A 129,453-nucleotide genomic window follows, 5' to 3' on the forward strand; every position below is an offset into this window, starting at 1 on the left:
TCCATGTCACACCAAGTGTCCCCAGCCCCAGGGTGAGCAGAGGCAGCAGGGTGGGTGTGCAAGTAGCAGCTGCACCAGCTCCAGGGGATCTTTCCCAGAAAGCAGAAAGAACAAGTTCCCAGTGCCCTCTGCAGGAGGAATCACAGCCCTTTTCCCCAAATTTTGGGGCCTTCCAGGAGGACAGTGAGCATTGGGATAGGTGTTTGTCACCCATGGTTTGCTGTGTCCCCTGTAGGGACAGGGACAGGGAGGCCCATCCCCAGGGGCTCACAGGGAAAAAAAACATTTTCTACCTTAATTTGTACATTGCTTTACTGAAGGAACCTCAGGACCCTCATAGCATGGCCATGGCCATTCCCAAGAGCCACCTGAAATAATCACTGCTGTTTATTCCCACAGGAAATCCAGCTTGGTTAAATGAGAGGTTTGGGTTGTACCCAGCAGAGCTGGGGCTTAACATTACACTTGCTTTTTTGCCTCTTTTTATTTAGCACTTAAGGAAAAACAAGGGGGAAGAAATGAACAGATGGAAAACAAGGTTCAGCACTACGTGGCCTGTGGCACAGGATTGGTATCCCAAGCACAGGCTTGTTCCCCAGTGTGCAGCACCAATTCACACACCAAGGGGAGGTATTTTGGGTTTTTTTCCTAATTTGCACAAAGTAGGGAGCTGGGTGATAACCCACAAAAGGCTGGCTCCCTGCTCATCAGGACTTTACATTATTTATACATTTTAACAAAGCTATTAGTATTCATTGGTTGCAAATTACAGAACTTTTTGTTAATTAGCACTCAGTCCCCTAGATCGTGTCTCTTGCTAATTATTCCACAGGCAGAGTTCTTCCCTCCATTGGAGTCTGGGGTCTGTTTGGAGTAGGTGATCAGTCAGTGGCTTTACTCTCCCACTTCCAAAATTACCTTTCCCCTCAGTTACCGTTCAGTTCTCTAACTTCACTCCTGGCAGCTCTCAGCCAGACAGCCCATTCCTCTTTCCCTTAAAACAAAAGATTGGAAAATTACAGAATCAGAACAGAACATAGATTAGAATATTGTGAGCTGGAAGGGGCCCCTCATGATCACGGAATCCAACTCCTGGCCCGGCACAGACACCCCAACAACCCCACCCTGTGCCGGGGAGGGTGTTCCCACGGCCAGGCTGGGCTGGGCTGGGCCAATTCCCTGGGCCTGGCACGGCTCTGCACAGCTGCACACAGCCGCTTGTGAGAGTACCGGGCCATGACAGCCCAGGGGGGGGACAGCCCCCCACACACATCCGGGCACTGCCCTCAGCCACCTGCCCGCCGCGGCCCCTTTAAGGCTCCCCGGCCAATCAGCGCAGCCCACATCCCCCGCCAGGGGCCGCCCCCGAGGCCCGCCGGGAGGCCCGTACCACTCCTCCCACCCGGGGGGGGTCACTCCTTCCCGTGGCATGGCAGCCCGGCTGCCGCCCGCCCACGCCTGCTGTCTCGCCTGCCCAGCTCGTTTCACTCTCATTCACGGGTTTTCAGTTATCGTAGAGGGCAGAAGTGCAGCTGAGGGACCCTCGCATAATACACCGTTCCTCTCATCCCCCCGTGGCATGATGGCGCGTTCCGGGCGGGGCGGGGCGTGGGGCGGAAGCGGCGCCGTGGCGCGGGAGGGGGCGGCATCATGGCGGCGCCGGGTGAGGCGAGGGCGGCAGGGCTGGGTCAGTGTCGGTACCGGTACCGCGGGGATGGGGGGACGCGGGGTAACGCGTTTATCTCTCCGCAGGCCCGCGGCTGCGTCTGGAGGCGGCGCTCAGCTTCCTGCTTCTCCTTGCCTGTGCCCAGGCCCTTGTCCCCAGCCATCGTCTCGATGCCCGCGACCTGGCGCGGCTGCGGGCGGTGCTGGAGCGGCCCTTCACGGACGTGCGGGCCGCCTTCTACTCCATCGTGGGGCTCAGCAGCCTCGGGGTGAAGGTGGCGGACGAAAAGGTGAGCGAGGGAGAGCCCGGCTGTCGCTCCCCCGGGGCGCTTTGCTGTGTGAGGGGCTGCTGCATAGCAGTGAATGACGAATTATTAATATAATATAGGTTTATAGAGAGAGCTCTGCTTGGACAGGGCCGTGTGGGAAATGTAAAACGTTTACAACAGCGTTATATCCTTGGTAAGCACCGGAGTATCACTGGTAGTTGGCGAGCCTCATGTGTTGTTTGCATAAATTGCGTCTTTGTGCGGGCAGCAAGGTGGCCCTGGCTCGCTTACACTCACTGCTGTGAATGGTGCCTTCAGGGCTCGCTCCTCCAGGGCCCGCTGTGATGTTACTGTGGATATCAATTTGTCTAACTGCCTTTGAATAAGTTCCCTGCCTGTGGCACATTTGGTGCACTGTACTGTTAAATAGAGCTCCCATTAATTTGTTTCAGTTCAAGTGCTGAATTCAGGAGCAGTTAAATTCTTGGTTATTTGCTGGTTAAAATGCATCCCAGTGATCCATCTATCCAGCTGTCAGCTAACACAAATTAACAAGCAGTCCAATTTCTTGCCTTTATGCTGTTCCTACTTGCCCCACTTTTCTCTCTGCACTCTTTGAAATTCTATATTTGTATCCATTAATGCTGGTGTGATATACAGCTCACCTACAGAATTTCTGTTCATCTGTTCTCTATCCTGGAAGGTTTGCCCTACTAAATACACCTGTTAGACTTTAATTTTGATAGGCTTTATAATTATACTCAATTTAGGTTTGAATTATGGTTACAGTAGGGCTTATGTGAAAATTCCTTATGTCTTTTAGGAGGAACCACCCTTGTTTCTGTGCAGCACTTGACAGAGTAGGATCTGGGGGGTGTAAAAATGCACGGTATTCATGGAATTGTCTTAGAGTATCATTTAAATCTCCTCTCAGTGGTTTAATTTAACTTCTGTTTCTGCACAGGCTGCATGCAAGTTCATCAAATCTCATGTGGACTCCAGCAGTGTTGAATCCCTCTTTTATGCTGCCCAGGCCATGCAGGTCCTGTCAGGCTGTGAGGTGAGTGTGGAGTTCTGCAGACAGATACTAACAAGGAAATACTTGCCTTGATATTTTTCTTGGGTTTATTTTATGCATAACTTTTACTTTCTTTTAGTGGATTGTTCTCTGTTGTGCCTTAGGTAAATAAATGTTTGGGTGTGTTCTACACAAGGCAAAGTGTAAATATGTAACACAAGTATTTGGTCCAGGGTAATCCTGAGGTGATATTTTTTAATTAAACACTGATGCCTGAAAAAAGGCAGCACATGTTGTTAGAATCCTCAGCACTGTGTCAATTAGAAGCTCTTTGTGTGTGTGACAGACTGTTTGGGTGCTGGATACAGATGCAGAGCACCCTTGCTGAACTGGGGTGGGTTACCCAAGCCCTCTCTATCATCAGTACCCCTGGCTACTGCACAGTGAGGTGATGCCACATGAAAAGCTGTAGCAGGTTACCAGGGTACAGCTGAATGGATTATCCTGACTAATTGATGGTTGACAGCAAAACTTAAGGATTTAATCAATTAAACTAAAAAGTAATGAATGATAAAAGGATTTTCCCCAGAATTTTATGGAAGTTCACCAATCTAGTATTGCTCCAGGAGGGAATCCGAGGTGATTTGAAGACCATTTTTTTTCAAGTGTGAATCACTGTGATCCCTGTGCTCCTCCTCAGGTCACCATTTCAAATGAGACCAGGGAGCTGCTGCTGGCAGCTGTCAGTGAGGATTCCTCAGTCACCCAGATCTTCCACGCTGTTGGTGCCCTGAGTGGCTTTGGCCTTCCTTTGGCATCCCAGGAAGCCCTGAGTGCTCTCACTGCTCGGCTCAGCAAGGAGGAGAGCGTGCTGGCGTGAGTCTCATGTGGGAGGGAGCCATGTTTATCCTCCAGGCTACTGGGGTTTGAATTAAAGGCTGTTTTACTCCTCAATATTTGGAATATAGGTGTGGTAGAGTAGGTGCTGTCCAGTTCATTGTTGTTTCTCGGGGGAAGGAAATATATGGGGGCTTGAGTTTTGGGGCTGTTTTTGTATGATTTTGTAAATGAACTTATATATTCACTTTAGTTCAAGGATAATGGTCAGTAGAGGGATGGTATGCCAAAAAAGCCTCCTCTTAAAAGGATTGATAAGAGAATTTTTACTTTATAATCAACCATGATTCTGTGTCATTTGTGGTTGCAGCAGACTTAATGCTCTTTCTCAGCCCTGTTTGTAGTTTGGGGTGCCTGCATTTTGAGCTGGAAAATATGTGCCAGTGAGCTGAAGGAATCTTGGCATTTATCACCAAAAAAAAATTGTTTCACTGTGAAACAAGAGAACAGAATGTCCCTTAAAGGCTGGGGAAGAAAGAGAAACTTAAAAACTTTTTTTTTTGCTGACTAAAAAAGTGGATTCCTGGAAGCCTCAGAGGCGAGTGTGGGATCTCTGCTCTGCAGGGATCAGTTTGTTCTCTGCTCTGCCATTGAGTCCTTGCAGGTCTGATGCAGCTAAAGTGACACTCTGTAATGAATGCCAGGTTCACACTAAATCACTTCAGATTAATTCTCTTGAGTGAACTGAAGGCAGGAACAGCTGTTTTACACTTCATTCAGAATAGAAAATGCAGTTGCTTTGATTTAAATTGTTTGGCTTTTAAGGAAGGAATAATCACACACTTGTTTGGTTTTGTTTGTTCTTGTTGAAGAACCATCCAGGCTTTGGAAACGGCATCTCACCTGTCCCAGCAGGCAGATCTCAGTAGCATTGTTGAGGAGATTGAGGTAGGAACACACTGTGCTCTCTAATTACTCACAAATTTGCTAGATTGCTTTAGAACTAAAAGATGGATTAATGTGAAAAACAAAATGAAAAACCAGCCTGGCTAATTGTCTGCCTGCATGATGTGGCTTGGCTTTCAAGCAGATAATTCCTTGAACTTTTATCTATTTCACAGTGGACTGAAAAACAGACAATCTTGACATTTACATATAATTAAATCCACTAAAGGCTGGAGGATTTTCTTTCTTCCTATTTCTAAATAACTATTACAAAATATATCATTGCTCCTATACAGATAATTCTTGGTTAAAGACCTAACAGCAGAGTTAACTTCTGTGGATCCACTAGAATGCAATTGAAATTTTAATAACTCTTTCTGTCAGGATCTTGTGGCTCGCTTGGATGACCTGGGTGGAGTTTACCTGCAGTTTGAAGAAGGAATTGAGACTACTGCCCTGTTTGTTGCTGCTGCCTATAAGCTGTCAGACCATGTGGGTACAGAGCCAGCAATAAAGGAGGTGTGTACCTGCCCTTTCCTTCCTTGCACACTCCAGCTCCCAGAAAGGATCTGCTCAGTCCCTGTGGTGCAGTGCCAGAGCCTGGCGTAACTGGGTAGAATTTCTACTGCAAAAAGTATTGAGCACACTCAGTGAAAAGGGACATTGTGGAGGGAATGCTAGGAAACAGTATCTAAGAGGAAATTCCAACTTAAAGATCACAGGCTGGTTTTCTTGGGTTCTTTGCTTTTTCAAGTGTACAGAAGGAAATTGCAAGTGAAGCTTAGTTTTTCTTTGTTTATTGAGACATGGTGTTGGAAAAAAACCTTGTTTCAGAGTTTATCCTGGTATTTGGCACTTGCAGCACTTTCCAGCATTTCAAAGTGTTTTGCAAATGTTATTTATCTGTGAGGAAATGCAGGCACCCCAGTTTGGGGTGCCCAAAAGAGAGACAACATTAACTTGTGCCTGCAGGAATCCAGATGAAAAAACTTATTGTCTAAGATGAAAGACTGCTGGAAATTTCTTTTGATCTTGGTTAAGCCAGAAGTCATTACTGCAAGCTATCCACTTGATTTTTATTTTTTTTTTCCCCACAAGTTAATGGAGTTAGATGTACTTTGGAGTGAGAATGGCAGCTCCCTAAAGCACGAGCCTAAGTGGCAGGGTTAAGACAGAAGCCAGTGTAAGACATCTGAGTTCAGTCCTGGCCCTTTTCCACACTGCTGCCAAACAGACTAATGCAAAGTAATTTTAATGTCATTTTTGAGGTGGTGATTCTGCCACGTGCAATTCAAACTGTCAGCATCCAAATGATGCTTTAAAAAAAGACCAATTAAAGGAAACTGTTTAGTTTTTTTCAGAATTGTGCTGTCAAAAGTGCTGCTGTTGGGGCATGAGGCTTTATCTATGGTGAATAGTGAGAGTGCCTTTGGAATGCCACAAAACTGTCTTTAAAAAGTAACATGTAGTATTTGAAAAATTAACTCCCTCGTTTTTTTCCCCCACAAGTTCAGTGAGAGTCTCTGTTGCTGATTAGGGTCTGGAGCAGTGTCATGCCCTCCACAGACATGAAAAACACTGCAGGATTTGCACTGTGCAGGAGTTTTGTAGCATTTGTCTGGATGCTTTCTCTAGTTGTGATGTTGTTTGTTGTTCACTGGTACAAGCAGAAGAGTGAAAATTTGATGTGCAGTGGATTTCATTTAGAAGTGTTCTTTGCAGGTCACTAACTTGTATCCTTATTGCTTTATTTGAGATTGTCTTTGATTGTACTCATTCTCATTAGGATTTACCCTGAAATCCTTGGTTTGGATCAAAGTCCAGGTAGCCAGTCCCTGTTTTCCACACTAGCAGGGAGTGATGGAAGAAGCTGAATAATGAGGGGTAATGAATAATCTGCAGAGAGTGGTGCAGATGCCCTAACCCTACTGAGTCAGCCTGCAAAACCAGCTGGGGGGATGCTGTCCCACTCCTGCTTTGGGGAGAACAAATGAGCTTTGGCACATCCCAAAGGCAGAGCTGGCTCTGTGCTCCTGGTGGTACTGCTTTAAAGCTAATCCTCTTAGCTTGAGGACACTGCTGAGCCTGAGGGGATAAGCCTGCATGGACCTAGGCTGGCTCCTTCCAGAGCCATTGGGGTGCTTTGTTCCATGGCCTTCCCAGCCAGGATATCAAGCCTGGTTCTGCTCCACTGAATGAGGACAGTTGTGCAGCTCTTGCAGCCAAATTGTCTTTTTGCAGCCCCATGCAGTCTGGGTAGTTGAGCTGATGACATCTTTTTACTCTGAAACACATCATTTGCAGAGGTGGATCCATATTCTGCTTTTCTAAGTTCTTGAGACAGTTCCAGCTGTTGTGGTTGGAGTCTACCAGCCAAGAATAAGAATGCACATGAAATTCCAAAGGTAGATAATTTTTGGTTTGCCTCATAATTTGAACTGTTTTTAAAGCAAATGGAAAATTAAACAGTCTTTTATGAATGATGTTTTCACTAATAACATAATACTCAGCCAGTTTGCAATGTTGTGGGAAGCTGCTGGTGCTTAGATGTGGTTGGCTTTTCCTCTTTCAGGATCAAGTTATCCAGCTGATGAATGCCATTTTTAGCAAGAAGAACTTTGAGACTCTCTCAGAGGCTTTCAGCATTGCTCGTGCTGCAGGTGCCCTGTCCCAGAACCGCTTCCACCTGCCCGTCATCGTTGTCCCCGACGGGCCTGCAGCTGTGTCTCACCACCAGCCCCTGCTCAGGGTAAGGCCTTAGCCCCACAGCTTGGCTCAGTCTGTGGTGCTGGAACTCTGGGCTGGCTGAAAGTGTGAGGTGATGTCTTTCACTTTTAGCTCTGTGGCTGAGGCTCCAGCAGATCCGGGATTGTAGCGCTTTTGTGAAGTGATTCTTAAGAACTTTGGTTTACCAAGGCGCTGCCTCAAGGAGGCGTGGTGTGGAAGTCAGCTCTTCACCTTCCCCCTTGTGTTAGAAAGAACCAGGGAGGCTGGGATGCTGAGCAGGGGAGAGCTCTGGGTGTGTAACAGAGTTGTCTGTGCTCCTGCATTCCTTTTGGGCCAAGTCTCACAGAAATGCTGGTTTTTCTCTCATAGCTTCAAGTGACCAATGTTATGTCCCAGCTACTGACTCAAGTTTCTGTAAAGCTTGACCAAGCCAAGTCTGTGTCTAGCAAAGCCACTGTCCTTCAACAGCTACCATTTACTCTCTCTGGGTAAGAAAATAAGATTATTTTTAGAGTAAGACAAAGAGGTGTTATTTAAGCAATGTTATACTTTCTTTTCCATAAGTATTTTTCCACCAGAGAAATCTTTCTGTGATAGAAAACTCAAAATGCTGTGGTTGTGTTTTGTTAGTGTAGAGTGACTGATCACATTTGGTGATGATGGTGAATTTCTGTTGTTTTATCTTTTGAGTGGGAGTGGGAAATTCCAATGTTCTTTTGACTTTGGTCAGCTTTGAAGAATTCTTTTCCTGCTGCACTTAGCAATGTTAGTTTTATGCTGTTTTTGTTTACCTGTTTAATGTAGCATATTTGGAGGCTTCTTGACACCTTGGGTTTTTTTTTGTTACAGAGATTTCTTTGAGCTGAACTTCATGAATGTGAAACCTGCTAGTGGATATTATGATTTCTCTATCAGTGTAGATGGAGATAAGCGATTTATTGCTAATAAAGTGGAGGTGGGTGTGCTCTTTGATGTATTTTCATTCTATGCCTATTCACTGAAACAGCTTTTTATTTATACTTGTGAAAGATGTTGCCAGTTGTATGGAATTTTTATCACATGCTTTTCTATAATGCATTGGATTTTGACTCAGGATTATGGCCAGTAACCAGATTAAGACATGATCAAAAGGGATTTGTGTAAATTTCAAACCTGTCTTATCACTTAGATGCTGATCTGACAGCGTATGAACCAAGGGTAACAGTGGAGGTGTTTATATGGCAGCCCTAAGTCGATATGCAGAAATGATTCCCAGTGTTAGCTCTTCAGAGCATTCCAGAGTTGAGCCCATAAATCTCAAGGCTTGGCTGTCAGTTGTCTGGGGATTGCCTGCTGTGTGGAAGCTGAGCATTTGTTGTTGTCTGTTTGTATAAGCCCTGGAGCCCTTCAAGAGAGCCAAGGGGGTCTTTTGGCATTTCCAAACTGTGTAGATGGTGAAGATTTTATAGTAGAGAAGCAGTGGCCAAAGCAGATTAAGTCTTCTTTTCATGCATAGACAGCCCTTTTTTGGTGACAAAAACTGTTAAACCACACCTTTCTGAAGAGCAGTTTTATATAAACATTTGGAGTTTTTCTTTCCTCAAGTTTGTTACAGTGAGAGGAATGTGACCTCTCTGATTGCTCATGTAGTCACCCCAGTGTCAACAGCTGAGAATGCTCTTCTCCAAAGAGGTCCATTCCCAGGGTTAATTTTTGCCCTCAATCACCTATTTAAGGAAACAATTAACATTTCAAGTCTTCCAACATATTTAGCTTGGAGTGGAGGAAGACACAACAGCTGACCTTTACTCTGAGTATCAAATTGGCTCTGTCAGTGGAGCACTAATGGCCCTCAGGGGTGTCAGAAGGGGCTGGATTGTCCTGCTTAAGCTGGGGCTGGCACAGGGAGGCACTGGCAGGAATGTATTAGCTCCAGCAGCTTTGTGGGAACTGCTGCTAATAAGACACATTGTTATGGGGGAGGACTGCTGGGGAGCTGCTTTTTTCCTTACTGTTATTAGCATTAATTGTCCTTAATGCACCATCGTTTTGACAGTAATGAGCTAAACCAGTGGGTTATTACTCAGGCAGAGACTACATTTCCTGGCATTAAAATATTTGAGAGATGTTTGTGTACTGTGCAGCTGGGGGGGCTGTGTGCAGCAGTTCTGAGTTGCTTCCACACAACTTTTTTAAAATTAATATTTCTTAATCCATCTTTCTTTGCTCCTGTCTTGGAACAAATGAAGGCTTTGCTAAAGTTAACCTGAATCATCTGCATGTTAATGGATCCATTTTTGGGGGTAGTCTCTCTCTTAAATTACACTTTTTTGTTGTAAAGCAACTGCCAAGATGATTGTGTTTGAAGTCTGACCTGAATAGTTTAGTTAATGTTTTTACATATTTTTCCTACAGGTTTTCTGTGAATTATTTTTCAGGCTGAGGGTGTGGGGCTGGCTCACATGAGCAAACCTGTAATAACAAATTGTAGTATAAGATGAAAAACGTCTTGGCAACGAAACTTCAGTTCTCTAGGGGAGCATTTGTAAGCTGTGAGAACAAATGTGCTAATTAAAAACTACAGACTGCAGTAACTGCTTGTGTTTGAGAGAAGAATTGAAATCAGTCAAACCCACTCAGCTTAGTGCCTGAATGGGCTGTGGTTTGGGGCTGGGGAAAGGGCAGGAAATCATTTCTCTGCTTGAGGTTTATACTGCACTTAGCACAGAGGAGTGAGATAAATGGCAGGGCTTTATTGGCTGCCCTGCACTGAGGGGTGAATGCTGTGACTCTGCAGCAAAGCTTGCTGGACAAAGTGCAGGTCTGCAGGAATGCTTTGGCATTGGCCTGCTGGTAATAAAATCAACAGAAACCTCTTGGGCTTTAGGAGCCAACAGAGGCAGAACTGTTGCTGTCCAGAGACCTCTTGTCTCAAATTGCTGTCCAGAAAGCAGAAGGACATAGGCACAGGCAGTGTGAAGTTGTATCATATGTGATGTAATCTCTAATAGCTAGCTTCTGCTAGTTCAGAAGGAAAACTAGTTGGATCTGGGGAGCTGGACTGCTTCATTCCAAACAGCTCTCTCAAGGCCAGCTAATTGCAGCATGCCTGAGAACTTGGTGTCTGCAGAGCTGGCTGCTTGTGCAGGGAGGAAGGGGATGGGTCAGTGATTGGTGCTGGAGCTTTGCCAGAAGGAAAATTGCTGTAGATCCTTCTGTGCAGGTTAGGCTGTGACTTGGGCTTAGTCATGAGACCCTTTTTGGGGAAGAGGCACTGAAGAGCTAAAACATCTGCAGTGACCTTTGCCATAATTGGTGTACGTAGAGTGCTCTGAAGAATTTTCTATTGTGTTTTATTGCAGCTGAAAGTAAAAGTTTCCACAGAAGTGGGGATTACTAATGTAGATCTTTCTACTGTGGATAAGGATCAGAGCATTGCACCAAAAACAACCAGGTAAAACAGCTTGGGGTGTGTGATCCTGGAAGGGCAACCCTGACTCTAGACTAGAGCCTTGGTTTCTCTGAGCACCAGGCCTTCTCTTGGAAAATCACCTCAGTTCTGTCTGGTTTTTTTCCTCCTAGGGTAGCTTACCCAGCCAAAGCCAAGGGCTCATTCACTGCTGACAGCCATCAGAACTTTGCTTTATCCTTCCAGCTGATAGATGTGAACAGTGGAGCTGAACTCATCCCTCACCAGGTTAGGACAATTTTTGTCATTGCTGTGTTACCAAGATGTTCCATCATGAAGCATCTGAAGTGACAGTTGCTCTTGAAAAGATTTGATGGGTTTTGAGAAGCCTTATGTTTCTGACATGTACTGTGAAGATCACTGATCTCACTAGCTGGGAGATTCACTTCATTTGTTTTGTCTGTCTGTTAAATGAAACCTCTCCTGGCTCTGGTATTGTGTTGTATTTAACTCCACAGATTGAGTGCACTGTAAAAGCACACTTCTGATTTTTTTTTTCAATGTAAATTGCTAACTGAAAAGTCCTTGAATGTTACAATCTTCCTTGCAGACTTTTGTTCGACTTCACAACCAAAAGACTGGCCAGGAGGTGGTGTTTGTTGCAGAGCCAGACAGCAAGAATGTGTACAAATTTGAACTGGATACTTCTGAAAGAAAGACTGAATTTGACTCTGCCTCTGGAACCTACACACTTTACCTGATCATTGGAGATGCCACTCTGGAAAATCCAATCCTTTGGAATGTGGTATGTAGCTGGGAGTGGGGTGATGTGGTTTTGTCATTACTGACAGTCTGACAGGAGGGCATGGTATGGGCTTGGAAGCAAAAAGCTCAAATGTTTTGTTCTTTTTAGTGAACCAGAATTCTTTTGGCCATTTGTGGGCTCTGAGGTTTGTTGTTCATTGCAAGTTTTAAGTAAACATCAAAGCAAGACAGGAATTAACATTAATTTCCTCATGTGGTGGTGCAGAAGCTTCAGAATGGGTTTGATGCAATTTCATAGCAGGCTCTCAAGGTTTAAACTCTCTGTTCTTTCTCTGCTGGAAATAAGTCCAATTCTTAATGATGGGTGAATGACATTACTGCCCCTGTTTAGGAGAGGTTCCTTCTTAAAAAATATGATGTCTTTTTCTCAATTGCCTTTAAAAATTATGTAAGTCATAGATTATCAAATAATGAAATAGAGCACAGTAATGGAATAGGTTCTATGCTTTTAGATCTAAATGCATGAAGCTGCACAATTTCATTTCAGGCTGATGTTGTGATCACATTCCCAGAAGAGGATGCACCATCCACAGTCCAGTCCAAGAACCTCTTTGTTCCCAAACCTGAAATCCAGGTACAGTCAAGATTATATGTGGAGATGAGGGCTTAGTGTTGTGTTCTCATCATAATTTCTTTGTAAGTAGTGTAATTAAAGGAAGATCTTCTTAATGGAAATAAATTTGTTGGAATTCTCTGATGTATGAATAAAAAAGCTGTGTGTTCTAGCTATGAGAGAGCAAGTGGTGTCAGTGAAAAGACCCAAACATGAAAATTTGGCCAGGTAAGCAGCACAGAAAGGTCTCTGTTTCATTCCAGCCATCTGGGCTGATGTCAAGCTGACAAGTGCTTCTGTGAGTGCAAGGAAAAGTTAACTGTGCAAGAAATCAAATGTGCAGAGACTGGAATAAACACAGTGTTAAAGAATCAGTCTTTGCCTTAAGAGGAATGGCTCTGACCCAGAGGAGCCTCTGGGAGCAGCACCAGGGCTGCAGCTTGGGAGGAGAGGAGCTGCTCTCTTGGAACACTGCTTCTCATGAGTTGGTTTTGTTTGTTTGCAGCACCTCTTCAGGGAGCCTGAGAAGAGGCCTCCCACAGTGGTCTCCAACACTTTCACAGCACTGGTTCTCTCCCCACTGCTTTTGCTGCTCATCTTGGTGAGTGAACTGGGTCACAGAAGAACAGCAAACACTTCTTCCCATTCAGTCAGAGTCACTTAGGAGGTTGGACAGCTCAACTTCTTGCTAAAACTTTTGGTTAATCATGACTGGCACAGCAGTGCTGGAGTCACAGCTAGCAGATGTCAGTGCACAGCACTGGTCTGGTTTGGTTTTTTGAGGTTATAGTCAAAGCAGAATAACACTGCTGCCAAGTTGAAGTAGGTGGATGAGTTTCTTCAGTGTGCTTCAGCTGGGGATGGTGAATAACAGTGGGCAGATTAAGTTAAAATAACATTAGACTTCCACAGGAAAAAGGCAGTTTTTCTGCCTCACATGTAATAAATCCATCACAAAATCTGTGTTACTTAATCCTGTCAGATTGAATTCCCATTTATGGACATTTGAGTGTAGTTGAAACATCCCCTGCTACTCACTGTATCATCAGGTCAGTGCTTTGAACTTAATGCAATAAAAATCTCACTGAGACAAATTATTCCTTATTTGGGAGATGAAACTGGTTCCAACAGTCATTTTTCATTAGCCAGTCTCAGTGAAAGCTGGCATTCAGCAGTCATGTCATCTGGTCTGTGGACTTCACAATATACAAGTTGATGACACTTTAATGAAAAAACTCATTGTTGCTGCTCCTCTTTTCCATCCTTAATGCCTTTATCTTTTGTAGTCAAAAAGTGTAAGTGTTATTATGAGCAAACATCTTGTATCTACAGCTGTTCTTTGGATGAGTCCAAAATGAGAGCATTACCCTTTTTTAAATTATTTTTAAAGGAAATTATTTCATCTGGGTAGAAATAGCAATATCTATTTCTTTTTCACTATTTAAATTTGGTGCAGTCTTCTCTCATCAGTTTAAGATATTTGAGGAACTGCATTAGGGCAGTCAGAAGTAGCAGGAGACATTTCCACTGAAGGAGCTCAACAATGCTGCCTTTAGCAAAATTACTACTGTCTCCTCTTGCAGTAGTAAACAAGTGCTTCTGTAGAGAATACACTGGATTCACTGACGATCTTAAACAGGCTTGAAAGATGTTGAAGCTTAAAATAAAAGCTTGTGTTTACAAGGCTGTTTAACTCCAATTTTGTTTCTTTTCCTTTTTAGTGGATCAAGATAGGTGCTAACATCTCCAACTTCAGCTTTGCTCCCAGCACCATTGTTTTTCACTTGGGACATGCTGGTAAGTGTCAGAGGCTTTGTGTGTGTTTGACCTCCTCACCTGGGAGTAGGAGATGAGAGCATGTGGTTAATGGGCTCGTGGTCTATTAACTCTAATGACATAACAGCATAACACTTGTTCTCTTGTTTCCATCTGCCTTCCTGCTTTTCATGATTGTTAGTATGGTGATAAACCTGTTTTGGCCATCAGCTTATAACAGCCATCATTATCCAGGCCCCTCTCTCACTCCATTTATCTGTACTTAATAGAACTTCTTATTTCCAGAGGTCACACTTTATTGCATGTTTGTCCTCTGAGAGTGGGGAGGTTCTCTGGGGATTGAGACCTGCAGGACTCTCAACAGTGAAAAGCTACATCTTTTCTTTAAAGCTCTTCCCATAAAAGCACTTCTGGTTCTCTGGCTGAACCAAATTTTTTCATCCATTTTATTGTGTCCTTGGTTACACAGTTATTTACTGTCTTGGTAGAATTTCAAAAACATAGCAGGTTGGGAGAACATTGATTTCCAAATGTCACTTTTTTTCTCAGTCCAAGTCAGGTTACTTGGAAACTTTATAAAGCTGTAAGCCCTTAGAGATGTGTGAGGTTAATATCCCCTATTGAAATCCAGAGTATCCTCCTCTTTTTAATAGCCCTTAATGTCTATAATATGTCCATAATTCTGCCACAGGAGAGTTGGTTTCAAGCTGTCAGTGTCACATTTTCACTCCAGAATGGGAACCCAGATGTCTTCATTCCCTGGCAATAATGTGTGGTCTTTAGAGCTGCCATTCAGAGCTGCAGAGATGGGATAGGACCCAAATGCTTAGGCCTGGCAGTACAGTTGTTCTGAGGATGACAAATGGTTGGTCTTTGAAATGCAGTTCCAGCCATGGGCTGTCTCTTTTTTTTCCCCAGCAATGTTGGGACTCATGTATGTCTACTGGACTCAGCTCAACATGTTCCAGACTCTGAAGTACTTGGCCATTTTGGGTGGCATCACATTCCTAGCAGGCAACAGGATGCTGGCTCAGAAAGCTGTGAAGAGGTAAGGGGGGCACAGAGCTTTAACATCAGTGGGGAGGAGGTGACAGGGTGCTGCTGTGTGTCAGTGACCACTGCTTTGGGCTCTTGGACCTTGTGTGTGGGGCTGGGCTGCTCAGCCCCATTCCCTGCCTCTTGATCTGAGCAGGGCAGTGAGGGGCTGTGCCCAGGGAGCAGCTCCTGCACAAAGAGTTGGCCATGTGGCATGTGCTGAAGGAAGCTCTTAGAATAGTGTTAGATTATAGAAGCCACTATAAATGTAGAAGAGGCCCAACTATTTGGGAGCTCTGCTTGTGATGAAGGTTTTAAGAGGAGGAAGATAAGGTGGGAGTAAATGACTGCTGTGTTCCTCTAGCTAAGGGGTGATTGTAGGGAAAAGGGAAGCAGCTGCTTATCAGCTGTGCAGCAACAGACAAGAGGCAACAAACACTGGCAAACCCAGGGAAAATTCTGCTAGATATGAGGGATACAGCATTCCTTTCTTACTGGATTGGATTGATTCTGCACACTTGTGTCTTCTGCCACACAATGTCTGGTGACTGCCTTGGTGTGGGCAGGCAGAAGTTTGCTGACCCAAACTGCCACTGCAGTGCCTTGGTTAGAGGTCACACCATTCCCTCTCCTTCACTTCTGCCACACACAGTTTCCATGTGGGACTTAAGCTTTTGTACTAATGTAGCATTTGACTTTGAAGATGATTTACTGACCTGCTTTGCCATCACACCTGTGCTTTCCTTACTTTCCCCTTTTTGAGCTACTGGATACCCACCTGCATAGATATCCCTGGGGTCTCACCTTTTTGATTGCACTCTATTAAAACCAGGACAAGTGCTGTAAAAAAACCCCATAAGAATATAATTTTCAGGAGGGTTGCATTGATTTCTTTTCTTTAAAACATCTCTACATTGATGGCTGTGTCAAGGAGGATTATTAATGTAATTAACCATTTTCTTACTGTCCTCCCTGTTTTCTCAGCCTTGCTCCCTCAGATGTCCAGCTCTCTCCACTGGCATTTTATTGTGTTAACATAACTTCCTATGGGATTTTGTTGCCCCTGGGACTGTTATGTCATTTAATAATGAGTAATGAGACACTGTTATTAAGTGCAGATTGCCTAGAATACAGATTTGGGGGAAAATAATACAATGAAGCAAATTTCTAAGTGTCTTGGCTTAACCAGGGCTTCTGTTAGCAGATAAATGCATGTGGTTGGTTCCTGCTTCAAACCACTGCAGGGGGTGTCCGTGTGCTTTTTCACTGTAAATGACACGAAGCTGCAACTACAATGGCAAATTTGAAAGTAAAACTTCTCTCTGAGGCTAAAGTTAAACCCTTTGTACATGACTTTAAAGTTCAAAAAGATATCTTGTGAAGGCAGTGCCTGCCTGTCTCAGATGCTGGAGTGCAGTGACAATTAAGCAGATTGCACTTTGAGGCCAAGCTGTGGAGGCCAGCAGCAGGCGTGGGAAGGGGGCTGGCTCTATAAACCAGCTTGTTACAGAAGTTACCAGAAGGCCTGGTTTTGCTTTTGCATTTCTTTCACTGGGTCTGGCTCCTGGAACAGGGCTGCTTTCTTCCTTCCTGTCTTCTCTGAACCTTTCTCCCTCTCTCCTTTTGGCAGGATCGCTGCAGAGCAGAGCAGTAGGTTGGCAAAGTATAGAACGCTGCGGTAAAAGGGGGTTTGCTAGTGACCAGCTCTTCAGGAAGTAAGGGCCTTTTTGGATTTTGCCTTTCCCTGGCCATGCTGCCTGCTTCATTTCACCTCATCACTCACTCCTTTGATAAAAAATATGTGAGCTGAAGCTGCTTCCCCCCACATTGCTTAGTGGCTTTAAACCAGTCCTTGGGTGCCCTGGCTGCAGCTGGGTTGGGCATATTAGCAGGACAGGTTCTCTGAGACTAAATTGCATTTGTGTGATTTCCTGAATTATCTGAAGTCTCTCTGGTGATATGTGCACGTGTAAATATGCTGTTGTGGGCATCAAGCAGCTCTCAGGTGATGAAATAAAACAATATTATTGCTCCTATAAATAAATTATTAGCAATGTCAGCTGGAGGAGATCCTGGTGAAAGTGGCTGACACTGGGGCTGTTCCCACCCTGCTGCTGGTCCTCCCTGTCCCCACCTGCAGTATGCTGGCTGTGCAGCTGCCAGGCACTCTGCCTGCTGAATTACATCCTCATTTGGGCTGGTGAGGGCTCTGTGCAGCAGAGCCAGGCCAGCACCACCTCTCTCAGCTGAGAACACGACCCAGTCCCGGGTCACCCTCCCATTAGACTGAACTGGTCATGATGGCTCAGGCAGCAGCAGCTCCCAGCCCCCTCCATTCCAAACAGTCATGTGCTGGCTCTCCATTGCCCTTTCCAGGAGAAAGCCCTTTGTGTCCTTTCATTCCCAAAGGTAAGGTCCCAGTTTGCTCTGTGCACTGTGCTGTAGGGGGCAGGAGTTCTGAGTGTGTGTGCATGGGGGCTGCATTCCTTGTTCAGTGCACTGGTTTGTTGTGGGGAAGAGGAAGAGTTTGTGGGATGGGTCCTGTGATGACACAAATCACTGTGCAGTGTGCTGCACAGGTACATCTGAGCATCAGCTTCCCCTCACATCCACATCAGTGCTCCAGGTACGTGGGGAGCTGAATGGAGCCCAGTTTCTGTGGTGCAAATCAAAACCAGCACTGGGGGGTTGTGCCACACAAATGGTGTGCACTGTGCTCCTGTCTGCAGATCAGGGAGCGTGCAGGGTGGTTGCATGGAAATTACCTGTGGAAAATCTGGCACCCTGTCAGAAAAACACCTGTCTTTTCTCTCCCTGAAGTGTTTTGAGATACTTGAGCACAGAACAAACTACAGCAAGTTATTGGAGAGGAACTGGAGGTGGCTGTCACTTGTCCTTTTGATTGCTGTGTTTGCTGTTCAGGCTCCTGGATGCTTCTCTTTAACATCACTTTGGGCCAGTGGTTTGCAGCTTTTTAGTGGCCTGTTACCAAGTGCCTCATGAGCATGTTCTCCACAGCCTGCATGTTTCCTGTTTCTCAGCCTGGTATTTTAACTCCTTCATTCCTTATGGGCTGTAAGTAATCCTAGAGGATCATGGAATCACTGGTTTGGGTTGGAAGGGATCTTAAGGTCCTCCAGTTCCAACCCCCCTGCCATGGGCAGGGACACCATCCTCTAGACCAGGTTGCTTAGGGCCACATCCACCCTGGCTTTAACAAATTCCAGACATGGGGCAACAACAGCTTCTCTGGGCAACCTGTGCCAGTGCCTCACCACATTCTGAATTTTAAATTTCTTCCTAACATCTAATCTAAACCTGTCCTCTTTCAGTTTAAAACCACTGCCCCATCTGCCTGTATAAAACATCCCTGTCACTCCTTTTCATAAACCCCTTCAAGTCCTGCATGGCCACAGTGAGGCCTCCCTTGGGTCCTCTCCAGGCTGAGCATCTCCAACTCCCTCAGAGCAGAGGGGCTGCAGCTCTCAGAGCTGTCTGTGGCCCTAAGATCTTGCAAATAACTTAAAACCCACAGACCCTAATTTAGATTTTGCTGCCATTTGGGGTCACAAACATTTTTCCTCACAGCTGAGTTTTCTGATGCCCCAGCTATGGCAGTTAAGAGTGTCAGGCCATGTGTGCCTGTGTGGCATCATGGAAGGCAGAAGGACCTCAAAAGGTTGGGTTTGCTGTGCTAACCATACCTGATCTTCCTGGGGAGATGAAGATCTTTGTGTTAACATGGACCAACAATTGCCAGCAGATGGATCAGCCCTGTTAAAAGGAGAAGTTAAGGTACTTGCAGGCTTTGCCTTCAGCCTGGGTTGTTTTTTCTTTGTTCAGTTCTGTAATTTAATGGGCACATTCATCCCTTTTGCACCAGAAATTAATCTTCATTTTCTCTGACCATTTCCATGCTCCTTGGATTCCATCCCCCATTCCAGAGCAGTACTGGTTTCTCACTCAAATAAGCTGCTTTGGGGAAGTTTGTCCAACAAGCTGCTTTTGAGAGAGAATGAGGGGTCTGGGGACACCTGTACTGCACAAGCAAGTGCTTTGTTGCCTGGAAGAGTTAATATTTTTTTTATTTTTCTTTCCAGGACACAATAGTACCAGAAGAATGGAAGAAATGTGGAAAAACAAAGCAAATGCTTTCAGAACAGAAACAGATAAATAACTGAAAGGCCAGAAGAAGGAAGGCAGAAGATAAAATTCTTTTTTATATATTAAGTCAAATGGGTGCCAGTTAAACTTTTTTTAAAATCTTTATTTTCATCATTGTGTTCATGCTACTGGAGTGCTTTTCGTATGAATCTGGAAAATCTTTTCTTCCCTGGATCCTCTCCCCTTCTCCCAGGACATTTGAATTTCTTTTTGAGAAAAAGGAAGAAGAAAATACAAATCTGCTTTTTCCCCAGGTGCCCTTTCCTCATCCTAAAGATTTGTGAATAAAGAGGAGGAAAGGATGGTCCTGAGTGTTGTGTTTTGGCTGTCTCAGAGGCAGTGATTGGAAGCTGGGCTCACATGAGATTGAAAAGAGCTTTTTCTGGTGGGTAATTTTGTGTGTGAGTCACTGTGAGTGTGAAGCTTCCTGTTCTTTCATGTCCTTTCCCTGGGGGCTGTGTTCATTGGGGGGGGACTTCCCTCCTGCCTGTCCCTTGGGTGAGGCTGTGGCTGCCTTTCTCCACTTGTCTCTGCCACTCCAGGCTGTGCCCAGCTGCTCTGGGCCCTGGGCTCAGCCCTTGTGGGGGCCAGCTGTGCCTGGCTGTGCCTGACCCAGCAGCTTTGGGGGTCCTGTGGGGGCTGCACTTTCTTTCCAGCCTCTGGCAGTGACCTTCTCACTCCAGACTGATGGAGGTTGTTGCTTCTGCTCTCCTATGAAACCACAGCCAGGTGGCTGCTGCTTGTCATGTGGCTGTGTTTGAGTTACTCAAACTCTAATTTCCCACCAAATTACTCCCTTCAGGACCACCAAGCAGTGCTGAGGCAGCAGATTTGGGTGTTTCTGAAGGACTCACAGATAGTAATAACAAAAGGCCTAAATCTCCTCCTGCTGAGCAACTTTCACATGGAAAACTTAACAGTTGCTCCCTCCCCTGCTCCTGTGCATCCTGTGTCAAGGGTAGGTGCTTTAGGGGCCTTTTGGCAAAGGAACCTTATCAAAGTCTTCTGGAAATCCAGGAAAATTACATCAGCAAGCAAGCATGTGGATAGAGGGTGTGGAGCTGAATCCTCAAAAGCATTTCACGTGTGTGAGACGTGACCCCACTTTATTAAATCCACCTTGCCTGTTCCCCATGCTGTTGCTCACACTTAGCTCACAGTTCTGCTCTTTGTAGCTGTTCCTACCTGCTGGTGCAGTGTAAACATTAGGGTGGGCCCACAGAGGTTTAATGAACTCCTTTGACCTCCCCTGCACTCCTTCAAATACCAGATCTCAGGCTGCATTCGAGTCCTCTGGGACTAAAGGATTTTTAGACAAGAAATAACTAAGCTATTCATAGTCATTTACCCTGAAATATTTTTTTTTAGGCCTGTATTTTGTTACTGCTCACTTAGCAGCTTTGTTTTGTAACTAATTCTTTCTGCTGATGCTTTGTGCTAAGACAGAACTTTCCCTGTGCTTATAGAGCTGCAGCATGTTATCCAAGGAGAGCAGTGATGCAAAAGGAAAATCATGGAATGCCCCTATGAGGTGTCTTCTCTAAGTTATGTGTGTTGCTATTGATTGTACTACTTATGGATTAGGAAAGATTGTTTTTATTATTTTGGTCTTTCAGTCCTCAGATATTTTTTATTTGCTTTGTTTGTTTTTATATTTAATCTCACAGAGGTTGAGCATTTGTTTCCTCATTTTGAAGCAAACTGAACCTCCAAAGGAATCTCTTTTATTCCAAATAGCTACACTCACCCATCCATTTAATCACAGACTTAATCACCCAAACACTTTCTGAAATGTTTTTGAAAGGGTTTTGATTTTATTGGCAGTATCCAATCCAATGTTTGCATATGCCTTTTATGCCACTTAACAGAGTTTAAATTCATCTTGCTACTATGTCTGCTTACTGCTTTAGGAATCTTCATTTTTTGAAATTCCTTTCCTTGGAGGGAGTAAGTCCTCATGGCTTTGAGTGTGTTGTTACAGGATATGTTTAGAAATCCATTTTGGACTAGGCTACTCAGGTAATTCTTTTGTGTATTTCTGCTCTGTGGAGCAGGAGGATGGCTCTGGCAGCTGCCTGCCCATGGAAGGGCAGCACTTATCCTTTAGTGCTCCTGCTGCTGTCACAGCTTCACTGCTCTCCCTCAACATCCTCTCAGTGTTCCCCATCCTGCTGGGTGGTTTGTAACACCTCCCTAGAGCTGGAATTGTAAAACCTGAACAGGCTTTAACAGGGAGGGAGTTGGTGCAAGGATGAAATCATTTCTATGCACACTGGAGCCTCCTATCCTAAAACATGGCACCTGAGGAAAAATGAGATGGTAACTACTGCAAACTAACGTGGAATTGTTGGAGTGCAAGGAGGGAAGGCTTCCTAGGCCTTAACACACATTTGTATTGTGATATATATCACAACATGTGATGTGTATGTATATTATATATATCATTGTGGTTCCATCCTTGTGGTGTTATTGGTTCTGGAGCTGGTGCCTTTGTTAGCCCAGTTTTGAGTCATCCTTGGTGCACCTGACAGTTGTCTCTGAGGAGCATCTTCCTCAAGAAACTAAGGTCTCAACAAAAGAGCCATCTTGACCTGCTGTTGGACAGGTTTATTTAGAACAACTCTTATTTCCTGCTCTGATGGGAGACCAGACCCCATCCTGGTGATATTTACATTTCTGAAGACATAATTATTACACAAACAACAGGGGGATTGGGGTGAGAAGGAGCAAGGAGCTGTATGAGATCACTGGGCTTATAACTTACTCCCTGTAAAACATTCACAGCTGCAACAGGAGGTTGAGTTGAAACAGTGACAGCCCAATCTGATGCACAGGGATCTCCTTTAGCTCTGGCAGAGCTGTAACTTCAGCTTGAACTCCTCAAGGCTGAGCAGGAACCATAGCTGAGCATTTTAGAGTTCATTCTGTGTCAGGCAGGCAGCAGCAGCCCTGGGCAGTGCTTCCAATGAATGGGAGATGTGTGAATTCATCCCTCACCTCACCCTGATCCTTGCTGTGTGTGGCTGTGCCATCAGCATCAATTTAGAGAACGCTGTAATCAATTTACTAAGTTGCCTAAAGGTGCCCTTTTGGTGGCCTCATATTTATTAATCAGGCCCTCAAACAGAAAGATGACTTGGCAGAAATTTTGCCACACTTTGTGATTTGAAACCTTAATTAGCAGACAGAGTGTCCCCAGGATTACAAGTGTTTCTCTTGTTTTAGTCTCTGTGTAAAGCAGCCTGAGGGTAAACCACAGAGGTGGGGTTTTTTCCTGATTTAGTACAGAGCAGTATTTCAAGAGGGGAGTTAAATTGTAAAGACTGGAGTAAATTAGGTAGTGCTTCAGCACTGCATTCCTTTGATCAGATCTGAGGAGTGTATGCATCAGTTTCCAGCCGCTCACATCTGGGAGTGTCTTCACTGCCACGAAGGGCTCACTGTACAGTTTGGTCCATGAGCTCTGAATTATTCTAGACAGAAAGAGGAGGGAAAAGAGAATTACCAGAAAACTTCATAAGCACACACAGAAATTTTTTCATCCTTTGGAGGCTTTTCCTGACTGACCTTTTCTGTGGAAAGGTAACCAAGTCAGGCTTGGCAAGGGAGATGCTGGAATATTATGCTCTCATAGCTGTGTGATTTATGTAGAGTTCTGATCTTCCCTCTCTTCCCCAGCCCCTCTTTTGTTCAGTGTGCACACTGATCTCTCCACACCCCTTTGTATTGTGCTGGCAGGATTGGACAGGCTTCATTTCTGTGGGACAGCAGATCAAATGAAGGGATTCCCGAGGATGGATGGTGTGCTGGCACTCATTCCCCCAGGAATGGCAAGACTTAGAGCATAATTCAAGTTCCAGCTGACTGTTTTCATGAGTGAGGGATACAGAAAACAGTAAAACTTTCTCTGCTGTCCAGTACAGGGAAAACCTGACATGTCCCAGGGACCTAGAGACAGGTTCTGCTGCTGGAGAAAGATTTTGTCTGCCTTGAGCCTGGGCTAGACCCTCAGGCACTCCATCTCAGATGGCTTTGCAAGGCTGCTGCAAGCCTGTTCCCAGACATCCACATGCAGCTTCTTCAGCACTTGTGTTCTGTCTGTTCAATCTAGCAGGGCTTTAGGTACTTGGCAATACTGATTGGGAGTTTTTCCCCCCTTAAATTGCAGCAAGCATCTTTTTCATGGGCAGCAGTGGGAGCTGGCATTGCTGAAGGAGAGCCTTCAAACCTTGAGCAGTGCAGCAGCAGTGAGTTATGCACAGGATTGAGCAGGGAATGGTACTCACCAGAGCGTGGGGAGGTGGAAAAGGGAGAAATATTTACATGAGCTTGGCCAGGGTGCTGGGAAAGCCTTCTAGCCCACTGCTGTCAATGTCCTGAGGCCTGTCAAGGAAGACAGGGATGGCATCATTGGCATCAAGAGAGAAATTCTCTTTTCTGCTACTATTTGACTGCATTACAAGGCTGAGAAGACAGCAGAGTGATGTGCTGCTGTGTGGTGCAGGCTGTTCAGGACAGGCTGTTCTTATCAGCACCCTGCTTGTGAGCTCAGCCTCGTTCTTTCCCTGACTGTTCCTGAAATGACCCTTAATTCAGTAGGTTCACCCCTGGGAGGCAGGCAGCAATAAGGAGCTGGGTGTGTTCCTGCAGTGAGCAGAGGAGGACCTGATTGCCACCCACCTGTGGCTCTGCAGGATGGCTCCCAGGAAGTCCCTCAGCACCATCTGCTGCTGGTACTGGCTGTCCATCAGGATGCTGTCGGACTGGCGCCTGCTCAGGAATTCCTGCAGCCCTTCCCCTGCGCTGCTCTCGCTGCTTCTGTTGGGTGAAGATGAGAAACCTCTTTGTTTCTGAGATGCTTTTTTGTCCCTCACTCCAAGTTCGGCTCAGCACAGAAAGGGAGCCTGCTGGGACTGAGCCTAAGGACACTCTGCTTAATTTCAGCAAGGAACTGGTCACTGTATTTGCTGCTTTGTTAGAAGATGGATTGGGCTGGCTTGCATCTGACCAGTTGTTCTTGTTCAGTGTCAGTCAGTGATCTAAGTAGCCAAGGGTAATGGAGAGGCTGTTTTCTGTGTTCAAACCAGGCCAGGATAATGGTTCCTGTCACAGACATATTTTGTGAAAAATCCTTTCATTAGGATTTTTCTCCTGAGAAGCTGAGAGGCCTCAGAAATGAAATGTAAACAATGATTATCTGCTGCTGTGGAATGCAACAGGTGCATCTGGGATTGGTCTCAGGTGGTTGTTTTTAATTAATGGCCAATCACAGTCAGCTGTCTCAGACTCTGCTCAGTCACAAGATTTTATTATCATTCCTTCCTTTCTAGCCTTCTGATTAAATCCCTTATTATTTTAGTATAGTTTTAATATATCATTTTCTTTTAATGTAATATATATCATAAAATAATAAATCAGCCTTCTGAAACATGGAGTCAACATTCTCATCTCTTCCCATGCTGGGGTTGCCTGCAAATTCTACAGGTTCCCTACCAGTGAAGGATCATTGCAAATATTATCCACAAATATTATTGCTTGTTGGTATTGCAGCAGAACTCTCAGCTGATCTGATGCTTACAGCCTTGGAGGAAAGCATTAATTAGGCTGCTTAATGATAACTGTGATTAGGGGTATCCAAGACTGTAGGGATGCAGGATGCCCTTTGGGATGTGGAGCAGCAGGAGAGATTGCTTCTGCTGCAGTGAAAGACAGCCACTTCTGCCCAGGGTAACAGGCAAAACCCAGCCCCAGGGCAGCAGGGTGCTGGGGCTTACCCAAGCCTCTTGCCAATGATGGTCTGGAGGAACTTTCGGGCCGAAATCTGCCCCAGGAATTTCCTGTAGTTGTCAGTGAATATGGCGTCAGCGTGGCGCTGCATCCTGGGGAGGGAAGGAAGCACAGGGTGATCTCTGAGCTGTCAGGGAGAAAAAACTGAACAGCCCACGTGTACAGGGCTCATTCCAGGGCAGGTCACCACAGCAAACACCTGGTAGTGTTGGACTGCATTAGTGTTGGAGGGTAAAAGGATTTGAGGGAGCTCAGTCCTGACATGGAGGCAGCAGGCAAAGGGAAATATCTGGGGCTGGGCTGTCCCTGTGCTCTGCAGCAGCACCAGCACCATCACCATCACCTCCTGGGAGAGCTGTGTCTGGGACAGGGTGACAGAGCCTCCAGCACATCTCTAGCCTGTGGTTAGACCCAGGCTCCAGAAAATCCACAGGTAAGGGAAGCACAAACCACTGGGCTGGTGCCACAGTTCTAGGGATGAGTCCCCAGTGCTTCAGACAGAAATAATGATCCTCTGTCTCCAGGCAGAGGGAAAGGAGAGGCTCTAGCATCCCTGGAGATAGAATTGTCCACTGAGCTCTGGGAATCTGTTCCCTGCAGGAGCCCTGGGCCTGTGAGCCTGCCCCTGTCAGTGTGTCCTTGCTTGGTGGGGACAGCAGGACATGGCTCCGGACATGGGTGATGGTTTGGGACCAACTGAGCTGCTCCTGGGCTGTAACCAGCACTCTCTGCAGCAGCAGGGCTGGCAGGTGAGGCACAAACCTTTTCTCAGCGGGGTCTGTGAACAATCCCTCCTCCTCCTGCTCCTCTGCCAGGGGGCTGTGGCTCTGCAGGGAGCTGCTGTGCTGCAGCTGGAGGCTCATGGCCTTGCCAGCAACCGGCCCTGGGCTGAACCTGCAAGAGAAACCCCAGGCACACTGTGAGATGTGCTCAGGTGCCAGCTGGGGCTCAGTCTTCTTAACCATCATTCCCTACTCTCCTGCTTGTTCCTTCTCCATTTGTCATCCCATCTTAGCGGTGACACAAGTAGTGTCTGTCACTCTCCCCAGCTAGAAACTGCCCTGAAGCTCTCCCAGCAGTGGGAGGATGGTTTGTAGAGCTGCCTCAAATACACACCCCCCTCCCTGAGCTCCCAGCAGAATCCCACTGCTGTTCCTGGTGTCATTGTGCCATGCCTTTGGCACAAGGCTAAAGCATCTTCTATGGGACATTGCAAATCCACGTCAGAGAAGCCAACGCTCAATTTTGGGTTTCTGTTGAGTTGTAGAGGTACAAATCAGTGTTGCAACTTGTAAGACCCAACAAGAAAATACTTAAAATATTAATAGGTATCTGTAGATTTCCTGTTCTAGAATATCTGCAGTTCTGACTTCAGTGCAAGTGCCCTGCAGCCACAAGTTTTTATCAGTGTTTGGGCTGGAGGTGCTGCCTGCTCTGGAGATTGCCAGATTTCCCTTTACAGAACCCAGCATTCAATTCTAAACCCAACTGTTTGGGCTGAAATATTCCATCAGGTGCCTGCCTGCTTTGGAAATCTTTGGAAATCACCCCTGCTTTGGAAACCACCCCAGCACTGTACCCAAAAAATTCAGACAGGACAGAGAAATAGGCCTAGAAACACATTTAGAGCTCATCTGGCTTTCAGAAGTGCTGGCAACCTTAGTTTGGCACCTGCTTATTCTGCACAAGGTCAGAGATGAGGCAGGGTGAGAGTGTGGATAAAGCACTCAGCACTTACCTGAGAGCTGGGTAGAGAGGGGAGGAGATGGAGCAGGTGACTAAATGCAGGAACAGGAGTAGGGTGGCCTTGTCCAGCATCTTGCACCCCTTGGAGTCACCTAAAATGCAGAGCAGCTGAGTCAGGGCACTGAGGGGAGGCCAAGCTCCACCTTGGTGTTCTCAGTCCCTGTCACTAACATGTTTTATGAAAAATCCTTTCATTAGGATCTTTTCTCCTGAGAAGCTGAGAGGCCTCAGAAACAAAATGTAACCAATGGTTATCTGCTGCTGTGGAATGCAACAGGTGCATCTGGGATTGGGCTCATGTGGTTGTTTCTAATTAATGGCCAATCACAGTCCAGCTGTCTCAGACTTTCTGGTCAGTCACAAGATTTTATTATCATTCCATTCTGTTCCTTTCTTTCCTTTCTAGCCTTCTGATGAAATCCTTTCTTCTATTCTTTTGGTACAGTTTTAGTATAGAATTTTCTTTTACTATAGTATATATCACAAAATAATAAATCAGCCTTCTGAAACATGGAGTCAAGATTCTCATCTCTTCCCACGTTGGGGTTGTCTGCAAATTCCACAAGTCTCTCTACTCATTTCTCAGCACAAAGGGACTGGAAACGTTCCTCTGAGGCTGTGGTGCTTCCCAAGGCAGAGATGTCTTGGTGTGGCACGGTGCCCCCATGGAGGGCAGCTCCTGGGGGCAGGGGCTGGGTGTGATGCCCTGGAGCTGGTGCCTGCTCTGTCAGGGTTTGCTGCTGTGGGAGCCCCTCACTGACCTGGAGTTCTCTCTTGGGCTGCTGTGAGCCCCAGGAACCCCTGCAGGGCTGTGAAAGCACCTGGATGAGGCCAGCAGCTGGCAGGGATGTGAAAGGAACCTGCACAGAACCTTCTGCAGCCAGACCTGGGAGCACCCCTGCCCTGCCCTCATGGCTGTACCTGCAGGGCACAGGTCTGTGCCTGGGCTGCCTCACTGGCTGCCCAGAGACTGGGCAAAAACAGGGAAATCCAAATAAAACTCCTGGGCAGAGGGTTAATACTGACTGGTACCCCTGGCAAAGCCATTTATCAAAGGCAAGTGCTGGGCTTGGTTTGCCAAAGGCAAGTGCTGGGCTTGGTTTGCCAAACAAAACACAGCCTGTTCCTTCAGTGGAGAGGGGACTGGACTGGAACATGGAAATATGTCCCTTTGGAAGGGCTGAGATGCTGCTGTGGAGAGGGGACAGGACTGGAAAATGGAAATATGTCCCTTTGGAAGGGCTGAGATGCTGCTGTGGAGAGCAGCTCCAGCTTTGGAGCAGTGAGCTGGGCTCAGCCGTGGGTGGAGTTTTTGTGTGCTGGGCTTGGCTGAAGGGCTGAGGATGACTCAGGCCAGAGTGGCCCGGGGTCACCCACCCTCGGGGGCTGGATACCGAGCTGAATGCCGAGCTTTTGTCCCTGGAAGCCAGCAACAGGAGGAAGGTATTTCAGTGAATGCCTCTCTTCCCCAGCTTCCATTGAAAGCGACTGATCTTTTGCTCAAAGAAGGTTCTTTAAGAATGTGGATAGGAACCTTTAAAATACCAAGTTTCCCTGTTCCCTATCTTATTATACACAAGAAAAGAGCAGAAAGGTGTTTGATCTCCCTAAGAGGAGGGGAAAAAACCCTCTTCCAAATGTATAACGAGACTTCCTGTAAAAGGAGCAGCTTCCAGATGGAAAGGGTTTGCTTGGACTTCTGGTTGCTCAAGTGAACTTTCAAGGAGTGGGTTTTACCCGTGGGGGGAGGAGGGAGGGAGGCTCTCTGCTGGCAAACACCATCAGTGAGCTCTCCTTTCTGCTTGGACAGAACAGGGCAGCACAGAGAGGGGGAGGCTGATTCAGGACCTGAGCTCGTGCGGGTGGGTCTGATGCTGACACCAGGCGAGTTAATAACAGAATTACTGGCAGTGCCCGAAGTGCACAGACAGACATGGAGAGGTGTCCCTCCAAGAAATGGGGTTTTTTATCACAAAGTCATTCTCACCCAGGCTCTGTTTGCAGTTACTTGTGCTCCCAGATGGGACCAGCAGCTTCCCCAGCCTTTCCCCTGGGAATAGCACAGTAGCTCCTGCAAAGCTCCTTGTGCTCATGGGGGGCATCTCCTCCTCCTGCACAATCACTTTGGCCCCCCAAAGAGCCAAGGAATGCTTAGAGGGACTTTGATAGATGTACAGGACTTCTGCTTTTAGAACAAATCCCCTGCTTCCCTTTCTTTTTTGACTTTTTCATTTGAATTTGGAAAGACATGCTGCTTCTGTGCCTCTTCCCTAAATATCTTCAAGAAAATCCCAAGTCAGATCTTTCTAGATAGAGGAAATTATCTAAGGCATCTATCAGTGGGTACCAGCAGACCAGCATCTATAGAAAGTGCCAACCAGGAGATTTAATCAGTATTAGAGAAGCTTCTATGTGAGCTCAGAAGTTAAGTGCCCATGTAAATGCCCAATGTTGTCTGCTTCCCCTTCCTAGGACACAGCCCTGATTATCACTTTCTTTCTGTCTCTGGCTTCTCTTTAAATGTTGGATTTTTCTCTAGAATTGCTTTTTGAATATTTGAGATTTTTTTTTTAATTTCTCTACTATTAGTTTCTTTGAAATTATTTTTTCTTTGTTTCTGGCTTTGTTCTTCTTCCCCTATCCTGCTTTGTCTTCTCTCCCTTAGCTACAGCCTGCTTCCAGATTTTGGGGTACGTCTGTCTCCCTTTTTCCCTCAGGAATAAATCAGAAATGAAAGTTCTACATCCCTTCCCAGATGTGTCTGCTATTTCAGAAGAGAAGCTGGGAAATGGAAGTGTCACCTTGTGTGCAGGCAGCTTGACAGCTCTGCAAAACATTGTCACCTTTGAAATTCTCCTGAGGTGAGGGACACCTTCCCTTTCCATTCTGGCAGCATGTGAAAAAATGATTAATAAATAAATCCCCCTTAAGATGAAGAGCTTTTAGCACCATTCCAGCAGATGAAGTGTAATAGCTTTGTTCCATCCTGTGCCGTGGGAACAGCAGCATTGTGACAGTGATGTTGGAGGGCTGGGGAACTGCCTCTGGCCAATTCTGAAACCTCAACCTGAGCAGTCTTCAAAACACCTCTGTGTAGATGAAATGAAGCTTTTGCCATGCCTGCTGTTTTATAAAGCTGAAACTTTCATAGCCTGAAATGCTGCATTAGAAAAGCAGAAATCCTTTCAAGTGCCTCCCTGTGCCCAGGCTGGCTTTGCATTACCTGTGGCACAGAGTTGTGTTCCTCCTCACACTTTGGTTTGGCTCAAACACAGTTTCATTGCTGGGTGAGTGAAACACCGCTCATTTGCCAGGGAAAAAGAAACTCACATCAACATAGCAAAAGAGAAGAACTGTGCTACAGCTGGTAATCATCTAGCATGTTTTATAAAGCTCATCTAAACATGTTTTATAAAGCTCATCTATAGTATAATTCCATTGGTTTGCATTTATGATGTAGCTCAATTGTTGTTTCATTCTATAACTTGGTACAAAAACACGTTGGTATAAATCTTGATATGGTACAAAGGCACCGGGCAAAGCTCATTCCTGATGCCAGTTTTGATTGCATTTCAGTGGAATTTAATTGTCCTCAACTTCCAACTAGACATTATCCTGTTAAATGCAGAGAGAGAGTCTCCCACTTACCGTTCCTGGAGAAAACAAGCTCTTCTTGGACCAGCTCCTGCCCAGGTGCTCCTTCCCCTGGTGCAGATCCGAGTTCTCCCCGGGAGCCCGCAGGGTTGTGCCGGGCAGGGCGGGCACTCCCGGAGCTCCCCGGTGTCCTCTGGCTGCCAGGGAGCTTCATCTCTGCCTTTTATACCTGAGCTCCCTCAGGAGTCCCGTGGGCTTCCACCGTCACAGCATCAATTATCCTCCTGAATTTCAAAGGCTGTGTTTGCATCCTCTTTGTGTGTGTGTGTGCGGAGGGGGCTGTGCCCGCAGCCCAGGGTCATTTGCACGATTTCTCTTTATCCCTCCAAGAGTGAAGAGCGAATAACAGCAGTAATCTGGCAGAGTGAATGACAAATTTACTTTGCCAGGTAAACTTCGTTTTTCCTCTGCAATTCCATTTTTTCCCTCTGCTCCACAATGAGAGTGAGTTAACCATTAGTACTTTCTCACACTGCATGAACAGGAGGGTTGATCTTTTATTGCTATTTTATTTTTCTTTGATTCTCAGCCTTTTTCTCCTTCTCCTTTGTTACTCACACCTGCACCAGGGGGGCAGTTCAGTCCCTCACAAACCTCACAGCTTCACACCAAGCCCACAGAGCAGCTGGAGAGCCCTGCTCCATTGATGTGCTCTGGAAAAAGGCAGGGGTGTTCCCTGGGGTGCTGCACCACCAGCAGCTGTGCTCATTCCTGAAACAAGGTTCATGAAAGCCCCATTAAAACCAGCACAGAGCCTTCAAGCCAAGAAGACCAGGACAGTTCAGAGGAGCTCAAAATGAGGCGACAGCATCAGCTCCACCTGCCAGGTTTTCCATATTGACTTCACAATGCCCGGAATTGATGGGGATGCAGACTGTCCTGTCTGAGGGCTTGCAGGACTCCATGTTGGGAAGAAGTTTCAGCAGGTGAGATGACTCATGTCTGCCTGCTGCCAAATGCCTTCACCTGGCACCGCAGTGGCATCCCAGCTGCTGGAGGCAGAGAGGGATTGCAGGGAGCCTGGTGCAGCTGGGGTGCACGTGGGTGCCTGTGTATGCAGGGGGTCAGAACCATCCAGTGATGGTCTAACCCTGTTACTGCCTCTCATTGCTTCCTGCAAATCAGGCAGCTGTATCATCTGTCATCCCCTGGAGATGGGGATTCCTGGCTAGCACAGAGCAGGTTTTCCAGAGTCCTGGTCCTGGTGCACACAGCTGCATGCAGTCCCTGCAAACTGGAAAGGGATTTTTGTTGGCTTTTTTCAATCTGTTTTTGTTCTCTCATGTGTGAGGCCAGTTGCACTAATTTTTCAGCATGACTTATTTTTCTTCCACTGTCTTGGTGCTGCACTGGCTGAACAGATGAATCAGATCAAGCTGTTAAACCAGCCAAGAGCCAGTGCTATTTCAAGGTATTATCTTCTAGCCTGGTCTTGAGCTGATTCTCCATCCAGCTGGCCCCTTGCCCCTTACACAGAGCTGATATGACACCAGGCAGTATTTCTCTGATAGGGAGAATCAGTAGATCAAGGATAATCATTCTATAACTGACTTGTTTATAGCTGCCTGCTACCCAGCCTGGGTTAGGAGAGCTGGGGTCTGTGCTCATATCTCAAGTGAGCTGCTTCCACAGAGGGCTCTGTAAAGCTCCATCATCCCAGGGCTTTCCTTGTGCTGCCCAGGTTGGGTTCCTGCCATGCACAGCTGGACCTAGCAAGACCCAAAACAATGGCTTTGGGTTAATTGAAGGAGGCAGCAGAAATTTCTAAAAACCCTCGAGGCTCTGTTGGGTGCATCCAGCTTAGGAGTTCTGCAACAGCATAAACAGAGCAGTGTTTCTATCCTGGGATTTCCTGTCTCAGCTCCAATCAAAACCTTCCTGTCTTCCCTGGACCCAGAAAGGTCCTTTTTGGAGCTTCTCCACCAGGCTCCACAGGCTCTCCCTCTGGCTTATGCAGAAATATCTGTGAGAGGTGGGGTGGTGACTGACTTGTGGCAAATGCCCTAATAGAGAATAAAACAGAACTGCCTAAGACTAAAAATTATGGGTTTTTTCCTGGGTTTGCCACCATAGAGGTGGGATGGAACCCATTTTGGTTTAAGTGTCTTATCCCAAGTGGCAGAACTCAGACACATTATAATAAATTCATAATCATTTAATTGCAGTGTTCATTACTGCTGTGTTCACAGTAACTTTCATTTCTAAGTTCTTTGTAAAAATCCTGTAATTTCTGTGGAAGGCAAGCAAATTAAAATGAGGTGAGAAAGACAAGATTTAGCCTGTGATACCAGTTCCTTCTAAGGAAGAAACAAAAAAAACAAAACTCCAACCCAGCGGGTGTGGTGAGACTTGCCATTAGAAAATTATACAAGACTCGGTTTCTTCTTCTTGGAAGGATAAAGTGTTGAGACTTGGATCTTCAGATCCTCCAGACTCAACCCTTTGAACATCAATAGAGCTCCTGAGGAGAATTTTTCCTGGAGGAATTTAAATTGGTAGGAAGCCCAATACAAACATTTATCAAAATAATCTCAAGGAAGGAGACACTCTGGGTGAAAGCACTGTTTGCACTCTGAGAATGAGTCTGAAGCAAGGGATCAGATTAAAAACAGACAAAATAAATCAGAAATTCAAAATGTGCAAGAAGGGCTGTTGGAAGGACTGTCTTGTGGTGTTAAAAGCCTGCTTGAAAATCCTGCTTAATCTTCAGACATGAGCTGTCCCTGAGCCTGTACAACAGAGCAAGTGGCAGCAGCCTGTGAGATGTGCATCTGTCAGGAGGCACGATGGGCTCTGCAGGTGGGATCCATTTATAGAGCCTGTAGATACCTGTCTGCCTCTGTTTATTTCCTAGCAGAGCTCTGGAGCATTTCAGCATCACCCAAGTGAACTGCCAGGAGTTTCAGCCAGGCATCAGCACGTTACACTCAGCTGGAGGCTTGAGAGTTACTGATTCCCAAATTTCTGGCTCTCTAAATATCATCTTCTTCCTCCTCCAGCCGTGGCAGACAGAGCTGAGATGCCAGCAGTGAATGTCAGTAATTAGGGAGCTCATTTTTGGTCTTAGCACTCTCATTTCAGTTTGGAAAGGAGCCTTGGCTAGAAGGTTACACAGCACATTACAGCCAGGATCAGTGAACAGGGAGAGGCAGCTTCAATCCTTTGAAAAGCCTCTGATAAAAAACTGAATAAGAGTGAGATGGTACTGGCATAAAGAAGGCAAAATGTGGTTTATGGAGAGGGAATGAGGAAGGTTTTGTTGTTTTTTTTTCCAGTAAAGGATGAGAAATGAGAGCAGTTGTGAGTAATTTTTTTCCTGGCTGAATACAAATGTGCAACCTGAGGATGATGAGATCCTGGAGAACAAGGGTCACACATACAGTGAGTGATAATAAAGAGGCCTCACTGCAAAGACAAGCAGGAAATACCACAAGAAAGAAATGTAAAAAGGACTAAAAGAAGCCAAAGATTATTTGGATTTGAAGAAAGACTTCTTGCCTGAGCATTGTCCCAGTTTAGAACAGAGTGCTGACAAAATTGTCATGTGCACTTGTTTAATCAATTTTGGCTTTGAAACCCACTTACATCCAGTAAGCTTTGGGGAAATCTTCTCTTTTTTTAGAATAAATAGCTTTCTTTTTGTCATTTCCAGTCAGGTGCAAGGAGTGGGTCAGTGTGGTGCTGTGCAAGGTGGGGAGCCACAGAGGGCGGATGGCACCACCTGCTTGTGGCTCCCAGCCTGGGGCACTCCTGGCCTGGAGGGTTTGGGGTGAAATAGAGGGGGAGAGAAGGGGCAGGAGCTGCCTAAAACCTGAACATTTCACCTGCCTAATTCTGCTTGGAGTGAGTTGTGCCATTTCTGTTGGGGAGAAAAGAAAAAGATTAAAATATACAGTAACAAAGGTCTTTTCCCCTTTGCCTGCAAACCCCATCTGAGAGGACTGAAGCGTGTGAGAAGGTGTGTGGACAGCAGCACCAGCACATTCAGTGTACTGGTAATACTGGGAAGAATTTAATCTGTCTGTTAATCCATTCTGATAAGATCCCTCCTGACATTTTCAATAATTATTTCTTCCTTCTCAGCGATTTTTTTTTTCATCCTAAACATTTAAAGTTTGGGAGGTAAGAAGGTGAAAGGGCAGAATTTACTGCTTTCCTGAGCTCTGGCATTATCCCTTAGTCACTCACCAGGGGCAGGAGAAGCTCCATTTAAGAGGAATTTTCTCTTAGGATTATTATGCCAGGAACTTTCTGTGTATAAATGTCTCTGGCTTCTGCCATTCACTCAGCAGTGTTCTCCAGTTGTCTGTAATGTCTTCTGCACTAAAAAACATGAAGGATTATCTAATCCAATTGCTAAAAATCTTTGAAATTGTTATCATTAATATCCACTTAATTCAAATGCTTGGTAACAGCCTAGAAAATCCTTTTATTACAAATACCATACCTTACTTCCTCAGTAGATAAGTAACTGATTCGGTTTTCCCCAAAGTATTTAGGCTCTCTGGTAATAAAGCTCTGCAGAAAAACCAACCTGGCACTTCTGATAGTTTAGGGATAGGAAAAGGGCAAAACAAATCAGATTCCTTAAATACCACAAACAGAGCAAAACAGAGCCCAAGGCATTTCCCCCTTTGTAGCTCATCTTATGGAGCCATCCTCCAGTTCAGAGCTGGAAACTGGACAGAACATTAAAAATAAAATCCCTGTCAAGAGCAAAGACAAAAGCACATCTTAATTGTTGCTGCCAGAGTATGTCAAGGGAACAGGTGAAAACCTTGTGGATAAAGAGAAACCCACCAGGACTGGAAGGCCACAGAATTGATGGTGGGATTAAAACCCTCACAGGGATTTAGGGGGTGAGTACATTAGGCCTGAGGTGTAAAGGCCTGGGGTGCTTCTGCCATGGGCATCCAACAGGATGAGAGGACACAGCCTCAAGCTGCACCAGGGGAGGTTTAGGTTGGACATCAGGAGGAATTTCTTCACAGAAAGGGTGTGGTGGTGTTCACAGGGGTCCCGGGGAGAGGGAAGAGACGAGGATCTGACTCCAGGTTTCAGAAGGCTTGATTTATTATTTTATTATATATATATTATATTAAAACTATACTAAAAGAATAGAAGAAAGGATTTCATCAGAAGGCTAGCAAGCAAGAAAAAGAATGGAATGATAACAAAAGCTTCTGACTCTCAGAGAATCCAAGCCAGCTGACTGTGTTTGGCCATTAATTAGAAACAACCAACATGGGCCAATCCCAGATGCACCTGTTGCATTCCACAGCAGCAGATAACCATTGCTTACATCTTGTTCCTGAGGCCTCTCAGCCTCTCAGGAGAAAAAATCCTAAGGAAAGGATTTTTCATAAAAGATGTCTGTGACAAAAGGGTGATTAGACATGGAATGGGCTGCCCAGGGAGGTGGTGGAGTCACTGTCCCTGGAGGTGTTTAAGGAAAGATTGGACGTGGCACTCAGTGTCCTGGTCTGGCTGACAAGGTGGTGTTGGGTCATAGGTTGGACTGGATGATCTCAGAGGTCTTTTCCAACCTCACTGATTCAGGGATTCTGTGACCCACCAGGGACCCACAGGCTCCCACAGCTGGGCTGGGCCCACGCACCATGGGGCTGATTGGCCTCAGGGGGTTTGAGGGACACGGCAGGGCAGCCCCCAGGCCCCCACTGCCCCTGCTGCCCCAGGCCCTGGATCACCCTGAGGCTGCCCTGGGAACACAGTGCACAGGGGGTGTGGGTGCTTGCACAGGGCGGCTGTGGGCGGGTTGCTAGGGGCTGTTGATGGGATGGTTGCTAGGGGCTGTTGATGGGATGGTTGCTAGGGGCTGTTGCTAGGGGCTGTTGCTACAGATGGCTGCTGGGAGCCATTGCTAGGGATGATTGCTGGGATAGTTGCTAGGCACGGTTGCCAGGGGCAGTTGCCGGGATTGTTGCTGGGATGGTCATCAGGGGTGTTTGCCAAGGCAGTTGCTAGGGATGGTTGCCAGGGGCAGTTGCCAGGACGGTTGCCAGGGCAGTTGCTATGGATAGTTGCTGGGATGGTTGCCAAGGAAGGTTGCCAGAGCAGTTGCTGGCATGGTTGCTAGGGGCAGTTGCTAAGGTGGTTGCTAGGGATGGTTGCCAGGGGCGGTTGATGGGACGGTTGCTGGAAAGGCTGACGGGATGGTTGCTAGGGCGGTTGACAGGATGGCTACCAGAATGTTTGTCACGGTCGGTTGCCGGACGGTTGCCGGGATGGTTGCCGGGATGGTTGCCGGGATGGTTGATGGGATGGTTGCCGGGATGGTTGCTTGGGCTGTTGCCGGGATGGTTGTCACGGTCGGTGGCCAGAGACAGTTGCCAGGGATGGTTGTCACGGTCGGTGGCCACAGGCAGTTGCCAGGGATGGTTGTCACGGTCGGTGGCCACAGGCAGTTGCCAGGGATGGTTGTCACGGTCGGTGGCCAGAGACAGTTGCCAGGGATGGTTGTCACGGTCGGTGCCGGGGCGGGGCCGGGGCGGGCGGTGGCCGGGCCGTGCCGGAAGCGCTTCCAGCGGCCGGGAAGCCGTTCCGGGGCGGCGGGGCCCGGGAGCGCAGCGGAGCGGGCGGTGAGCGGGGCCGTGCGGGGCTCTGCGGGCACGGGACACTGGCCAGGGGCGGCGGTGGCTTCAGCATCTCCCCGGGAGCGAGTGCAGGGCCGGGGGGGCTCGCTGGTCCTGGCGGGGCCGGGCGGCACCGCGGGGCTGGCCCGGCAGGGACGGAGGGATGCAGGGACGGAGGGATGCAGGGATACAGGGATGGCGACAGCGGTGTCCCCTCCCTGGGGCTGCCCAGCTGGGCCAGCCCCCGACCCCTTGTCCCAGGCTGGGCTCCTCGGCCATGGATCCAGCGGCGCGGGCAGGAGCACCCGGTAAAAATTGCCCAGGCTCCATCCCGACACCTGCTGAGCCTTTTGAAAATTCCAGCTTGAGCTTTTTTTTGCCCTGTCCTTTGACGGAGGAGGCAAAAATTGGGACAATTCTTTTAATTGTCAGAATTGTTTATTTATTTATTTGTTTCCACCCCAAGAAGAAGTTAATACATATTACTTGAGCCGTTCCCGTGGCTTTGCCCTCTGCCAGTTATTTATGTAGTGCCAGGTGAGGACACCAGCTGGGAAACACAGTGCAGCAAGAAGAAAGGCTGGAGTCTCTGCTGGCTGGTGCACTCTGGAGTCTCTCCTGCTGGTCCTGGGGATATGTTGGTTATTTATCACGGGGGCTGTGGGGATATGTTGGTTATTTATCACAGGGGCTGTTCCTGAGCCGTGGGGAACAGCCACATCCTCTGTGATGCTGTCACTGAGCACAGCAGGAGCTGCAGCCCCGAGGAGCCCTGGCTGGCTCTGGGATCTGCCCACTCCTCCAGCTCATTCACTGGGTATCAAACCTTGTGAATAAACTGGAGGGGCAAGGACAGCTCCCTCTCAGGGTCTGACAGAGGAGTATTCATCTTCAAAAGCAATTTAAGAAGAGCTGCTTTAAGTGTGGCCATGGAGAGGTGGTCTGAGGAGAAAGGCAGCTGACAACCTGTGGAGAAGAAGAGATGTTATCTGAGGAATAAGTGGCGAAACTGAACTTCTTGGGAACAGGGAGGAAGGCTCCACCATCCAGAGACCTGTTGGTTTAGGTGAAAGGCAGAGGCTTTGGGCACTGTGTGAACCACTGGAGTTTTTTAAAACTGGAGCTTTGCTCAGAGTTGGGCTCCAGTGATGGCAGGAAAATCAATGATCAGAGCATGGGTTCCCTGAGCAAGCAAGGACACTGCTGTAATTAGCTGGAGCACAATGCCAGGTGTTTTCTGACCCTGTTTCATGGGGTATTGCCTCAAATGGTGGTGGCAGCTGCTGCCAGGAGAGCTCTTAGTGCCGGTCATGGCTCCAGGATTTGTTAGAGAACTAACAGGGGAACTAACTTACTGGTGCCCTCAGGGGAGGTGAGCTAGAAGAGGGGAAAGGAGGGGAGAGTTGTAGAAGATGACAGAGGATTTTTTGCTTTCATTGTTTGTGTTTCCTTTTCCTGTTTATCTCTGTGTGTTGTGTTTCAGGTGTGTGAATTGGGGTTATCAGCAGAAGTTTGTCCTGAGAAGACTCCAGGTGAGGAATGAAGGAATTTCCCTTCCTGCTGTGTTTGAGGACTGGGGCCAGTGTCAGGCAAGAATAATGTTTTCAAAAGATACCCAGATGAGATAAATGCAACTCAAAGGTGATTCTGTGTCTTGTTTAGGAACTGCTGCCTTAGTGGGCTGGGAGAGATGATTTAAAAGGCAAAAGCAGTTGGGATGAGCCACGTGCATGCAGGCTGTGTTCAGGCATTGAGGAGCCATTGGCTGAGCCCTGGGTCAGTGTGTCCTGACTTCGTGTACAGGTCCCACACAGCCCTTGCTGACTGGAATTGAATCAAAATTTAAAACATTTTCCTTCACTGAAGTACAGACCTGGACAGGACCTCGAGAGGTCACCTGTTCTTATCTCCTGGTTCAAAGGCAGAATTGTATATACCCACACCCATCCCAGGGCAGTGCTTATCTGATCTGCTCTTCTGAATCACCAGCAGCAGGGATTCCACAGTCTCTCTATTCCAGTGGCTGGCAGTCTGTGAAGTTGGAAATGTTCTCCTGTCCTAAAATTCAAAATAACATTCTCTGTTTCAGCTGAATGAAAACAAAATAATTATTTTTTTAATTTATATACCTCTCCCTTTAGTGTGTTACCAGGTGATAGTTGCCTCTTGAGGATTGAGTTGATTCTCAAATTTATCAACTATTACTTTGCTGGAATTTGCCACATTTACCATCCTTCTGGACTGGGTCACATCTAGATTGTAGATTGTAACAATCTCCTCCCAGCCTGAGAAATGCAGAGATATCTCCTGCTTTGGAGATAATTCCTAGGGGTAAACTCAGCACACAAACTCAGTCACACCCAAATTTTAGTGGTACAGAGAACTGTGGTTCTCAGTGAGCAGTGCTGATGCAGGGAATGCACACTGGGATCATCCAGGCCAGGAAAACCGAGTGGGGCACTAATCACAGCTGAGTGTGATGGCATCTCAGACTAATTGGATTTCCCTTTGGGGACTTCCTGAGGCTTACTCTAGCAGTTCTGGCAGGAGAGTTCTCCCTCGTTGTAAAAAGCCATTACTCATTCATAGGACAAATTGACAACTCCATTAGCAGAAGATAAAGGGAGGAAGGAAGGATGGTCTCATGGCTGAGAAGCCTGGGACCCAGGAGATCAATATTTAACTCTGCCACAAACTACCTGGGAGACTGTTTTAAGTTGTATGGGGCTTAGTGTAACCAGCCACTAAAGCCACACTTAAATTTGTACACATAACTTGTTCCTCTGCCTTCAACAGCTCTGCTTCTGTGTGGTTCAAGTTGCTGGGTTTGTACAGCATCTAAAACAACAAGGCTGTGACCACAGAGACAATATAAGTAAAAATAAGTAGTAATCACCTTGCATGTGTGATCAACTTCAGGAAGAAATTTATTCTTGCTTATTAAGCTTTTCCCTTATTGTTTTATGAACATGGGTTGTATTTTGTCTGCTCCTCATCCACAAATGGCCTAATACCAGGAGTTGAGTGCTGTTTTTGTAGGCAGGTGACAAACACCCAAATTGAACACAGCTTTCATTTTCCTTTTTGTTATTGCTCCAGTAGATCAAGAGTATCTTCCAAACTCCATGAGGGAGTCTGTCATTTTTGGATAACAGAAAGCAAATGCCAGAAAAGATGATGCAAAAAATTGCTCTGTATTTTCCCCCTTGCAGTGACCAGTTTTCCTCAGAGCAGTAGAGGAGAAGGGTGCACTGACAATGGCTGCAGAGTTGGATTTCTCCCCACCTGAGATCCCTGAGCCCACGTTCATGGAGAATGTGCTACGCTATGGACTCTTCTTTGGAGCCATTTTCCAGCTGATCTGTGTGCTTGCCATCATCCTGCCTGTGTCCAAGTCCCACAAGGCAGTGAGTAGTGCTCTTTAATATTGATATAAATGGGCAGAGTCAGGGAAAACAGGATGGGAGGGAATGTTGAGTGGCTAATGGAGACACAGCTGCCCCTGGGATTGGTGACAGTTTCATTGTTCAGTCTCCTTCCTTCCCTCTGGCTTTCCCTCCACCAGCTTCTATCTTGTGATTTACCACCAGATAGGAAAGTCAGGAATAAATATCTGAGCCAGGATCTCAGTGAAAAAAGCAACCTGAAGCACTGACAAGGTGCTAAATGCATGTGCAGTTCCTGGCTGCAAGAGAAGGCTTTGTCCCAACCCATATTGTTGTCATCCTGCTGCTGTTTTCCTTCATTTATTGCCAGGCAGGACATCCCCTGGCAGGACCTGCCTTCAGGAAGGGACTCTGGGCTTGAGTTTGTGTGTGATTTCTGGAAGCAAGGTGCAGGTGAGATTTCTAGTATCTCCTAAAGGTGAGGAAAGCAGTTTTCTGGACTGACATCCCATCCACTGCCCAAGGGTCCTTTGGTGTAGTTGGCACTGGAGAAGTTGAAAGGGAAACGTTGAGGTGAAGCTGAAGTTGAGGTGAGCTGTTCCTCTAGACTGAGGGATGTCCTGCATCTTCCTGGCTTTTCTCATTAAAGAGAAAAATGTCTTTGGTGCTGGGGACAGGTATTTCAGGGCTGCAAGGTGATCAGGATGCAGGTTTGGTGCTTTGATACAGATGTTCATGGTATATTTTCAGTAACAACTCAGCTTGGGGAGTTTTGTTTTCAGACTTTTTATTTCCATGTTTGCCCCCTCCTGTGCAGAGGAAGACTGGAAATTATCAACCTCTTGGGGGAAGGGCAAGTTCATGATCCAATTTTTCCACCTTTAACTGCTGGTGTGATGTGATGCTGTCCTGCCATGGGTCATGCTCCCTCCTGCTTGTCCTGCCACAGGAACAGGCAGTTGTTGGACACCATGCAGTGGCATTGCAAGTCTTAGAATCTTACAATCATTCAGGTTGGAAAAGACCTTCAAGACCAACCTTTGCACTGTTACTCTGCAGCCACCAGCACCTGTCTGTCAGAGCCCATCATTTCCCCAGTAAATTTTTGAGAAATACCAAGTAACCCCATTTTTGAAAGTTGGAAAGAGTGAGAGCTTTGGTCTGGAGTGGGAAACTGGAGTCCAGCCACCAGTTAAAATAAGGCTCAAGGACCTTTTACTGCTTACATCTGTAGTATGCCTTGATGTTTGCATAGTCTAATGTTTATTTTCTCCATATATAAACCGTTCTCTTGATGTGCTGTCCATATGACCTGTAAACAAGACCATAAACACCCCAGGCTGCCCCTCCAGATCCTGAGAATGATGTTTGAGTCTAGGTAGGATATTGGGGAACTTTGCTGCCTTGGAGCCTCAAACTTTGAAGTTTGGACATTAGAAGGCAGCAGTGTTCACATTGTGGCAGCAGCTTTCTGCATCCCTGAGTAACAACCAGCTCCCTGTGCACTGATCACAGCTTTGGAAAGCCATCCAAGTCTCCTTCCTTGGAAAGCCACACGGATGTGAGCTGTAATAGCCCAGGAACTTGAGAGACTTTGAACCAAGCTCTTTGATTAAAAGGACACTGTCAGATGCTGCCTCCTCCTCCATTATCTGGAGTTCTGGCTGGGAAGCTTGGAACTCGCACGTCTTGCTCAGCCATTTTTTGTGTGTCCTTTTCCAGTTGGCACACTCAGGCTGAGAGAGCCCAAGATGCTAAAGCAATATTTATACTCAAATGCATTTAATGAAAGGAGGCAGTCTGGATGTGTGTGCTTTCTCAGAGGAGACTGGCACTGTTCCCTTGTGTTTTCACAAGATAACTAGGTTTTATTTCCCATGGCTGCAATATTATCTCTCATCTTCTCTGAAGAAAACAAGCATCACATCTCAGTATTTTGTTAGTCCAGGTGAAGAAAGCTTTGCCTGCAATTCCCTCCTCAGATTTTAGAGGCTCTCAACTTTATATTCTTACTGCTGCTTTGGGGAATATTTTTTTGTCTTGCACACGATAGTGATTAATGTTTGGCAGAAATGCCTGATGCCTGTTTCCATGTATCCTGGTGATTATATGTTATCTTTTCCTAATTCAAATAGTTTTCATTTAGTGTTGATTTTCTTCTTGCCTTCAAAGTTTTTCTTCTCCAAAGCCTGTTTTAGCTATTTAAGGTTTTAATGGCATCTCTGGTAACAAGCTGTTTCTGTGCAGAAACTCACACTCATCAAAAAGCACATGCAGAAGGAGCAGAGATGCTGCTGCTTGAGTCTCATTAAATGTGGCCTCAGTTTGACATCAGTGTGTTCCAACAGAGATACTCAGCCCTTGTTTCCTCTGGTTTATACTTGAATCCCCAATGCAACCTGTTAGCAAATGGTAAAAAAATAGTTACTGACTGTTTCTTAATTGATTCTTGTAGGACTCGGACAGTTTTGAGCCTAAGAATTCAGAGCCAGTGAAGAAGCCAAAGGCAACTGCTCCACAGATAAGCAAGAAACCTAAGAAGGAAACCAAAAAGAAACGATAGAGGTGTGACTGATGAGCCTGCCAAGACCAAACAACCACCTATAATTGTGCTTCCTCAGAGACAACATCAAAGGCAACTAACTCTCTTAATGGTTTTCTGGCATTGCCATCTTTTACTTTTCAAGGGCAAGGGAGAAGAATCTTAGAAGAGTGGAAGGGTTGGGGTTCTGCCATAGATTTCTTACAAGCAAAGAGAACTTCACATATCCAGGACTTCATTTGACTTGATCAATGTGTCAGTCACCATTAAAGTGACTTCTTCCAGTTCTGGTGGGCAGGGAGGGCTGTTGGCCTGGCTCCTCCCTGCTGGCTGGGATTTGTAGTGAAGTCCCTGTGGAAAGTGGAGCATGAGTTTGCTGCTTTGGATACCGGTTTGTGTTGTGCTTTTTGAAGGCAGAGGGATCAAATGGATCAAGAATGCCACACTACACAGCTTTGTATTCATCTCTGTTGTCATCTAGTCTGAAATACATAGCTGCATTTTATGGCTTAATCATAATGCCTTTGTCATATTCTTTAATTCTTTAGGTAATAACTCACCAGATTCCAGACTGCTGGAGATGAAAGCTTTCATTTCCCCAGCGTCGCTGTTTCCCCACCCATGCACTCTTCCTTTCCATTCCCACCTTTGAAAGCAGGTACATTTCAGGGAACTGAGGCTGTGCTGGGGATTGCAATGACTACAGGAATCAGGAAACAATTGGACTCTGGAAGGTGCAGAATTTAATGCCTGTGCTAGGGGAGTTGTTCTTGGAGACTTGGGAAGACCAGGTGCTGGAGAGGAGCTGCTGAGGTGGGAGCCTGGTGCTCTGGTGGTGCATCAGCCTGCTCTGCCTCTCTGTGCCATAAAAAGGGATAAACCCTCCTGCCAGCTGGCTGAGCCCTGACCATGGCTCTCTTTCAGCACAGCTGGGCATCATTGCACTTGCAAATCCCCTCCCAGCCTTCCCTGCCACAGTCTGCTCCATCTCCTCTGGCTGAATTCCTCCTGAGGGTGAACACCTTCTCAGCCTGAGGAGATGAGGTATTTTAAGATCCAAGGGGTGGCAGGCCAGCTGTGTACCATGGCTGCATGGCAGGAGACACAGACACTGTGTTCCTTCAGGCTCTGGCTCTCCAGGCCCAGGGACAATCCAGGGTTGGATTTAAATATGGCTAGACAGGACTGGAAGGAGATAGGTGGTGACGTAGCCACGGAGTCTCTGCAGAGCAGCTCAGGCTTCCTGATGCCAGCTCACATCTTGGTTTGTTTGATCAGGAGTGAGTCAATGGGAGGAGAACCTGCTCTCTGAGGCGCACCCAGGGTTCAGAGCAGCTTTGAAGGAAGGGTTCTCCCTGGCAGGGCTGCAAGTCTGTGATCCTCTTTGCATACACAGACTCCCATCCTCGAGTCACAAATGCCTGGTGAGCCCAGGTGTGTGTTTGTAACAGCAGGTGAGCAGCACATTCATAGAAACCATCAGTGCTGAGAGCAGCCACGTCCTCTGCTCACTCTTGCTGTTTTTGGGGGTGACAGATGGATCCCAGAACCAGTGTGGCTCTGACTTCCCTAATCCAGGCTCTCTGATGCTCTTTGCCAGAATGCTGGCACCAAGTTGCACTTCTTAAAATCCAGCTTGGAGTTCTGCTTTAAATTCTGCTTTTTAAATTAATTTTTTTTTTGAGCTACATGAAGGCAGTACTAGGAGGACAGAACAAAGCATAGGAGACACAAGCACTCTAAAGTTGCTTTAAGTTCTCAGTACAAAGAAATATTACAAAAAGTTCCCACGCAGATAACAAAGAACAGTGTTGTGCCATGAGTTTCCATGATGGACCTGTGCTCTGTCTCTGATCTGCAGGGCAAAGAAAAGTCCTGAGTAGGAACTGCAGATCACTCTTTCCATTTTAATACATGAGAATGGTTTTATGTAAATCCCAGCTTTCTGCAGGTTACCTAAAGCAGGGAGTTAATGCTTTAATGGAATCACAGGACACGTTATCCAAAATACAGAGTCACTTCTGCAGCTCAGAGCCAGTTAGCAGTGGGCACTGTGTGGCTGTTACTGAAACAGCAGCTGCTACATCAATGTCCACACCCAGCTGTTTGCAGGCTGCTCACTCATTGCTCAGTAGAAATCATGGATGTTGGGGTTTGGTTTTGTTGGGGGGAAGAGGGATGAAGAGAAATTCCCCACTCTGTTCCTGACACCTTTATACCTATTTGAATGCTCTTGTTTGCTGAACTTAGAGTATGTAGAGATTACCAATAACCCATGTATTTTAGTTTATCCTGAAATGTGTAATAAATGCCATCAGAATCTTTGTTATAAAAGAAATCTGTGTTTAAAGTTGTGCTGTCTGTTCCCTCACATTTCACTGTGAAAGCTGCCAGAACTCCCAGACTATAGGAACACAGGGACATAAATAACCTATTCATTAAAATGATCCATTAAGGGAAATCCTTTCAGATCCTTTAATCTGTGAGAAATTGGTTAGTTAATACTGTCAGGCATGTGTGCATCTGTATCTATGTTTGACTTGGAAGTAGCAAACTGTTTCCTAACACTGCTTCACCTTCCTGGAAGGAGGTAGAAAACCAGCCAGTGACTAAATCAATTTGCCCCCATGAAGGTATCCCCAGTAAAGGCATTGATTGTTACCAATGCAAGCAGGGGATTAGGTGGGGATTCAGTAGGCTGGTAAAAGGGATTCTCAGGAGCTCAGGTTTGCATGGCTGGAGCATGGGGCTGTCTGGTGGCTCTTCTTGGCTGCAGTGAGACCAATGTGGCAGCCAAGCTCTGGCAAGTGTGTGTTGGTTCTCTCACCAGAAAACCAAAGCAGAGAAGGACTAGTGTGGCGACTCCTTTAATTCCCAAGCACTTTTCTCCAGGCTGTTTTGTAATTAACATCCCAAAGGGAGCTGAAGACCTCATTAAGTCAATTTTATTGAAGGGGAGGTTTTCAAAGGTCTGTCTCCAGGTACCTGCCAGTAGGCAGCACCTCTGCAGCCACACCTTGCTGTGCCACCCACAGCCAGGAGCTGGCTGAGGATTTCCTCTGCTGGTGTGTGTCACAGGGTTCCTGTCCCTCAGCAGGACATGCCCCAGCTCTGAAGAAACGTGGCTGAGAGCTCTTTCCCCTGTTTCTGATCACATTGAAGCAGCTCTGCCTCTCTGGCCATGCTCCTCTCCAGAGCTGTGGCCATGGCTGTCCCCTGGAGCTGTCCCAGGCTCACAATGCATCCTTGTGCTCCCCCAGAGCCAGCAGCACAATCCCTTGAGACAGACTAATAAGTAGCTCGTGACTGGAGTTCCAGTTCACATAGTTCAATTAAATCCCTGTTAATCTTGTTCAGACCTAATTTACTTTCATTCTCATACACACTCCTCTCTCAGCAGAGGGATTCTGCTGAGGTTCCCTGCTGCCAGGGCTGGAGAGCAGCCCCAGGCCCTCAGACACTGATGTTTGCAGAGCAGCCCCCTTGTCGAGTCAATAAACTCAGATTATTTCCCAGCCTGTCACAAAGAATGAAAACACTCCTTCAGTGCCTGGCTTTAGGGAGGGTCAGGCTATCTGGCAATGCTGGAGGAGACCATAAGGAAGCTGTAGGAAGGGAGGACCTGCTCTCTATCTGCCAGGGCACTGCTCAACCTTTCCCCTCTGTGTGTGTGTGTTAATTTTTGGGTGCTGGACTTCCCTCCTGGGAGCATCTCTTCCACATTGATACTTCTTTCAGGCAGAAGTTGTGTTGTTCACAGCCTGTGGCCTGAAGGGATTGAGATGACTGTATTGATTTAGTTGTTTGTTCATTAATCTCATGAGGCATCAGAGACTGACTGCATTGAGAAAATGGGATGATGAATGAAGAGTGCTGGCATTGCTGTGTGTTTGATGATTAGCCTGATTGCTGGCCTTGGCACTGAGAAGGGATCTGACCCTCCTCTTCCTCATGCAGCCATGGGGGATGATTTGTTTGGGAAGCATTCCCTTTCTCCCTGGCCACAGATGTGGGCTGTAATCAGTGTTTGCACTCCTCCTCCAGCTGACAGTCACTGCAGGTCCAAGGTCCAGCTCTTCTCTGGCACTTTGTGCCTTTTGAGTGGTGGTTTGTGGGGGTGTTTTCTGGCTGTTGGTACCCAGGCCACTGGGCAGTAGCTGCTCCAAGTGTCTCTTGCTTGGAGCTGGCAATCGCAGGGCAATGAAATCGGCTTCCTGCCTCTCCCTTGAAATTCAGCTGATGTTCCCATTTCATGGTGCTTCTTCCCAGTTTGTGACTTTTCTGTCACCATAAATCACTCCTCTTGTTGCTTCCAGCCTGTAGACTCATGTCCAGGGCAGTAATTCTGTCCTTGCAGACACATTTTACCTGCCAGTGACAGTAAGCATTGCCTGCTGTTATCAAGGACTGATACAAAGAAGGAGCAGGTGCAGGAGCACCCAGGATGGAGGAAGGTGTCCCTTTGTAATTTTTGGCAATTATATTTTCAGCCAGCAGATGTAACAGCCAGGGAAGGAATTCTCCCTGCCTTGGGAGCCCTGGGTACCCCTGGAGAGCTGTGCCAAGCCATGAGGAGCCAAACCCATCCCACACCACACTTCTGAGCTGGTGATGAGCGAGTGCTGTGGTGCTGCATGTGCCCCACACCACCCCTCAGAGCCTGCTCCTCATGGGCACACACAGGATTTGTCTTGTGCAAACCCAAACCTCTTGCAGTGCCCACTTCCCTCCTCACAGCTTCCCTGGTTTCATTTACTGCCTGCAGGCCCCTGTGTGGCTGTGATGCCCCCTGCACTCTGCTTGCCATCCCTAGGAAACCACAGGCCAGGTGAGGACTCAGTGATGCAGAGCAGGGGGTTGGAGCTCGGAGGCTGATGGGCTCCTCCGTGGTTCCAGTCCAGCCTTTCTGGCTGCTGGGTACAAGGTAAACCTGCTTTGGTCACATTTTAAAGCATCTGTTGCCTGGTTGATGTCTCTCATTGGATGAAAGGAGCTCAGCTCCCAAATGGGGAGCTGTGGGTAGAAGGGCTCTCACTTCTCCCTATCTCCAGCTCCAGGCAAGGAGCTGTGTCTTTAGCATCATGCTCTGCTGGAAGTCCTGTTTGCACAGCATTCCTTTTGTGTGAAACCTGCACAAGGGACAGCTCCATGTCTCTGCCAGAGGCTGTCCCAGCCTCTGAGCTGCCACCCCTGTGTCGAGTTCAGCCAGTCCCAGTGCATGGACTGGGGCCATAGAAGGCATCAGCAGTGGCCTGAGACATCTCATATCTTGCCCAAGCTAAACCCAGGTGTCCCTGGCTCCAAGGCTTGTTCCTGCTGCCTTCCCTTTGGCTGCTCTTGATGGCAAAAGCCATCCCAAGCTTATAAATTCACCTTGCCATGAGCCAAAGTCCAGAGTACAGCAGACACCATCGAGCTCTGCAGGCAAAGCTGCTTGTGCAGCTCCAGGAATCAGCTCCAGACGTTTCCTGCTGTTATTTGTGCCTCAGCTCTGGCTGCACAGGCAGGATCCCTGCTGGAGCTTGTGGGGTGACATCCCCGTGGCTCCCTGAGGGCAGCTCTTGCCCAATGCTCTAGCCAAAGGGCCAGGCTGCAGCTGCAGGGCTGTGTGCAGGAGAGGCTCCTCATGGCTGTGGTTCCATGCAGCAGCTCCTTGTGGTGCTGTGGCGGCTCCTTTGGTGAAGCAGATATCCCCCAGTGTCAGGCCTGGCAGGAGGAGCAGATTTTGAAAAAAGGTACAAGCAGTTCTCATCCCTACCTCCCCCCTCACTTGACTTGTTTTAAACTGAGCTGGGATCCAAGCATCACATGGTTGAAGCTTTTCAGATTCAGACTGTGGCCTCCTTTGCCCATCCCTCGCTCCAAGGACCAAGGCTGGATGATTAAGGGGAAACACCCTCGTGTCTGCTCCAGCTCTGCCTGCTCAGGCTGCAGGCAGGCCAGCCAGCAGCTGGGTGCTGGCAGGGAGGGAACATCCCAGCCCTGGGGCAGGGTCTGCTGGATGTGGCTACCAGAGCTCTGCACCAACCAGCCATCCTCTACTGCTCTGCTCCCAAACCAAGCCAGAAGCAGGGCTATAAATCTCAGCTGCAGGAGCTTCCCTGAGTTTTTCTGAATCACTCTTTTCTATGGATACTAAGACTGGCCAAAAAGCAGAATTTCCATGCTGGGAGATGCCAACATCTTGTGTGTGGCTTTCATGCTGAGCTGAGGCAAGAAGCAAAACGTGTCAGATTTTTGCCCAAACAAGCTGTATTCCCAGATACTTAATTCAGATTGCATCAAAGCATATTTTATCAGTCAGAACCCTGACAGGAAATGTTGTGCCTTTATTGACCATGCAGATAATTTCAGCCCACAGCTGTTGAACTCAGTGCCTCCTTATTAAATATTTGCATGTCACCGAGTCAGTGGCTTCCCCGCAGCCCTTTCCCCCAGGGAATTTTGCAATGACACTTCCTGGCAGGGGCTAAGGGCCCCTTTTGCATAGCAGATTGTCACCACACTGAGGGACACAACAGGTCCTGAGCCCCCCTGGTAATTTCTTCTCAGGTGCCCCTTTTTATCCTATAAGCTGCAGAATGCTGGCGATTGCTGCTCCTGCAGCCCCGATGCTCAGTGTGGGAGAGAATAGCCAGAATGAGCATTTCTAGCATGAAATATTGCCAAATGGCTCGTGCTGCAGGGTTATTCTGGTCAATCCCCCTTAGTAAATCAGCTCCTGAGCTTGAAACTGCAGCTTCCCTAACAGGGCTGATGGTGCTGATCATTTCCCATCTCACACTCACTATTTACAGGGCTGTAAACCTCAGTGATCATAAAATCTCAGGGCAAGAGCCATGGCTGCCTCTCTCTCTCTCTGTCCAGCATCTCAAACATAACCATTATATTATTAATAGTAATAATTCCTGCAACTGTATTTGCAATTTGCAGTGAACAAAGTGCAGCCTCAGGAGCAGAATCCAATAGACAAAACTTATTCACGTGTGCCAAGGGAATGCTGAAAAATAAAGCTGGCTGGAGATGAATAGATGTTTTGTTGTAAATCCACAGTTACTTTGGGGAGGTCAGGGCTCAGATCAAACACTGGACCCAACAAGCACCCTCTTACCTCACAGGAGGATTTCGGGAGCCCTGTGGAGCAGTTTGATCTGCACACCTGGAGGGGAAGGAGCCACGTACTTACTTACTTACTCATGAGCATGACGGCATCTGCCCACAGTAACTCTCATTCTTCTTGTTGCTGATGAAACTCGTGTAAAGGTCAGCAAGAAAACACAGAAATACCTGAGCGTGTCTTCATTTCTTTTTAAAGTATCTTTTCAAGCCGTCCTGTAATAACCAAGCCACTGGAAATGCTCAGTGCTACTTTTGTTCAAATTGAAAGTATCTGGTTTTCAGTTTCTGTAACCCTCTTCCTCTCTCTGGGGTGGGTTTTATCAGCTCTATTTAAAAGTGAAGAATCATATCAAGAAAATGAGTTTCGGACGAGAGACCGAAATCTCTGGTTGGGTGAAAAAAGCAGCAATTTGCATTAGACTGCTTAAAGATAAATATTTGAAGAGAGGCAGGAGGCAAAGGGAAGTGGGTGGCCAGGGGCTGTCGGGCTCCAGACCTCATGTCTGAGCCAGGAGCGTCCTGAGGTGAGCTGGGTTGTTTAAATGGTCTTAAATCGCACTATCACCAGCACTGCATGTTTAATGTCAGCCCTGTGAGGGCACATTCCAGCATTTGAGACCAAAAGATAAGAGTCTGGCTTTAGACTGTGTCTGTTTGTAATTTTAGATTTGCACATTGGCATCATCTTAGAGGAAGAAGAAGAGGTTGTGTCGTGGACTTGGTCTGGCTGTTGAAAGGCTCAGTGCTGTGGGTGTTTGCCTTCCAGCCATGGGCCGGCACCGCCAGAGATGGGAACTCCGATTGGGAGGACAGCCTGCAGAAAAGAAGTTGATTGCAAAAGAGAAAAACAAAATACAAATATTTATAAGTCATAATTGCATCTTAGATTTGGGTCTGCATCCAGTAGAGGCTGAGTCATCCTCACCAGCTCACCCGGGGCTGGAGCCAGGTCCCCACTTCCCTGGGGTGTTCTCCCCTCCGGCAGAGCTCCGAGCTGCAGTGGGTGCTCCTGGGACAGGGAGGGACAGGGGAGCGTCCCTGTGTCCCTGTGCAGCACAGCAGGGAGGAGGTGTGGGGCTGCCCAGGCATTGCTGTAACCCCCTCTTTCCCCTGTGTTACATCCGTGGGTGAGCAGAGCAGTACTCCACACCACCGGGTTAACCCCTTCATCCCACATCGGATGAAAAATCCCTCTCTCCACAGCTGAATAGCAGAGAGGGTGGGCTAAGAATTAACACCCCCAAGCCTGCGGTTGGAGCATACAGGGCCGAACCCCCCAGACCACGCACACCACGGGTGTCCGGGGAGCCCGGCCGGCCTGGGAGGGAGCCCAAGGCGAAAGCGTCTCCTGCGCGGCCGGAGGGACCTTATCAGCGCCAGCTCCTCCCAGGGAAGGGCCCCTCACAATGTGCTGGCCACGGCCGATGGATCGGCGCGTGCATGACTCCCTGTTCCTGGTGACTCATGGATTCGCTGGCCTTCGCCAGTGTCATGGGAAATACTTCTTTAATAACTCAAAAGGCGGGGGGGGGGGGGAGTGGGAAACAGAAAGAAAAACTCCACCACATAGTTCTTTCAAAGTTGTTAACTTCCCAGATTGTTTCTGAAATGTCAGATCTTGCTCAGAGGAAGGAGGATTTTGAAAAGCCCCCGCGGAGTGGCTGCAGCGTTGGTCGGAGGGGTGGGCAGGGACGGCAGAGGTGCTGCTGGCTGTGGAAATAAAAGGGTCACTGCAGCTGGCCGGCAGCCGAGCGTGCCGCATAAAAGAGCTAAATGTGGGTTTAAGGAGTGGACTGCTTCACCCCCTTTCCTCCTGGAGGATAACGTGACAGGGAACACTTCAATGGATCGCCAGTGGGGGAGGTGGGAGGGCTGCCAGCGCCGCTGAGCTGGTCGGGCAGCCCCGACGGGCTGGGTGCAGGCACCGGGGCACCCGGCAGAGCCTGAGCCCGTGTGTGCACTCCGGTGCCAGGGCAGAGCTGGGCATTTCCCACCTCCCGCTGCTGATGCTGAAAGGGGAGGCTGCTGAGGAGCAAGGGGAACGATGGGTGGAACTGTTCCCGTGTGCCCACCTGCCAGAGTGGAACTCAGGGACACACACACCTGAGGGGGGGATGCTGCCAGCTGGGGACTGGGACCCCCAGAACACCCGCAGCTCCACTCTGCCTTGTTTTGGATCCGACACCGGCTTCAGGGGCGAGCAGGGGTGGGACATGTTCACCCCTAAACGGAATGGATGCCCCAGCGGAGCTCAGACACCGCTGAGTGCCTGTGCTGCCTCCAAAGGGCCCCACAAAGTTCCCCGGGGAGGCACAGGACGTGGTTTATCTTTCTCTGCTTTCCATCTGAAGTTTTGCCTCCTTCCGACTTCAGGGAAGGGGGAACGTGGGTTGCAGTCCTCTGGGAAGGCGAGGTGTCCCTCCTGGGGATGAGGAGGAACAGAACCTGACAAAACAGCATTTCCCCCGCAATTCGCCGTGTGTTAGAGCTGTTGAATAAAGCGAACCGCAACCTAGCCAGGAGGTTTCAGCCTCCTGAAAATCACTTTTGTGTTACCAGCTCCGGCTTCCAGGTACCACACCAAGCCAGCCCGCCGGGGCGAGCAGCGCTGGGCTCGGGTGGGAGCACCCCCAGCCCCTCACCCGCGGGGCGACGCGCCCTGAGGACCGCGGCCGCCGCTCCCACGCGTGTCCCCGGCGCAGCCAAGGCGCTTCCCCCGCCGCGGGCCGGGACGCGCCGGCAGCGCCGGCGGCGGGGGCGGCCCCTGGCCCGTGCGCGCCCCGCGGAGCCCGGCTGCCCGGAGCCTTCTCCCTGGAAAAAAAAAAAGCCACGGAGGGAGGGGAGGGGCTGCTGCTGCCTTTTCCCCCATCCTCCGTTTCCGGTTTGCTGCCATATTACTCTTTTTTTTTTTTTTTTTTTTTTTTTTATTTTCCCCTCCCCGTGGTGCTCCCCCCCGCCCCGCAGAAGGGGTGAGCGGGGGCGGGCGAGGCACCAGCGCGCCGGGGCCGCGGCGCTGCGCGATGCTGCTGCCGGCGGCGCAGCCCTGAGCCCGGCCCGGTGCGGGGCGGTGCGGGCACCGAGCGCGGCGGCGGCGGCGGGGGGCGGCGGCCGCGCCCCCGGCGCGGAGACAAAGCCGGGGCCGAGCGCTGGAGGCGAGCGGCGGGGGCGGCCCCGCTCCGCGGACAGGCGGGAGGTGAGTGCCGGGGGTGCCCCGCTGTGGGGCAGGCGGGGGTCCCACGGTCCGGCAGCGGGCTCCGGCGGGGGGTGCCCGGGCTCCGGCAGTGCATCCGGAGGGGGATGTCCAGGCTCGGGGCATGGGTTCTGGCGGAGGATGTCCAGGCTCCGGCCGTGGGGTCCGGCGGGGGATATCCGCAGTGGGGACCAGCGGGGCGGCGGGGGGATGCCCGCAGTGGGATGCCCGCAGAGGAGTCCGGCGGGTCGGCGAGGGAATGCCCGCGGTGGCCCGAGCTGCTTGTGGGTCCGATCGGGGATGCTGGCAGCTCGGCAAGGAGGCGATGGCTCCAGCCGAGCGTGCCCAGGCTGCCGTGGGGCAGCTGTGGGTCCGGCAGCGTGCGATACCCTGGCTGCGGGTCCCCACAAGGATGCTGGCGCTCGGGCGCCGGGTGTCGGTGGGGCGGCGGTGGGTCCAGCGGGATGCACATGGTCTGGTGGGGCAGCCGTGGGGCCGGCTGGGGGTGTCACTGCCCGGCGGGGCAGAGCTGGGGGCGCGGGGGCTCCGGCGGGGCGGCCCCGCCTGCATGCAACTCCCCTTTGTTGTGCTCAGGGGCTGTGGGGGACCCCCGGGAGCGCAGGGCGGGGACAGCCGGGCTGTATGTAGGCCAGGACATGAAATATTCATCGCCCCCCTGCTTTGATGTCTCGTGATCCGCTTCCCTTGTTGTGTTTGTTCACCGGTGATTCTGGGGCCAGTGTCCAGCCCTGGTGGACCGGGCAAGTCGTGCCCCTCGCCGTGCCCGCCTGGCTCAGCTGCTGGGGGGCTGCAGAGCCCCGGCTTCTCCCATTTAGGACTTCTTCCAGTCGGGAAGTTCCCCATCGCAGCCTGGGCGATCCAAGCCCCGTGTGCGGCTGCGAGTGGTGGCAGTGGCGTGTCCCCACTGTCACAGCCCCCGGTGCCATGGAAGAGCATCGTGGGCTTTGCCCTGAGCCACACTGGGGTCAGGATGAGGTTTTATCCTGCTCACTGCCCAGACAGGCTGTGCTGCATCCTGGGGCCACTTGGGATGGACACGGGAGGCAGCCTGCAGGGCTGAGGCTGCTGCACAGGGCTGTGTGCATGGGGACAGGTGTGGCAGAGCGCTGGCATCTTGTGGCACTGATCCTGGCATGGTCCTCTCTGCATCATGTCAGGGAGCTGTGCAGGCTCATGTGAGACCTGCTGGACTGAGTGGGGATCTGCTCCACCTCCCTGTGTTTTGCTGGCCCTGCACAGTGCACTACTCCCTGGTCCTTCCTCACCCCAGTGGCTGCTGTGGTGTGCCAGGGCTCAGCCCTGGACTCGGTGCCAGGAAGTGACTGTGGTCCTGGTCCCGGTCCCAGAGAGGTTGAGCAGCAGTAAAGGCTGTAGGTGGCAGGGAACAGGTTGTGCTGCCCTGTGTGTGCCATGGCCTGTCCTCCTGGCTCTCCAGAAGTGATGCAATGGAAGGGACATGATGTGACATGCAGCCAGGGGTCCCTCAAGACAGGGGCATTAGGAGCTGGGGACAGTGGAGGGTGCAGAGCACAGGGCTCCCTGAGGTGAGCTCCTGCCTGTGCAGCAGGGACAGGGACAGGACAGCACATATCCAGCAGCGCTCTGTGAAACTGAACGAAGGTGGTAACAAAAGACTTGATTTTTCTTTCTCCTGCCTGGCTGGTGCTCCCAGAGGAGGAGGTGCTGGGGATCTTTGTTGCTCTCCTCTCAGCCGAGGAGATACCCACTGCCAGCATGACCAGTGCAAGAACCGAGTGGTGACAAACATTCCAATATCCAGCCATTAGTGGTGGGAATCCTTTTGTCCCTGCCAGACTTGGAGATGCCCCTCAGAACCCAGGGGCTCAACATGTGCCCAGGCCCCCTGTGCAGCAGGTGTTGGTCAGACAGTCACAGGGCTGCCCAGGAAGGCATGAGGAAGGGGATGTGGAGGATGACATCAGCAATCTTGCACTTTAAAGCAATGTCCTTTCTGTCATTTTCACTGTTGGGCTGCTCCTGACACCTTTGCCATAGAGTTTGATCCTGTGCTAAGCCATCAGCTTCAGCTGGTTCCAGATCCACCCAGAGCAAAACTGTGGCACTCAGTGTCTGAGCCGAGGCTTGTGTCTCTGTAATCATTAGCCAGTTATTGCTTATATATCAGGGAGGAACATCTTGGCTTAGGAGATCGAGGGTCAATTCTCGCTTCCAAGCTTTGACCTGGGAGCAGCAGGGCAGATGCTCCTCTAAACACCTCTCAGCTTCACCAAAACAGCCCAAGACAGGGTTATTTATGGGCTACACAGCAGCAGCAGGGAAGGGAAGTCCAATGTTCCCTGTCTCGATCGTTAGTGGCCTTGCAGTGCTCCCTGTGTGATGGAGATGCCCTAATGATAGCTCTGCCCTTTAATGACTTTGTGCCAGAGTGATGGAAAATCAGGGAGGTTCCACGGGGAGGCAGAAAGGGCCATCCCAGCCCCTGGCTGGGGAGCAGGGGATGAGACGAGGAGAGCGCTGCGGTGACCCAGCAGTGTGGAGGCTCTGCTGCAAAGACAAGAGGGTCCTTTTCTGCCTTGGTGGCACAGAGGGGACATCAGCAATCCTGAGAGCTCCTGCAAAGCAGCATCATTTCACTGAACTCACTGAGGCAAGCAGGGGATGGACCATGGGGCTCCCACGCCTTCAGAATCCCATCTGCCTCTCCCTGTTACTGCTGTGGGATCCTGCCTGGCCTTTGAAGTCATCACAGAGCTAAACTCTTATTTAATGACACCTGAAGGACTTGGTCCACAACCTCTCATTTAAACAACCAGCAAATGCCTGTAAGATCTTGAAAGAGAAGAGGTAGGAGGGAACAAGAAGCCTGCACCTCCTCCCAGCATGTCTGAGCAGGGGGGGACCCACGAGCATCCCTGGGACAAAGCACTGGACTCCTGGCACGGCTGTGGGAAATTGGAAAGCCTATCTGAAGTGCTATTGTTTCCTGTGCTGTCTATTTTGCAGCTCGGTTTCCAACTTGTTTCTTTATCTCTTGGAACAATTTCCCATCTGAGCTCACTTCCGCATCTCGCCCCGGAGCCCGCCTGGAGATGTGTCCAGCATGCATCCCATCAAATACAGCCTTGTCAGACAGCAGCACACCCCTGCACCTCCCTGCAGAGGGGAGCCCTTGAACCCCATGCCTGGAGAGCAGCTCGGACCTGTGGATGGAAATAATCATCCATGCATAGCTGTTCCTGGGACAGGAGCGTGGATTGTCACTGTTTCCAGTCCAAGCCGCTCTTCCCGACTGCCCGTAGCTGTGGGTGGTGCAGTCCAGCTCCCCAGGGCTCGTGTCTTGCTGAAGTTTCCACCCATCAGCAGAAAACACGCCGTGTCACGGGGCTGTTTTAAAGCCTTTGGTTCCTCTTCGCTTAAACGGGCAGCAAAGTGGGAGATAGTCCAGTACATCACAGAATTGTGGGCTGGTTTGGGCTGTAAGGGACCTTAAAGCTCATCTAGTTCCCGTTCCCCTGATCATCTAGTTCCAGACTTGCCCAGAGTGTGCTTAGGAGGGCACCCAGGCCCCCAGCTCGGTGCCAGGTTGGCACAGTGACCTTGGCACTGGCTGTGTTGGGAACCAGCGCACATGGCTCTGCACACGCGCGCTTCGCAAAGAAAACCCTGAAACAGATTTCAGGAACAAATGTGGTTTGAACCTGGGCCAGGAACCAGGACCTGCAAATCTGCATGTTGCACTGACTTCCCTGCAGGCTATGGATCTGCTGGCTGCTCTCACTGGGGAGCAGGGAGGGGTTTTCAAGGGCTGGGGGCTGGCCAGGCTGCCGGGGGCATCGGCCACTGGGCAGGGTGGGACTGGTCATTGAGTTTAACTCAGCCCTTAAACAAATCTGCCCAACTCCATGTAGTCTCAGTGGAGATGCAGCATCTGAAACATCCATAGGATGGCATGTGGGATTGGTGAGCTTGTCTGGAGAAATGTGGAGAACAGAACTGCCTGGATGTTTAAGGCAAAAAAATAAGAAATGGGGCCTGTGCATAGCAAGCTTGCCCTCACCTCACAGCTGTGGGCCCCATGCCAGGAGGGCGCTGGGATGGCTTTGGGGTCTGCAGCCAAGAGGGACATGTGTGACTTGGGCTGTGCTGTGGTTCTTTCCCTGAGCTGCAAGACTCAAAGGCTGGCCTTGAGTTTCCCAGCCCATGCTTGACCTGTTGGGGTCTCACTCCTGTGACTGTGAGGTTTCAGCTGGGCCTGAGCCCCCTGGGCTGAGAATGGATGGCTGGATGGATGGATGGAAACCTGACTGCATGCTGTGCAAGAAGCTTCCACCCAGTGCAGCTGCTCCCACCGTTCCTGACTGTGCTTGGCAACCTTGGCCACCAAAAACGTGGGAGATGAGGGTAAAAGCCCATTTCTGCATTGCCCCCTCTACCATGGCAGAGGTTAACAAGTCCAGCTACTGTCCTGAGCAATGTGTCCCACTCCCACACCACACACCAGCTTGGGGGCAGCATGAGAGGGTCAGGTCAGTGCTAAATTGATCCTAAAATTATCTCACCTCGGGGCACCCTTTTGCAGTAATTTGGGGTTGGAGGCATAGCATTGTGTCTGGGTTCACTTCTCCACTTGCTTTCCCGCTGCATTCCTCAGTTTCCCCTAGGAACACCTGAGGAGAAGCTGTTCTTGGAGTTGGTGAGGTTTTACACAGAGTATGTGCCTCAGTTTCCCCTTCTCCCAGCCCCAGCTGCACTGCCCTACCCCATGCACACACCATGGGCAAAGCCTCCCCTTAGACAGGGCAGACAGAATCTGATCTCTGTGAAGCACAAGCACCTTCCTCATCCTCAGCTGCAGCAGGGTCAGGCAGTGCTCTCCCTGGGCTTCCCATGTCCCCGGGCTGAAGCATGTGCTTGCTGACTTATGCAAAAAAACTACACAGAAAGGCTCTTGGAGCCACTCCCTGCTCAGATGGGCCCTTTCCTTCCCCTGCCCAAGGGGCGAGTTCTGGTGGGGCCCTGCTGTGCTGGGAAAGGGATTTGGAATCCTTGGAGCAGCAGGAGGGAGCTTCCAGTGAGCAGCCTGCTGCACCAGGCAGGGAGGGTGACGTGGGATCAGGAAGGGTGCAGATGTAGCTGCAAAGTCACTGTGACCAGGATGATGAGTTCCATGCTCCAATGCCATGAGCAGCTGAGCTCAGAAGGCTCAGGCTGCTGGGAGCAGGGCAAGGAGGGCAGCTGCCTGCCCTCCTGGCTGCCTGCACAGGTGCAGGTGTGTGGGGGGGTGTGCACATGTGTGTGCACGCTCACCTGAGCCCTCTGGCTGATTTGGGGTGGGCACAGCTCTCGTGCTTCACAGTCAGCACAGGGGGGCTATGCTGAAGGCACTGTGAGCCACAGGTGATGGGAAGCAGAGGAGACGCCCAGTGTCCCTTTGTCCCTGCATCCCTTCAGTCTGTCCCTGATTGAGGATGAGCAGCACAAGCAGGGGCTGGGGAGATGCCATGGGAGGGTGCAAGGTTCACGTGTCACTGGTCACATCCACCTCACCCATAGTCCATCTCTGCTCCCCACCACAACTGCAGAGCAGTGCCAGAGGTGGGCAGAGCCCAGCTCTGCTCCAGGAGCGACAGGGATAAAAGACACCAGCTCAGCATTTTTCTTTGTTTTTCATCTGCTCAGGTTGTTGATAGTGAGCACCATCAGGGGCTGAACCTCCCAGCTGGATCCTCTCTGATGTGAGCATCCCACTCACCCTGGGAGCAGCTGGCAATCCAACACAGCATTTTGGGCTTGGAAAAGCTTTTTGGGGCTGGCTGATCTGGATCTGCCCCTCGGGACCCTCCCTGGTTGTTCCTCTGATGCATCCTGAGCGATGCTTTGTTTCGGTGGTGCAGATGGGAGTGTCTGTGGGGACCATCATCTCTCAGGGCTCTGTTGCCAGTGATGTCCTTGGTGTTCCAAGGCCAGAGCCACAGTCCATGCTGTGATCACTCATATGGGACCTGCTCCTGGTCCCATCCATGCCCATGGAGGTGAAAGAAGGAGTCAGGTGTGCACTGCTGGAGGCTGACTCTGCTCATCCAGCCCTGACCTGCAGCCACACATAGCACATGTACATTAGGGCTAGTGGCTCCATGGTTCCCCAGAGCATGAGGCTTGTGCTGGGCAAATGCCCCAAAGTCCCAAAGTAACCCAGGAAAATGATCAGCATAAATTTGATAAATTTGCACTGTGGCATCCTGATTATTTATTTGAAAATGTTCAGGGGTCTGCAAAGTGGAAAATGGTTGAAATTTGTGACAGAAGAGCCTTGGCCTCTGCTGGGCTTGTCCTTCATCCCCTCCCATTGCAGTGAAGCCCAGCAGGTGTCCTGCCAAGTCTCCAGCTGGGAGAGGGGCAGTTCCCAGCCCCATGGGTGCACATACCCACAAACCCTCCCAGCATTTTTCCTTTTTTTCCCCAAGAGTGTTTCGGTTCCTGTTCCATGTCAGGAGGGCTGTGGGAGGTTTCCTGCCACGGGGGTCCTACAGGACCCCTCAGCAGGGCTGATGGGGCTCTGGCTGTGGTCCTGGAGGGCCAGCGGAGCCCTGGGAGCTCCTTGCCTGGCTGGACTGGATGGGCTGGTTTCTCTGAAAGTGGAAATGTTTTAGCAGTGACGCCAGCGTGGCCAGGGGTGGTTGTAACTTGCTCAGATGTGGAGCTTTTCTGCCTCCTGCGTTCCTTGCCCCCTTCCTCCCCCTGCCCTGGAGATTTGCTGCCTGCCTGCACTGATGTCTTGCCCAGGTCAGAATGGGTGTGTCAGCCCTACAGCCACTGTTTTATCCGGATCTGAGACACCTGTGAGTCACAGCAGCCTCCTGCTGCCACCTGCCTCTTCCCCAGGAGCTGGGCAGGGCACGGGGTGGGCTGGGTGCTGCCACAGCCATCCCCTGACAGCCCCCGGGGTGGATGTGCACTTCCAGAAAGCAGAAGGAAAGCACATTTCCTGGAGCCTGAGGCTGCCTGTGCTGCAGGGAGAGGCGCTGCAGAAATGGGGAACAGAAATCACCCCTCCTCCTCCAAGGGCTAGCTCGTGTCACCAGGTCTCCATCACCCCCTCCAGTGGGATCAGTCCCTTGTCCTGGTTCTTTGCCTGGAGGAGGATGGGAACAGCAGGGCTGGGATGGGCCATGGGAAACTGAAGAGTTAAATGGCTGGCAGTGGGAGCTCAGAGGTGCCAGCATGCCCAGGGGCCAGTGTTAAAAGGGCACATTTTGAGGAGTGCTGAGCCACAGGGCTGTTTTGGGGAAGCATTGTCCCGTGGCTCCAGGCAGTCCTGGTAGCCAAGAGCTCCAGCTCCCAGTGCCATTCCAGCTTGACATCAGAGTTTCCCTGCCTAGCATTGTCTCTTCCCAGCCCCACGGGCACTCCTGCCCTTGGAAGCATTTCCTTTCGGTTTCCTTCTCCCGGACTTGGCAGGAGGAGAGTGGTGCCCTCATCACCTGCCTGGGAGAAGCCAGCTCAGGTTAATGCAGGCCAAGGGCTTTGTGTGCCTTGGAAAGCATTTGCTGGAGCTGGTTGGGCAATTCCTGGCTTTGGCTGGTGTCCTGATGGGAATGCTGGAAGTGCAGACTTGAGTCAGGCTGGGAGGTACTGGGAGGCATCCCTGCTCTGACCCAGAGCACAGTCAGGCTGCACAGCACCCAGCCAGCTCTGAGCATCTCCTGCTGGGGATCCCACCACCCCTCCAGCCCCTGTGCCTGTGCTGGACCACTCTCAGGGTGAGAAAGCTTTGTGTTCCCTTCTGTAGTTGTTGGATGCCCCTACAGTGCAGAAAGGATGCACCCACACACTGACAGATCCAAAGATGGTCCCTGTTGGTCCCCAGGCCTGCTGCAGCACAGTGACAAGGATGTGACAAGGTGTGGCAATGGCCACCTTCCCTTCTCACATCTCTCAGTGGAGAAAAGGCTTAAAACTGAGTGCTCAGCTCAGCACCAGCAAGCACAACTTGCAGCACATTCCGCTTCCTGCATCCAGCTGCTTGCATGGTTTCAGGGAGATAAGGCTTGTGGCTTTATGCAGGATGGTGCTTGGGGGTGCCCAGTGTCAGGATGCCCCTGCCTTTGTCTGGTTTTGGGCTGCTGTGGGGGCAGGGGGGGCACAGCCTGCAGCTCTCTGTGCCACTGAGCCACTGCCCATCACCCCAGCAAGCCAAAATCTGCCCGTGGAGGGGCTGACCCTGTGATGGCTGGGAGGGCTCAAGCTCCCTACATGCTTACAGTGTGCTTGCTTGGAGTTTCCCAGTTTCTTGGCCACATGAACATGCAGAATGTGCTTGTGTGCTTCTCAGGGTTTGTTTTGGTCTTTTCAACTCCCTGTTTTGACATGTCTTTTTGGAGGCGTTTTGCATCGCTCCTGACTGTGCTCTCCCCCATGCTTAGGGGGAGTGAATTTGGATGGTTGATCTAATTATCCTTTCCCCTCTTATGAAGCACTGGCCTCTGCTGTCTTGGGCTGAGGAGCTTTAATTAAGATGGTCTTAATTTTAACGGGAGTTGACAGGGCCAGAGAGGAGGAGTTGGGACTCATATCTGTGGGGAGTGTGTTGGAACTTATATCTGTGCTGGGCCCCTGCACAGCAGCTGCACTGCCCTCCCTACTCCAGCCATTCTTTCATCTGGAAGAGTTCTCCATCAGCTGGGGGAGCCAGGGGAAGGCTGGCCTGCCTTGGCTCAGATGCCTTCATCATGCTGTTACTGGGTGAAGCAGAGATCAGGACTGAGGACACCTGCCTGTGGCTGCTCCTGGCTGGAGCTGAGGGATGAAGTGAGCATCCCTGCATTGTTCCTCCTGTTTTAGGAATCAGTGCAGGTGAGAAATGAGTGTCCTTGTGGAGGAGAAGGGCTGCAGGCACAAGCCAGACATGTCCTCACTGCATCAGCCAGGCAGGGACAGGGTCTGCAGCATCACACCCCACTTTGGGGCTGGGGCAGCAGCTCCCCCTTTTCACAGCTCCTGGGACGCATTGCAGTCAGCCTGGTCCCAGCCTGGCAGAGACAAGCCTGTGTTCCCTGTCCCGTACTGAGCAAAGCCTGATGGCAGGGACAGGGGACAGGAATTGTCACTGGCTGGACACAGTGACTGTGTATTCAGGTGGCAGAGGGGATGGTGGGCTGGGCCAGGGCAGCCAGGCTGTCCCCAAAGCACGGGGGCTGTGCTGCTGCTCGCTGGCCCCCAGCTGTGATGCTTGCCGTGGGAAAGGGCAAAACCAGGAGCATCCCCTGGGACAGAGGGGGAAACTGTTCTGTGAGCATATCCGGGGCTGTGCATGCACTGAAATGTGGGGAGGGAGCAGAGAGCAAAGCAGGGAAGGGGACAGGGTGCCCCCTTAAGATGACTAAAAGACTCCTCGATGATTAAAAGACCACCTCGATGCCATGGTAATGGCAGCACTGACCAAGCTGGGATTTCACCCACAGCACTAACCCCACTCTCTGGGGGCCACGCTGGCAGGGGCAGCACTGCTGCCACTTCGTGCCCCCCAAGCAGCAGTACGGGGAGGGTGGCAAAGTGCCCTTCGGTTGCCTCCAGCCTGAGACCTCTGGTTTAATGCCCCCCTTGCGGGCGGCTTCCATTGATCCTGCACGGATCTGCCCCGGCTGGCCCTGCCCTGGCTGGAAGGGGGCTGGTTGTGTGCCAAAGGGATGGAGGGGCTGGGTGTGTTCGGGACCTCTGCTCTGTGCCTCTCCCTGTCCCCGGTGCCGGCTGCCATGGGCTGGGTGCCGCCAGGCTGCTTTGTCTCGCCCGCCGTCCCGCACGCTTCATTTTTCAGTCTGGTGTGAGACAGTTGCCGTGATTAATCTCACCGGGGCTCTGCGAGCTGAGGACACGGCTCAGCTCGTCTCCCTCCATCAGGGGCTGGGTGCTGGTGCTCCCAGCCCCTCGCCCCCTGTCCCCAGCACCCCCACCCTGCTGCGGGCAGTGCTGCTCAGCACCCCCGGCTCTGGAGCAGCTCCAAGGACAGCGCCTTTATTGCCGGAGATGTTTGTTTCCCTCCCCAAAGCTCGGGTGTCTGGTGCTGGGCCCCAGCTTGTCGCGGCATTTCCCAAGGTTTCTGCCTCTGCCGTGTTTTGTCTGCTCCCAATCAGTGTCTTTTGTTAGTGTCTTTGCGAAGGCGATAAGATCGCTTCCCCTGCGCTGTCAGCCTGCCCGTACCACGGCCATTGTATCCTTGGGCGATCCAGGAAAGCAGGAAAGCAGCCGGAGCGGGACTCGCCGCGGAGCTGCCGCTTCCCCTCGCTGCCAGAGCATCTCTCCTCGGGGAGGTAGGGCAGAGGATGGAGCCTTTTCCTGCCACCCAGCTTGCCAGTGAATTTTCTGGGGGGAGACAGCCCGGAGCGTGGGTGTTGGGCGGTCCAGGTGGCATTTCCAGCGCCGGCAGCGGGGGACGGGGATGCCGCTGCCTCACGTACCGTGATCTGATCCGAGCTGAGCTGTGCAGCCGAGTGTGCTTCATTTTTAATTGCTTTTGGAGAGGGTAGGACTGGGCTGGCCTCTCCTTGCTGCGGCCTCTGCCCCGGGCAAGTTGCTCAGCCCTGGCACCCTCCCCTCTGTCGAGGGAGGAATGGAGGCAGGGAAGACCCCAAATGCAGAGCCAGCAGCACAGGGGATCGGTGGGGATGGCAGTGCTGGTGTTCTCTGAGCCTGGCTGTGGCTGTGCCAGTGATGTGCTGGTGAGGATGGCAGCCCCACTGCCAAGCCAGCAGCAGGGCAGTGCCAGGTCGTGCCAGATGTGCCAGGGAGTGCCAGACCGCTGCCACAGCAGCCACTTTCAGCCACCAAACAGGCAAATCTCTCAGCATGAGGTTGCTAGTGCGTCCATTCACCCAGGGACCGGCTCTTCCCCATCAGCAGACCTGGTACCTTGTGGTTCTGGCACATGGCTGACCCAGGCTGAGGCATATTTGGATTTTCCTCGTGGCTTTTTTGGGGGTAAATTATTGTTGTGGCCCGTGTCACAGTGTGCCCGGGGGGCAGGGACAGGGCACCACGTGTGTACACGGCACAGCTTTATTTGTATGTGCTGCAGCCTGGAGTTGGGGCTGCAGCTTCCCCCCTGCATCCCGCTGTGCAATCATTGCCAGCCAGTATTTGTCAAGTACAAATTACAAACCATTCAACGTCTTAAAGAGCTGTCAGTCAGCTCCCACTCATTATCCTAATCAAATGCACTAAAAATAGTGACAAAACTTATTAGTAGGGGGAAGGGGAGGCCATGAAAACAAACCTGCGGTGGGGCACGGCCCCTGCATGCAGACACTGGGATATTCCCTTTATATGAGGTGTGAAATCCGGGATGTTGCCCTTGGATCAGGTGTGAAACCGGGGCTCCAGCTGGGACAGGAGCCTGGTGGGATACTGCTTGGGGCCTTGAAGTAGGGTCTGAATCCCCTCTGTGCAGGAGCAGGAGCCCCTCGGTGGTGGCTGAAGGCTCTGCCCAGCGCTGGGTGAGCAGGGCTGGTTGGAGAGAGAATTTCCTTTCTGTAGGAGAAGAAGGAGCAGTTCCTGCAGGAGCTGGCACTGGGAAAGAGTGGCAAAGCCAGGTGAGGGGCTGCCCTGGCTCTGCGGGGCCATGTCCTGCTCTGCTTTCCACCTGCAGCTCTGCCCCGAGCTGCTGCTGCTGACTGGGGTCCCCCCATCACGCAGGCTTGTGACAGAAAACCGTCCTTTTTGAAAAATTTAGCTAAAGCACGCTTTTCTGGATGAGCCAGGGCTTGAGCAGCACAGGTTGCTCCCATACCTTGTGCTCAGTTTGTGCCGTAGCATTTGTCTCAGCTGTTGGAGCAGATGACTCATCCCGGGGGACGAGGTCTCTGCTTGGTGGCCGACCATGCCCTGCCACAGGTCGTGGCTGTCCAGAGATGGAGCAGCAGGGCTGGAAATGCTGGTGTGTCTGGAGGAACTGGCTTTGCTTTTCCCCTGAAAAATCCCTTGCTGGGCTGGGGGTGCCTCTGCTCCCCTTCCACTCTGGGACATGGCTTGGGGTGGCTCCAGCCGCCTGCTTTCTCATCCCCAGTGGGGTTGATGAAGTGGAGCAGAGAATCATCCCCTCTTCACACAGCAGAGATCAGAGTGAGCGGTGTGAGCTCACCAGAGGGATGACGAGGAGGAGGAGGAGGAGGATGAAGGCAGCCCTGGGCACTGAACCGTGGCGTGGCAGGAGAGGGTGTCGGGGCTGCCGCGGTGCTGACGCTCCCTCTCCTCGCAGGCTGCAGCGGGAGCTGAGCTGAGTTCTCCGGCAGCACCTCCCCACCCCGCGGCCAGGCTGTAGCCGAAAGCACCGGTAAGACATCACCGATGGCCTGGGCACCGGGCAGCTTCACCTTCTGGGGGGCTCACAGCGGCGGCACTGCGTGCTGTGCCACAGCCACAGCATCCTGGAGCATCCCGGGCAGGCTGGGGCTGGCTGCAGGTGCGGAAGGCACGGCCCTCCACAGTGCTCCTGGTGGAGCTGATGCCTCGCAGCCCATGCCGGTGGTGGTTCCGAGGCCCCTCAGCCCATGCCGATGGTGGTTCCGAGGCCCCTCAGCCCATGCCGATGGTGGTTCTGAGGACTCGCAGCCCATGCCGATGGTGGTTCTGAGGCCCCTCAGCCCATGCCGATGGTGGTTCTGAGGCCCCTCAGCCCATGCCGATGGTGGTTCTGAGGGCTCGCAGCCCATGCCGATGGTGGTTCTGAGGGCTCGCAGCCCATGCTGATGGTGGTTCTGAGGGCTCCCAGCTCACTCTGGTGCTGGTTCTGAGGCCTCTCATCTCATGCTGGTGGTGGTTCTGAGGTCTCCCCGCAGTTCACTCCGGTGATGGTTCTGAAGCCCCACAGCCCATGCTGGTGATGGTTCTGAGGCCTCACAGCCCATGCCGGTGGTGGTTCCGAGGCCCCTCAGCCCATTCTGGTACTGGTTCTAAGGCCTCACAGCCCATACCAGCGGTGGTTCTGAGGGCTCTCAGCCCATGCTGGCGGTGGTTCTGAGGGCTCTCAGCCCATGCCAGGGGTGGTTCTGAGGGCTCTCAGCCCATGCCAGCGGTGGTTCTGAGGGCTCTCAGCCCATGCCAGTGGTGCTTCGTGCCGTGCCGCTGGCGCTGCCCCCCAGGCGGAAGGCAGGGAGTTCCTGCAGGCTGCGACGTGCCCGGGGTGCTAATCCCTGCCGCTGCAGGAAAGCTTCAAGCCGAGCACAGGCAGCGCTGGCCGTGCTCCAGCCCCCTGAACAAGCCCTGGCAGGGGGACAGGGGCAGTTCTGCTGAAAGGTGAATGAAGGGAAGCGATGCTGAGCCCCCCATGTCAGCACTGTCAGCTGTGAAAAGCACGGCAGCTGGGCAGAATCCCACTGGGCATCAGCCAGGCTGCCCTGGCTGGGTGCTGGTGGTGCTGAGCCTCCCTGCAGCCTGCTGCGTGTGGAAATGCTGTATTTATTAGACATAAATTTATTAGACATAAACACAGCATAGCTCCTGGCAATGGGTGTTTTTTGCAGTCTGGCTGCTGTTCCACAGCTCCCAGTGATGCTGCTGGGGTGTGCTGGGAGCCACCAACACTTCCTCCCCTGCCCTTTAACTCCAGGGGGATTTTCATTGTCAGCTGTGCCAGAAGCAGGGGGGTCTCTCCCTGGTGCCTCCCGAGGACCTGAGTGCACAGCACATTCCTGCTGTCATTAATCACTCCTTTGCCAGGCTCTTGCACAACCCTGTGTTCTCCCAGGGGAATCTGCACCCTTTCCTTTCCGGCTGCCAAGGGGGTGTGGGAGCTGTAAGGGTTTTCTCAGGCCCCTCTCCTCCCTGGGGACAGGTGGAAAGCCACAGGGCTAAGGCCACATGGTCATGTAGGCTGAGTTACCTGGGACTCAGAATGGTCATGGTGCAAGGCTGCCAGTGCCCCTGGGCACAGTTTGGGGTTGCCAGCCTGTATTTTGCATGGGCCAGATTGAAGGCAGATTGAGATGCAAAGCAACAGGAGAGCTTGGAGTGGGGCTCTGCAGCCCCTTCCCCAGAGAGCTGTGGGCTCCTGCCTCCTCCTCCTCCATCTTTGGCTCTTGCAGCCAAAGCCCTGCCAGGGCATCGTGTCCCAGTGACCAGCACATCCAGCAGAGCCCTTGCCTGGGAGGGTCAGCACCCCAGTGCAGGGTGGGAGCTCTCCCTGCCCAGACTGCTGTGTGAGGAGGGATGAACTCACAGTTCATGGTGTTCCTGGCCAGGACATGGCTGGAAGTTGCACATCCTGTGCCCACAGGCTCACAGGTGTGAAGGTGAGGACCCCCTTGATTTAGGGAAGTCCCTCTCCCCTCTCTGTGCTCTGCTTCTACCTAATCTCTGGGCATATTTACTATTTGATATCTTGATTTCCTCAGCACACTGATAAATAATTTTCTGACCCAGGCTAAGAAAATGTGCTTGGGGGACACTTGTGTCCCCAGAGTGCTGCTAAATCCACCACCCTGGCTGGGGTGTTTTCCTGCCTGGGGAAGTGCTGGTTCCAGGGGAAACTCTGAGCAGCTCTGCTCTTGCTCACTGTCCCGTGGGGAGTCACAAGCCACACGGTCACAGCCCTGCCATGCTCCCACTTTTCTCCCTGCACTGCCACTGGCATCCCGGGAGCCCCAGCGGGTGCCAGAGCCCCGGGCAGAGGTGAGCAAGGGGCTGGCTGGGGACAGGGAGGTGGGGGCTCCTTGTCATCACTCCTCAGGTCTTGCTCTCCCCTACTGCAACAGGCTTTTAAAGTGCATTTATGGGACAAACTCCTTCTCCTTGGCTGCAGGATCTGCCTCTGGATTGCCAGAAGTGACCATTTGCAAATCCAAAGCTTTTATTTGACCTTTATTTGCTCTGAGACCCCCAAAGCCTGGCACAGGTATGGGTGGACTGAGTCCTGTGGCAGATAGAGGCATAGCCCCTCTTCATCACCTGCATCCACAGGGGGAAGGACAGCTCTGCTGCCCACTCTGCTGGAGTGGCTGCTGGAGTCATACCCAGCACAAAAATCCCCAGTTTATTACATTTCCCAAACCATGGCAGGATCTGAGCCTGCCGGCACGGGTCACACAAGGACACTGCTGGTCCTCTGTGCAGTGTGGGAGCTGGAAAGCAGTAGATGGAAATTGTGTCTTTTGGGAAATGAGCCCTGATCATCAGTCAAACCCTTGCTGTGGGAGGGGAGCTGAGGGGGACAGGGAGCAGCTTGTGCCTGGCACCCCTCAGCTTTCCCACAGCAAGAGCCAAGGCTTTGCCCCAGTGACACTGGGGCTGTGCAGGCTGCTGGGGCTGCACATGGCTCTGGGGGCTCAGCCCGAGCTTCTCTCCAGAGCTGGGCTCAAAACCCTCTGCTGGATGAGGCTGAGCCCTCCCAAAGTCTCACTGCATCCAGGTCTGCACCCTGTGGGCAGCAGCTGCCTCCTCTGCTGCTTCTCTGCTTGTTTTCTTATCAGAGATACTCTCCTCCCTGCTTGTCTCCACCTCCCTTTTCCCTCCTGCCATGCGTGATCTAGCCTAAATATTTCCTGCCATAGCTTCAGGACACTGCTGGGTATCCTGCCATCTTTAGAGACTGCAAATAATTCCCTGCCTTCATTTATGTCATTACCTTGAAGGTATTTATAGAGTGTGGTCTTGAGTGGAAAGGAAGGCTATATATAAACTATTTCACTGTATATAAAAGCGAGATCCCTTGGTCCTTAGCTGCAAACTGCCTGAAACTGCTCCTGATTTAAACTTTTATCCTGTTGGCTGCATGCTTTGGACTTCAAAGGTCCATCTTCAGTACTAAATCCCCATCCTGGTAGAAACTCATGTGTAGGAGGAAACACGTGGGGACTGAGCTGTGTCCCATGGCAGATGCCTGGCCCCAGAGCTGCCACAGTCTCAGCACAGGTCCAGATTCCACACTCAGCATCTTTGCTCTGCACTCCCACAGCTCAGCATGCTTCCGTCTGCTCCCAAACCATGTCCTGGCTGTTTCACTGCCTGCTGCAGCCACACAGGAGGTGTCTCCATGTTAATGAGGGGCAATGGTATCCCAGGGCAAGGGCAGCATGGCCAGACTGCCCAGCAGCTGCTGCTTGAACTGACTCCAGAGGTTGTTTCGTTTCCTGGTGGGCAGGCATCTGTCACTCGAGCCCTGGGAAACAACTTCTTCTTCTTAACAATAATAATTACAATAATAATAATGATGATGATGATGATAATAATAGAAGCCCTCTGTGTGTCCTCCAGCCCGGGACCATGGGGAGCAGCAAGAGCAAGCCCAAAGACCCCAGCCAGCGGCGGCGCAGCCTGGAGCCCACGGAGAACACCCACCATGGGGGTTTCCCAGCCTCGCAGACACCCAGCAAGGCGGCTGCCCCCGACGCCCACCGCACCCCCAGCCGCTCCTTCGGCACCATGGCTGCTGAATCCAAGCTCTTTGGGGGCTTCAACACCTCGGACACCGTCACCTCGCCGCAGCGCGCCGGGGCGCTGGCTGGTCCGTGGGGCTGGGGCTCGCCAGGGTGGGGTCCGGGTGGGTTTGTGAAATGTGGGGCTCCTCGAGCCAGCTCAGCTACCTTAGAAGGCATAAAATCAGCAGGGTGGCTTCTGTGGTAGTGTTGGAAACAAAAAGGTTTTAATAAAAGGCAAAATAACAAAACTCTTTACTGAGAAAAACCGAGCCAGGTGCAAGACGTCCTTGCCCCTGCTAAAACACCTCACAAAAGTCATTATTTTCTTTGTTCTCTTCTTTTTCTAGTAAATTGCTTAGGTGGGACTTTTTGGCTTCTGTCCAATTAGCTGTCATTAAGTTTGAGGTGAACTCCCCAAGGTTCTATGAGATGTCTTTTCACCTAATTGAGGAGTGAAACTTCTGGGCTTATTTCGTTTTTAAGGGGACAAAGGATATTTTTGTCACTCCGTCAACAGGGGGCACATTCCTATAGGTTTGTGTCCAGCTTCTTGGGGTTTGGGGTTTTTGAGGGACTCTGGGCTTAGGGGAGAAGCAGCTCTGTGTTATCAGCCAGTGGGAGAATGGTGGGAGGGAGTGTCCCTGTGGCTGTGCCCCTCCTGAGTGCTCTTTGTCACAGGGGGAGTCACCACCTTCGTAGCCCTCTACGACTACGAGTCCCGCACGGAAACAGACCTGTCCTTCAAGAAAGGAGAGCGCCTGCAAATCGTCAACAACACGTGAGTGTCCCTGCAGCCAAGCCCACGGGGTGAGCTGTCACTTCTGCCCCTCCTGTGGAACCCCAGCCCAGCCTGGCAGGACCAGCTGCCCCAGGGGTGGGTGCTCAGAGGGATGTGCCAAAATGCACATGGACACGGTGACTTGTCCAAGGACACTGACACTGAAAGCAGTCATTTGCCTGCTTCCTCATCCTCCTCACCCTGCTGCTGGTCACTGTGGCCTCACAGCCTTGTCACCAAGCCATGTCCTCTCTTTGCTGGCCATTCTGTGCCACCACAGAGCCATTCTGTGCCCTCCAACACAATCCTGACTAGTCCTGTCCCCATCCATGCTCAGCTGCCTCTTGTTAGCCTGGACACCTCCCTCAGCTTCATGGGTGCTTTTCCCTGTGCTTGTGTGCTGCCTCTGGTCTCAGCTTCTCTCTTGACTCTTCTTTCTCTCCCTCCATGCTGTCGTTTAGGAGAAAAGTGGATGTCAGGTGTGTATTGCACATTCTTACTGTTATTATAAATGACCTAAATGATCAAAGCCTGTCTGCTGCCCACTTGAGGGCAGGTTGGATGGAGCAGGGCTGGGAGGAGATGGTTTCCAGATGGTTTTGTGGTTGGTTGCATTTGTCCTCTTTGAGTGACCAGAACAGAGCAGGGAGTCCCTTCCCATGCTGGGAAAATGTTCCATCCAGAGCTGTGTCTGCACCTGGGAGCTTGGAACCCATCCCCTTTCCTTGTCCATGTGTGGCTCCCCTCTGCACTCTCTTTCCAGCTGGCTCTTCACTCCCCCCTGCCCTTTGCATTTTTCTTTTGCATTATTTAATTTTACTTTTATATTTATGAGTGGCTCTCAAGTGGTGATTCAAGTATTTCCTCAGGGGTCTGACCCCCTGGTTTGCTCCCCATCCTGGGTACCACAGCACATCCATCACGTGCAGGGCAGCATGGCCAGCTGGAAGATGCTCCTGAAAATGATCCTGTATTAACCCCATGTGTGCTCTGTCGTGTCAGGAGGCGCACACAGTCCAGAGCCTGGCTGGCAGAGCCAATGTCCCCAATGTCCCCAGCTATGGAGCTGCCACAGGGTCCTGAGGGTCTGCAGCTCCTGCTCCCCCTCCACTGCTGCCTTCCAACCTGGGCACCCAAAACAGCAAAGTCAAAGGGTGGAAAGACAAGGGAACATCCCAGGAGTGAGATTTCTCCTGCAGTGCTTGGGCAGTGTGGCACAAACATGTTTTCAGTCTGATCCTTGTTCTCGTTGTTCCAGTGCTGTTTATTAATGATTTGTTTCATCTATGAAGTCTGGGATGTGCAGCGTTTCAACATTGCAGGAAAAGCCTGAATTTGGGAGTTTTGGTGCTTCTTACTTTCAGTCTCAGCAGTGTGTGAGCCCCATGCTTGAGTTCTGCTCTCTGGCTGTTGCAAAGTGAGCTTTGCCCGTGGGGGTCCAGATCAGGCCATATATGAGGGGTTTTTCTTTTCACCTTTTATCAGTTCTGGGGTTTCCACACTTTTTTTCCCCTTTACTGCTATTTGTCCAAGGCTCAGTCACAGGGAAGGCTCAGTCTGTCATGGCCTCTGCATCACCCTGGGGAGCAAAAGGGCTTTTTTTGGTGACACAGTCCTTTGGTGGAAGATACAGGATGTGGCTGCCAACCTTCCCAGTGCCTGTGTGGGTGAGATGTCCACAGGGAGAGAGGTGGTGGAGGAAGTTGGGAGTTTGTTCAGTGCTCAGGGGTGAATCACTCTTCTCAATGACCTCCCAGAGATGCTCACACAGTCTGGGAACAGCTCAGGCTGCTGCACTCTGGGGACAGCCACAGACAGATGTGTGATGTCCCCTTCCTCTGGTCTGCCTGGCAGGACAGGCAGTGCCCTGGAGCTGCAGGGAGAGCACTTGGGTTCAGTCCAGGAAGGGCTGGCAGGTGCTGGGCACAGTGGCCAGGGTGGCTTTGCAGGGTAGCAGCAGGTTTTGGCTGCTCTGACAGGGCTGGGGTTGCTCAGGGAGAGATGAGAAGCCTCCACATCGCTCACCTCCCTGCTCTGGGTCATCCTACCAATCCACCCAGTGCAGAAAGGCTCTTGTGGTACCATTTCCAGAGGGAAGAAGTCTCCTCCCAGCCAGCAGGCAGCCAGCTGGGATGTGGTGGGATATTTTGGGTAAGATTGTGCAGGGAATTGTTGAAATGCTTTGTTTTGATGATGATGATTATTATTATTTTTTTCCCCACTGAGACATTTTTGGAATAGTTTGTTTTGCTGAATTCCCAGCTCGTAGCCTTGCAGCCCAAGCTGGAATAAAGCCACAAGTCAAAAGCTGGGCATTTTTCAAGCAGATGTTTACTATGGTCCTGTGGGAAAGGAGCCCAACCAGCCTCCTGTCCCCTTCAGAGCCACCTCAGTAAAGGTGACTTGGGGAACAGCCCTGGCTGAGGGGCACAAGCTGCCTGCCACAAGATGTGCTGGGGCTGGAAGAAGCTAAAATGTCATCCAGGGCTGCTGTGAGGCTGTTCCAGGGGCAGAGCCCAGCTCTGTGAGTAGGAAGAGATGCCTGGAAGGTCCCCACCATCCCCACCAAGTGACACCATCACAGGGAGCTGGGGGCATGTCTGGGTTATTCCAGTGCTTTGAAGCATCACTGGTTTAGCTGGGAAAAGCACAGATCACAAGCAGCTGGTGAGTCTGAAGCAAGGATGGAGGTTTACACGTCTGCAGGGTCAGGGATGGGTCTGGATGTGGTCTGGTGATCCTTGTAGTGGTGGCTGAGGTTATTGGTGTTTTTCTGTAGCTTGTTTGTGGAGGTTATCCTGCCAAGTTCTTGTATCCTTACGGGGCTGTTCCCACGAATCTGCACTTTTCCCGTAGCCTCATCTCCCTTGTGGTCAGGATGAATTCAGAGGCTGTCTTTGATGGGCAAGAAGATGCAGGTGGTGGGAGGAAAAGCCCTGCTGTCCACAGGAAGGGGAAGCCACCTCCTGCCGTGCTCTTGTTGTTCTCTATTTGTTGTCCTTTCCAGCCCCGTCCGGAGCAGGAGCCGGTGGGAAGGAGGGCAGAGCACCCTCCAGCTCCTGGGGACATGCCTGGGGCCACTGTGCCCGGGGCAGGAGGGCTGGCTGGGGCTCAGCTGCAGGTTTTTAGGGACAAGGAGCCTCACTCGTGGCTGTGCAGGCACAGCCCTTGCTGGGGCAGCAGGAGGCTCAGGGTCGGGCTGCAGCCTTGCAGGGGCTGTGAATGGGACACCCGGGCTGGACAGATCCTGCTGCATCCAGGCTGGACACCACAGACCACAAACCTCAGCCCTGTCCTGCTGCTTTTCTGCAGCCTGTGTTTAACTAACTCCCTTGGGTTTTCCTGGTTCCTTTTTCAATTGCTGCCATCATTCTGTTGCTTCTCCACGTTTCCTGTCCCTCCCCTTGCCTGCTGCTCCCTGCTGCCAGGACCCCGAGTGGCCCCCAGCCTCCAGCCAGATACCCTTCCCATTCAGGTGGCTCTAAAGGTGTTTTGGCTTGCTGGCTGCCCTGTCTGATTCGGGTTTAAAGCATTCCATATGTGGATGGATGGCCCCAGGAGCGAGAGCTCACCCAAACAGAGCCAGGGGCAGGGGCTGGCAGCAGGAGCTCTCCTGGCTGGGCTCTGGCTGTGGGGCTGGGGGCTGTGGGGCTGCACCTTTTCCCAGTGGGGCTCTGTGCTGGCTCATCCTGCCCCAATGCCTGTGGGCGGGTGAGGGGCTGGCTGGGGGGCTCCTGGCTCCACACTGAGTGTGTTTTGGTTCTCTTGCAGGGAAGGTGACTGGTGGCTGGCTCATTCCCTCACTACAGGACAGACGGGCTACATCCCCAGTAACTATGTCGCGCCCTCAGACTCCATCCAGGCTGAAGAGTAATTGCCATCTTTTAGACAGTTTATAGACAAGTGATAGCAAACACACCCTGAGCACTCCCCCTCCACCCCTGCCCTGCTCCTGGGAGAAGCCTCCAAGTCCTCTGGGTTTTTCCTTTTTGTTAGTTTTCCCCTGTGAATGTGCAAACCAGCCTCTCTTTAAGGCCATAGTGCAGTGCTGCAGCGTGCTTGCATGGTGGAGGGGTGAGTGGTGGCATAGCAGGGCTGTGGATGCTTTTGCTCTGGTTTTTGTGGAGAGCCTGGAGAAGAGAAGGCTCCAGGGAGATCTCATTGCAGCCTTCCAGAACTTAAAGGGCATTCTAAAAAAGAGTGAGGTGTTTTACACAGGCAGAGAGGCCTGTGAAAGGATAAGGGGGAATGTTTTTAAACTAGAAGAGGGGAGATTTAGATTAGATGTTAGGAAAAAACTCTTTACCCATTGGATGGTGAGACACTGGCACAGGCTGCCCAGTGTGGCTGCCCCATCCCTGGCAGTGTTCAAGGCCAGTTTGGATGGGGCTTTGAGTAACCTGGTCTAGTTGAAGGTGTGGCAGGAAGGTTCCAGCCCCTCTGGCAGGGAGGCGATGCCCAGCCCAGGCTGTATGGGGATGTGACACACACCGAGGTGCCCGAGCCCAGACACAGCCCCTGCTCTCCCAAACCTGCAGTGGGAGGGCCAGGGCTGAGCCCCCTGCTTGGGCAGGCAGTGGAGGGGGGTGGTGCCAGGGGCTGAGCCCCTGCCTTTGTCCTGCAGGTGGTATTTTGGGAAGATCACTCGCCGGGAGTCCGAGCGGCTGCTGCTCAACCCTGAAAACCCCCGAGGGACCTTCCTGGTCCGGGAAAGCGAGACCACGAAAGGTGAGCAGGGCTGGGGGGGTTGCTGGCCTGGAGGAGACCCTCTCTGGGGGGTGTGGGGGTACCCTGAGTCCCCTCAGTGTCTGCTGCTGGTCTCCAGGGAGCCAATGCTGATGTGGCCATCACATCACCAGTGACATGCCTGTGCCAAAGGCACTGTTACACCACTGAGCCCATGGGCTGGAGGGATGTGGCCACTTCTCTCCCACCTCTGCCCACCCAGTGAATGCCCTTCTCAGAGGTGGTTCAGCTTATGGCAGGGTGGAAGCCAGGGGTCTCACCAACTCTGGCAAGACCACCAGGCAGGATGGTCTCTTTTCCTGTTTTGTTGTTTTGTTGTTGGTTAATTTGGCTGGGATTTTGTACACCCCCAACTAGATTTTTTTTTTGTTTTCTCCTGGTCCCTGTATAGTGACAGAATCTTGAACACATGCTGCCTGGGCAGCCAGGCTGAGGGAATGATGAACTTTAGTCCTTTCAAGTCTGACACTTCTGAAAGTGCGAGTTGTGATCTTTGAGGTTTGACTGCCTGAGGATGTTTCTTACCTGATTTAGTTTGGCTCCAAATGCACCTTTGGGAAAAGCTCTTTGATGTTCCTTTCTGGTTTTATGCCTTGAACTTATCACTATTTGTTTTATTCTGATGGAAGCAGCTTCTTCAAGCAGCAGCATAAATCTTGCCCTCTGCTATCTGTGGCCCCAGCAACACCACATTGTTCTCATGTGGGCAGAGCACACCCAGGCTCCTGAAGCCTATGGTGGGACTTGTGCAGGAGGGAACTGGGCCCACCAGCCCCTTAGCTCCTCTCTGAGACACTGAGGAGCTGTTGGTCAGCAGCTCCCCCCAGCCTGGCTCTGCCTGCTCCGCTCCCCTTGTTAGCACATCCCATAGGATGGCTGCTGGTAGAGCTGCTGTGCAAGCAGAGGGCAGCTGGAGGTTGTGATGGTGTGGCATGGCTGTAGCTGGGGGATGTGTGCCATTCCTCCCTGGCACCTGGTGCCAGCTGGTGCAGCCAGGAGCTGCTCCCCATCCTGTGCTTTTGGGTGAAGGCAGCACCTCCATGCCCAGCCCTGCAGTGGGACCCCATGGGGAGCACCCACCCATGGCACATCCCCTGCAGCCCCTCTGTTGTGCCCACAGGTGCCTACTGCCTCTCTGTGTCTGACTTTGACAACGCCAAGGGGCTCAACGTGAAGCACTACAAGATCCGCAAGCTGGACAGCGGCGGCTTCTACATCACCTCCCGCACCCAGTTCAACAGCCTGCAGCAGCTGGTGGCCTACTACTCCAGTGGGTAGCCATGTGGGTCCCCCTGGGCTCTGGGGGGCACCCTGGGTGCTGTCCCTGCCCTTGCTGCAGGGTGGGTGCTGCTGGGAAGTCACTGCTGCACCGGGGGACACCAAAGCAGCTGTGTGGAACTGTGGTGAAAAGCTGGGTTCAGGGCAGAGGGTGAGGATTTGGGTCCCCAGGGTGTTTACAGGAAAGCTGTGGGGTAAAGACATCGCATGCCTAAGTACCCAGGTGTCACCCTGCTGCTGTCCCTTCCCGTGCCAGAACATGCTGATGGCCTGTGCCACCGTCTCACCAACATCTGCCCCACGTCCAAGCCCCAGACCCAAGGCCTTGCCAAGGATGCCTGGGAAATCCCCCGGGAGTCGCTGCGGCTGGAGGTCAAGCTGGGACAGGGCTGCTTCGGAGAGGTGTGGATGGGTAAGGACCGTTCCCACCCTGCTGTCCCCTCCCTGTCACCACCTGCATCCTGTCCCCAGCCACTGGCAGATGCCTGGAGCTGGTGGTGGGGTGGGGGAGCACAGGAGGGACACAGCCCCCTGCCCCGTACGTGTGTCCTGAGTAGTGTGTCCTGTGCCACAGGGACCTGGAATGGCACCACCCGGGTGGCCATCAAGACACTGAAGCCTGGCACCATGTCCCCAGAGGCCTTCCTGCAGGAGGCCCAGGTGATGAAGAAGCTCCGACATGAGAAGCTGGTTCAGCTCTACGCTGTGGTGTCAGAGGAGCCCATTTACATTGTCACTGAGTACATGAGCAAGGGTGAGCAGGGGAGGGACACTGGGGGGGACAGCTGAAGGGCCCTGCTCCTCTGGACTGGTCTCACCATGGTCTTCCTCACAGGGAGCCTCCTGGACTTCCTGAAGGGTGAGATGGGCAAGTACCTGCGGCTGCCTCAGCTCGTGGATATGGCTGCTCAGGTGGGTTTCCATATCCCTGGCCTCCCTCATTCCTTGAGGGGACACTGGTTGCCTGAGCCCCTCACTGGGCTGTGGTGGCTGTCACTAGTCAGGCAGTGGGGTGCTCTGCAGCCTCACTTGGGTGGATGCCAGTGTTGGGTCTCAGCCCAGAGCAGGGTGGCACTCCTGAACCATCATTTTGCCTGCTCCTGTTGCTGCCAGCTCTCCCTGGCCAGCAAACCCAAGTCTGCATGGCATTCCTTGAGCAGCTGGTGTTCCCCACACCTCAGCTGGGTCCCACTGCAGGCCTGTTCCCCTCAGTGGTGGCAGGCTCTCCCCCGGGGACCCTCGTGCCATCCTGTCAGCCACAGTGCCCCACGTGCTGCTCCCCACAGATTGCATCTGGCATGGCCTATGTGGAGAGGATGAACTATGTCCACCGGGACCTACGGGCAGCCAACATCCTGGTGGGGGAGAACCTGGTGTGCAAAGTGGCTGATTTTGGCTTGGCACGACTCATCGAGGACAACGAGTACACGGCTCGGCAAGGTGCGTGCCCAGGGCTGCTGGCCAGAGCAATGGCCACTGGTCCCACGGTGTGTTTGCCTGGAGCCAGAAGGGGGGCCCTGGAGGCACCCCCTCACTCTGCCTCTCCATCCAGGTGCAAAGTTCCCCATCAAGTGGACGGCCCCTGAAGCAGCTCTGTATGGAAGGTTTACCATCAAGTCAGATGTCTGGTCCTTTGGCATCCTCTTGACCGAGCTGACCACCAAGGGCAGAGTGCCATACCCAGGTGAGGGCTGGCACTTGCTGGCAGAGGCCCGATCCCCACTGTGGTGCCCAACACCAGCTGTCCATGCCCAGTGCTTGCCCCTGAGCTGCCTCTTCCCAGGTTGGATCCTGGGGTGAGCAGATATTGGCCAGGATGCAGCATCCCAGCCACCCTATCCTGCTCTAGTCCCTGAGCAAGGTGACAGGGACAAGTACTGCTATACCAGGGGTCCCTCTCTCCTTGGGTCACTGGGATTCCCCTAAGGCGGGTCCTGGCACAGCACCCTTGGTGTCCCTCAGGGACAGGCAGGGTGCAGGCCTGGCTCTGCTCAGGGGCAGGGAGGGTGCAGGCCTGGCTCTGCTCAGGGACAGGCAGGGTGCAGGCCTGGCTCTGCTCAGGGGCAGGGAGGGTGCAGGCCTGGCTCTGCTCAGGGACAGGCAGGGTGCAGGCCTGGCTCTGCTCAGGGACAGGCAGGGTGCAGGCCTGGCTCTGCTCAGGGGCAGGGAGGGTGCAGGCCTGGCTCTGCTCAGGGACAGGCAGGGTGCAGGCCTGGCTCTGCTCAGGGACAGGCAGGGTGCAGGCCTGGCTCTGACCAGTGCCATGTCTCCTCTGGCTGCACACAGGGATGGTGAACAGGGAGGTGCTGGACCAGGTGGAGCGGGGGTACCGCATGCCCTGCCCGCCCGAGTGCCCCGAGTCCCTGCACGACCTCATGTGCCAGTGCTGGCGGAAGGACCCGGAGGAGAGACCCACCTTCGAGTACCTGCAGGCTTTCCTGGAGGACTACTTCACCTCAACAGAGCCCCAGTACCAGCCTGGAGAGAACCTATAGACACGGGGCTCCTGCTGGCACCAGGGACACTGCTGTCCCCAGCGCGGGGCGCCGAGGGTTGGCCTCCCCAGCGAGGGGCTGTGTTTGTGGAGCAGCCCTGGAGCAGGACAGGGCACTGTGTCCAGATGCAGCCAGGGGAGCCCCTGGGTTCCCCCACCGCTCATTAAGACTTGTGGCCCGTGTTTAACGAAGCGGCGCTGTTCTGCTGGCGAGAGGAGCCTGTGGGCACCAAGAGAGCCAGCTCAGGAGGGCAAGCAGAGCATCTCCTGCCAAGAGACTTGGGTTTTGGGAGACTTTCCCCCTCACAGCTCTAGGGTGAGTCAGGAGGATTTGAGGGACAGCATCACCCCACCTCAGACACACAGTCCCAGTCTCCTGCAACTCCTTTCTAAATCAGCACAAATTTCCCTGCTCCTTGACCCTCCCGACCACCTCCCTCTTGGCTCCCACTCTCCTGAGGGTGCTGGCAGAGATGTTTTACCACAGGGATGTCACAATTCCAGGCTGGCTTGAATGGGGTGATGTGCCAGGGTGGTGGTGGCATGGGATGACAGCAGAACTCTGGTTGTCCCTCTGGCCTCACCATGACCTTAAGGGCTGGTGGGTTCTGGGACTGTGAAATGTGACAGCTCCAGGCTCTGGTGAGCAGCACTGTCCCATTGGAGCACCCAAGCACACGATCAAATCTTCCAGCTATGTCTGTTCCCCCAAGGGACACATCTTGCCTCTCTGGGGAGCAGGACTGGGGATACCAGCAGAGCCCTCACCCTGCTGTGCTTTGCCCCTCCACATGCTCCAGGTCTTCCAGCCAGACCCTTGGGAAGTACCCCCCAGCCACCTCCCCAGCTCTGCCACCAGCTTTCCCACCAGCAGAGTCCCCTGGGCTGGCCCTGCCACCAAATCCAGTGCCACTGTGGTGCTTGGGTGCATGACCCACGTCGTGTTCTGGGTGTGGGAATGTTTTGGAGGAAGTACTCGACTTTCACAGATGGTTTTGTCCACCTGGTATGTTTTTAGCTGCCTTCCCTCTACCCACTGTGTCTCAGCTTCCCGGCAGCAGTCCCCATGCAGCATCCCCAGCCACATCCCCCCCATCTGGAAGTGCTGTGCCACATTTGCATCCTCATCTCCCCTCTGCTCGCTACCAAAGGCCTCAGCCATGTCTCAGCTGTGGGTATTCCTGCCCAGCTTTGTCCCACACTCACCCTGTGGGGCTGATCCCTGTGTAGGCAAGGCAAGGCTCATCCCCTGCCCTCTCCCACCCAGCACCTGCTTGTACATAACCCTTGAGTGGTCCCTGCACCGTCCCAGACCTTGACTTCATTGCATGTGTCAGTTTTCCCTGTCCTGTGGCTGTACCCTGCTGGAAAGCCTTCACCATGGTGGTTCACAAAGCCTCACTCCTTCACCTCCTGGGTCCCAGAGACGCTTGCTCAGAGAGACCTGGGGGTCTTCAGATGCTCTCCTGGAGCACAAAGGGTTGGGGAATTGGGGGATGCTGTGGGGCAGGGGTGCTGGAGGGAGGGACCTGGAGAGGGGAGCCAGTGGCTGTGTCCTCAATCCTCAGGCTTTCTGTGCCTCCCCAGCACCTTTGGGATTGTGTTTGCCTCTGGCATAGCCTCCTGGCAGGCAGCAGACCCAACCCACCCCTCACCAGCCCCTGCCATGGTGCCAGTGTCCTACAAAAGCTGGGTGGGAGCCAAGCATGGGCAGGAGGTGGCCAAAGCCCGTGCCCCAGGTCTCCACCAGAGCAGGACCCAGGCAAGTCACTGCCACTCACTCACTCACTCACTCACTCACTCACTCACTCACTCACTCACTCCCACAGTGCCCTGGTGTGGTTTGACCCAGCCACTTATTTATGAACCAAGTACATGGTTGTTTGGTGGCTCCTTTTTTAATAGTAAAGCTTTTAAAATCAGTTTGAACAGGCTCTTCAGCAGTATGGAGAGGACATGCTAGCTGGATAATGAATTTTTTTTAATGATTTTGGGAGTTGGAGCCTTTTCTCCCCCCCTTCCTTTCCTAGCAGGTTTGCTGTGTTAGCATTTCTGCTTTTGGGCAGGGACTCCCCAAACCTCAGTGTTCTGGGTCTTCCCATGTTTGCAGCCTTTTGGGATGGGCAGCTGCCACAGATACCCTGTCCCATGGTGGCTGTTCCAAGGGGTGGCTTGTGCCATAGCTCTGCCTGAATTACACAAATCCCTATCCCTGGGAGAAACCTTTTACAGCTGTAACATGTGGAAGGCAGATTTGGTCTGGAAGCTGGGAAGAGAGAAGGCAAGCACACGTGTTAAGGTCTGGCCTTTGGTTGTCTGGCACGTGCAGGGCCTTGGGTGCAGCAGGGCAGGAAGGCCAGTGCAGCCTCTGGCTCTGCCCAGAAGGCAGCAGGTGCCCAGCATGGCTGAATTCCCTCAGGCTTTCAGCAAGATCTGGTGAAGGAGATGTGCTGGGGACACTTCAGGGCAGAGGGCAGTAAGAGAAGCCCTTCTCCATGAGGCTGTGTGTCCACATGTCCGTGTGTCCATGCATGTGTCTGTGCAGTGCTTGTGGTGGGACCAGGTGTCACCAGACTCACCACCACAGCCAGCATGACCTGGGAATGCAGAGCTTCCCCTCCATCATTCTGTCTGCCAATTTACTTTTTAAGCCAATAAACTCCAGAGGGGAGCCTGCACCTAAGGATGCTCTTTGACTTCCTGGGGCCCATAAAACCCTACAAGTCATTCTCCTCTGCTGTTACCATTTTTTACACAGTCTTTTGTAAGATCTCCAACTGACTATGCAGAGAATGTGTGGATCTGTGTCTCTCTCCCCAGCTCCCCTCACTTCCTCACTTGCCTTTTTTGGTGTCTCAGTAAAATATTTAGCTTTTTTTTTTCTTTTTTTTTTTTGGATAATAATATAACTTTGGAAAAAAACCTGAAAAGGTCCAGCTTTTTGGGTGGTGGGGGGGTGGAGATGCTTTGAAACTCTAACGTTGATGTAAATACTTTGCTATTTGATAATTAAATACAAACAGACCTCACAAAACAGAAGTGTAGCTTTTGTATGAGGAGATGGTTGCTGGGGCAGGCCAGGGTGTTGCTGTCAGCCTGACCTCTGGGAAGGTGCAGGGAACTGAGGTGATTTGTGTGCAGGGGATGAGGGGACTGGATTCAGTACTTCCAAGCCCTGCCTAAGGCACTGTGCTTCCTCCTCTCCCTGTGTTGTCCTCAGCCTCAGTGGCAGCTGAAGCATTTTAAGAGGGCATTGGGGTGGGGCTGTGGCTGCCCCTGAGCAGCTCTAGTGAGGAGAAGGGGGTCCTGTGCTGTGCAGTTTGTGTTGGCAATGGGCTCTAAAATGGTGAGGATGAGTTGTTGTTTGACTTGAGCATCCCCTTCACTTACCCAAAGCTCAGTGGTAGCACTCCCCAAGAACGTGGATCCTGGCTCCCACAGGATAAATGCTTTTGAGTACACAGGGTCAGCCCTGAACTGCAAATCCCGAGTTGTGCTGAGGGCTGGGGTCTCTCCCACAGCCTAATGCAGCAGAAGGTCTCCTGGGGCAGGAGCAGGGTGCTGTAGTAAAGGGTTGCTTCACAGCAGGACTGTCCCCCTGTGTCAGGCTCTCAGGTTTTGCTGGCAGTGCCACCAGAGCTCCCACGGTGCCTGTTACTCACTGGTAACAAGGGGTGGACAGGAGGCTGCCAGCATGTGCTCCCTCAGAGGACATAGCCTGTTGTCACTTGGATCTCATCCCCTCCAGCAGCAGGTCTGGGTGGCACCTGAGCCATCTGTCCTTCCCTGCCCTACTACCAGAGGATTTGCCTTTGCTGGAAGAGTAGCAAAGCCCTCTTGCCAAGGGGTAATCTTCAGGCTCTGGGGGGAGGGCTGAAGTCCTTACCTGACTGTAGCTTACCTCCCACGGCTGGGAAACCACCTGGTGGCAGAGAAAAGCTGCAGGGCAGGGCTACCTGTGACCCTGAGTGATGTTTGTGTCTGCCTGGCTCAGGAGATTGGCTGGACCAGCCTGGGTGACAGCATGAGGGGACAAGGCTGATGCTATTGTCAGTGGGACTGTGCCTCCAGACTTGGCTGCCTCCCTGAGCCACTGGTGGGTGCTTCCAGCCCGAATGGCTCCTCCATGGGATCAGCCTCTTTCTCTGGCAGCTGCTGTTTGTAAGGCCATGCTGTGGGTTTGTCTCAGGGTGAGCAGGAAGAGAATCCATGCAGGGGGCACTGATCACCCAGCAAGATCCGTGGCTGAGAGGCAGGTGCTGGGAGAGCAGCCTGACTCCTACCTGCACCCCGAGCACTGCTGGGGAGCTCAGCTGCCAAGTATCAGACCCTAAGATGATGCACTAAGACAGATATCAGCCAGATCTAAAGCTTAAAGAAAAAGGTAAGCCTTGTGGTATTCCAGCTGCTCATCCTGGGGGTGTTCCCTCTCCCTGAGAAGGGTTGAGGAGGAGTATGAAAAGCCCCTGGGCCCTAAGGGTCTACTCACGAGTCCAAGGACTGCCTGAGCCAAGCTGCATCTCTAAGGACTGGAACCTGGCTTTTGTTTTGGTTTTTTTTTCCTTTATTGACCCTGCTGTGTCACTGATCTGTTATGTGACCTAGAAAAGAAAATGATCTCTCCCTCATACGGAAAGACAAAGGAACAGCTTAAGGCTCCAGCTCCTGTATCCAGGGAGCATCAGGCAGATGGACACTCTGTAATTCAGCAAGGTGATGACACTCAGTCTGTGCCAAAGTGTCAAGTGACACTTGTGGGCAGTGCCCAGGCTCAGTGGGGCCAGCACAGCAGTGGTTGTGTTCTAAATCCCACTGCTTTGAGCCACTGGTGCAGCTGCCCAGCTGTGTGTCCCCACACAGAGCCCCCAAGGTGCCCCAGGATGCCCAGGGACAGAGCCACCGCAGTGTTCTGGCAGAGGAGGGCAGGACATCTCGTGTGAGCATTTCCCATGGAGCTGCCAAACGCCTGGCTGAGCACTCTGGCCGTGTCTGTCCAGGCTTAGCCCCATCTGTGGTGCACGGGCAGGGCAGCTGTGATGCTGCTTTTCAGAAGCCATCGGGTTTGACCTGTTCTGCAGTCACAGGCAGGTTTTTCACAGTCTCTTTATGGAGAAGGATGAAGCAGGCATTAGCATGGGATGTGAGACTTGGTTGGGTTCCTCCTTCTGCCCGAGGCTTTCTGTCTGACCATGACGAAGTTGCTTTACTTTTCTATCTTTACAATGAAGATGGTATCTCAGGCCCTAAGGGAGGGTAAGAGAGTGTGCTGGAGAGTGCTGTGTGCACATCAAAGAGTGCTCCTTCTCTGCAGTAGGGGTGGGAAGCTTCTTACCCCACTGAAAGCTGTCCTGCAGCCTCCCTCTTTTGAAGTGCTTTTTTTTGAGCTGGGTTTCATACAAGGCAGGAGCCTGCAGCTGTACCTTGTCTTGAACCCCACACACAAAGCCAGGCCTTGCTCTCATCCAAAGCACAGTCTGGCTTGGTGGCTACCATTTATTTAAATTGCTGTGAAGTGCAACTCGGCTAGTGAGCAACAGAAATGTTCTCTTGACAGAACACAGTGCATTAGCTTAAATACATTAAAACTTACAAGTTGCTCAGAGCACAGCTGTGCCACAGCTTGCAATGGGTGCCCTCCCCTCTCCTTTCCATTTGTTATTTATGCCTGAGTTGATGTGACAGCTACTGGGACTTCCCTCAGCCTGACAGGTGACAGAGCTGTCACATCTATTTTTGATGTGGCACATGCTTTTCTTTAGTCATGTAAACAATAAATATGTCCTGAACTCTTTCTAACTTGGACCTGGTCTTCAGAGAAGGGATAAAGCCAAGCCTGTTTCAGCTCCACACCCTTTAACACTCTCAGGTGCTTCTGGGTGCTGTTGGACCCCATAGTCTGCATGGCCAAGGCTGGGGAAGGGCTCACAGCAGCACATGTGTCCCCCTGGATGGCTGGTGGCAGCTGGGCTGCCCTGAGCAGAGGAACAGGCTGGGGTGATGTGGTGTCATGGCATGGGCTTACACCACGTGGGCACCCAGCAGACACTTTTACTGTTGCTGGGGATTAGTGGCTTCCAGGACACAGCTCAGGCTTTAATTTCCTAAGCAGCAAGAAAAAGGAGAATCTGTCATGTAAGTGCAGAGACATACAGGACACAGAAGTGCTTCTGGTTGTGAGATGAGGCTGTTTAGGAAATTGCCAGTCTGGCTCCCAGTCAGCCCAAACAGTCAAGAAGAGTCAGCACTGGGAGCTACAGGGCAAACAGGCTCTGCCTCTTGCTGGGGACTGCTGGGGGTTGCTGTGCTGGGAACAGGAACGATGCAGGGACACGTGATTGCTGGGCTAAGGCATCCACAATGAGCAGCCAATGCATCATGCTGGGCAGGAGGCCATAGACCAAAGTTTATAAAGCTTTATTAAACATTTTGAACAGCTGTGCAATGAATAAACAATACTCTGGAAGTTTCACAACCTCATAGCTTGAACTGCCTCAGGACAGCAACAGCCACTTCTGCTGCTCTCCTGCACCAGACGACTGAAGGAAAGACAAACAGATGGCAAAGGGGAGGGAAACCTTCAAAGTTTAGAGGTAAGTGTTTTGTGCCAACCTCTAAGGCTTCTCACAAACCAACCTGTAGGCCTGACCACCATCACCTTGGATTCTTGCCATCCTTCTGCCAGGGAAGTTGGAGACACCAGGCATTTTTCCAGCCTCTGCCCTTCTCTAGTCAGTAGCACCAGCACCTTCTGTCACCTCTGGCCCAAAACCATTATCTCTGAAAATGGCTGAAGCATTTACTGCTTCAAGCCATGCCTCCACCTCATGGATCCTCTCCTGCCCTGCCCACACCCAGCCTTCAGGGCTAGCATGAGTTCTGTAGGGTAAAGTTCACAGTGGCTTCCAAAACCCTGTGTCTTGCAGCATGCTGGTTCTTTCTCCCAATGGTCAATACCTTGGTAAAACCAGGACATGGAGGAGGAGGGGAAGAGAGAGTCTCTACTGCCTGTCAGGCTTTATAAAAGCAGCAGCATAAGTGAGGCTTTCAGGCTGGGATCTCGGAGCAAAGAGTTCAGAAAGCACTCGGGCAGTGCACACATCTCTTTGGCAGGCTGAGCAGGAGGAGATGACTCAACTGCCTCTGGCTCCAGCAGCTTTTGGCCAAGTCCATTTGTGAGCTGTTGCACTCGCCCTTGATCAGCAAGGTGGGAAGGCTGGCTCCCCACAAAGAGAGACTGAGAGAATCTTGCAGCTATTCAAGCAGGATCAGTGGGCCAAGAGCCCTGAGTTAGACCATCATGGCCTAATGCAGACAAGTGACACACAACTCCAGCACTCCCAGCTGGGCAGGGCCAGCAGCTCAGGCTTCCAGCAGTTCTCAGTTGAGAGGGCTGGTGTCTGCTCCCGGTGATACGGGAAAGAAAAAGAAAGACTTCTGCTCCTAAAAAAGCAGGTGGTACTGCCAGAGTTCACACAGTAAACGAGTCGATTTCACAGGCAGAGTGGGAAGAATTTGCCACTCCAGTCCACGCACAGTTACAGGAAATAGGTTGTCCTTACTCCAGTCCCACACCCAACACCCCCCTCCTCCCCAGCCCCACCCCTTTTTTAAAAAGCAAAACAAGAGCCCTCAGCAGACTGGAAGATTATGATTTTCTAGGTGCCCACTATGCTGGGATCGTGAGCTGATTCTGGTAACTGGGATCCTGTGCAATGATACAAGAAGCAGTTCCCCCAGCAGCTGTAGCAGATGAGGAATAGAGCTGCCAGGAAGACCAAGGCACAAATTGTGCAAGGTTTCCGTTCCAGGAGAAAACTGAGCAGGTAGAATCCCATGAACATTGAGTGACTGAACCACAAGGCTGGGTTGAGGGGCTTGGGTATGAGCAGGACAGGTAGCAACCACTGAAGGCAGTACATGGTGGCTGGCTGGGGCCTCGCTGGCAGTAGCAGTCAGATGTGCTCCAGAACAGGCTCCAGCAACTCCTCCGGAGGGCAGGCTGCTCTGTAGGGAGGAGGAAATGTCAGACTCTCAGAGAAATGAAGGGAAAAAAATCAACTGACATTCTTCTAAAGCTTCATTTACTCCCAAGCATCATATGCTGATGGTTGAACTCCCAGTACTAAATTCTGGTGTGTCTTGGAGCTGGTGGAAAGCTTCCTGCTTTCTGAACCACTCAGCTGGGGACAGGATCAGCTAATGCTGGTATAGAAATGCATCCTGTGTGCTCTGTTACTCAGGCCTTTATCCAGGCTAACAAGTGAGACCCTTTTAGCACAGTGCAGGTACAGAAAGGGAGAGGTGGAAATGGGAAACAAGCTGTCACAGCCTTCCCTACACACATTGATCCAAGACAGTCCAAAGGCTTGAGTGATGATATAAAGAAATGCAATTGAAGGGTAATCATTATTTGGTGCTACAGAGAAGTGTTAAGGAAGCATTATTGTAAGGAATTGTTCAGCACACAAACAATGAAGTGTTCCAGCAGGACAGCACCAGACCCAGCTACACATCAAGGTACCCAGGAAAGCCCTAGCAGTGTCCAGGCTGCAAAACAAAGGGGAGGAGAGTCCCAGCTTAAAGATTTATAATCCTTGCCAAACAGCTAAAGTCAGATAAGATGAAGTATGTGAATAGATCAAACGGGGGGACAGGCTCAGAATGGCAATTTCCATTAAGTGCTGTAAACACAGGATTTCCTCACTTGGATTATTATAAAACCCTTTGGAAACTGGGCTTTAAGGGCTTTCCTAGGCAGGGATGGCAGCATGCTGCAAGTCCAGAAAACCTGCTCCTACCTTCAGCAACCCCCTCAATGACATTAAGTGTGTGCTTTTGGTTTTTTCCTTTGAAGCACTACAAACCCCTTCAAGAATTTCAAATGGCTTTAAAAACAATAAATGCCTCACCCCCACCAAGAGCTGGTGGGGACAGCTCCTTGCACAAAGCCTTGTGTCTGCAATCACTCAGTGGAGCAGTGCTCCCTCAGAAGCATGAAGGGCTCAGCCGAGCCTGTCAGGATTACAGCTGGGGGGTGGGAAGGTTAGTAGGATGAAGGAGTGAGAATGTAAACAAACAGCACATTCCACTGGCTCCTGTTGGCAGGAGAAGGGATTTCCTGGCAAAGGGAGGGAGAATGAGGGATTGCAGAGAAAAGCCAAGAGAAAACCACAGGAGGTTCTCTTCCAAAAGAGCTCTGAGGTCAGACTTGTCTCGCAGGTAGCAATGGGCTCTGCTGTCAGCAGCAGGAAATGCTGCCATCCTGAGCAGCACCATCTATTGTACTTTAATGTTAGTAAGAAAATGCAGGCCAACATCTCCACCAGCACAAACATTATGTGGGGAAAGGACATTGTGCTGGTGCTCCTGCAAGGGAGTGCTCTCCAGCAGAGAGAGCAGCTGGAGTTCCATTAGTAAAACTAAGCTGCAGCTCAGTAGCCAAAGAGTAAGGAAAAAGTTATTTTATGCTGCAATACAGATAAAGCCAAGTCACAGGAATAAAGCTCCCAATGTTAGTCCTGTTTTAGGCAGGTCACTCACTTGCACCTTTAAGGGCAAGTCTAATCCCAAGCCTTTTCCCCCATCTGTAAAGTGCAATTAGCTATTACTCATTTCATAACAAAACATGCTCTCTGCTTGCCTTTGTGAATTGCTCAGATGTCTCTGGAGTAAACAATACCACAGAAGTACTACAGAACTTTTTTCCAAGGGGAAGAATGGAGAGAAAAAAAATCTAACAACAAATATTTGAACAGGAAGGTAATTAAACCCCATCACCCAAGTTTTCAGTTCAGACTGCATTGAATGCAGCAAAGTTGCACTAAATCAATGATCTGCAGCTGCTTTAATCCTCCTGAAATGTTCCCTTCTTGAAGTTTCCTGCATTTTTTCTCACAAGTGCTTCAAACACCAAGCATTAAAAATCAGTGCCTAAACACCATCTTTTGTTTTTGCCAGATCCAGCCCTAAGTTGCATCAGCTTGACTTCTGTGGCAATTTGTGTCAGCTGTTCTCAAAACTTTAGTTTAAAGTGCCTACTTTGCTTTGGGTTTTCTGTCTCTAGAGTAAAATAATGGGTAGAGAATGTGTCTGTTAAGTAGCAAAAGGCTGAAACAAAGAACTAGAATTTTTCAGAACTAATGTCACAAATCTCTCAGCTTTAATAGGGTCATATCTCACTATTGAGCCTTTAGCCCCAAACTTTAAGACTACAGTTAGAAAATAATTATAATTTGTGTTGTAGCTACACTTTGTACTTCATGGTCTGGCCTCCTCAGTCCTACAATGCTCTTAACAATAACACTCTAAATACTGAGTTGATTTTAAGTGTCTAAGCTTTACTTAAGCAGCTCCTACAAACACAAAGCCACCTCACAACAAGTTACTCATTTTTAAATATTAGTACTTCCTGCAAGAACCCGTTGCTTGTAGCAATCAATGCAAACACTGCAGAATAAAGAACCATTTAATAGCAGTTATTCTTACTATGAAGTTTCAATGCCAATGCCTTTCAACCTGCAAAACCTCTTGGATTTCTGCCAAATGCAGCCATTCAAACAGCTGCTCTTTGTATCTGTAGCCAGTTTGCTTTTATTCTCAGGAGTCCCTTCACTACCAACCAGTTAAAGGCTGAGGACCCTCTGCTGTATCCCACAGCTGATCCTGTACTAAAAGTAAGACCAAGTACTTACTACAGGAGCAACTACAGTTCTGTCTCCCTCAAGGGACTTTCCACCAGTAAGATATGTGCTCTTCACTAGAGATTCTCTGTACAGCTGGCACTGAGACTGAGTTCTCTTTACACTCTATTGATCCAAGAGAAACAGCACCTCCTGCTATCAGCTCTTCACTGAGCAGGGAACATTCTCCTTCATGCCCAGGACAGCAAGATCCTTCTGGAAGCCACAACAATATTTGGTTTTGCCTGGTTTCTCAAGCAAGGTGAAATTTGCAAATTAAAGATTCCTACTTTGTTGTCTTTGTCCCCTTCTCACAACCCAAGCCAAAGATTACCATGTTCCAGAGCAAATAATAACCTGTCACCCAACAGGACTGGTTTCATAACTGCATCCTGTTTTCCCTCAGCCAGCTGCTCTTGTTCTCCCCTGCCTGACTCACCTCTTGCCTCAGCCAGCCCCGTGTCCCACTATCCCCAAACCTGCCCCTGTGCTGCTCCTCATGTCACCTGATTTGGTGGCCACTCATGTTTACCTGACAGCTCCTTCCCACTTCCTCCTTTCATCCCTCCACAGCTCTTGGAGCCACTTGAACTCACTTCAGACCCCTCAGCAGCAGAGCTGGTGATGCTCCCACTGTGTCCCAGTTTGATCTCCACGTGCTGCCAGAGCCTCCTCTGCCAGTTCCTGCAGGCAGAGGAGCAGCCAGGGGAGGTTCCCTGCACACCTCCTTAATAAGCAAGCACCAGCACTTTTCCACATGCTTATTAGCTGGCTTCCATTGCACTGCAGCCCTCCCTGCTGTCATCTTCCCTCCCAAAAAACATTCAGGTCCTACTGGTGTGTGTTTGTGCGGAGGATTTTGGAATTCCAGTGCAAAGGCAGCAGCAGACCTTTCCCAAGCAGAAACAAAATCTCAATTATGACAGGTCTAGGGTGAGTAGCACACAGCACTGCTTTGCAATGGATCAGTCACGTTTTGGAATAAATCCATCTGAGGAGCTAGCAAGCTGTTCCTTCATATTCTACAGACTAACTCAGCAATCAACACACTGAGAGGTGTTCCTACACCACAGGTTTGGCACATCACTATGTCAATACCAAGTCTGTACCTTTCTCAAGAACATTTGAATTTTTTAACAGTCCATTTACCCTGCAAGGGGAGAATGATCAGCCAGCCTTCCTTAAGCACTTCAAGGGTAAGCTTGTTCAGCCCTTACAAAGGCAGCCTTTAAGCCAGTGCTGTCCACACAGAACTCCCCAAGCAGATGCTGCAGAAAGAGTCTCCCAGGCTGAGAGCTGAAAGGTCTGCAATAAAACACTGAGTAACCTTTTTATTGGGGCGTGCTGGTATCATCCTCCCCCTTTCCCAAAAGCTGAAGTCTCTGCTTGTGATGAAAAGCCACACTGGTTAGATAAAAGTCTTTTAAGTCATCCAGTGCACATAAACTGAAGAGGAAGGCTCAGGGATGTGTTTCTTACCTACAATGCTCACCTGTCTGCTTAAAATTGTTTTACTCAAAAACCCTGTCACAAATACTAACTGATGTGAGTGGGCAGTGCTTCACACTGCCAGCGTGTGCTCAAAACCAACTCAAATATCACACAGCACCCAAAACAGCTGCTGAAAAATACACAACAGCTAAAGCCCTGGGACAAAAAGAGAGCTGAAGAACTATCAAGTGACAAGTTTGAAGAGTTCAGCTAAAAAAAGCAACAGCAGACCAGCTCCCCAGATGCCAACCTTCTGTCGTAAACCCAAGAACCATAACTGCTCAAACTTTAAGACCTATTTGCAGCAGGGATTAACTTCTCTGGGGTTTTTTTTAGTCTTGCCACTATTATTTCAATTTTTTAAATAGCTTTATCTGCTGGTATGACTCAGCTGGAAAGAGTGAGTCTATACTTTTTGGCAAAGGCCTTACCCTAGTCTTGGATCATGCCTTGGACACTTTGAGTGGAGTCAGAAATGGTGCAATATAATTCACAACAGCTTCCAAAAAGAGCAACAAATCCTTTACTAACCAAGCCTTGGGGTTAGTATTCTGATTTCTCAAGCTAGACACAAGCCAAAGCAACCCACTTGGTGAAAAGTGGAGGCTCTCTGTTGAGCCACTCTTGTCACCACTTCCAAAGCTGCCCTCTGAGCTTCATTCCTGATGGGGATGGATGAGCTTTTGTCCAGAGGCAGCACCCACTCCATCTGCAATGCCCTCACAGCACCAGGGTGAATCCTTCTCCACCCATGAGCAGGAAGGCAGAGGAGACATCCAAACTAAAACTAATTGTTTTTCTCAGAGAGCTTAGAATGGGCCTGGAAATCATCAGGAATCAGAGGAGCAGAAGCTCTTAAGTCAGCCAGCTCTGTGATGGGAAGAGATGCCAGCAGTCACAGCTGTCATCTGAAGTATTACTACTTCCAGTTGTACCAATTCAGAGGTCCTCATTCCCACCTTCTGCCTTTGTCTAACTGCCACAGATCACAGCTTCCAGGCCCATTCCAAGTTCCCTGAGAAAAGCAGTTTTAATTTGGACCTCTTCTCTACCTTCTGTGCCTTCAGCAGGCTTCAGAGGTCCAAAGAGAGCCTGATAAGGGCGAATTTCTGCATCTCAGATTAGGAAAGAGTTATGAAGAGCTATGAAGAGTTATGACCTCCTGCAGTTTGAGAAGACAAAGGTTACTGCACTATGACAGTATGACAGTACTTGCAAGGTCCATTGAAATGTTTCGGTACCAAGGAAGTATGAGAGAGTTCAGCATGCTGTGAGCTGCATTTAAGAGCTTGTTTTTCCTCTTCTCTTGCACTTGCATGTCTGGGATATCATGAGCAATGTTCCTATGACAGAACCGCTTGTAAACTCACTTTGTAGCTGGCTCAAAGCACGTATGGGTGCTCGGGGAGGGCGCCTGGCTGGGCACAACAGTCTGTATTCACAGATTATCACAGAATAACCCGGGTTGGAAGGAAACCACAGGGCCCATCCCGTCCAGCTGCCTGGACAAAAGCTTATCAGAGCATTGTGCTGCCCTGGGGAGAAACGGGCCCGGCTTTCCTTTCAGAAGGCGCTAACGAGAGCCAGAGAGGTTCGCGGCCGAGAGCAGCAGGAAAGGAGGGAGGGCACACACAGCGCTGTTATTTCCATGCTGGCACCGAGCTCGGGGTCGGTTGAAGCCTTTCCCATCCCGGCGCACTCAGGGCTACGAGCGCGGGGCTCCTCGGCGGGGGCAAACCTTCCCCCTTTCCCCCGGCCGACCGCCGGAGCTCGCAGCGCTGCCCCGCTCCGCCAGCCCCGCCGCTGGGCCCCGGCCCGTACTCACCGCCTCACGCCGCCATCCCGGGGCCGCCCTGAGGAAGGAGGGAGAGGCCTGCCAGGCCTCCCCAGGCGGCCGGGCGGCTGTCCCCGGGAGCGCTGCTGTCCCCGGGAGCGCTGCCGGCCGCGGGGCGCTGCTGCTGCCGCTGCTCGGCCGGCGGGGCGGGGGCGCGGGCAGCAGCCGCTCCTCAGGCGGGTCGGGGCAGCCCCGCGCGGCGGCTGCTGCGCCTGCGCCGACGGCGCTGCGCCTGCGCACGGCAGGGCGGCGCTGGGAGCCGGCCCGGGCTGGATTCGTGTTTTGTGAAAAGATTTTCGTGTTTGTGGGTGCTTGTAATGAGCCACGCTTGGGCTGTTCCGTCTGGGGAAGAGGAGGCCGAGGGGGAGAGCTCAGCGCTGCTTACAGCTTCCTCAGGAGGGGCAGCTCCGGTCTCTTGGCTCTCATGAGCAGTGACAGGAGCCGAGGGAATGGCCTGAAGCTGGGTCAGGGCAGGGTTAGGTTGGGTATTAGAAAAGGATTTTCACCCTGAGGGTGGTCGGGCACTGAACAGGCTCCCCAGGGCAGTGGTCACAGCCCTGAGCCTGTCTGAGTTCTTGAAGCGTTTGGACACCGCTCTTAGGCACAGGGTGGATTCCTGGGGTGTCCTGGGCAGGGCCAGGAGCTAGACTCGAGGATCCTGAGGGGTCCCTTCCAACTCAGAATATTCTGTGGTTATTATTCCATTGTGTTTGCACGCTCTATTGCACCTTGTACTGTGCTGCCTCAGAGCCAGGGAAAACAGCGAGGCTGGGCAGGGACCACTCCAGGCCATCCCTCCAGGCCCCTGCTCCGCTGGGTCCCCTCGAGCACAGTGCTCTGGATCACCGTATCCAGGGGCACAGGAATATCTCAGTGCCCTGCTCCACTGGGTCCCCTCAAGCACAGTGCTCTGGATCACCGTGTCCAGGGGCACAGGAATATCTCAGTGCCCTGCTCCACTGGGTCCCCTCAAGCACAGTGCTCTGGATCACCGTGTCCAGGGGCACAGGAATATCTCAGTGCCCTGCTCCACTGGGTCCCCTCAAGCACAGTGCTCTGGATCACCATGTCCAGGGGCACAGGAATATCTCAGTGCAGCCTGTTCCACTCACCCATGCAGTAAAGTTCTTCATGTCCAGGTGGAACTTCCAGTGTTCCTGTTACCTCATCCCACTGTTCAGCACCCTGGCTCCATCCTCACAACACCCTCCCTGCAGCTGCTCATGGGCAGTGACAAGCTCCCCTCTCTGTCGTCTCTCCTCCAGCCTAAACAGCCCCAGCTCCCTCAGATTTCCTTGTAAGACAGATGCCATCTTCACAGCCCTCCCCTGACTCACCCCGGGGAGCTCCATGTCTCTCCTGTACTGAGTAACCCAAGGAAAGAAGAAAAACAGCCCAAGAAAAACAAAACCCAAAACCCCAAAGACCAGGATTTGGCATTTTCACAACCATTTAAAACCCACCCAGCCACAGTTGCAGGGCCACCCACATTTCCCACAGTTTTCCACTTGGCTGGCCTGTGCATTTTTGATAGTTATGATAAGACCTGCTCTCCCACTGGCTCTACAAGCGTGTATCCAGCCTGGGAGAGTTTCCCTCTGCTCTGCCATTATTCTGGCCTGACCTTTTTATGGGGTGTTTAAAATTCCTGGTTTATGGCACTGCATAGGAATGGCCCTAAAGCCTTTGGCTGATGCCAACTCTGATGGTTCATAGTAAAAATAACTACTAGATGCCAGCTATGATTCCCATGGCACTCAGGGGACTTTCAGGATCCCACCCCACACCAGCAGCAAGCAGGCTTCACCCAGGGAACTGGGCTGCTCTGAGCTGCTCCAGCACATGATGCTGGTTGCAGTCTGCAAGACATATACTGGATCCAACTGATACAACTTGAGGTCTCCAAATCCTTTTGCAAACTGCAATGTGGACCCTCATGCCTAAGACTGCTGTGGGAGCTGTGTGCTTGCTTGGGGTTTTTTTTTTGATTGTAGTTCCAGCTTTCTATAAAGAAATTCCATTTTGCACTTGCAGCCTGGCTGGCAGGGCTGTGAACTCCCAGCCCTGTGGCACCTTTTTCAGCAGGCAGGAACACAGAGGGATCATCCAAAACTTGTATTTCAGCAGGCTCTGCAGGCTGCATGGAGCCATCCAGTGGAGTGGATCTGTAAGGAGCTGCAGAGTAAAAAGCATCTCTGGCATGGAAGGGAAAGGTAATCCCAGGCTAGTGGGAACAGCTTGCTCTGTGCAGGACAGGAGGCCATGGGGTTTTTATGGCCTTTCTGTTCAACAGAAGCTTTTAAAGGACCTCTGGCTGTGCTCTGCTTTGATTCTGGAGAGTATTTCTTCCAGTGATTTCCCTGTCCTTTGTTTAGCTGGTTGTAAGCAGTGTCTGTTGCAATCACAAAAGCCACATCTGAGATGGAAAGGGTGTAGCCCTGAAAGCAGCACTGTCAGAGGCCAAGCAGCGCCAGCACTGACCTCCCACTGCTCTGGGTGAACCACAAGGTGGTAATCTGTGTTTTGAGAAAATAGCTGAGGAGCACAGTGGTGCCAGTGCTCCTGCATTCCCAGCCCAGGGCTGGCTGCAGCTCAGCGCTTGGGGTCTGCTGAGCCAAGGCTCCTCAAAGCCCCAGGGACACTGTGGGTGCACAGGAGAATCCTGTGCTGTGGCAGAGGGCTGAGCAGGTGGAGGGTTTCAAAATCCTGCAAAGAGAAGTTGTGAGCAAGAAAAGCCTTTTCCTGTAAAAGAAAATAAACCCTTGCTGTTGGTGAGGGGGCAGACATACCCTGTGCCCAATAATTAATTTGCAAACTGGCTCCAATGTGGCCAAGTCTGACAGGACACATATGTGTGAAACAAGACAATTGTGAAAGGTGAGATGTTAGAGCAGATGAATTCCTCTCTTTTCAGCAGATCAAACCCCCTTGCGTGGTCCTGCCTGCATCAAATCCCAGCTGATCCAGGCAGTGTGCTACAGACTTGGCAGTTCACAGCCTTAGAGGGTCAACTCTGCCCATGAGCTGAGAAAGCAAAACCAACCAGGAGCAACACAAGCGTACAAAACACTCCAGTTTACTTCCAGCACCATTCCCAGCATGTAAGTTACACCTCTCCCAAACAGAAGTCTTACTTTTCCCAGTCCCACAGCAGTGCAGTTCAGTAGTCAATGGGCTTAGAGCCATTTCCCATCTTAGCAATGGAAGTGATCTTTCAGCTTATTGGATCCCAAAGAGAATTCCTGGCAGCAAAACAGAATAAGCTGCTTCCAGCAAGACAAGAGGCAGCAGTGCTCTGCTGTCTGTCTCCCCACAGAGCCCTGCAGGCAGTGCTGGCTGCCCTGGCCCCTCTCAGAGCGGGGGCACCCCCCTGAATTTTCGGATGATGTTGGCCAGCCGCTTGGCCAGCCCGCCCCGGCTGGGCTCCTCCACGTGGAACGTTCTGGTCAGCAGGTTGTAGAAGGAGCCGTAGCACACGGCCACCACGGTGCAGGTGAGGCAGATGACGTTGTAGGGCATGCTGAAGTCTGGGGTTGGCAGGTTCACCAGCAGTGGCTCCGTGTACAGGCGCACAAAGTAGCTGGAGCCATCGGAGGAAGGAAACCTGGAGAGTGGAAGAAGGAAAGGCAGGGTCAGCCTGCACAGGACCAGTGCTTGGTGCTCACCAGAGAGGATGAGAGCAGCTACAGCCCACAGGTTGTGCCACAGCCCTGCTCCCCAGCACAAGCACACTCACAGTGAGGTGAAGAGAGGGCTCTGCTCCACATCCATGTCCTTCATTGCAGTGACACTGGGCACCAGGGCACTGAGCACAGATGAACTAAGGGCACAAAGAACACGCCAGTGTCAGTCCTGACAGCAAAGACATCTCCAGAGACCTGGGCAGTAAGTCCTATGCAAAGCCCAGAAAGGGAAGAGGAGCTGAGGAATGTCATTACCCAACATAAAAGCCGTGATTGGGGTCAGGTGGATACTCTGTCCACTTCAGTAAGGCCCTCTCAAACTGGATTGTGATCTTGGTGACGGAGTTGGCTGGCAGCTGGATCAGCATTTCCAAGAGGTGAGGCCGGCTCCGGTCCTGGGCTGGCTGGTAGTGGATGTAACCTAACCCCAAAGAGATTTCCACAATAGCCCCAGGGGAGCCTTGTCCAATCTCACATTGCCTGGACATCTCCCATGAGGTGGGTGCTCCTGCTTCCAACGTCCTGAGAGAGGTTTTCTGGGCAAGTGAAGATGTACCCATAGCAAAAAGTATGTGTTAAAGCTAAATTTAGCTGGTCTTTAAAGCTACTGACCCATGACGGTCAGGTATTCATAAGGAAAGGTTTAAATGCAAAAGAAAACCCAATTATCAGTTTTAAATTGAACTTCCTGTGCTACAAAAGTTAATTCATGTTGGTTTAAACCCTTATTGGATTATGAAACACTATCCATGTGCCTCTTATAAATAAAACTGACTTAATGTTCTTATCTGCTGTGAGCACTGAACTTGGGGCTAAGAAAACATCCTAAAATGTTTTGTTTCACAATCCAGTTTCCCAGTGATCACTGGGGTCTGAGGGAGGGACTAAACCATCTTTGGAATGAGCTGCTCATGCCAAGGGAATGGGGTGGCATGTGCAGCTTGGAGGGTTCACTCACTGGGCTTGTTTTCCTTCCCTTTGGTGATGATGGTCAGGGTATGCACGTAGAGGCGCAGGTACCAGGGCACAGTCTCCAGCAGGATCACGGGGAAGGCTCGGTAGGGGTGGGTGTTGTAGATGAGGGTGCAGATCTCCCCGGTCTGCAGCCCATACCCCCCCACGTAACGCTGAGCATGGAGGGTGGGAATGGGCATTTCCGCTGTGGAAGAGCAAGGACAGCAGAGGGGTGATTTTCAGCCCTGGAGCCCTGCAGTGGTGCAGATGAAGTGAAGTTCTGCTCACTCACAGCTGTCTTGGGGCCGCTTCCACTTCAGCTGCACATTGAGGCTGCGAGATGTGTTGAAGAGGGAGGGGCTCAGCAGGTCATAGACAGCATAGGTTCTCCTGTCTCCCTGGACAATAGCTTCATGTACTGATGTTGGAGGGGGGGACACTTCCAGGAGCTCCTTTTCCTGAGGAGAGCAAATGGACCATGAAAGGAAAAAGTGCCCCTTGAAGAAACAGGCAGCACTGGGCAAAGTCCCCCTCTGGTAGCCCTGAGCTTTGCCACCTAACAACCAGCTCTGTGCTCTTGCTAACACCACCCAGCTCATCCCCTCAGCCCTCCTCAGAGCAAGGAAATCACCTCCCTTTCTTAGCCCCTGAGAGGCCAGGCCATGCAGAGGATGGAGGTGAGGATGTTTCACAGCCACATGAAGTGGCTGAACTGAGGGAGCAGGGCATGCTTTCTGGCCCATGAGCTTACCCTGTTCTTGGGGGAAATGTCAACGTAGACTTTGCTCTGCGATGCCAGAGGACACGTGTCAGTCAGCGTGCGAGAGAACATCTTAAACAGGGACCAGTCTGTGGGAAGCAAGGTCAGCTGGCAGGTCAAGTGCTGCAGGCTGGGAGCACTCCAGCACAGCCACCACGCTTACCTTTCTTTCCTTGGCCACTGGAAAAGAAGTCAAAGACCACAGTGAGGGTCTGTCTGAGCTCCCAGGACAGAGCCAGGCAGGAGGCATCCTGGACAAGAGACAAGCAGCTCTGATCACACCTTCTGGATGGGGAGGACACCAGGATGGAGCTGGACCTCCACCAGGATTGCAAGATTTCCATTGAGGTTACCAGAGAAACAGGATGACAGCTGTGTTAGACACAGTGAACCCATCTCAGGGTAGCTGGGCAAACCAGTGTGATACTTTGCAATGTGACAAGGGGGCTTTGGATTTTCTCTTGGGGTGCTCAGGGAGGGAACTGAGCCAGCACTTACCCTGCAGATGGGGCGGATGTGGACTGCCTGGGAATGGTAACTGCTGTGGAACAGGCGCTCAGCCTTCAGCAGCACAGCCAGCCCAGCCTGCAGGGAACAGAGGAGAAACTTAGCCCTGCCCTGTCCTCTGCTCCCACCGAGTAAAAGCCCTGAGGGAACTTCCCAGTGCATGCTCCCAGATTGCTGCTGGGAGCCCAGCTCCATCTGGAGTGGCCCAACTGGGCACAAGGACTTGTCCTTACCTTTGAGCCACATGGCAGCAGCTTCTTCCAGGGGGTGAGGTTCTCTGTGCAGACGACTTCCCGGGGCAGGACAGCATAACGCAGAAGATGGTGATCTGTCCCTGGGCAGGGAAAGGGAGGAGAGCAGGCTGGGATTGCTACAGGCATGAGCACAGCAGCAGTGTTCCACCCCCAGTGTACCCCACATCCCACCACCCTCTCAGTATGCCTGAAATGCTGTGAGCTCCACCAGAAGTAGACCCCACTCTGTTCAGAGTGATTGGAAAGAATGGTAAGGATACATCCTAGCAGATCTTTTTTGTGAGTGCCTTAAATCCTGTAGTCCTCACTGTTTCATAAAACACTTTTCATAGAGACAGATAAGGGCCTGGGAGCACCTGCCATGTATTACTTGTGAGTTTTCTCTGTTTAAAATCAAGCGTTGTTTGTAGGGAGAGGAAATCCTTCCCAGGAAAGGTTAACAGATGCTGTTGTACACACCCAGACCCAGAGTCATTGCAGGACCTGCACCTGGAATGCTGGCATTGGCACAGGACAGAACTAAAGTGAGAGACAAGAGTGAGAGAGCAGAGCCAGGCTCACCATTGGCTAAACCCAGGGGTTTGAAGGATGCTGTTGGAATCACTGTGTTGGTCGAGTCAATGAAGTTGAGAGAAGCACAGAATATTCCCGAAAGGATGTTACTCAGTTCCTTCCAGGCTTTGTCAACACTGTGTGAGAACAGACACCAGAGATTACTCAGCAGCTCAAATCCTTGAAAAAACAAGTGTTAAGTCAGTAACATTCAGAAAATACAGCGGGGTGACTACATTGGGTTACCAAAGCTGCATGGAGTGTGCAGAGAGACAGCTGGGCTGGCATTCTCCAGCTCTCTTGGTATTTTATTCTGACACATCAGATCTGAGGAACACACAGCAGGGCCTCACAGGCATCAGACAGCCAAGGGACATGGTGGTGGGCACAGCTGGTATGTGAGGAGAGAGACCAGGGGAGCAGGGAGCACACAGGAGGTGATGTGTGTGAATGGGGAAGGGGCTGTGAGGCCCAAAGCAATGCCTTGGTGCAGCTCCAAAGGCTGACCCAACCAGCAGACAAGGGATGGGACACCTGCAGAGAGGAGAGAGCTCTGTGAGTCCCCACAGGGCTGCTGCAGCTTGAGCAGGGCTGGTGTGCTAAGGGAGATGGTGACAGGTAGTGGATGGGAGTCAAAGGAAGTGAGTCATGGATGAGAGGCCAAGATACAGCCCCACTGTATTAGCGCAGCAAGGGTCCTGCAATCCCCTCTGAACCCTCATGCCCCATGCTGTTTTCCCCCAATGACACACACACCCACTGCTTGGTTAGATCAGTGTTATTTCTCTCTGTGCCATCATTAAGTGCTTGCCATCACAGAGCCCACAGGGGAATTACTTCCTGTGAACAGATGGGGTATGTTCTGTGGGTTTTTTAAAGCTACTCCTGGGCTCTTCTTTCCAGCAGACATTTTTCAACCCAGGAGGCCCGCTCGCACACCATGGCTGCCTCAGGAGTGACAAACAACAGCTCCTAGGAGCAGTGGCCACAGAGGGGACCCAGAGGGTCCATGGCTGGGGTACTTACTCGGTGACTGTGGGCTGGAACCAGACCCAGAGCTCAGCGCCAGCGGGTGCCTGGAGGGGCGGCTGCCCCCAGTAGCGGGTGCGCCAGAAGCCCTGGGTGAGCGCGAGGTGGAGCTCCCGCACGCCCAGCGCTGCCACCAGCCGCCCCAGCGCCTTCGGGAAGAGCCTGTAGTGAGAGACTGTGGGCAGCGTCAGTCCCTGCCCCTCTCATCCCCTTCCCGACATCACACCAGGGCCTGCCCCAACGTGACATCACAGACACTGCCTCTGCTTGCGCCATCACACACAGCCTGATTGCGTCACGGCCCCGAGCCCCGCCGTGTGATGTCACCGCTCCGTCCCCACAGCCTCTGCCCTGTCCCTGATCACCTCACCCCGCCTCTGACGTCACTCCCACCCTTGACGTCATAGCTCGATGCAAACCATCACGTTGCGCGGTCCCTCCGCGATACCCCCGCCCATGCGCACCGTCTCAACCAATAGCAGCGCGGTCCGCCCCCGGACCAGCCAATAGCGGCGCGGTCCGCCCCGGCCGGGCCCGCCCTACCTGCGCCCCGCTGCAGGTCCGCGTCCCAGCGCGTGCGGAACTGGAAGGTGGCGGCCACATCGCCGGTGGGCAGCGGGCTCAGCAGCAGCTCCTCCCGCAGCGCGTCCCGCCGCTCCCGCCCCGCGTCCGCCCGCCCGGGCCCAGGCCCTGCCGCCGCCAGCAGCAGCAGCAGCAGCGCCGCCGCCGCCATCCCACCGCCCGCCCCGCCACCCGCCCTGCCCCGCTTCCGCTTCCGCTTCCGCCCGCGCCGGCAATGGCGGCGCTTCCGGGGGTGCCATGGAGACGCTGTGGGCGCCGGGCTGTCCCGGCCTGGCACCGGAGCCGAGCGCGGAGCGAGCCCGGAGCCCCCGCGGGGAGAAGCTCCAGCCCGGCTGTGCCTGCGCCTGCCCCAGCCCAGGGGCGAGCGCCAGCGCTCTCACAGAGCCGCAGAACGTTTGCGTCGGAAAGGACCCAGAGGGGTGATCGCGGTTAACTCTGGTGCTGTGAGAGGGCATCGAGCGGCTCTCCGAGCGCTCCCTCCGCCACTCCGAAATCGGTGCTGAGGGGAGGCCCTGGCGCCGTCTCAGCTTGGGCGGCTCCCCGTGGGGTGCCCCAGGACGCTGCGAGGACTGTCCCTGTCCCCAGGTGACTTCCACTTCTCAGCCATTCCCGCGGCTCTCCCTCGCTCCTCAGCTCCTTCCCGCAGAGCAGCGCCCATCTCCGGGTGCGGAGCCATCCGGGAGCGCCCCGCTCCCGCACCCGCCAGCCCGGGGCCGCCCCCGGGCAAGGGAACGGCAGCCACAGCAAGGCAGCGCCGGCGGTGACGGTCCGATGGCGCTCACAGCATCTCCTGTTCTCCCCGTGATGATCTGAGTGTGGTGATGATTTGTTCCAGTAGGAAATAAGCATAAAAATTACAGCAACGTGTGGTTGCCACTTACCACCTGTCGTACCTTGTTGATTACCCACTTACTTGCTCAGATCTAAGGTCCTTATGCAACGTTCACTTGGAACTGACAATGTGATTCAGTATTTGTGAGGAATAAGGAGTTACTTTATATCTCTTTTTCCCCCTCTTGCTAATTAATGGCATCACATAAAACCAAAAAGTCAGCATGCCCAGAAAAAAAAATAAAGGTAATATTTACATAATATTGTTGGTTTTGTTATTTGATTTTTTTTTACACTGGGCAACTCCTTGCAACAGGATACTGGTAGGTAATAAAGGTTTAGATGCATTTTGGAAGTGATCAGCCAAATTAAAGGTAAAAACATCCATCCAGAGCTATTAAGTACCCTATACCTAGGTAGAGAAGTCCCTGTGCTACAGCCTGAACAGTCATGAAGCCTGCCTCTTTTTTCTTTATCAATTCCCCAGCTTAAGGCAGCACATGCAACACATTTCTGCTGCACTTGGATATGGGGTACTCCAGCTGGTCCCACAAAGTGTTGGTTGACCCAGGAAGAGTGCAGTAATGTCTCAACACCCCCTGGGAAGCAGCCAGGATGAGGAGAGCGTTCCCTGCTTATCTGCCAGGCTCCTTTCCCCGCGGTGACCACGGCTGTGCTGATGCAGGGGCAGGGGCAGCACTTTCCTGGCCTGCAGCCACTGATGGTGGCAAGGGGTCTGTGGCCAGCTTTGTGCCCAGCTTTGGACCAAGTGGGCTGTAAAGTGGCCTCATGTTGGTGGTGCTTCCTCCATCCTGTGGAGCAGCACAGTGGGAGCAGCTGCTGCTGTTCTCTGCTCATCCCATCTGCATGGGAAGTGCCCACTGTGCTCATGGCTGGTGGCTGCAGGTCATGAGCACCCCAGCCCTGCTCAGGCCAGCTGCCTCTTTCATGCTCCCCATGGTGCCCTTCTCTGCCAAGGCCTGTGCTGTCTGCTCCTGCCCTGGGCACAGGAGCCAGCCCTGGGCTGTGCAACAGGAGGTGTCATTTGCTTCTGCACGGCACAGTGAGCACACTGGCTCTGCACTGCTCTCCCTCCTGCAGTTCCCTCTGAGCCCTCAGCCCCCAATGACACACACACCCACTGCTTGGTTAGATCCGTGTTATTTCTCTCTGTGCCATCGTTAAGTGCTTGTCTGGACAGAACCTTTGTCAGTAGGGCAGGGGGAATGGGATCCTAAGGGATGGCTTTCTGCAGGTGGTGGGGCTGTGGGATGCTGAGCATGTTGGAGGGTGGGGGGAATTGAAGCAGGGAGTGTTAGCAGCAAAGCCTGAAGAGTTAATTTTGGGAGCTTACAGTACCCCTTTCCTTCTCCTTTAGCTGCCAGGAGAACACATGGAGGGAGAGGAGAGGAAAACCATCTCTCCCCTGTGGCAGGGCAGCAGTCCAGGATGGGGTTCACTGAGCACCAGCAGCTTTCCTTCTGGGCTGGCCAGTCCGTAGGGAGGAGGCTGGGAGCAGGGCAGAGCTGCCTGCTAGCTTCTCACCACCTGCTCTTTGGGACTGTCCTCCTGCAGGTCCTCCTCATCCGACTGCACCACAGGGGTCTCGGCCCCCTCCTCGCTGGTGTCCAGGCTGTTCAAATCCGTGGAGGCAGAGGAGGTGGAGGAAATGCGAGATTTGCTCTCAGCTGCGTTGGGCACTTGCAGGGTGATCTCCTCTGAGCACTGGCTGGCATCTGCCCCTGGAGAAGAGAGCAGTATGAGAATGAAAAAGGCTCTTGGAGGTTTATTGCTGCCTAAGCTTCATGGATGGCCCCTCCAATTCTCACTCCTCAGTGGGCTGTGCATTCCTGACCGCTCCCCACGTGGCTGCTGCAGCCATTCCCCACCTCACACCCCCGGCTTGGCTCAGGGCAGTTGCTGCACATTCCATCCCCGTTTTTGGCAGTGGAGCCTCTTCCATCTTGCCTGAAACACGGCTCAGAGCCACGCTGTGTGAGGCTGCTGGCTGCAGCAGGCGAGGAGACCTTTGGTTTGACCTCACTACAGTGTGTGAGTGGGGAGGAATGTGCTGGCACCCTTTGCTTTCCCTGCAGACCCCAGCCCAGCCCCTGGGGTGTGGCTGGGACATGTGGAGGCTCTGCAGCCTCCCTGCTCAGCACAATGGGTTCTGCAGCATGGAGGGGACCTTGGGAGTTGTGACAAGGCACTGGCTGCTCCAGAGAACCTTCAGGACAAGGGAATTTGACTCAGACACTCTGGGAGGTGCCTGGGCTCTTGTGTCTTTTACAGCACAAGGAATTTACAGGGGTCTGGATGTCTGGGCTGGGGAGGTGGATACTGATGTGAAACAGCCCAGCCCTCCAACTTCACAGACCCAGCACCAATATCTGCCTTTGGGTGGGTGTGGATCTGCCCCAGGGCTGCGAATCAGTCAGTGTGGGCACTGGGGGCAGGAAGGGCTTCCAGCCTGGCCCACAAAGGGCTTGGGACTGCACATACCTGGCAGAGACCCAGCAATGCTGCTCTCCTCTGTCCCACAGCCCAGAAACACATCCACAGTGTCCTGGTCTGACAGGTCCAGCACATCCATCTGCTCCAGCATGTCCACGTTCACCTCCATGGAGGAAATGCTGCCTAAGGGGGCTGCAGAGACAGAGGCCAGTGAAAAGGTAAGTGATAGTGCCAGGCAAAGGGCACCATCAGCTCTGGGCAGGCAGGACCCTGAGGTGGGAGACCAGCCTTGCCACAAGGAACTGAATTCTACTTGCTGGTAAGAGGTTCCAGGAAAATCATGTTTCCTTAAAACATCCCTCTGGAAGCCCCTGCTGTATCACTGCAGTCCTTGTCCCTGCTCCAAAATGCAGCCTGCCCAGAGCCAGACTCTACAGGGCACAGCCTGGGTACCCATGTGCCTTCAGTGGAGGGCTGTGAGTGACCCACAGCACACCCACACACAGCCACTGTGGTCCCACCTTGGTTCAGGACATGCATGTCCTGTTTAGGCTGGGGATGTCCCAGCAATCTCCAACCCCTGTGTCACTGTCCCCTGTGTCACTGTCCCCTGTGTCACACCCCCAGCCCCCTGCTGGTGCCCACAGTACGTACGTCTCCGGTGCTCAATCTGCAGGTGGGACATGGGGAAGAAGAAATCCACATCGTGCTGGAAAACCTCCTCAAAGAACTTCTGCCTGTCCCGCAGTTTCAGCTGCTGCTGCTGCATCTGCTCTGCATCCAGGTTCCGCTGGGCCTGCTCCATCTCAGCTGGGGAGAGAAGGTGAGGAGAGTTGGAGCAGGCAGGGCTGTCTGAGCCCTCCTGGCTGTCCCAGCTCACTGCACGGCTGTGCTGGATGGTTGGTGGTTCCCTTCTGCTCTGCTTTACCAGCACACATTGATTTAGTCACCGTGGATGCATGTGACACACCAGAGCAGCAGCATCACCAGCACTTGCTGTGCTGGAGCCTCAGATCCCTCCCCTGAGGTGCAGGGCAGCCGGGAATGGGGAGCTCATGTGCCGTGCTCACAGCTGCTGAAGGGAATTCTCGAGGGGGAAGGGGAACTGGGGTGAGATCAGCCGCGGTTTGCACACTTTCAAGTTTCAGTTTCCCTGCTACCGAGCAGAGGGCTGTCTGTGAATGCTAACGAGCAGGGGAACTCCCAGGGTCAAGAGCTGGCCTTAGTGCTCCAGGCTTTCTGGGCTGAAGGATGTATAAGGAATGAAAAGAACTGGCAACCGTGTCACCCCTGCCCTGCCTGTCACACCCCCGCCACCACCGTCACTATAATTGCAGCCGCACCCACGCTCCAGGCTCACATCCCTGCTCACAGCCAGCTTGGCTTCTGCCTGCACAAACATTTTCATTCCTGTAATTCCTCCAGCAGTTCACTGCCGGCGCTTGTGTCCCCAGCTCACGGGAGGGAGTGATGGGAGCCCTTGGGCTGTTGTTGAAGGAGCTTGTTGCTGCATCCCCTGTCTTGGTAACTTCCTTTTGGGCTGGGTACCCAAAATAGCAAGGACCCAAGTGGCACAGAGAGGCTGTGGATGGCGGCCCCAGCTGTTCCCAGGCTGGTGTTTGACCTCAGCCATTCCATATTTCCTTTCTGCTGCACTTGGCCCAACCGGCACAAGGAAAATGTGATCATTGGAGCAGGCAGTGTAATAACCAAGGAAACCAAACAAACATCCTGTGCTCTGCCTGAGCACAACCCAAACCCTCTGCTCCTCCAGCCTGGGGAGGAGGGAACAGAGGGAGCAGCATCCCCACCCTGTCTGGCAGGAACAGGGGCAAGGACAGCAGGGAGCTGGCTAAGAGCAGCACAGAGCAGCATGGGAACCATGCTGGAGAAAGATGCTGAGCCTGGTGAGATGTCATGGAGATCGATGTTACATTTTCCTGAGAGCTCTTCCAGGGCTTCTCTGCATCTTGTTTCTGGGGCATCCTTCAGTGAAACCCATCATCTGCAGGTGCTGCCCAGCAGGCTGGGCTGTGCTGGCAGCACCACGTGGGGATGCACCGTGACTCAGGGCAACTCACCACGCACTCTGGAAGAGGCTCTGGTCCTCTTCTGGCTGCTCAGCGTCTTCCTGCAATGCCTTGGGCAGCAATCCAGGCTGCCTGAAGGGCTCTTTGCCTTGGTATGTCTGACCAAAGCACTGGTGCCGAGGCTCAGTGCAGGGCCCGGGATGGTGGTGCCAGTGAACCTTTCCTGCTGGGAAAGCTGACTCGCCAGGTGGCTGCAGCCTGATGCTGCTGGGTACAGCAAAAACCTCCAGCCTCCCTGTGCTATCTGCAGAGCAGAATGAAGCCAGGGACAAGGAGGGGGGGGTGATCAAGGCACTGATTATGGAGCTGTCTCCCTTCAGCAGCTGGCTGTCCCAGGCAGAGCTGTGCTCCCCAGCCCAGCTGTGCAGAATCCATGGCAAACTGCCGCAGTTCACCACACCGAGGAGAGCCCATCTCCAGCTGTACAGAGGCTGGGCTCAGGGCAGAGGCTGTGCGGGCTGCAGGATTCAGGGTGACAGACTGGCTCTCCACGGGACATCTCGCCAAAGAGACCTCAGTGCGGAGGTAAGGACCAGTGTCCGAATCCTTCTGCAGTGCAAATACGAATTAAAGCAGAAAGCTCTTGTGCGCTGTCCTGAGTGCCATGAGTGCGGCTGCTCCGGGCTGTTCATGCTCTCCCTGCACGTGACCGATACTCTCAGTAAGTGTGCTCGGCGAGAGTGATGACGGCTGCTGGTGGCAGCATTCCTGTGGGCGCCAGGGTTTCTCTTGAGGGAGAAATTAGCAGGACCTGTTTATGAACTTGTTTTCGAGCTCTGGTCGGGGAGTTGGGCACGAGCACTGAGATCCCATTATGTAAGGAACGCCGGCAGCGGGAGGCAGCAGCTGGGGCTGTGCTTGGCCCTGCCTGACCCGTGACCGCGGTGAGAGCCAGGGATGGAGCCTTCCCCCCTCGCACGGCCCTTCCGAGCCCAGGGGGAGCGAACAGCCCTGCCAGTGTGGCTGCCCCTCGGCAAGCCCGGCCGGGGAAATAAAGGAGCGCGGCCATGTGACGGCCGGTCACACTCGGTGGCTGTCAGCCGCCGGGATTGTCTCATCCCGCTGGCATGTTCCCACCGCGGGACACGTTAGCACACACAATGCGGCCCCTGTGCACCGTGGGGGATCTGTCGGTACCTGCTGGTGGCCTGGCTTTTATTACTATTGTCATGGTTATTACGAGAGCCCGCTGAGGCGAGGGGCTGGAGGCTGATCAGCATTCCGAGCCAGGCTCTGCCCCGCTGCCTGAGCCGCCCAGCGCGGCTGCGGCGGCTCCGAGCGCCCCGCTGCCTTCAGATCCTTCCGGCTCTCACGGCTCATTCAGCGCTGCTTGGACAGCAACCGGGGCCGAACACTGCTGCAGAGTTTGGGCGGGCAGGACAGGGCAGGATTCCCCGCAGGGATTTCCTCTCACCTGCTGCTAGGCAGATGGCCACAGGGTGGGCTGCGGGCGAGGAGGATGGCCCCAGCGGCCCCTCTGCCCTGCCAGAGCACACCAAAGAGCCACCACCCCTCGCGCTGTGTGGGCTTGTGGCCACGCTGTGGTGGGGAAAGGCGTGGGAGGGCTGGGAGGCAAAGCTCTGTCAGCTCTCCCATCCACACCTTCGCCAAAGCAGGCTTGGGACAGGAGCAACTCCTGGATGCAGTTTGGATGGGGCAGGGGCCAGACGGGGCTGGAGGGTGCTGGGAGGACCAGCTCAGGGTGTACTCGGACCCAGCTGCCTTTCTGCTGGGAGAGAATGCATTTTTCATCCCTCATGGCCATCGGGATCCTGGCACACCCCCTCTGTGCCGGTAAATAGGAGGGGTGTGTTTGGGTTGGGAGAAGGATTGTTAGTGAAGGCACAAGGCCAAGAGAAGATGGGATTGGCCTTTTCTTGAGGCCACAGCTCTGCAATATCTTGCAGAGATTTCGAGGGATTTAAAGAAGGTCCTGAAAAATAATAGAGGCTGTGGAAAGGAGCAGCAGGTGCTGGCGAGGTGAGCAGAGTTTAAGTGGGAGGCTGCTCCAACCATGGGTCAGTTCTTTGGTGAATGAAAGGGCTGGAGTAAGAGCCTTCCTGGAGCCCAAACCCCTGACTCTGCTCGTCCAGAGAAGTCCAGAATGCCCCACTGCCCCCTGCTTGCCAGAATGCACCTTCCCCCCCCCGCCCAGGTCTGCAAGGAGATGGGTGGGGGGCAGTGCAGCTCCTCAGCTGCCTCGGCATCTTCTGGGAGGCTGTGCAGAGATGGCAAAACTTTCCCTGCCACCCTGCCCCAGCACAACCCCTGCAGAACAAGGATAACTCCCAAGGGCTTTCAGCTCCTTCAGCCTTGGGAGAAGCAGCTGGCAAGGAGAGTTGGGAATGCCCAGAGAATCACGCAGGGTCAGACCATGCAGAGATGGGATGCTCAGACTCCAGCTGCCTGAGTGTTATTGCCCTGCACAGTTCTCCATGGGCACGTCTGACCTCGTGTTGCAGCACAGCAAAAAATAACCGTAGTTCTGATGAGAGGAAATGCACCGGGCGAGTGCGAGGGAGGCAGTGGTTTTGGCAGGGCTGCTGGCTGGGAAAAGCAGGGAGGAGAGGGAATGTAGAAATGGAGAGAGAGGACACGGCACCTCGTAACCCCTGTGTGTGCCGTGGTTTCATCGCCTGCACTCCTCCGAGCGATCTCCAAATCCCCTGCGTCTCAGCACTAAAAATATCCTTCCCTGCCGCCCGGAGCTCTTCCCCGGCAGAGGCTGTGTCATAAGACCCTGCTATTTGCGGGGCCCTGCTTCCTTTCACGCGAGGAGAAGCATGAGAACGGAGCAGCGCGGTGCCCGAGGCACGGCAGGCACAACCCGGGCACGGTGCCTGGCGGGCTGCTCCTCCACAAGCCCCGCTCCCCCGGCTGCCGCTCGCCACGGAGTTTGCTGTGCCCAGCATCCTCAGCCCTGCGGGTACGGGGGGGATCCGCTCCTTCCGGCAGCCACGGCGCTCTGAGGGCTGCCGATCCCACTCCAAAACAAGCCCGCGACCCAACAGGTTCCCGAGCTCTGCCACTTCCCAAGCAGGTGTCCCTCCAATCCCCCGCTCCCCGAGCATCCCCGTCCCAGGCACGGAGCTCCCCGCCCGAAAGCAGCGAGGCCGGCAGCAGGTTGGTGCGGCGAGGGGGCTGGAGGCTCCGGGGGCAGGTGGGGCACAGGGGCTTTGCCAGGGGCATCAGGTGGGCGCTGCGGGGAGGATGGAGGGGATGTGGCACCCCAGCCCTGCCCGCCCCGTGCGGTGCCCGCTGCCATCCCGCCGAGCCCACCCCGCGGCCGGCACTTACCGGGCAGCCGCCGGCTGCGGCTCTGCGCCCCGGGCCCCGACATGCGGCTGCTGCCACCGGGCCGGGCCGGGCCGGGCGGGGGGACGGGGATCAGTGCGGGCCCCCCCGCCGCCGCCGCCGCCGCTCTCCCCAGCCGCGCTGCGGGGCGGCGCTCGGCGCGGCACGGGGCGGTACCGGCGCGCCCATCGCCGCCGCACCGCGGCCGCGCCTCTCGCCCCGACGGGGTCCCGCACCGCCGCTGCCGGGGATGGGGTCTGCCGGGCACAGGGACAATCAGAAGGTCCCCGTGAAGGGTCCCTGGTACCCATGGAGAGCAGGGTCCCCGTGCGCGGTACCCGGGTCTCTGCTTTGCGGGACCCGCGGGGTGTCCCCACGCAGGGTCCCTGGTCCTGCAGAGGGTCCCGCCCCAGGCACAGATCAGTGCCCGCAGTGCTGGGCTGCAGGAGCCCTGCCCCGGCAGGAGCTGTGCCCCGCGGGCAGGAGGTGGGCAGGGGGAGGCAGAGAGAGGCAGGGGCTCTGCCTGGGCAGGGAGAGCAGTTACCATTCATGCTCGCTTTTTCTTTGCTTATCTTCTCAAAATGCCCAGCTCACGCATTCCCGCGGCAGAGAGAACAGCATCATGTATTAATGGGCCCTCCCCGTGTCACTCCTGGCCTTGTGAGACCCTTATCCCCGGCAGACCCCACTCCGGGGTGCTTTCTCCCACGTTCAGCCCTGCACATCAGGGCTGATCCTTGGCATGGCCAAGGGCTTGGCCGCCGCCTCCTTCCTGTGTCTCAGCAGGGTGAGTCAGTGCCTCGCCGTGCCCAGTGCCAGCTCTGCCCGGAGCCTGGTCAGTGCCAAGCCGGAATGGGGGACATCCACTGTGCCCTTTGCTGTGGCTGGAAGGGAGTTTCCAGTGTCTGTGGCGTGTCCCGCCTTGTCCCGTTCTCAGTGTGTTCCTCTCGCTGTCTGCATAACAAAAGATAACTGGGTATTGTTTGTGTCCCGGCTTTATTTTGGCTACTGTTGCTTTGCTGTCCCCCCTATTTCTCCTGGGACCTCCTGCTGCCCGAAACCGGCTTTGTGCTGGGTACCCGGAGCCTGCACCCTGGGGCTGGCTTCAGCTTTCACGGTGGTTTTGAATTTTATCCACGTAAATGTTTATCCCTGTCCATAAGCCCTGCCAGTCCTTCCTGCCTGATGTTGGCATGTTGTGGGGTGCCAGCACTGCGGTTTGGGGGGACCAGGCCGGTGTAGCACCAATGGGGGCTCGTGGTCTCTGAGCAGCTGCATGCCCAAATCTCTGCCGGGTACCTGCCGGCGCTGGCTTGTTCACAGCCCCGTGTGGCCTCGGGGCAGCATCAGCCTGTGGGCACCGTCCCTGCTGCCCCCCTGGCCGGCCCTGCCAGCGGAGGGGCGAGGAGGCAGCGCCGGGGAATTAGCTCAGGTCTCTGCTATGTGACACGTCTGTGTCTTTTGGCACCAGGCACTGCTGCGAGGCGTGGAGGCTCTTTGTGCACTCACGAGTTTCCGGAGCGCCCCGAGGTCCCCAGAGCTCACTGCATCCCCAATCCCCGCTGCGGGGACGGCACATGTGGGTGCTGCCCGTGCAGAGTGACACGTTCCCAGATCCCTCGCTGTCGTGGCCCCTTCATCCTCCCCTTGCCGGGAGGGCGTTGGAAAAGCACTGATATCATCGGCACCGAGCCTGACTCATCCTGGCTCTTCAGCACAAGCCGTGCCGCTCAGCGGGGCACACATTTTATTCCAATTAAACCATTGCAGGCAAGCCAGCTCTACATAATGATTTTTTTTTTATTTTTTTTATTCGTAGCAAAGCGTGCCTGCCCCGGGCCAAAAGGTGAGAGGGGACAGAAGTGACGCTGGAGTCAGTGGAGAGTCTCCACTTCTGGTACGGAGCCCTAAGAATAATTCTTGCCAGAAACCTGCAGGGTCTGTCTCGGCTGCCGCAGCATCCCTGCCTGCCTTGTGCCTCCAGAGCAGGTTCTCAGCAGTGCCCTGTGCCAACAGCCCCCGCCCTTTCCCCAAATGCCCAGGTCACGAGCCCAGGTGGGAATGTCACCTCTTCTCCCCACGACACGGAGTCCAAAAGACCCCAGGGGGGGCAGCATCAAAGTGCCCCTGTCATTGTGAGAAAAATGTAAGGTGACTTGTTCCTCCTGCCCTTCCTGCTCAGGTTTTTCCCGTTTATTAGAGGTTTGGGAGGTGAGTCAGGGAGCTGCGGGGTGAGGATGGAGCTGGGGAGGAATCGGCAGCTAAGGAAAGGCAAACCAGTTCCGGGCACAGGTGAATCACTTGCTGGTGAAAATACATCTTATTCTCTGGGAAGCATGCGTGGATGGGGTTGGGAGTGAGCTGCAGCTTGACTCCATCAGAAAATTGTGGAGTCAAGAAAAAAAACAAGGCAAGGCAAGGCTGCTTTTCCAGTAAATGAGGCGATACACTGCAAAGGAGCAGCCTGCAGCCGGCAAAGCTCCAGCAACCCGTGGTCCTGTGGCTCCCTTAAAAGGGGCGATTTTAGCCTGGGACAGCGGGGAGACAGAAAAGCCATAAACACCCTCAAAGGAATGTGGCTGCCGAGAAACGAGAATCTCCGCAGGCGAGGCGAGGTGGGGGGAGCCTGGATGGGGTTTGCACCAGCACTCCGTGCCTGGAGCCAGCCTCTTCCTTGGCCATGCCCTGTCCCGAGGGAACACCCCCTGTCGCAGTGCTAACAGTCCCTGTGTGGTGCTGGGAGAGGCTCCTGCCAAACCCCGGGAGTGTCGTGTCCCCATGTCCTCGGGATCCATGCCATACAGACATTCCTGCTTGCCAGCTGCTGGCACGGGAGCAGGTAGAGCTGGGAGGTGCTGTGGGGACAGCAGGACACCAGCCTGGGCCAAAGAAGGAGCAGGCAGGGCTGGCAGAGGGTGCCTGTCCCAGGGGAATTTCCTCTTCATCATATCCCTCTTCTTTTTTGGGCAGCTGTGCTATTCTGCACAGACTTTGCTTTAGTGCCATGGAGCAGCCCTATGTGTCCTGGGACATTGTGCAGCTTCTTGGGAAGAGCCCTTGGGGCTGGCTTGTCCCTGCAGGTAGCTGTGGGCATGTGGTGACACCTCTGGGCCAGGTTCTCCCCTGCGTGTCCCAGGCTGGTGGCAAATGCAATGTGCCTGACTGAAAGGAACACGCTGCTTGATTTTCTTCCAGGACTGATGAAGATGCAGCATGTGGCACTCATCTGTAAATAAATGTTATAGTTCATTGTTTTTGTTGATCTTTCATAAAGAAAAAGTCTTTGGTTTTCACACCCCAGCCCTTTTTGCATTAGATTTGGGTACATGCAGTGGTTGCAGAATTGTGCTTTCCAATTGCTCCAAGTTCTTGGGGCTGGAGGTGTCTGGGTGTGGTGGCACAGCTGCCCCGGGGGTGAGGGTACCCGGGCACAGAGGGGTCCCACTTATGAGGGTCCTGGTAGCAGTCATGTCCATGGGCTGGTGCAAAGCAGTGTCCCCAAGAGCAAAGCTGTCACCAGCAAAGAGAGGGGTCTGACATCCCCAGCCTCCACAGCAATGCCACCAAAGCAGGCAGGAAACTTTCTGCTCCCCTTCCTGCTGGAGCCAAAGGGATTCCTGGAGCAAGAGCTGGAATCAAGCCACACATGCAAAATCCCAACTGACGCCACAAAGACCACACAGCCTTGGGAATTGCTGAGCCAGGGTGTGGGCAGAAGGTTTTGGAGCTGTAGGTGCTGATGTTTAGTCCTTTGACCCTTCAAACGTTCTACGTTTTGCTTCCAACCCTTCATTGTGCTCTCCTGTGCTGTTCAAGAGACTCAAGGAAGGAAGAGTTCCTTGCCTGCTCGGAATCCTGCTGCTGGCAGCGGGCACTGTCCCATGTCCCCGACTGGTGTCACACCCGGAGTGGGCAGCAGAGGCGGCGGTGGGCAGGGGATGGGGGCCTTTGGGGTGAGGATGCTGGTGCGGGGGTGCCGTGTTCCCGGAGGCGGATGCAGAGTGTGGGCAGCGGTGGGTGCTGGCAGAGTCCCGGCCGGATGCGATGCGGGAGGTGCAGGGCTGCGGGATCCCGGGGCTGAGGGTGAGGGGCCGGGGGTGCCCCTGGACGCTCGATAGCCTCGGCCCAGCCCCCTCCTTAATTAGCGCGGCCGGAGCCGCTCATTAGCGGCGGCTGGGGACGGGTGCCCTCCCCGCGGAGGCGGGAGGGAGGGGAGCGCTGCCGGCCCCGGTGGTGCGGGCACCGGCACCGGCGCTGGCACCGGCAGCGGGGCTGGAGCCCGAGCCCGGCGGAGGGATGGGGCAGCAGCGGGGCCCGGCCGTGCTGCTCCTCGCCCTGGGTGAGGGGATGCGGCGGTCGGGGCGGGGGGACCGGGCGGTGTCCGGGGGGATGCGATGAGGGTTCCCTTCTTCCCTCCCTCTCTCCCTTGGTCCGGGAGGGTCCGCGCGGCTCCCCCCGCCGGTCGCTGTCCCCCGCCCCGGGCCGGGGCTGCCGGTGTCGGGATTGTAGCCCGAACTGACCGGGCTCGGGTGGCCCCGTGTCCGCGGGGCTCTGGGCAGACCCCGACAACGCCGGGCACGGCCGGGGGGCGGCGGGGGCTCGAGGCTGTCCCGCGGGGAAGGGGTCGCTTGCCCAGCCGGGCACCCCGGGGCGGGGGTGGGCTCTGTCCCCAGAGGTGCCGGTGCTCACCTCGGCCCCCGGTGCTGGCAGGGCACCTGGCCGGGCTGCTGGCAGCCGGACCCGCCTGCGCCGACGCTTACCGGGGCCTCTCGGACTGCGTCCTCAAGCTGGGGGACAGCATGGCCGCGTACGAGGAGGAGGAGGGCATGGAGCTGCAGGGGCTGCGCAGGGTCTGCAGGTGAGTACGGTGCATGGCCAGCCTGGCTCCTGGCATTGTCCCTGTCTGAAGGCTCCTGCCCTCCCGAGTCCCATCGTGCCTGCACACACACATGTGCTCCACACCTCACTCCGGTTTCACATTGACCCAGCGAGCTTCTTTTCTCTGTCCATCCATCCATCCATCCATCCATCCATCCATCCATCCATCCACTTCCTAACTGTGTCCCACCGGAGTTTGTATCCCTGGTCCTTGGCAGCAGCTCCAGCCCCAGCACTGGTCCCATCAGACTCTGCATTCCCGCAGCCAGGAGGAGCCGAGAGGGATCCAGGGAAATGTCCCCTGCACCCCAGCTTTCAGGCAGTGCTCTGCCCCAGTGCCCAGCACTGCCGGGAGCAGCCCAAAAGAAGCTTTCTCCCTCCCTGTCTGGACCCTTCATCCTTCAGGCTTGGATTTGTCCCAGCCCTAGTTTGCCCGAGTTTGTAGCGATGCCCTGAGATGACGATATTAGCAGGATGTTAGCTTTAACAGAACTGAAGAAGAGCTGGGCAATGAGGGGTGGTGTTGGGCAGTTTGGAGTAAGGCCCGCTTAAAAAGCAGACGAGAAGCAGCAAGGTGGATGTAAAATGTTTGCAGAGATAAATGGAGGCAGCTTTGCATCTCCCGAGCGAGCTGTGGGGAGTGAACAGGAGTTACAAGGAAATGCAGATAGCAATGAAGGGAAAAGCCACGTGCCTGGGGGCGGCGGAAAGCTGGCAGAGCAAGGTGGAGGGCTGAGTGCCCTGGGGTCAGGCTTTCTGAGCTGCTGGGAACCACCCTGCAGGCTGGGACATGCTCTGTGCTCCCCTTCTCCAGGAGACAGCCCGGATCAGGATGAACAGCCTCTCTGGGGCCTGCCTATGGGTGGGCTGAAATGGGAACTGCTCTGCTTTGGACAGAATTGATACTTTTTGGTTCGTTTGGGTTTTTTTTTAAAGGAGGCTTCTTGGTATTAGAAAACACCCAAGAGTCGGCCCAGCCCATGCTGCTGCTGGCTGCTGGAGGAGAGATTCCTTTGCTGAAGGAGCTGGGCGTTTTTACACGAGAAATGTGTGAGCTGAGTTTTTCCTGCAGCCCAGAGGCACAGACCATCCCAGAACAGGTCCTGGGATCTTCCCTAGCAGGAAGCTGATGATGTCCCAGCTTCCTGCCAGGAAATATTTCTGAATTATTTGCCTTTGACACTCAGCCTTATCCACTGCTGCTTGAATTTCTGGAGCTGGTCCCCTCTCCAGGAGGGTGGGTGAGGGATGGACAGGGAGCCTGGGGGGCTGGTGGTGTCTCAGCTCGGTGTGCAGCCTGCCTGCCTGAGCAGATGGGGGCTGTGGAGGGTGAAAGGCTGGGAATTGCCATCCCAGCTGAGAGCAGATCCAGGCCGGAGCTGCCATTCTCCTTCACCTTCCCAGCTTGTCTTACCTGAAGACATGGGGCAGGTTTAACTCTTACCTGTCTGAGCTGCCTGCTGCTGCTGCAGGTTGGGAGTGAGCACTGGAGGTTGCCAGGGCTGGCACCAGCTTTTCTCATTATCTGGGGAGGTTTATTCTGCCACAGTGACTCGGTTTAATGAACTCCCTCACAGCTGGCCTTCTGACGTAAGCCCCAGCTCTGAGCAAGCAGAGTGCTCAGGTTTGCCTGTCTGCACAAAGTGTCATCTCCAGCACAGGGCACAGCACAGCACCGTGCTGTCCTTTACAGGTGCACAGTGTCCCCTCTCAGCCAGCTGGACTGCATCCCCTTCCTGACAGGTGACATGTGTGCCTGGAGTGTTGGCAGACATGGGGAAGGTGTCAGAGCAATTGCTCCTGTCCTCTAGACTCCTGTCTTCCAGCTTGCAGGGAGCTGGGCGAGGTGCCCAGCCCCAGCCCATTGGGACAGGACAGCAGAGCAGCTCCTGCTTTATTCCTGCAGGACCACAGGTTATCTTTGCCTGTTTTTTCCTTCTGGTAGTCTCCAAAAGCCTCTTTCCACTGAACAGCTTCTACTTGTGAAAGTAATACCCAGCAGATAAATGGAGATGATTCTAATGAGAACACAGTGACTAACTCCTCCTGCCCCTGCCCATACCTCAGGAAAGCTGAGACAGCCTGTGGGAGCTCTTGTCCTTCTCCATGCTTTGTGCTCCCATTTGCCCTTGACTCTGCTTGGAGAAAGTGATGAATGAGATGTGCTGGGCCTTTGTTTGCAGCCTGTGTGAGATACTCAGGGAAACATTTGTTGATGGAAAATAATGGATTTTATTGACTTCGAGAGAAAAGGGAGGGGGAAAAAAGGAATAAATAATTTCAGTGTTTTGAGATTTGGAGTTTTAGCCAAGATGCTCTGGGAGATGATGGAGGGGATGAATAGTCTGGGAAGCTTGCACAAAACACAAGGGTTGCTGCTGCTCAGAGGGCAGCAAGGCACTGCCTGGCATCCTGCACTGTGGGAGTGCAAAGGGACTGACAGTGTGGTGTCTCCCTGGCTGCAGGTATTGGGATGAATTCCACACCTGTGCCCTGACAGTGCTCTGGGAGTGTCAGAAGGAAGCAGCAGCTGTCTGGGAGATGCTGAGAAGGGAGTCCCGAAAAACCAAATTTCAAGGCAGCTTGTTCGACCTCTGCAGCCCCAGCATGGCCCAAAGCTCTGCCTGGACCCACGTTCCCAACATTTCCATCCTCAGCATCCCCCTCATTGTCACTTGGCTGAACTTATAAACTGCAGCTCTGTGAGTATCCCAGCAGAAGTGGTGGCAGGGTGTGGTGTGGCATCTTTCAGATCTGTTTTCCAAACCTTTGAGGAATACACTGTGTGGAGCTCAGAAACTCCCAGCTCCATCCTGCGCCTGTGAGACATGGAAGAGCTTGGCAGCATCTCCAGGGTGTTGAAATTTCTCTGTAATTTGGAGCAACTCCTCTCCCCCTTCTGCCTGAAGGCATGGGCACAGATCTGGCTGTCGGGAGATTTGGGAACTTGTAAATACAGGGCACGGGATTTGGGGAGAAATGATAAATTCTGGAAAAAGGATGAATGCTGGATACTTCTGCACTCTTTTATGGCAACTGGAAGGAAACCTGTTTACTTTGCTGACTCTTTCCACCAGATCAACTCTCCAGGGTTTTGATTTGGACACTCAAAACAAGATGGGTCTTTTTCCCACTGCTCCCTGAGGTGAAGGGGATGGTGTCTGTCCTGTCACAGGCTGAAAGGAGTCCTTATTGCCCTATACTGGCCTTTCTTCTTTGAGGATGTGGTAAAACCCCTGCTGAACAACAATCACAGTTGCATGACTTCTCTTGCACACATCTGAATTCCTGAGTAACTTCTGTGTTATGTGTAAATCCCTTTTCTATGGACAGAAGTGAAAAATATTTGGGGGGAGAGAGAGTATCAAGCTAGGAGGAAAAAAGGGATTTATAGCAACTCTTCTGCTTTAAAGCTTTCCCCAAGGTACCTGTAAGCAGCTGTGGGTAGAAGTGTGTAATTCCAGAGTATTAAAGTTTGTTGTAGAGCCAACAGCATGACAGAAGTTATTTGTCCTTGCTCTTGCTCTTGCACAGTCTCCTCTTGTCTCCTTTGTGGCTCAGAGTGTTGTCAGTTTTGCAGCTTCAGTACAAGCATGGAAGTACTTGGAACAGAGAGGTGTTTGCAAGTGATTTCTGAGTATGTTGGAGAAACACAACAATTTTATTGGTTAGCCCAAGGCAGTCTGTGTTTTAAGGATGCTGATGGATCTCTGTGCCCTGCCTGGCTGCACAGGGCCATGGGGTGTGTGCTCACAGTGTGAGCAGGGAAACCAGAGCCCTGCTAACTCCAGAGATCCCACCAGATGCATTCCAGGCATTGGGCAAGCTTCTGGAGCAAAGGATCTTAGTCCTAACAGTGCTGTTGGGTCATGCTGCTTTCCTCTGGCATTCACGTGTTCTTCCTCTTACCTTCACTATCCCTCAACACTCTGCTCCTGCAGCAGCAGCAGGAGATAATGAAGAAATTAGAGCAAATTCCAAGAAATAAGCCAGAGCAGCTGGTGTTCAGACAGCACTTCAGTGCACAAGTTGTTACTTATGTATTCAGTACTCAGCATCTGGGGCACAAAGCCTTAGGGTGAGCAGTGGAGAAAGGGTAAATCAGAACATTGTAAAACCTGGAGTGAACCACTCAGATGCTTCACTTTTCTCTTTGTACTCCATGCCAACAGCACTGTTTGTTGTTTCATCCTGTTCCCTCTCCCCTGTTAACTTTAGTGGCTGGGGAAAGCTGAAGCAGGGAGAATGATGTACAACCGAGACTGGAGTATTTTGGCTCCAAATCTTGTACCTGCTCTTTGTTTAGAACAACTGTTTGATGCCATTAGGAAAAGAAGTAAGCACAGCCCCCTAAAATCCCACACCCCTTGCCTTCTCTTTGAATTTGGCAATTCCTGTCTTAAAATTTTCTATGTTGAAACAGCTTTGGGGAAAGGGAAGGTGAAAGAATCAGATCAACAAGAAATCTTTCAGCAAAACCATGGATGCAAATGGCTGACTGCCACTGTCTTTGAGAAGAACAGGTCTTGGGACATATCTTCCCTGGAAGCAAATCCCTCAACTATTGCACACAAAAAAAAACCCCAAAAGATTCATTAAGAAACAAAGACCATCTGCCACTGTTCTGGTATGGAGCAGCAGATTTTTTTTTTGTAAGCCAAAGGTGCTTCTAAATCTGACTGAAAGCATGTGAGAGAAAACTAGGTCTCACAGTATGGGAGTGATGAGTTTCCTCAATCAGTATTTCATTTTTAGCAGAACTTCCTCTATGACTAGGACAATTAAAGTAGAAGTCCTTTAAAAAAAAAAAAAGTAATACACAGGTTCATTTCTCCTAGGCAGTCAGCAGCCTTTCAGAAAGATTTCTGATCCTACAGCACACTTCATGCTGATGCAGTGCAGCTCCTGGGATGTCCTGCAGCCTCAGTGTTAAAGCCCCATTTGTCAAGGATTCTTCTCATGGCCTTGCTGTTACAAGGCTGTTCCCAGATCTCCACCCCAGGGGAGCTGCTGAAGCTGTTACTGCATGTCTCATGTATTCAGAAAGAAATGGGTTAAGTGTTCTTTAGTCCAAAGTCTTCACCTTTGTTCTTGCAGGGGAACAAAGGTGGCAGCTCTATTAATACAGACCCACAGCAACTCTGGGAGCAGCTGGAAGACAGTGGCTTTGTCTCCTTGCTCTCAAATTCACTGTAATTAATCCTCAGCTCCTGCTTGCCTCAAGAACAGCCCTGAACACAGGAGTTCACACAAGGCTTTGGTGTGGTATTAAGCCTTGAAGTAAACCTGCAAGCTTTCCCTGTCCCTGCAGGACTGGGATGTTCTTTCTCAAGAATAGCACCAAGAAGCAGCAGAGGACAAAATGACCCTGAAGCAGTATGAAAACATGGCTAACAGCACGGCAGTACTCGTCACCCCGAGGCAGCACTGCCCTCTGCTCCTCACCCTGATCCCCACACAGCGCTCCCTGCTCCTTTCTGAGGGAGATACTGGCACCTACTGGAGATCAGTTTATATCCAGGCTGAGGTGACTGGGACAAAGGCAAGTATCCTTGTACGTGAAAAATGAGATTTTAAGAAGGGATGGACTGTCTTGCTGCAGGGGCAGCCCTAGGAAGTGACCTTTGGGTGGCCCTCCAGGCTGGCTCCTGCCCAGAGAAACACTTGTGTAAACTCCTCCCTCTGAAAGCTGCTGCTGTTTGAAACTGCTTACAGGGGCTGTGCTCAGGAAGGGGTCCTGGTGAACTGCCCCAGTATAAAAAGTGCTGGTTACATTTGTTTAGACAGAAATCCTCCTTTGGAGACCTGCTGAGCATGTAAAGCAGCAGGATGTCATCCTGCCCCCATTTACAGTGTCTGAGTGTGAGAGCAGGGATTGAAATTCAGCTCAGCTGCCCAGTAACAGAACTCAAAAGAGCAGCTTCAGAGAGTTTATCAGTCTCACATTATCCCACCACTTTTCAATGAACTGAATTCGCAAACGATTTCTGCAAATTAAAACTTGCAAATATTAACATACAAAGGGAAGTTACTGCAGCAAGAGGCTGCACAGGAGAAAAATCTGTCTCTAGACCTGGCTTTGCCCTTGTTTGGGGTTGCACAACATGGCCATCCCTCAGTGGAAACCAGGCAGGATGTGGGGCTGCTTGCTTGGGCCGCTGGATCTGGAGGAATCACCCAGTCTGGACCCTCAGCAGTAAGGGGATGTCCCTGCCTGGTGAAGTTTATTTGAAGGACCTCTAATTGTTCACGAAATAACAACAGTCTCTTACTTAACATCACCTCTACCAGGCAAGACCTGTTGCTGGACTGCTGAAGCCTGATGGGAAAGCCCATCCAAGGAAGAGCATCATGGCTCCAGGACACTTCTGCAGGTTTCCCCAGGGCAGCTCCAGGCTCAGGCTGGACAAGTGGAGATCCTGGACTGCTGACACTCCCTCTGAAGTGGGGTTATGCCAGCTGACTTCCCAAGATAGCACTCAATGATGCCTTCCTTCCAGAGCAGAGGTATGAAATGTTTATTGTAGGAATTTTTATGTGGCCCAGACAGTGGGCACCTCACAGCCAAGTGTTCTCTGGCTGCATCCTCCTGTTGCCATGATACAGACACTCGTGGTATTTCTTGAAGTGCTCAGCTTCCCAGGAGAGCCGTAACACAGCAACATTATATTTTTATTATTACAAAAGATTTCTTCAGCAAACTGCTGTCTGTCACCTCTGTGTATCAAACATGGAAACAGCAAACAAACCCATCTAACTTTACAGGTTATTATTTAGTGTCTCAGCTGGTGATTCAGGTAAGTACAACTGTTTTCTTTCTCCCCATCCATTCACTTCCTTGACTCTTTTCCCAAGCAAAGCCCAAAGAAGTCACAGATTGGAAGCTGCAGCTCCCAGCCCCACTGCTCACCGTGCCAGCTCCAGCAAGAAGAGCTGACCATTGTGTTACCCATCCAGGGCACTCCCACATCGTTAAATTCCAAATGCTCCTCACGCACCGAGTTTTGCTACCTGGCTTTTAACAGTCTCACGAGTGAAGAGTTGAAGGGCACACTCTCCATCCAGTCATATTAATACTTTGTGTTAACAAAATAAACATCTGCTCCTCCCCCGCTGTCAGCCGATGCCAGAGGAGACGCTCACACTCATGCAGTCACCGAGGTCCAAAGGAAAAAAAAAACCAAAACCATAAAGTCTAAACAGACCTGCTGTGCTTCTTGAGGGATGATTCTGAGGCATTGGATGCATTGTGCTGGGAACAATGACAAAACGCAGCACGTGGTTGCCAGCGGCAGTCTATACGTTGGATTTGGGGGCGGAGTTGAGGGGGATCTCCCGCAGCTCTATTCTCATGCACAGGTACTCGCCGATGGCCGCCATCAGCGCCGTGCACACGATGTGCACCAGCCACCACGTCAGCGTCGAGGGGAAGCGCGAGTTGTAGATCCAGCAGCCCAGCAGGTGGAAGAAGTGAACGGTGACGGTGAAATCCAGGCACTGCTTCCCTCGGCGGATGAAGTACAGCAAGCCCAAAGCGCTGCAAAGTAAAGGCAAGGGATTTATGAACTCCACCAGACCTGTGGAAAAGGTGCTGCAGCAAGAGCTGTCAGCAGTTCTCACTGCTGATTATGCAGTGGGTTTAAAACTTCTTCAAATATTTTAAGAATAGGTTGTTTCTGACCTCTCTCCTGGCTGCTGCAGCAAGACTTGCAAGCTTACAGCTTTTAATTACATGATGGCAGGAAAATTAGATTTTAGTGCAGAGAACAGGTAGGAATTTATAGACTATCTCCTAATACATTAGTGTTTATAGACCAGTGGTTGCTGAAATCCATTAATTCTAACTTGTAGTAAAATCTCCCACAAAAGTAAATCTCAGTCCCAGCTGGGAAACTGAGGCAGAGAATTGAAATGACTTTTCCAGGTTCTAGAAGGCCAAGAGTCAGCAGTTCCCAACTGCCCTCGGCAGACGCGCTTAAGAAGGCAGAGGGATTTTGGGAGATGTTTGGAGAGAGGCAGTAAACCACACTGAATTCTTTAACAGCTTAATGGTATGAAAGGACAAGATGCAGGTGCTCCAGCTAGCTGCAGACTTACCAGGTGAGTGCATTGAGGATGAAAGCCATCATGGAGAGCCTCCCCGGCGGGGTTGAGAAGCCTAAAATCTACATGGGACTATTAGTAGGAACCCGCGGCACAAATCGCAGCCCGACTCTCCCGTGGCACAGCCCTGCATGGATCAGGATCTACAGGAGGAGCTGGACATGTCTGTCTGTCTGGGGGCACCTACGGGAAAGGGAAAGGTCTGGTTCTGTGCTGAGGGGAAGCACCTAAACTGGGGGTGGAGGGTGTGCGTCCATAGTGGGGTTATTTCTAGGGGGTAGGGGAGCTGTCTTTATACCGGAGTACCTATAAAGGGTATCTCTCTGAGGGGGTATCACCCACAGAACGAGGTGCTCCCTCTCCACAGGGGCACCACCTGCACAGGGTCTGTCCCTCTATGGGGGTACCTCCCACCATACACCGAATTGCTGTCTCTACCCCGGGTACCTATTCAGAGGGACGGCTTTACCTCCACACTGGGGCACCCACACAGGACAGGTCTGTGCATTGGGGGTTGCTATGGGGCAGGGGAGCCCTGAGCTCGCACCGGGGTGCTCCCAGGGCGGGGGGCTGTCCCTAGCACCGGGAATGCCCACACGGCAGCGGGCTCTGCCTCCCCCGGAGAGCCCCAGCAATCCCCCCGCTCCAGGGGCCTGTGCCCACGGCGGCTTGCCGGGGCGCGCCCTCACCTCGTCGCTGAACACCTGTTGGAGCGAGGGCCCGGTGCTGCCCAGGGTGCCGAGGAGGGCGAGCCAGAGCCCGAGGGAGCTGTAGTATCCCGCCTGCAGCAGCACCATCTGCGCCACGATCAGCGCGGGGTCCCACACGTAGCTGCGGAACTGCGCCGCCATCGCCCGCCCGCCGCCCGCCCGCGACGGAAGTGCCGCCGGCGCCGCGCCAGAGCGCCCCCTGGCGGGGGGGAGGAGCCGCTGCGGCCCCGAGCCCCGCCCGCTGCCCTGACCGGCTCCGTCCCGGTCCCGACCCCGCTCGGTGTCCCCGACCCCGCTCGATACCGACCCCGCTGGATCCCGATCCTGACTCCGCTCAGTCCCGATGCTGATCCCGCTCGGTCCCGATCCTGACCCCCCGCCCGCTGCCCCGAGCCCTCCCGATCCCACTCGATCCCGATCCTGATCCTAACTCCGCTTGGTGTTCCCGACCCCACTCGAACCCGATCCCAACCCTGCTCGATCCCGACGCCGCCCAATCCCGACCCCGCCCGCTGCCCCCGACTCGCAGCTGCAACCTCCGTGCCCTCCGTGCCCTCCGTGCCCAGTGCCCAGTGCCCAGCACCAGCTCTCCCACATCTGCCTGCCAAGGGCGTCCCCAGCCTTGTCCCCAGCCCTGGGTCGGTGCCTTCAGTAACTTGGCTAAAAGTTGCTAAAAGACGCAGAGTCCCCTTCCTGTGATCAGCTCTTGGCTGCAGGGGTTGGGTTTGGTGGCCTCAGTGAGCCGCAGTGTTTGCTTGGCTTCAGGTATGAGATTGTCGCTGTGTGAACAGTGAAATTCCCGAGGCTGTGAAGGACAACAGAGAATTTTGGAGATAAGGCTTCCCCAGCCCTGCCCTGCCCATCTGCACTGGTGTCAGTGTATTCAGTAACTTGGCCGAGCAGCACTTGCTAAAGACACAAATACCAACCATACAAGAAATTGTTGTCCCCGGGTATTTCCTTTCATTTCCAGGCCAGTTCCTGTAGGCACAGAGGCTCTTGGCAGCTGCTGCCCAGCTGTGCTCATTTTAGCTCTAGGCCATCGGGTACCAGGATGTTGTTCTGAGTCCTGGTGTGCCCTGGCAGCACCTTTCCGTTATGGGGCTGGGTTGGGAGATTTCTTCTGGTACATGCTGATATTGTCTATTTAGCCTCATGACATGGCCAGGGGCCAGACACCCTCATGCTCCACTGTACCCCTTCTGTGATCAGCTCCCGGCTGCTGGGGCTTGTTGTGAGCTGTCCTGCTTGCTTGGCTTCAGGTATAAGAATTGTCACTGACTTAATAGCAAAATCCCCAAGGCTGTGTGGGACAACGGAGCATTTTGGAGATAAAATCTTTGCTGGAAAAAGGAGAGGAGGCACCCCCGGGCTGTTTCGGTCGATGGGGGAGTTGCCACAAGAGCCGTTTTCACCTGGAAAAGAAGAGAAGGAATAAAAAGGGGAATCCAGGTTCTGAGGGAGGTGGTAGGCTCACATCAGTCGTGGGTGTGGAATATGCTGGCTATGGGAACACAGATTATGATCTCTGACAGGCTCTCATGACGTTTTTTCCATGCCTCTTATGGGAAGTTCCCTATGCAGCTCTGCTGTATGTTTTCCTTTCCTCATTCTGTGAATTTCTGCGCTGAGCCAGGTTTGACACATTTTGTTCCCTGTTCCCTGACCATTTCCTGGGAAAGATTGTGCAAGGCAGAGGCACATGTGTGGTGGATGTGGGGCACTATTGCTGAGTTCTCACTTAGGCCTTTGGAGAATTTATCTTTGCAGAAGCTCCAGCCTCAGCCAGTGTAGAAATGAACAGGGGAAAATCCCAGCCTTGTCAGTGCTGTCTGCTGTCAACACGTTGCTGAGCATAAATTGTGAGGCTCGACACTTCCTCTGTTAATTCTTGGTAGAAATTGGTTTCCTTTCCTGAAATCTGCTGTGTTTGGCTCTCAGAGACAGGCAAACCATCACTTAGATATTAATTCTCACTTACCTAATTCTTTTATAGTCCCTCAAAGGACTAACTTTCCTTTGCCAGCAAAAATTTTGTCAGTTTAGAAGAAGCTGACTAAAGCTCCAAGCTAGTGTAAGGGAGCACTGTTGGTGTCATTGTTGGTTATCTTTCCACAGCCAAATATCTGACTTATCCAAAAGTCCACGGTATCACATGATACAAGCCGGTGTTTTGGGAGGTGTTGACTGGAATTGCTTTGGAATTTGAGGCTCCTCCCTGCTTGGTTGCTGCCCTTGTGACCGAAGGCATTGAATAGCCACAGGTGAGCCTCAGGTGAGATTTGAGGCTCTCTCCTGCCCTGGACAGGCAGAGTTCCCACATGGACACGGGGAAGGGCTGTGGCACAAAGACATTTGTGCTCTGACTCAACTGCAGCCCAGTTTGTGAACTTGTTTCCTGTCTGACTTTGTGACAGCATCTTTCATGGTCATGTTTGTTTGTTCCTGCTCCTGATTTGGCTCTCTCTCCTCTCCAGGCTGCTCCAGCATAGGGGACTGTGTCCTCCTCCTGGAAAAGAGGGTGGTCTCCCTATGGGGTGCCTTGCCCCACACTCCTGCTCTGTGGAATACGGTTTAAAGTGGACCTGGAAAGCAAACAGTACTGGGGAATTAAACAGCTTTCTTAATTTCCCCTTTCTTCCTCTTTTGTTTAAACAAAAAGTTGGAGACAGCTGTGGAGGAAACGTCTTAAAGAGGAAAAGGATGTTGAAACACAAAGACTGTGATTTCTAGGGTGCCACAGTGGGTGCTGCTGGCCTGACTTCTGCTTAGAACATCCTTTTTAACCAGTGACTGTTCTGTGAGTGTGTGTGTGTGTTGTGAAGAGCAGCAGGTGGAAGGAGCAGTGGCGATACGCCCAGGACGCAGCTGATGACTTGAGGGTGTACCCAGGTCACATGAAACTATTGTGGTCACTTCTTTATCAGGAGTGTAGGAAAAGAATACCCTATTTAGCCACAGATTCTTTACTTAAAAAATAGCTGCCTAGGAGGGCACTGTTTTCCTCCCCAGGAATCACTGCCTAAACAGGAAGCTGTTTGTTTAGGTGGTCTGTATTTTACCAGCTGGTGTACAAAGGGTGGTGCTGTCTGGATAACCTTTGCTGGAGTTCATTTCCCTCTTGACTGGAAGGTAGGAGTTGTGCTAAGGTCACCTTTGCTATAGGGACAGCAAGACTAAGAGCACACATTTCCAGAATAATTCGACATTAAGTGGCTCAAACCATGGGATGAGAGTTTTCAGTCACTCCTCTTCCTCCACCCACGTGGTGTGCAGGTGTGTTTTTCCAAAGAATTCAGTGTACTGAATGGACTTTGGAATTTTTAAAACTCTACTTAAGGTTTCTTCTCGCTTGAGAATTCTGCTTTAAAACTTTTTAAAAATTTGCCTGTAGGAACTGTGCTGAGCTTGGCTGGAGAATCTCTTTTCCTGATTAGTGCAACAGAATTTATGATTGAGTTGTTTAAAGGGCCTTGTGTGTGGTCTTCTCAAGATTATCTAGATTATTTCTTTTTATTTCTGTTATTCTATTATTATTTATTTGTATTATTTCTATTATTATTTATTTTTATTTATCTCTAGATTATTTCTTGATGTGCCATGTAGAAGTGAGATTCCCTTCATCCTCCAAATGTGTTGTATTTGGACACTCCATTCCACTTCCAGCATGTTTGTGTTGTGTTGGTAACTGATAGCTGTTTATTTCGATTTTCAACATGAGGGTTAGGTAATTCTTCACTAGGTTGGGAACAGTGGTGGCCAGCTTGTGTTATTTCTCTGCCAGCTGTAATTTTTATGTGGAGAATGCAACTGACACACCTTGAATGTGAGAATTCATTGCCCAGAACAAAGGTGTTTCTCAACATGCATTTTATTTTGCTTCTGCTTCTCTCCCTTGTGGTGAAGTTTCAGGAAAGGACATTTCAGTGGTGCATTTTTGCTCTCTGGGGCCATTTGTCCTGTTGCTCTCTCAGAGTGTCACATACCCACAGATTTTCTGCATTATTCCAGAGAGGAGAATGTCAGCATCTTGAAAGGAAACACTTGAAGGGCAAAATGAAGGCAGCTGTTTTATGGCCATCAGTTTAGAATCATATTATGATTCTTATGACTGCATTTCCTCTTATTCTCTTGAGATACAGTCACAGAACGTTTCTGTGTGTGTGAGGAACGGAGGTGGATCTACACAATGCACTTTAAAAATGTCATCAGTAAAGTTATAGGAATTTGTTCTCAAGGCTGAAAAGTACATTAGGCTTTAGTTTAATTTTCTCTTCTGTTTCCAGAAGCCCAAGATCAGTTTGCCTGAAGGATTGTGCACGGGGATGTGAGATGGATGGACAATGTGCGTGCTCCCCAGGCCAGGCAGACTGACTCCTCTCCATCCTGTCACAGCAGAACTTCCCTGGGAGGGAAAACACTGTCCTGTGCCATGCAAGGGGACTTTTTGGTGGAAGGGGTATGTGCTGAGGGGTATGATTACCAGGAGCTTGGCATATTGTGCTGGTTTGGAGAGGAAGTTAACAGGTGAGTGAGCAATATTTGTAGCCACAATACAGAAAGCTGGTTTTGAAAGCGTCTTTGTGGTGGCTGCTTTAGCTGGAAGGATGTGTAGAGAGGTCGTGGCCACATGCACACAAATACAGGGGGCATTTAGAGGGTTCAGGGGTATGGAGAACTTCTGGCCACCTTGTGCTGCTGAGGCTGTCTCCTGTCTGGCAGATGTCATGGTATGGACCTCTCTTTGCACATTTGACTCAATCTATGTGCTCTTGTTCCTCACCATCTACTGCTCCCCACCTCTGCTGAGTGTCCAGAGCTGGATATTTATGAGAGCTGGGCTCCCTGGCTGCAGCAGCAGTGATTTTTATCAGTTCCTCTGTGTGACGAAGTAAAGGTAATAAGGAAGGGTAGTAACCCAGCCTGCAGCACAAATCCCTCCCTGATGGCCTTGGATGCTGAGGTGAACTACAGGGTTAGTGACACATGGCTGTCCTGAGCAGAGCAGGTCAGCAAACTCCCCCACAGCCTGTTCCAGGTTGGCTCCTACCATTACCCACATGTGTGCTGTCTTCAGATCTTAACTACTTTTTAAAGCCCTGAGCAGTGCCCCTTGTCACTTCATATTATGCCAACAGGCTCCACAGCCAGCTCTGCACGGATCCCTCCTGCCAGTGGGCATGTGCCTGGGCACAGTGCTAGTAAACATTGAGGACACAAATGGATCTCAGCTCACACTCTCTGAAGCTGCTTGTTCCCAAAGGAACAGGCACTTGGAAAAGCTGCTTCACCTTAGGGATCTTTTTGGTTGGAGGTGGGGCAGGGGGAAGGCTACAAGTTCTCTCAGGTAACTTTGCAGTGCTGGAGGAGACTGAGTATTAGGCCAAGAAGAGCTGGCATGTACACCTGGCAGGTGGGATCATGGCACATATGCTTTGCTGTGCATTGCTTCCCTGTTAAGAAAACATTTTATTCTCTACAAACCAGAGAAAACCTGCTGGAAATCCAAGTGAAAAATTGATGTGGCTGCAGCATGAGCACAGGGCTGTAGTGTTATGGTGTTTCAGGTGCCCCTCGGGTTAAGGGGCTGAAATAGAGATTGTCAAGCAAATTCTTAAGGTCAGGCAAAGTTATTCTTGTGAGAAGAGAAACGGAAATAGTTGAACTGTGCTGTTGGGTTTTCCGCCTGCTTTATCAGTGTGGGTTTTTGCGCTTGCCGCTTACTTAGAAGACTGAGGGAGCGGTTTCGTGTTCCATCCCCGAGTGATGCAAGCGCGGCGGCGACACGCTGCCAGGGACAGGGCTTTCTGTAAATGTGACATCGTCACTTGTGGAATGCTGCAA

General features: G+C 52.1%; 9 protein-coding genes across 14 annotated transcripts; 4 read left to right on the forward strand and 5 right to left on the reverse strand.

Annotated features, from left to right (window-relative positions):
• Positions 1–1,614: 1,614 nt before the first annotated feature.
• RPN2 (ribophorin II) lies at positions 1,615–19,513 on the forward strand. Of its 2 annotated transcripts, XM_066561642.1 has the most exons (18): positions 1,615–1,663; positions 1,753–1,955; positions 2,899–2,994; positions 3,653–3,828; positions 4,662–4,737; positions 5,119–5,253; positions 7,307–7,483; positions 7,831–7,949; positions 8,311–8,416; positions 10,803–10,894; positions 11,023–11,137; positions 11,460–11,654; positions 12,162–12,248; positions 12,733–12,828; positions 13,949–14,024; positions 14,922–15,051; positions 16,669–16,753; positions 19,139–19,513. In XM_066561642.1, the coding sequence occupies exons 1-17, from the start codon at positions 1,651–1,653 to the stop codon at positions 16,718–16,720; spliced, it is 1,944 nt and encodes a 647-aa protein (XP_066417739.1). In that variant the 5' UTR covers positions 1,615–1,650; the 3' UTR covers positions 16,721–16,753; positions 19,139–19,513. The 2 variants fall into 2 exon arrangements, with proteins under 2 accessions (XP_066417739.1, XP_066417738.1); XM_066561641.1 differs by lacking the exon at positions 16,669–16,753 and having other exon boundaries at positions 1,620–1,663.
• A 2,281-nt stretch (positions 19,514–21,794) lies between these two features.
• On the reverse strand, positions 21,795–30,491 carry GHRH (growth hormone releasing hormone). The gene is made up of 7 exons (XM_066561610.1): positions 30,384–30,491; positions 26,728–26,827; positions 25,752–25,883; positions 24,977–25,081; positions 23,883–24,020; positions 23,489–23,585; positions 21,795–22,675 (listed from the first exon to the last, which is right to left on the reverse strand). The coding sequence occupies exons 2-6, from the start codon at positions 26,805–26,807 to the stop codon at positions 23,522–23,524; spliced, it is 519 nt and encodes a 172-aa protein (XP_066417707.1). The 5' UTR covers positions 26,808–26,827; positions 30,384–30,491; the 3' UTR covers positions 21,795–22,675; positions 23,489–23,521.
• Positions 30,492–36,907: 6,416 nt separating this feature from the next.
• On the forward strand, positions 36,908–45,248 carry MANBAL (mannosidase beta like). Its single transcript, XM_066561723.1, has 4 exons — positions 36,908–36,988; positions 38,466–38,514; positions 40,195–40,389; positions 42,824–45,248. The coding sequence occupies exons 3-4, from the start codon at positions 40,240–40,242 to the stop codon at positions 42,929–42,931; spliced, it is 258 nt and encodes an 85-aa protein (XP_066417820.1). The 5' UTR covers positions 36,908–36,988; positions 38,466–38,514; positions 40,195–40,239; the 3' UTR covers positions 42,932–45,248.
• A 7,909-nt stretch (positions 45,249–53,157) lies between these two features.
• On the forward strand, positions 53,158–81,957 carry SRC (SRC proto-oncogene, non-receptor tyrosine kinase). 3 transcript variants are annotated; one of them, XM_066561376.1, is made up of 13 exons: positions 53,158–53,222; positions 69,465–69,714; positions 70,307–70,406; positions 70,868–70,885; positions 74,178–74,276; positions 75,031–75,134; positions 76,273–76,422; positions 76,687–76,842; positions 77,005–77,184; positions 77,266–77,342; positions 77,717–77,870; positions 77,983–78,114; positions 78,717–81,957. In XM_066561376.1, the coding sequence occupies exons 2-13, from the start codon at positions 69,474–69,476 to the stop codon at positions 78,923–78,925; spliced, it is 1,620 nt and encodes a 539-aa protein (XP_066417473.1). In that variant the 5' UTR covers positions 53,158–53,222; positions 69,465–69,473; the 3' UTR covers positions 78,926–81,957. The 3 variants fall into 3 exon arrangements, with proteins under 3 accessions (XP_066417473.1, XP_066417476.1, XP_066417475.1); XM_066561378.1 differs by lacking the exon at positions 53,158–53,222 and adding an exon at positions 65,512–65,547; XM_066561379.1 differs by lacking the exon at positions 70,868–70,885.
• A 3,362-nt stretch (positions 81,958–85,319) lies between these two features.
• Positions 85,320–93,105, reverse strand: BLCAP (BLCAP apoptosis inducing factor). Its single transcript, XM_066561506.1, has 2 exons — positions 92,920–93,105; positions 85,320–86,928 (listed from the first exon to the last, which is right to left on the reverse strand). Exon 2 carries the CDS (start codon positions 86,841–86,843, stop codon positions 86,580–86,582), a length of 264 nt encoding a protein of 87 aa, XP_066417603.1. The 5' UTR covers positions 86,844–86,928; positions 92,920–93,105; the 3' UTR covers positions 85,320–86,579.
• Positions 93,106–95,988: 2,883 nt separating this feature from the next.
• Positions 95,989–101,400, reverse strand: PIGT (phosphatidylinositol glycan anchor biosynthesis class T). 2 transcript variants are annotated; one of them, XM_066561394.1, is made up of 12 exons: positions 101,211–101,400; positions 100,665–100,842; positions 99,648–99,775; positions 99,066–99,166; positions 98,824–98,910; positions 98,489–98,576; positions 98,317–98,414; positions 97,858–98,023; positions 97,570–97,738; positions 96,867–97,133; positions 96,665–96,748; positions 95,989–96,532 (listed from the first exon to the last, which is right to left on the reverse strand). In XM_066561394.1, exons 1-12 carry the CDS (start codon positions 101,398–101,400, stop codon positions 96,280–96,282), a joined length of 1,809 nt encoding a protein of 602 aa, XP_066417491.1. In that variant the 3' UTR covers positions 95,989–96,279. The 2 variants fall into 2 exon arrangements, with proteins under 2 accessions (XP_066417491.1, XP_066417490.1); XM_066561393.1 differs by having other exon boundaries at positions 96,867–97,032; positions 97,570–97,770.
• Positions 101,401–103,225: 1,825 nt separating this feature from the next.
• On the reverse strand, positions 103,226–110,484 carry DBNDD2 (dysbindin domain containing 2). Of its 2 annotated transcripts, none has more exons than XM_066561776.1 (4): positions 110,463–110,484; positions 105,189–105,344; positions 104,583–104,726; positions 103,226–103,822 (listed from the first exon to the last, which is right to left on the reverse strand). In XM_066561776.1, exons 1-4 carry the CDS (start codon positions 110,467–110,469, stop codon positions 103,614–103,616), a joined length of 516 nt encoding a protein of 171 aa, XP_066417873.1. In that variant the 5' UTR covers positions 110,470–110,484; the 3' UTR covers positions 103,226–103,613. The 2 variants fall into 2 exon arrangements, with proteins under 2 accessions (XP_066417873.1, XP_066417872.1); XM_066561775.1 differs by lacking the exon at positions 110,463–110,484 and adding an exon at positions 109,922–110,053.
• A 3,707-nt stretch (positions 110,485–114,191) lies between these two features.
• Positions 114,192–118,291, forward strand: LOC136564037 (neuritin-like). Its single transcript, XM_066561777.1, has 3 exons — positions 114,192–114,257; positions 114,629–114,776; positions 117,262–118,291. The coding sequence occupies exons 1-3, from the start codon at positions 114,215–114,217 to the stop codon at positions 117,485–117,487; spliced, it is 417 nt and encodes a 138-aa protein (XP_066417874.1). The 5' UTR covers positions 114,192–114,214; the 3' UTR covers positions 117,488–118,291.
• Positions 118,292–121,447: 3,156 nt separating this feature from the next.
• Positions 121,448–123,762, reverse strand: SYS1 (SYS1 golgi trafficking protein). Its single transcript, XM_066561534.1, has 3 exons — positions 123,589–123,762; positions 122,894–122,961; positions 121,448–122,333 (listed from the first exon to the last, which is right to left on the reverse strand). Exons 1-3 carry the CDS (start codon positions 123,748–123,750, stop codon positions 122,093–122,095), a joined length of 471 nt encoding a protein of 156 aa, XP_066417631.1. The 5' UTR covers positions 123,751–123,762; the 3' UTR covers positions 121,448–122,092.
• Positions 123,763–129,453: the final 5,691 nt, after the last annotated feature.

This window comes from Molothrus aeneus, chromosome 17 (assembly GCF_037042795.1).
Source record: "Molothrus aeneus isolate 106 chromosome 17, BPBGC_Maene_1.0, whole genome shotgun sequence".
NCBI classification, from domain to species: domain Eukaryota; kingdom Metazoa; phylum Chordata; class Aves; order Passeriformes; family Icteridae; genus Molothrus; species Molothrus aeneus.

Excerpts from the sequence above, each read along its gene's own strand:
- RPN2 (XM_066561642.1), top strand. Across the intron at positions 11,138-11,459 it reads CTGAACTCATCCCTCACCAG|ACTTTTGTTCGACTTCACAA; the intron begins GTTAGGACAATT and ends TCTTCCTTGCAG. Across the intron at positions 12,829-13,948 it reads TGCTTTTGCTGCTCATCTTG|TGGATCAAGATAGGTGCTAA; the intron begins GTGAGTGAACTG and ends TTTCCTTTTTAG.
- GHRH (XM_066561610.1), bottom strand. The coding sequence starts at position 26,807 with ATGCTGGACAAGGCCACCCTACTCCTGTTCCTGCATTTAGTCACCTGC. Across the intron at positions 25,082-25,751 it reads ACAGACCCCGCTGAGAAAAG|GATGCAGCGCCACGCTGACG; the intron begins GTTTGTGCCTCA and ends TTCCCTCCCCAG. Across the intron at positions 23,586-23,882 it reads GCCATCCTGCAGAGCCACAG|GCCTCAGGACATTGACAGCA; the intron begins GTGGGTGGCAAT and ends CTTCCTTGACAG.
- MANBAL (XM_066561723.1), top strand. The coding sequence starts at position 40,240 with ATGGCTGCAGAGTTGGATTTCTCCCCACCTGAGATCCCTGAGCCCACG. Across the intron at positions 40,390-42,823 it reads TGTCCAAGTCCCACAAGGCA|GACTCGGACAGTTTTGAGCC; the intron begins GTGAGTAGTGCT and ends TGATTCTTGTAG.
- SRC (XM_066561376.1), top strand. The coding sequence starts at position 69,474 with ATGGGGAGCAGCAAGAGCAAGCCCAAAGACCCCAGCCAGCGGCGGCGC. Across the intron at positions 77,185-77,265 it reads CACTGAGTACATGAGCAAGG|GGAGCCTCCTGGACTTCCTG; the intron begins GTGAGCAGGGGA and ends TCTTCCTCACAG. Across the intron at positions 77,871-77,982 it reads CGAGTACACGGCTCGGCAAG|GTGCAAAGTTCCCCATCAAG; the intron begins GTGCGTGCCCAG and ends CTCTCCATCCAG.
- BLCAP (XM_066561506.1), bottom strand. The coding sequence starts at position 86,843 with ATGTACTGCCTTCAGTGGTTGCTACCTGTCCTGCTCATACCCAAGCCC.
- PIGT (XM_066561394.1), bottom strand. The coding sequence starts at position 101,400 with ATGGCGGCGGCGGCGCTGCTGCTGCTGCTGCTGGCGGCGGCAGGGCCT. Across the intron at positions 99,776-100,664 it reads TTCCAGCCCACAGTCACCGA|TGTTGACAAAGCCTGGAAGG; the intron begins GTAAGTACCCCA and ends GTTCTCACACAG. Across the intron at positions 99,167-99,647 it reads ACCCCTGGGTTTAGCCAATG|GGACAGATCACCATCTTCTG; the intron begins GTGAGCCTGGCT and ends TTCCCTGCCCAG.
- DBNDD2 (XM_066561775.1), bottom strand. The coding sequence starts at position 109,964 with ATGTCGGGGCCCGGGGCGCAGAGCCGCAGCCGGCGGCTGCCCG. Across the intron at positions 105,345-109,921 it reads CCGCAGCCGGCGGCTGCCCG|CTGAGATGGAGCAGGCCCAG; the intron begins GTAAGTGCCGGC and ends TTCTCTCCCCAG. Across the intron at positions 104,727-105,188 it reads GCAGATTGAGCACCGGAGAC|CCCCCTTAGGCAGCATTTCC; the intron begins GTACGTACTGTG and ends CTGTCTCTGCAG.
- LOC136564037 (XM_066561777.1), top strand. The coding sequence starts at position 114,215 with ATGGGGCAGCAGCGGGGCCCGGCCGTGCTGCTCCTCGCCCTGG. Across the intron at positions 114,258-114,628 it reads CGTGCTGCTCCTCGCCCTGG|GGCACCTGGCCGGGCTGCTG; the intron begins GTGAGGGGATGC and ends CGGTGCTGGCAG. Across the intron at positions 114,777-117,261 it reads GGGCTGCGCAGGGTCTGCAG|GTATTGGGATGAATTCCACA; the intron begins GTGAGTACGGTG and ends CCCTGGCTGCAG.
- SYS1 (XM_066561534.1), bottom strand. The coding sequence starts at position 123,750 with ATGGCGGCGCAGTTCCGCAGCTACGTGTGGGACCCCGCGCTGATCGTG. Across the intron at positions 122,962-123,588 it reads AACAGGTGTTCAGCGACGAG|ATTTTAGGCTTCTCAACCCC; the intron begins GTGAGGGCGCGC and ends AGTCCCATGTAG. Across the intron at positions 122,334-122,893 it reads ATCCTCAATGCACTCACCTG|CGCTTTGGGCTTGCTGTACT; the intron begins GTAAGTCTGCAG and ends TTTACTTTGCAG.